Genomic DNA, 114,558 nt, shown 5'->3' on the forward strand with positions numbered 1-114,558 from the left:
AATTCTGCCTTCAACAAGACAGTTAGTCCACACCTGAAGGCAGGGAGGACCCAGCACTAATGCAGTGCAGGTGCTCTGAGGAACAGCATGCAGAGCAAAATCTGATCCAAGGCAATGGTGTGCACACAGCTTCTGATTTCCACTTAGACTTAATATCTGCAGTAAGTAGAACCCGGGATTCTCCTAACATACTGTCCAGTTTACCATATAGAAAACTTGTATTTATCTGGAGATTTCAGCATCATATTGCTGATCAGACAATGCAGACTGTATCGACATAATTTTATTTACAATTAACAGGAACTTCTGAGGAACATCTTGAGGCACAAAGTACGTCTACACCCAAAAGTGGTCTGAAATCAAATCTCTCTGATTTCCCTGCAGCCTGCTTTCCACTTCTGAGGTACCTGAGAGGGTCAAAGGCTTAATTGCACAGTGGAATCCAAGCCGATTTTTAATTTATTTTGGTTGCAAAAGTCTAGCGCAGGTATTCTTGTGCAAAACGGAGTAAAACACCCTGCCCTTTACATGCAGATGTTGCAAACTGCAAGACTGCCACCCTGCCCGTCCACTCTGGTCCTTCCACTGTTGTTTTTCTGAGCGCTGGCACTACACCAGTGCAGCAAGTGTCATGGCTTGTACAGAAACTCCCCATCTTGGGTTTCAAAATTGTATCGAAGTCCTCTACAAGTGAAAATTATTTTTGTTGGCAAGTTGCAATTAAATGTACATGGAGAATTGTCAAGTATTCACTAAACTGGTCTATAACCATGCACCAACATCCAAAACAGCATTCTGACATTTTTTGAACAGACTGAAGACTGGGCTGTGAAAACAAGCTTCCACCTGGAACTTTTTCAGTGTCTTACCTTTCTTCTCCTCTTCTGAGAAGAGTGTGCACACCTCTGCAACTACTTACCACATCAGTGTACAAATACACCATGGAGCTGCAGGATGCCATTCTGCAGGTGGTTGCAAAAACTAAATTTTTACAAGTGTTCAAAACCAGACAGATTCTTAGAAGGAAGCTTCACTGAGGTTTATGAGGTATGAGGGTAATGCCATTACCTCCAGAGTCGCACATTGCTGGGGAGCTGGGCTTATGTTCTACAGAACTGCAACACCCTCTTGCTCTGAGCTCTGCTTCTACAGCAGTATCCCACGCTGGTCACTTCTGAAGACAGGTGTTGGATTAGACAGGATTTTGGTAAGGCTGATTTTGACTGTTAGAAAACCTGCCAGCATGCGTGATAACTCAAATATTCAAAATAGAACAATTTATTAACAACAACATTTTACAACAGTGTTTTCTCTTCAACTAAGCTTCAAGATGCATGTGGAACTTGCAGGTAAAGGACTGACTGGGTGTAGAAGACTTACAGATCATTTAAAACATGCCCATTTCACGGCAGCTGCTCTCAGACTGATCACGGTCAGCTTCCCCGCTTGTTTAAAAACAAAAATACTTAACTACAAGTGTTTCTTAAATTGATTTCCTATCAAAATGAAATTTTAGGGACTGTATTCATCTGGATATCATGCAAAGATCTGAAATGGATAGGTACAAGTAGATTACACCCAAGTGATATGACTGCAAATTCAAGCTGCATTAAGCTGGTACCAGCAAAGCAGTACATGTGCATATGGCACCTCAGGTCTTCTTTGATGATACTGCATTCAAAAGGAGTGGGGCTTTAGTAGGAGTAAAAGCAACTAGGTAAAGACAATTCCATGCTCAATGTGTCTCTGTACAGTTTATTTTACAGGAGATGAGACGAGCACTGTGGTGCATATAAACTTGCAGAACAATATAGGAAAATACAGTTTAACCATATGAAATTGTTTTACAGTAAGACAGAAAAATCATGTATAGGAAATGCCTTCAAGACTGAAGGACAAGATCCACAGCTGACAAAGTAGCTTCCACAGAACTCTGCCAGTTTACCCGAGCTGAAGATCTGCCCCTTAAATCTTTTCTGCATTCAACTTCTTAAGTTCAGAAAGTGACTCCTTCATGTATCCTTATGGAACAAAAGCCATCCTATAATTTGCACAATGATCCAAGATTTACTAGTTACCCAAACAGAGGCTGCACGATACATTATTTGAGGGGTCTATTCAGCCAAAATTTAAGGGAAGTTATAAAATTTTGGTTAAACATCTTTAAAAATAAATCATTAGTAATGGCAAAAGACAACTTTCCTAGAAATTTAGAAGTATTTAGCAAAAGTTACACAAAAAGGACCAAATAAGCAACTGCGTTTTAGTAGAAAACTGTTTTAGTGTATGACTGGTGATCTGGCCCACCTTTGAAGCCCTGCTTAGAAAGTCTGCAAAACTTCTTGGTGGATTTTTCATACTGTCTTGGGCTGCTGAAAGAAATGAAACCACCTAAGAAGGAGAAGAAAAATATTTGTCCAGTACTAGTACCTGCTTTTTTCATAGTGGATAGAGGTTACTGTCCCTGAAGTGTTTTTGACCTGCTGGAGTGAAAGAGTAGTAAACGGACATCCAAATTCCTTAGGCTATTCTGAAAATCTCAACTATCACATCAAAAAACTCCAAAGGAATAAGGGCTTTCAGGTCAAGCATTCCCAAATTCAAATGACTAAGATTGTCATGTCATGCAACTGCGAGATCCCCAGAATCACTATTCAGCTTTAGACTTCCAGTACCAGAAAATTTCTTCTCAGCAACTGCTTTAAAAAAAAGAGTCAAGGTTTGTTTTTTTTTTATTTTAAACAATACAGGCTCACTTAGGCCCTCAACTATTTTTATGCAGAATTCCCTGCTTATTCTACTGAGAGCCCTGATTCTACTGAAGGATGTGTCAGAAGATTAGGTTAGCCACGCTCCTTCAATGCAGCTGCTTTTAAGAATAACATTTTGTACTCCATTTTCAGCATTAAGAATTTAGAATGACTGTGCTGGACAGTAAATGATCAGTGAGGCAAAGGCAGGTCTACTGGATATGTGGATGTCCTAAAAGAGTGCACAGTGGAGAGCAAGGAAGGAGGGCTGAGAATCCTGCAGAGATCTGTGTGTACTGGCTGCTCCTGAGTTTTGGAAATTTGTAGGGTAAACCTGTGTATTTTACATGCTTGTAGCAGATACAATCTAGAAAGGCACTTTGAGGGGAACTACTCAGAATTTTAGTAGGGTTGTGATACAAGCCATTACTCTGTTACTTGTTAAATCAGTAGCCCTGAAAGACTGCATATATTCAAAATTACAGTCTTGTCCACTCACTGAACCTGAATACAGCAGCTGAAAAGCTTTTGTTCTGAATATCCACTGAGTTTGTCTCTTACGACGCACCTGAAATTGTTCAACTTAATGTAAGTTGAGGGAATTAAATTTGAATGTTTCAAATTTAAATATTTTTTCTGTAATTATTATGCAGTTAACCTAAGACTTTTTATTGGTCTATGAAAGATTTTATCCATGTAAAATTCTTAGAATCAGATGCATCATTAGGCACAAAAGGTTTTTGCCTTGAGGAACGTATGGCATTAGAAATTTAAGTCAAATTGTGCTATGTGTTGGTCCCTTCAGAAAAAATGTCCAGGAAGAAAAAATAAACTGCAACTAGCACAAAAAGGAGTCATTGCACTTCCAAACCTGGTGGCTAGTAAGAAAACCCCAAACCAAAAATAACCCCTCCAAAAAGCATGCACCTACCACTCTCCGAAAATATCCAAAAGCATGAAGTTTGGTCAGCACATTAAAGCAACAGAGCCTTTCTATGAAAATTCAAAATCAAAGACAAGATCCTGCAGACTGGCATAACTCAGTGATGGAGGGTTGGCTACAGTAACAATGGAGAGGAAAAAGTAAGAGTTGAAAGATGCACATTTATATGAATAAAATCTACTCTAAGACAAAACAATGAGTATTATTTATACAATAGTGCTTCTCAGGAAAATACAAGGATTTACTGACAGGAAAGACTTCATCACCATTATGCAACAGAAAGACTGTGTGCTCCAAGCTCTTGGCAGCCTGACACGTCTCTGACTCACGGTCAGTTCAGTGCAAGGGCACAGGGCATCACAGCACTGCCAAACGCTCTCTGTAGTCACCAGCGTGGCATTGCCACACACCGGTCTCCCACTGGCACAACCAGGAGCTAGCTGGAGAGCCTTATTATCAGGCAATAGCTACAAGGTAACATTTCATCACTGATTTTCATGTGCTAAGCAGAATTCAGAGCATGATGAACCTGTTACCGGACCCATCAGTGTCTGAGGGAGACGAGTGCCTCATGTTGAGAAGCTCAAATGCCACTGGGGCAGCTAAATATTTTCCTGTCCCATGTTTCCATTTCTAATTTTAATCTCTCTGTGACTATTGTCCACCTGATTAATTTAAATGTGACCAGCAGAGTCCCTGGGTAAAATGTCAGTGTCAGGAGCCTCTGCTGTGCAAAGGCTGCCAGCCGATCCCTACCACGGCAGGGAGGAATGCCCACACAGCCACCACCATTCACAGCAACGCCTTGGCAAACTCTGCGACCTCATTCTCTATTTCAACGCATGCTGGGTAGCAAAAAGCCTATAGACTTTCCAAAAAGATCTGTGATCAGGAAAGTTCATTACTTTGAAAACTGCCTTTTTGACACTGTCTTCTGAAGTTTTACAAAGCAGAAGTGTAGAGGACACCAGGACTGCCTCTAGGACACCAGACTCCGACTGCCATCTCTGGGAACAGATTCAGCAGGCTGCACTAGTGCAAAAGACTACACTAGCTACTATAAAATAGCAAGTATGTTTTCAATTCAGAAGGAAGCAATCAACTGATCACACCAAGAAGTCACATCTACTCATTCCAGGGGGACCTTCAAGGTGCTGGTCTGGATTTCATAAGGTGCTTGATAGTGAAGGGCCCACCTGGGTAAGCAGTGCTTTTTTTCTCCCTGTGTGTGACTGAAGAAATAGATGGCCATTTTTCATTTCGTTTTGGATTTGGGTTTTTACAGCTGAATCAGAAGTTGAGCTGCAGGCCCACAGTCTAAAGCTGTGCTCCTACCACAGCCTGACACATGGCCACTCGTGGAGCTGCTGGGAACTATAAGTACAGCAGCTAGTTCTTACACATTAAGTATCAGAGGTTCTCACTTCTTAATGTTTATCTTATATATGTACTCAATGACTAAGGAAAAGAGGCTTGTTCATTTCTATTTGCTAGCCTGATTTTCAAAGTCTCTTATCACCTACACACTCCCTGTTGTGTTTCGAGAACTCCGAGTGCCGAGCACTTCCAAAGAGCAGGTGAAAAGAGAAGTGCACGTTTCTACATACAGTCTAACTTGCAACAAATATTTAAATAATGACATTAAAAACAGGGGCAAATTTAAAGAGGTTCTGAGAAGGCCTGAGAAATTATGACTGCTACTGAGTGTGTAAAAGTTTCACAGAAATTTCCTGTTAGAAAAAAACAGACAAAAAAACCCAAACAAAAAAGAGGTGATCTGTGCACAGTTCACTGTCACAAGACAGCTACATACACTGACATTACAGCATGGGGCCGTCAGTTAAACAAAAAGCAACTAATTCTGCATCACGAAACCGCGCAGATGCATGAAGGGTAAAGAGAAGCAGAGCACAAGTTTGCATGCTGCCCGTTACGCAGAAAAGGAAGAACAATTTAAGTATTTACTGTAACTGTGCAATACCCCACAGCAGTTCAGGAAGGGCTGCAGAGGGGAGAAAAGTATTCTAGAAACATAACAGGGATTTCCATATGACTTTCACTGCTTTTATGGTATTTTAACTTAAAAAAAAAATAAAAATTAAAGCTGTCTCTAAAGATCCCAGTGATAAATACTGAAATAACATTCCCATAAGAGAACAACTGAAGTCTTTCAAAAGATGTTCAACACATAGAAGTGATGAACAAATGCAAGTTACAGATGTGAGTGGATCTGCAGCAGACTGGAAATCTGAGAATTAGGCCTTTTTGGATGTTGCTCTATGAAAGCAGTTGGAATCTTGTCAGTGATGGGAGAAGAGGGCACTTGACCCACGTGGTAGAAGACTCATAGTTTTCAGCTCATTAACTCCAACAGGAATCAGTGAACAGCAGCACCGGATCCAGAATGAGTTATGTTAGGAAATAAGCTGAAAGAACACCTTACAGAAGGACTTCCAACAAGGAGACTCTACTGAGTAAACTATGCCAGAAGATAGCTTTGAAGACAGGCAGGCTTGTATGGATGATAAGATGTTCTCATTCTGTATGGTAGCTGAGGTTACAGCTGGTGAGCACCTCGTCAGCTCTGGCACCAGAGTCAGGACATTAAATGGATTTAAAGTCACAGGAAATCACAAAGCCCTTGAGCTCAGACAGGGGCCAAAAGGCTCTGGCTGAAGCAGAGATCACCAGGGAGCCAGAGGCTTGACAGCACAAGTATGTGACAGCATCCCTTAGACATGGAGGGAGCTCTGCAGGAGTGGCAGGACTCCTGACACAGGTGGCTTCAACAAAGACCTGGGCAAGCAGAGCTACCAGGTAACAACCAGAGGCAAATTCCCACTAATTGTACCCCTTCAGGTGAAAGCAAACAGTGCTAATAGAAAGTTCACTTTCTGCAGACCTTATGACCACAGACCCATATGAAGATGTAAGACAGCCTCATCACATCATAAAAGACTGATGCCTGTAGTGACTAAAACAGTAAGAACTTGCATCAAGTGTGTGAGCCCACCTGCCAGATGAAACAACATGATCCTTAAGCTCATACCTATGGAGGCAAAAGACTTAACTATTCCTATTAATCAGTTATGTTGCAACATCATCATGCTTTTCACATGCTAGCTATATTAACATAACACAAAGCCTGAAGTTGCTCTGGAGAAGCAGCTGTTTAGGATGAGCTAATGCACTGAGGAAAGACTGCGTTCAACCGCATTTTTGCAACTCAGTGGAAGATGGATAGAGCAATGCTGAAACTCCCGAAGTTACCTTGTTAGGAACAAAAATGAGGGCAGGCACCCATGCTTCCCTTCATACATGCCACTACCTTTTTTGAAAATGCTATCTGTTCAGAAGCACAGGGGCTCCAGCACTCCCTGACTTGTAGGGCATCACACCGTCCAGGATCCATCAGCCAGCGAAGTGAATGAGGCAGGCAACACTGACCATACTGTCCGCAGCATTGTATCACAAGGGAATATCACCTTTTGCCACAAATAAGCTGGAAATTGTCTACAAGCAACAGCAAAACTTCCCTAACACTTCTGCAGATTACAGATGAAAAGTCTTGTAGAGGAAGCATCTCACCCATTGCAGAGCAGCACTCCACAAGAATTTGCTGGGCCTGGTAAAAATTAACTGCCAGGTACAAGTGCTCTCCTCAGATTATTGAAGCGAGAGACACAGACTCCATCAAGAGAATTACCGCTCTGTGGAGTTCACATATTCCTGCAACATTTCAAATAGACTAAAAACTAGAAGTAGGAAAACTGTCTGGAAATAAAACAAAAGGGATAAAAGAAAATTACCAGAAAATACAGCTAAGAATTGAGAGCAGCTTCAACACACCTTACCAGAGGAACCAAAATACATTTCAGTCCTCAGAGAAACCGGTACTAATGGACAGTACTTCCAGTCCAAAATAGATAAAATAACAAACATTTTTAAAGAAAGAGAAAAAATAATGTGTAATTGATAAAAGATTCTTTCAGATACTTAACGAAGGAGAATACTGGATAAAGTGCACAACTAGCTAGGTTTTGCAATCAAGAGTGTGGTGAGGTGTCATCAAGATTGCTCATTTTAATTTACAATGCAGCTTCAAATACAGGGGTTGACCTGAGATGCAGCTTTTAAGTACTCTAGTTATTTTTGGCCATTGAAGTTTTGACAGCTCACCCTGCACCTGTGGTTTAAAAAAAAAAAAAAAAATAGAAGAGAGAAAGTGCCTCTCCTCCAAAGTGCATGGTAGAGATAGGAGAACTATACATTGGTATGCCAAAAAAAAATTAATGGGACAGAGAAAGACTCAACAGGATAACTGAAAAAAAGCAATCATCACAAAACTTCCCTGACTGAGCAGCAGGAGTCTAGGGAAGCATATGCTCTAACGTGATGCTTAAGCAAACCCCGTTTCCTTTGTATTGCAGTGGTCTTTACAGGAACTTAGGTGACACTCACGTAACAGTGTGCTGGATTCCTACAATACCAAGAATAAAACAGTAGTTGCAAGTTCAGGAGTGTGCAAGGTAAGCGCAGTACGGGAGATGTCACACGAGGAACAATGATCCTGAGCATGCAGTTGTCATGGCACTGCACCTGCCAATGTGCAAAGGTTTATAAACGTTAATGATACAGCAGAAACGTGGGTTATGGAGGCATTTGCAAGACAGGAATGAATCTGTGCTGGTAAAGAGACAGTTGAGAAAAAGGGAACAACAGGAAAGTGCATCAGAATTCAGTTTGAAATAACAAACCAGAAAAACAATTACTGCAGCAATGTTGAAAACGTGTTTCAGATAAGACTTCTCTGTGTTTCGGTTTCTATTTGTAAAGGGGAATGTTAATTTTCAATGATTTAATCACAGCACACTAAGGCTGCTGAACAAAGACCTAGAATAGTAATAGACCAAAAGAAGGATGCCATTTTGGTGCTGGGGAGAAAATGATGGTGACAATGAGATAAAGTGGAGCGTAACTGTGGATCAAATGAAATAGTATGGTTTGGGAAAGTGTAAGTAACAACACAGTAATCACTGAGTAAGGGACACAGTGATGAGAATCAAGATTTCTGCTGAGCAGAATCTTAAAAATCTTGACATTGTGGCATTGTATGCAACACTGCAAAATACATTAACAGCAACACTGAATAATCAATCAAAAATAACAGGAGAAGAAAATTAATACCTTTTCAAAACCAATCTCCAAACTACATAACACTATGTGCCAAGAGCAGTGTTGAATTTTGGGGAGTTTGCGGTAAGGGTAACAAAGGGTACACCTAAGGTTAAGCATCTAATGGTGCAGCAGTGCTGGGAACCTACATCTATATTTAATGCAATCTAGCATCACAGATTCGTGGCAACTTTGAAAATCAGGCTCTAAAAAGATAAACCCCACAATTTAGCTGGACAAATCTGGTAATTAAAGACATCTAAAGGCTATGATATTCACCTGAAGGAACCAACAAAGGGCAATTTAAACCTGGATCCCAAATGTTAGAGGACTGTCTTTAAGGAGATTCTGTGAGAAACATCTTGCATAAGCAGGGAAGGTTTCGAACATCTCATTTATTCCTTGGTATATAACCTCTTTCTGTCATTGAGGGCACTCAGACAGCTAATGAGGTAGGTATAGCACAACCAAGTCTTTCCTGATAAAACAGTGATGGTAACACTCTCAACCTTATTGATTGGCCTAGAACAGAAATCATGATGGTAACGGGTTTATGTATCCCTGAGAGGGAGTATAAAACAGGAAGAACAGGAGTCTTCTCCATAAATTTTGGGAGAAGGGCCATCACTTCACTGCCATGGTGGGAAACTGTTATACGAAATAAATGTATTCGCACAACAGTGCTGTGAGATATGTGTGTTTTACAGATGGGGGAGCCAGAAAAGTTAATTGACTTGCCTATGGCCATGAAAGCAGTCAGTGACAAACCTGGGATTCATGATCAGGATTTCCTTGCCTCCTGCATCATGTTCAGTTATCTACTTGCTGGCCAGAGGCTCACTGCATGGTTGTTCTAACATACTGTATAAAGATAGTCATGCAAGGGATGTAGCACAAAGTCACTGAAGAACAGAGCTCTCTCAGTACCAGAAAGCAGATTTCTTCTGGAAGCTGCGTGCAATTGGGAATCTCTGGTGGGAAGCACACATCTGGTTTCTTCACCCTGGAATGTCTGGTGCTTAAGGCTTAGCACAATGAAGACCATTTTAATGACTCAATGTAACAGAGATAGCCCATACAGGCATAAATTACAAGGTGTCTGGTAGTGGAACAACCTTTTCCCTATGCTCTTTGACTCTTATAATAAAACAAACATTAGCCTGGTTAATTCAGTGGACTCATCACAGGGAACTATAGGTCAGTCTATATTTCCATGTCCACAGGTCGGATATCTCCCGTTTTGTGTTCTTTTACCCACAGTTCCCTGTCTTTGGCAGGATCCACTTTCCGAAGCAACTGATCCACGAGCTCTACTGTCTAAAACGAACAAAACAAGAATCAAAATGTCAAGGGTGTATTTCAAACAGAGGCAGTCATTGAAGTTAGAGCAGCTATGCGCACACCTATGTTGCATTTGCAGACAAGTGAGAACTGCACGAACGTGAGACTTGGTGGACAACAGCCAGATCTGAATGTGAAGCCTCACAGCAGGAAGCAGAGAAGAGGCAGACTTTTAATGTCAAGCAGAGACAGGATTCCTATGCCAGGCACTGGCCAATTGATCTCTTGACTCCTGTCCTGCAATCTGTATCTTACACCAAATACAACCATGTACTGAGGTCAGCATACATCCCGCATATTTTAATATTTGAAAACTAGACAGTTTATTAGTAAGAAAAAAATATATATTCCCTTCCCCAACAGTGAAACTATTTGCCATCTTCCTTGCAAGAATAGCTCAAGGAGTGGTGCATCAAGCTGGCAGAGCTAATAATGGCTCACACTGGCCACATGTAATTCAGTTCATTGTGTCTTCCCCAGCAAAAACCTGTGATCCAGCAGTATGAAATGTAACCAGGATCAGAGAGTCTTAGAGGAGCAGGAGGGTGGCAGTACAGTACTGCTGCAAACTAACAAGCTGACCACATACACTTTCCACATCTCCTTTTCATACAGGTCAGCCAGATTAGGATAGGGACCGTTCTGCTCAGCTGAAGTGCAGTAAAGACCAAAGTGACTGAACAAAAAGCACACTTACACTTTGGTTGAACATATCTGTCTCATGCCGCAGCTGTGTATACTGGCAAAGATGCTGCCGAATCATCTCCACCCTTTCAACTTCTAGTCTCTCAAGCTCCTGGACACAAAGAAAAACAAGCCCATATTTTTCTTAGAAGCTGAACTTGAAGGCCCAGGGAAAGGATAACACACAAAAGGTTGCCAGTCAGTGCAATACTACCCCAGGGTCACACTTTAAGCTGAACTCTGTGGTTGCACATCCCTCTGATTTGCAGATAATCAGAGACAGCAAGCAACAAAAGATACTTCAGCCTGAGACTAACATCAGAAAAGAAGGTTGAAACCTTTCCAAAATTGAGACAACCAAGGTAAAGAGAGGAGCTGCTGTCTTCAGGGAGGCTGCAAGAAGAGGGCATCTGTTTCCTGCAAGAAGCTTTGCCTTGTTGCTAGCTCCAGAAGTTATAGTGATTCCTTGGGGAAGCAGGAGACCACACTGAGGTGTATGGCTCAGAGGACCTGACTGCCCTCGGTCTAACCAGACACCTGTAAGAGCACTTTTATCTGTTCACGAGATGATGAGCTGGGACAAATCGTCTCCTCGCTCAGCTGGCAGTAAGCAGATCCCAGCAATGCTTCAGTTGAAAATGCAGGTGATTTCTAACCTTCCTCCTGATTTTTTCTGCCTCCTTCTTCTGGATTCTGACATTATACCCCAAAATCTGCATGTAGTCATTCCTTGTCCGTCTGAGCAGCAGCAGTGGTAACAGCACATTATGAAAGTCTGCCTTTAAAGATATATACTGCAACGGACTTTGCTGTATCACTGGAAAGCTCTGGATTCACAGGCACATCAATGGAGTCAAACCTTAAAAAACCTGCCTTCAGAGGGCACTGCTGGTGTCCATTTACTGGGCATCACGGTGGAGTGCACCCTGAACATATATAAGCAGGCAGGCTACTACACTGCCTTCCCAGTGCTATCTACAAACTGTTAAACCTCTTTTGTGTGTTGGTTTAGGCCCTGCTGGGACCAAACACCACGTTGCTGTTGTCCGTCCCCCACCCTCGGACACAAGTAGGGCACAAACCCCGGGTTAAAATAAGAAGAAATTTAATGTAACAGTGTGATAAACAATCTGAACAACAACAATAGCAATGATAACAGCGATGAACAGTAATAACAGTAAACAAGACAAAAAGATATACAGAGAAATACCACAATGGTTACGGACTGCCCGCCGTGTGCTCCCCACCACCAAAGCCACAAAGGAAAAAGCTTCCTCTGCGCTGCCAGACCTGACACCAGCATGGTATGAATAACCAGGCTGGAGACCCCTTCCCCCTCTCTGCTGGGGAAACTTAACCCTATCCTAGCTGAACCAGGACATTCTGGAAAACAGAATGTTCATTACAGCACAAAAATTTCAAGTGGCAGACTATCTGCCTGGGAAGAAAGAAGAGTAAAGGAGCTTATGGTATGGATAACGCTGAAACAGCCTGAGCTCCTATTGCTGTTGCTGGCTGATGTACTGCCCTTATGGAAAAAATGGCCCACTTTGAACTCAGACTCCCTTACTTAGGGCACAGATGTGCAGAACCAGAAGGCTGAATTCAGTGCCGTAGTGTCAGTAAGCATGCCATATGCAGAATGTGCATTCTATCTGCACCAAAAACTTCAGGGAGGAAGGTACACAAGGAAACAGAAATCTTCAGACCTCGACTCTCTCAACTTTCTATTGCATATGAACTAATCTGTATTTGAGCTGACCAGATGCAGACTGTTTTTCAATTTAGATTTTATATTTCTGTATACCAAGACCTGCCCTCAAATGCTTCTCAGCCCGAGTTTCAGAACTAACAAAGCTGCTGTGCAGTGTGCAGGCTAGGACTTCCCTCTTGAGCTATCTACTAGTGCACTTCTGAGTCATACTTCTCCGAGAGCAAATATGCAGGTAACATATATACCTGACTGTATCAGGACACCATGGCACTGATGGTCAGTGTCATTTGCATCAGTGAGAAACCATGAGTGAAGGTAAGAGGAGAATCAGATCCCTTATGTATAGGAACAGTCAACTTTTTCCTCTATTCTTCTGCTTTTGGGAAGATGTCCGCCTCCTGGTTTTCCACTCACCCATCTGCCTTTATTTATTTACTGCAGTTTAAATACTGCACTGACACACTTCCAAGTGCTGAGCAATTTATTATCCTGACTCTTATTATGAGGAGTTTCTAGTTTTGTGTTTGTCCAATGAGAAAAATACATGCAAAAAGACATTTATATTTCCCACTTTTGAAAGCAATTGGCTGTTGTCCAGAAGGGCTCTAAGGAATGACATAAGAGAGGAGCCCTAAAGCCAAAGTACAGGTATGTCAAGGAATACAGCACATCAAAGCTGTGTCTTGGCATCTTGGTGACTAACCCCAAAGGTATAGGTCCTTAGGGTGAATACTGTGAGCTTATTATCTTCAGAGAAACAGAACAAAAGGCAATTAAAGTGTGCCTCTTCTGAGCTGGCAACACTTGAAGAAATTGTAAAATCATGGAACATAAAAATTCATTAATGTATAAATGGATTGAGTGATTTATCACGTTTTTCCATGTCTTCCTTGTGCATTACTTCATCCTTCCTGGGGACGATTCCAGCATTCCGGCCTCTAAGCAGCCCTGAACTGGCTTAATTCCTTCTGCAAAGAAACAATTATTTCTTCCTTCCGCTAATGATATGAGTTTTTTTTAGAACTGAGAGTGGGAAATACAACAGGAGATGTATCATCCTATTCTCCCACTGCTTTGCACTGTAAATAGCTACAAGTGATGAATGTTGTATGCTGTTACAATTTTTCAATGTTATACATGTAAGATGCTACACAGAGCTACATACCAGAGTGGTGGTCACCATTTCCTCAAACCACTTGGACTGGGCTTGATTGTAAAGATCCACGCAGCGCATCAGGTCATCTCCTGAAACGTTCAAGATAGCAGCATATTAGTTTTCTCTAGCCAGGGTTATAGAGCTTAGAAGGAAATTGTAATTCAAGTTTTGCAGACAGACCCAGAGGGTTTGAAGGCTCGTCCTGGTGGAGCTGAAGGCAGTTCTGCTACATGGTATTTGTTACATGCAACAAAATTTCAACAAAATGCAAAGATCAGATGATTGGGGTGAGAATGAATGAATGGGAAGACAATATTTTAAAAGGAAAATATGAATATTAAGTAATATTTTACAAAATGCCCAGAACTATGAAAGTAAGTTACTTCAGTTTAAAAAAAGGTCATAGACAGAAAATTGTATCTGAAAAATAAAATCATTAAAATGGGAAATCAATAATAATGAGTTCCTGAGCTGCAGGGTAGCACTCTGTAGGTGAGACTGCATTCTAAGAGGATTCCGTGTAAAAGGAGCAAAGTGTCAGGCTCAAGCTGCCTGAGATGGAGGGATGCTTATTTGCAACCACAACCCAGTTACACACTCATGCACGCATTCTCCAGCATCTGAAGATGCACAATTCCAGTCGAGCTCTGGCTTCCTCCAGTGTTCAAGACAGTTAACACAATAACCTGCAATTTCAATTTTTTCTTTGTTTCAATTTTTTTTCTTTCAAGACTCTGCTCTGACAGAGAGGGAAAGCTGGGTGGAAAACCTGGAAGGCACATCTCAAAGATTACCGATTTCTGGCTACTAAGTTCTCTTTCTTCTTTAAATGAGGCTCAGTTACACTTTCCCTAATGGTGTGATGACTAAGTCCAGGGCTCAAATTCATCTGCTCCTTTAGATGCAAAAAAGTCTTTATACATAAACCAGGGATGAATCAAGCTTTAAGAACAGGACTCCATAGACCAAACAAGTGTCAAAGAAATAAATGCATCTGGAAGTCTTTCATGGACTTAGAAGTTGGGGTAGCAACCAAACTTTACGAAGAAACCAGATTTCAGGTCTTAAAACTCAGTAATAAGCTTATCCACCCAGACAGAGGATGCCTAGTCTGACACGACAAGTCTGAACTAATGGCTCCCACACTCCAGCAGCTCCTCAAGAGCTACCTGACTCAGGGTTATCCTCCACCCACCCAACTGAAATGGAGCCACTGTACAGCCAAGAATATGAAAGCCATGGTAGGAGCAGAAAGCAATGCCACATACCAATAACCAGTGGGACGGTAGAACAGGTGTGGTCTAAAGCTCTCTAGTCCTTCCATCCACTTACCGCAGGCCTCATTTCAAAGCTAATCACTACATGCTGCTGCTGTGCACGTGGCAAGCACCCAGTTGAGCATTCCTCCCCTGCCACTGACTGTAACAGTGGCACCAAGTAGGGGAGACTGATGAGGAGACTCACACCAAACTCTGGGCTACTCCCGTCTGTTCTTCAGCTCTCCCTTGCCCGTTCAATAAATATCTATTACAAACAATTTCTGTGGACTCAGGAAAACAGAGAGCTGCGAATTTGCAGAAGGATAAAGAACGTCTCTCGTGGAGCCTCCTGTCACTAACAATTAACTTTTGTTTCTCCTCAAATCGTTGTCTGTACACATGGTCACCCTGCAAATGGTTCTTCAAAGCCCAGATAGGCTATCTTGTCTGAACTCGGAGCTACAAAGGACCACTCTGCCAAGGAGTGGAACTATGAAGTGATGAAACATGGAAGCCCTAGTTAAAACACATGTTCAGCAAAAGGTACTAACAGATCTACACCTATCAGCTTTGCAGATCTCAAGAAAGACAGTTCCTGATGGATCCTGTGGAAGTGGTTTGGGCCTCTGTAAAACATGCACAGGTCACATCAAGTAGCTGTGTCCTCAGTACAGTATGGCACACACTACTGTACCTTCAGTATCTGTTGAACAGAATTAATTTTAACTGATGGGTAGCAGTGGAAAAAAGAAAAGTTAACTTTCAAGAAAAAGACAGTAATAGCAAGCATAACAGGCAACCACACAGTTGTGGGTGACTGATTTAGGAAACAACCAAGGAAGGAACAATGATTCAAGGAAGAAACATCCTTAGCTAAGTCTCTTTGAATCTGACATTGAAAGTTTCACATTCAGTGATCCCAGCACACTTTCACAAAACAACAGGACAATTCACTCTCCTTTTACTGTTCTCATTCCAATTATCAAAATCACCATTTTGTGACACGACTTGGAAAAACTGGGCTTGTTTCTTCAGATGGTTTAATACCAAACAGATCTTAGCACAGTTCACTTTGATGCTTTAGCTACAATATTAAAAACCAAGAAACAGGCAGGTGGATGGGCAGTTGCATCCCATCTTGTTCCTGCCGTCCGTGGGGCTGTGCTGCCTCCTGTTGCTGATGGACACAGGTACTCACCCGCCTGTGTGGACTTCCGCCTCGCTTTCTTAATTTCCTCTTCTGTCTTGTTGCTGAGCTTCACCTCCAGCTGCTGTGTTTTCATTTCCAAATCCTTCTGTCTCTCTGTCAAGGCTTTCCGGGCCTTGGAGTAATTAAAGAAGAGTCACATGTTTTAGAGGAAAAAGCTACCAGCTGCTTTCAGCCATCTATGACACCCTCATACAAGTATCTGCCAGTAAGAAGTCAGGGACTCTGCATAAAACTGGGTCCTAATTGGGATTCAAGTTCTTAGGACACCATGTTGTGTTCCAAGAACAGTCCTACCATATAGCAGCTGTCACCAACAAATCACAAAAGCATTTAAACTCTTCATAGGTTCTTGGAAAGGCACAGTACAAAAGACATCACCAGACTTCCATGTTTCTCAGTAACTCACTATTTCTGGAAGAAAGGGAAGCTGGAGCTTCTTCCGTATGTCTTAACCAGCATCACCAAGACACCTCTTCCTTAGGATCTAAGTTCTTGAAAGAATTTCAAGTATCTTGCAAAATTTATTTGTAAATACCTTCTGGATTCAATATACACTTACCAGAAACTCTTAACAATAGGAACTTTTAGACTTATTTCAGAAAAACTAATTCGGGTTCATGACAACAGCAGTTTGTACTGTAGAAATCAAGAACCTGAGACCTGGTTACAACTGATTATTTAAATTATTTCAAAGTTCTGCAGGCTTTTAAAACCTGATTTATCAGTATCATTACTGAATTTATACAAGCAAATTAGTAAAGTGTCTTAAAAAATGAACATTATTACCACATATGCATGCTGTCACCTCATTTGCTGAGGTTGCTTAAATATATAAAATAAAACCAACTTGATTTGCACAGACCTGTTATAAAATAGGTCACATTTGTTCTTTATCTAGTTATAGCACTTAAAACTAAACTGGGATGATTATAGTTTGTTAGCACCTTACAGTTTTCTACAGTCACACCAGCCTGCAAGTTACAACGGTCTTGAAGCATTACTTAAATTTTTTCAATTTGCAATTTCGAAGACCCTGTGCTTGGTTCAGCAGGTCACAAGAGGGAGCTACAGGAAAGCAATCTGGTGACAAGCTGTGTGCTTCATCAGGCACACTGCAGACACCATTTTTCCCTTTTTTCATTCCTTTCTTCTCAAGGCTATTTTAATTAATTCTTTTCAATATCCCTACTGAGGACTGTTTCTTTGCAGATATGACTGTGAAGAACTTAATGTTTTACAGAAAAATGCCTTCCTTGTATACATCCAGTCTAATAACCTTGTGTATCCTACAACAATTCTGTCCCTGGAGAAAACTTTCATTAAAGATGAGAGTACACATGAGAAAGTCCAAACAACCTTCTGTGTTGACTGAGCATGGTATTTTTCCTTTCCAACTTACACCCAAGAGCAAACTGCATGAGGATACTGTTTGGTATAAGCGTCCTGGCAGCCAAGGCATGGGTAGCCCATTTCCTGCCAGCTGCCTGCAAGAGATCACCTTTTGTGGGCATAACTCTCCCTAAATCACACCCTCAGCTACCTACTGGATGTTCATGTTAAAACAGCCCCTGATACAACGGTGCTGCTCCTCTTTGGGTTTTTCAGGTGAGGATATTTGCTGTGTAGCACAGAAAACGGGAACTGGGAGAGGTTTTGTGACTTGCCATGCCAAGTTTGAGTTGCCTTCCCTGGCCATTTGCTTTTGGCCACTGCATGAGAGCATACTGAGCCAGGTGAGTCTGGTCTGACACTGCTGCTATTCTAAGGCAAAGCTTTTTCAATTTTGAGGGCAATAGATGTGACTTTCAGATGCACACAAGCAAGGAGTATTTTCGTCAAGTGTACTAGAAATATATTGCCCCAAATTGGGAAGCGGAGGATGGAGCAAAAAGCCAGTTCAGCAGTAATGTGTTACCCCTGCCTGTAGCTCCGTTTCCCAAATCTCAGCTAAGCAGCAAATGACATCTGGGACCCCAGCAAAGCGTAACTAACAGCAAGAAAGCACTCAGCAGAAACCCTCGTGGTTCTTTGTGGCAGAACAGAAACTTTTCACAGGGCAGGTGCTTTTCTGTCCAAACCAGCATTATCTCAAATTCTCCAGTTTGTTTCTGCTCTCACCTTTTCAACTGCTGCATAGCGGCTGGCCAGATGCTTTCGTAAGTCTGCAATATGGTGGTCACACTTCTTCATGTCTTTCTTAAAGTTCTCTCTGAAGTTGAGCAGGGGCTTCTCTACCTCACTCTGAAGCTGGTAAAGAAAACAAAGGAAGAAATGGCAATAATGAGGAGCCAGGCAGTAATTCCTGGTTCTTCTGCTGAGCAGAGCTCAGGACGGAGAGGAGACAATACACACACCACAGGCAAAGGCAATGTCACACAGCAGCATTTCTCTTCCCGACAAGACCTCTCAAGTGAAGCTACTGCAAAACTCAGCTCTTCGCAGGACAGCTCTGTTAAGGGAACATTTACTGAAGGCAACAAAAGAACAGAAATCTCTTCTTATACATAAGATCAAACTGCAGGCAATATCCAGAGCACTACCTGAGGTGTTCTGGTTCTGGCCTAACTGATGCAACTTGCTTAAAAGGCCCAAAGTACACAAACTAAAGCCACTATCCCTGAGTACAATAAGGTGAGTCAGTGGACCGTGGTGACACATCTGTGTTTCTTGTATAGTGAAAAGAAAGGGCACATTTTACTTATTTCTGTCAAGTATAGGGGAGTCTCAAGAGAAGCCTGAGTATTTAGTTGAAATTCTTTAAGGAGTGAGAAGAAACCACTGAAATGAACTCAGGAGAGATCCATCAAGATCACACATGTGACTTTTCTCTTACAAGCAGGACCTGACAGTCAGCAGTACAGGAGTTTGTATCATACTGCTCTTTGGCCTTCTGATACACAGTTCTGACACCCAGGAAATGTGCACTGAAGGGATACAAACACTTCACCTCCCCAGATGCAATCAAATACTTCTTCTCTAGTGTCCTTCCTGTGGGGATACTGGACTCCATCAACACAGGTGAGTTGGGTCCATAATCACCTAACACAGCCCACAGTGCAGCAGTATTTTTCCTGAAAGCAAGTATTTTCGGCTTTTCTCCCATGCTGTTTTAATGCAGAAGGAAACTTCATTCAACCAAAGGGAAACCCAGTACAGCCTCTACATGGAGAGAGGCTATAAAGACAGCCAAGGCCCTACAGCACACATCTGAGAGAGGTTAAACAGGCCTAAAGCAGAGCTTCTTTAGGCAGATGAATACTGGTACCATGGTGATACAATACAGCCTACAGCTATCTGAAGGTCAGGTGCAAGGGTAACAGAGCCAAATTCTTCTTCGTAGGGCCACACAATGTCACAACAGACACCTGAGCTTTGGAGGTTCAGGCTGAATATAATTTTTTTTTTAAATCCCCAGAATGGTAGCTGGGCACTGGAACAGGTTGACCAGAGAGGTTATGAAATTTCTGTCTTTAGAGATATACAGGACTCTGCTAGACAAAGATGTAGCTGACTTGATCCACTGTGGGTGACAGTCCTACTCTAACTGGGGGGTTTGGACTAGAAAATTCTGGACAATATTTTTTATGACAGTCTCATTGGGATGGCCCCAAGCAAGTTAATAAAGACCTGTTCACAATACTGTGGTCCAGCATGGTTATACAAGCTCTCTCAAGAACAGAGATATCTCTGCCAGAAGCACTGTCAATGCTCAACAGAACAAGAGCTGAACAGAGAGAAGTTCAGTATGGCTTCAGTGAACTCCATAGGCAATATATTACAGTTGACAGAGATGTCTGTATCCAATAGAATCTGAGGTAGCTAAACAGTCTGTGTGCCCTTCAGACTGCTCCATTAATAAATGGATTAACCTGGGTAAACAACCCAACACCCATACATCATCTCAGTGGAAGAAGTTGCAACCTGACTCATCTGACATAAGTAGGCTCTGCTGTGAAAACCCTTACATAAGTCCCCAGGGCCAGGGTCACACCAAACAGGAGGGGATTTCACTGGTAGTTCTACTTGCCTAATAGAAAGTAAAGATATTTATTTCACATGGTTTATAATGGGACAGGAGATGCTGAGATCCTCTTAAAGATGGGAAACGCATCACCAGAAGGTTCAAAATGCAAACAAGGCAACTGCTTCCTCCAGTTCTGTGTCCTGGGAATCAAAGAGAACTCCTCAGTGAAGGCACTCATCTTTCCTCCTAGTATCATTATCCTGTTTGAACTTCCACCTTGCAAGAGGTACCGTAAGCTATCAAAATAGACTCACAGGGGAATGACCCAGGGTGTGGTCATATATATATATATTATTTTTTACCTAGAAGATCTTGCTAAAAGACTTTCAAATGCATGCAACAGATGAAAAAAACGAACATTAACTACTTTCCTAAGTTAAAAAGCACCAGTGTATATAGACAACTCTGACACTCATCACTGAATCGGTCAGATGTGACAAAGGACTTGAAATCTCCAAATTTTGCTAAAAGGAGTTAACAGGTATAGGACAGAGACCCTGTACCTCTGTACCAGTATGGTAGAGATATAGGCAGAAAGACACATGCATAGGGTTAATCATAGTATTAGATGCTGGTCAAACTACATAGCTAAGTTATCAGAAACCACATTTCAAAAATTCCTCTGATTTCACAAGTATTTATTTTTTCCTTCATTCCACTGGCACCATTTCCAGAATATCTGATAACACATCATCATATACAGGCCAGCCCACTAGTACAGCACATGTGCATCTTCTCTTCCAGCAGAACTTGCCTCCTGGAGCTCAGTGAGGGATAATCAGATAGCTGGAGAAAAGGTTCAGCACCATGACAGCCTTCTTGAGGGATTCCTCATGTGCCATGGCAGTCGGTACAGGCATTAGCAGTGTAACAACATTTTATGTTGCAAGTGCCATGACAGTGCCATCACCTTCTCTGATCTGTTTGTGACCTCCAATGTAACAGCGCCATGAAGGACTGTCACAGAAGTTGTTCAACTTCTTCAAGGTTGGTGTTTATGTTTGAATATTCTTGGTCTGCTGCTGCTTGTGCCAGCACTGAATGGTTTCGTTCAACTATCAACAAGAAATATAATTACTACTTCTAAGATAACTTCTCTGAAAGTAATAGCAATAATCAATGTGTTTAAAAACATATTCTGTTAATACAAGAAAGCTGGAACTAGGAATTCCCAAAGCAAGGTATAGAAACAGTGGGGAGAGTTCAGAGTATACTACAGGAGTTTCTGTGCGGGGCTTAAGGAAAAGTAAAATAATAAGAGTCTACATTGCCTGCCTACATGCACACACCACTCCAGGGTGCACTTCTCCCTCCTTGAAAACAATACAGAAGGACAATGGGGAGCAAAAAGTATTTTACTAATTACAGCCCTGAAGTAGAAGTTTGAGGCAAAACAGTGGGTTACCAAGGCAGCAGCTGGTTGCCTGAGTAACCTCTGCATAATCGCTTACAAACAGTTCAGAGCTATAATTTTCCTCCAGCACATGGCTGTTGTGCCGAGATATCTGCCACTGTATTGAACTTGATCACCCACAGAGGTTAACATAATGTAACAGGATGCAAGAGTATGTCACATGTAGTGGAAAAAGCCAGATAAATACCACAGTTTGCACAAGAAATTTCCTTGGGCATCACTTGAGAGAAGATCCAAAAATAACATGAATTAAGTTCCCAGTGAACTTTTCAGAAAGGCTGACAATATGAAGAAGGTTCTCCTCCTTCCAGACAGGCACAGTAGATTCTTGTTGAGAAGCCAAATATTTTTTATTTCTTCCTCTACAGAAGTAATCTGTACAAGTTCTAGGTAAATTTACTTGAATTGACTGGAACTTAAGAGCCCTGGGTAAAAACCCTCCAGAATCAGTTTTCCCTTTTTATGACAAATTACAGCTAGATGTGCTTTAACTTACTCATCAGGTAGGTTAAATAAACTATGATTTCAGCAGGAAGAATGGACAGAGTTTAAATAAGTTTGTTCACCAACTTATTAATTCTTCTAAATTTGCTCCCCATGCATGCGCATTTTCCACACTAACAAGCACTGAAAGGCGGATCCACATCAATTACAGGGCAAAAATCTTTGCAAAAGGAAGAACTATTTACCTTAGAAGAAAATTTGAGATGAACCTCTGCTTCATCAGCTAAACTCTTCTTCAGCTGAGCCCAAGCTTCTCCTAGCGTCCTAGAAGAACAGAGTGACAATGATCAATGCCCTATTTTCTGTACAACCTCCCAGCGAGAAATGATTATGTGAACAGATAATTCTACTGATTATCTGGTGAACAGATTATTCTACTTCTCAGAGAAGCCTTTCAGTATTTGAAAATTACTCCATCTTCTTTTTTCCTTCAGACAAATTATTTTCTAGATAATGGCAGTTTAGGTACACTCCTCTAGACCCTCTCCAACAGCCTAGATTCCTCTTAAAGCATCATAACCGAAACTACACCATCTTCCATCAGAGGTCATCCAGTCGCCAACTGGTGACAGATTATTTTGTATCAGACACTCTTCTACATATCTCAGTATGATTGCTTTTTTAGACAACAGTGTGAAGTTGTTGATGAATAAGCTTGTGATTCACTACAGCCAAATCCTTCTCCCACAAACTGTTATGTAACTGTACCTTTCACATCCTGTGCAAGTATAAAACCTGGTACTTTATCCTCATTGAAATGCATCTTAATTTTTTTCAGTTAATTTCTCCAGTTTAACAAAATAATTCTGAACTGAAATCTTTTCTTCAAGTTGTACATACCATCCCTCCTATCTTTGTCTAATCTCTGATTACAGTAAATCCATTATTTATTCTATCATAAGTCCTTAACAAAAACATTGAAAAAAGTCTGGACTTGGGATGAACCTTATGGGATCTCACTCCATAGCTACTTTCTGCAGTTTACTTTTCATAAATAGTGGGTATGATTTCTTAGCTAGTTTTGCATCTTATGCTTTATTTAGGACACATTTCTCTTGCCTATCTACAAGAATCTCCCATTGCAAAAAGCTATACTAAATTAAGAGCTATGATGCTGACTTCTGTTATTCCATCACTGGAGGAATTTAGGTTGGTTTGACATCGTTTGTTCTGTATGCATCCACAATAACTACTCATCACCTTAGTTTTCTACTAAGTGCTTCTAAAAAGCTTGATGGTTTATTCCACTACTTTGCACAGGTTAAATAAAGCAGAGTGATCTACAATTTCCTGGCTCCTTCTCTCTCTCCCTCACTCCCTTTTCAGACAGTTGTATTTTCCCCTTCGTGATAGCCTGAAAAATTGCCTGGCATCTGCAATTTCAAAATAGTGGTCTGTATCTCTGACATTGCTTGAATGAGTTGAGTCCTCAAGTATGGTGTTCATGACAGCTAAACAACCTGAGACTGTTTTACCTATGTAAGCGCCCAACTCTTCTCCTTCCCTAGTCCCTCCCCGAGGTCCCATCCCACTGTCCAGTTCTCACTGGCACTATTTAAGCAAAGAAGGCACGTCAGCCTTCTAGGCATCTTCTGCATCTCTTATCCAACTACAATGACTTAAATGACCATGGATTGTACCACCTTCTGTGTATGTGCAGCAGCGCTGTACTCACAGAAACTTAAACAGATCCATCCTGACACCACAAATCGGTCTCATCTTGTCACCCTCGTGTCCCACCCACATACATGATGGTAGGTCTTTCTACCACCAAAGGACGGCAGAGAACCCCAGAGGGACAGCCCATCCCATACTTTGTGTCAACTCCATAGATTGCTGGACAGCAAAGCTGCAAAATGCTCCGCAGAGTATGAAACCAGCAGCGGTGACTGGTGTATTCACAGAGCAGCCGATGGGGCCCCCAGCTCATACCTTCTCAGGAACAAGAGGAATGCCCTGGTAAGTGTTTACTTTGAGTGTGCTAGGCTGCAGTCCCACTTTTGGCTCCTTCAAATCCTCCTGTTGGCTGACTCTTCTTCCCTCACTTTTTAAAATTAAAATCTTCTTGGGCCTCACCAATTCCCAGGATCTTCTCACTAGCCTCTTCCTGGCCCTAGCCAGTTTGGCCACCACAACACCAGGAGAAGAAATTCCAGCAGGACCTCCTTCCCTCACCTTACACCCCCTCCAGGCAGAGTGTCACCGGGCAGTGTTCCCAGCTCCCTGCACTCTGCTCTGTGTCCCCTTCAGTTCCCTACTTCAACATTTTTTTATGCTTTGGTCCTCATTCCCTCTCTTTTCACTTACTGTCCCCTAGTTTCCTTCCCCTTCATTTTTTCAGTCATTCCCTCCTTCTCCTATTGGGGGCAGGAGACAGTGGGAAGAAGATGTGGAAGTAAGTGGTTTTAGCTTCAACAGAAGCAGGTTAACACCCACCTCTAAAGGGGAAAAAAGAACAGAAACCATCATCAGTGTAGATGCTCAGAGAAGTAACAGCCTAGGTAGCTTTCTGCAGTTTCTGTCCTTGCCTACTGGAACCTGAGCAAACACCTCATGGAGCTTCACTGCCAGCAGAAACAGACTGTGTCAGAACTAGGGTGAGGACAATCATTTCCAGCCTTGCCTTTCAGTGCTTATAGGGTTTGTGTCGGAACAAACAGATGTAACAACTTCTAATCCTTCAGAAGAACTACAATCTAGTCTGAAGTGCATTGCCTAATACTTTTTTAATAACTTCCAAAGCATGAATATGCTGACAACCTGCTGCTTTTCTTGGAGGGTCAGACCCACGATGAGAAGAGACTTCTTTGTCCTCCCTCTGTCTGTGCTGCTTCAATATATTTATATATGCTTCCACATTCAAAATAATTTAGTACTTATACATGCAAAACCCTAAAGGACTAGTGCTGGCTAGAACAAGGATAGCATAAACACATTATTGGAACCGCAGTGTTTTATACACATATTTCTAAAAATTTACCATGAACATCTTCAAGAGAAAAATACTCCAAAGCAGTTCTATCCTTCCCAACACACCTAAGCTAAATAAACCTCTAGTCAAATAGAGAGCTCAGGAAAAATATATATACCTGCATGGGAGGAATGCTTTTTATGTTAAAATTCTTGTCTTCTGCAAAAGTCACAGAGACACACTTACCCTTCTTCCTGAGCAGCCAAGGAATTCTGAGACAGTTTGGACAGGTTCTTAGCATATTCCTCCTCAATCTTTATCCTACACTCACAAACACACACATACACACAGAAAATAAAAAGACAGCAGTAAGTAAGCTTAAGGCAGAAACCCACACACTTCATTTAAAGAAATTCTCTGCATTTTAACAGATCTTGGCCAAAGGAATTTTCCTTTCGGTCTCTAGGGCTTGGCAGCACCAGCTTCAGGATCCATCTCTCCCCTCCATATGCTAAAAATGCAGTGGCAAAAGCAGGGATATATGCAGGACAGCATGTGCGATAAAATTAGAAGAAAAACCAACAGTTCTTGAGCAAGTAACAGGGACAAAGTGTTTCTACTGTGCAACATGGACTGTCTGCAAAACTGGGCTCACTCAAGAAGCATGTGTTTCAGTCTGCTGCTAAACGTGAGGTCACATATCCTTAAAGCAAAGATGACAGAATGCAGAAATATAAAAAAAATCCAAATGAGGTTTGGGGTGTTGGAATGAACCTCTCCTAGGGACATCGACTGCCTCCTGCTTGTCACTGCAGGTGACAAAACTGGTGAAGATGTGGCAGGGGCTTCTGTCACCATGAGGTAGTGATGGAGCCTCCACCCCTCATCCATTCTGCTCACTGCCCTCTCCGTTCACTCAGCAGAACCACACCAGGAACAGGATCTGAGCTTGCCAGCAGTGGGGGTGCAGAAGGAAGCTGTTGGCAAACAACCACTGTGGGAATGGCTGCAGGGAGAAGAACAAGTGTAGCTGCTGAGCAAGGGGACAAGGGTAAAAGCTGATTGCACAGCAGGGAGGGAAGGAGCAGCTACTGGTTCAGAAGTGATGTGCACCATGCCTGAAACCCATCTCCATGTCCCCTGAGTTCTTCTGCTAGTGAAACATTTGCAAGGTACACGTGATCCCAACTGGGGCAAACAACTGGCTATTTGCTCAGCAGAGCATCTCTAACAGTGAGCTGAGTGGCACCCAGGTGGAGCAACTCCTGATTCTGTTCTAACTATGTACAGGCAGAGGAAAAACCTGGTCTGAAATCTATCTCCTTCCAGTGAGAAGACAGAAGGTAGGATATTTTTGGCATGCCCATTTGCAATAGGTAGTTGAGCAAGCACTGTTATGCATGGCACATTTGAGACAAAACGGGTCCCTTGAGGGCAGCCAAGAGGGGTCTGATATTCTGGGCTGCTGAAAATATGTTTTGGATGTCACTCTGCAGGATGCAACTGGCTGAGGCCCAAGGTGATATCCAGCTCACTACAGCACAGTACAACTACAAACCTCACCCAGCATGTGGGGGTCCCCTTCTTCCCCCTCCTGTGAAAACAAAACCAGTCAGCCCTCCATGCCTGCTGTGTCAAGATCAGCAAACACAGCTGCCCAGAACCAAAGGCTACACTGTGATTAGGACTTCACTATGAAAAGGGCTTTATCCAGGCACATTTCACCTGACCTACTTTGAATACCTACTTTGGTATGAGACTAATCTTGTCTCAGAAGTGACAGTTTCTATGGACTGGAAAGGGAGCATAGTTCAACTATAATAAAGATGCAAACATCTAAATGTAGCTGAGAGAAATATCCAAGTGTACAGCCCTGCTTTTGCCTCAGTTACCAGGAGTTCCTAACCAAAGCTCTGGTCTATACCCTTCACCACACAACTTTATTCCTACTGGATTTTGGCTTACGGATGCCTTTGAGTGGTTTACTTGTGGCTGCTAGGTGTGCAAAGATGCTAGCTGCTCTGTTGACTGTTCTGAGCTGCCCATACAGACAGACCCTCACACAATCCATGTCTCGGTCCTCTGTCTCATGGACAGAGGAATAACCATGTTTCATCATAAAGATTTTCTGTGAAAATAATGAATTTAAAACCCCATGAAGTTCTTCCTTGATACTGCTGTAGCTGGGGAAGTGTTGAATACAGCAAGACAAAGGAAGCCTCATGATTTTCACAATTACACATAAGGCACATTATGTCTGCTGCCACTACTGCTTGTCCTAAGCGTGGCACCCTACATGCAATGTCACTGGCTTCGATGGAAGCGCTCCTTACCGGTCCCAGCTTTGGCCCAGGCTCTGGGATTTCAAGTGTTACTTGGACTGCAGGTGGACAGCACTATTAATAGGGCAGACTGCCTGGCAAGGAGGAATAACAGTTAAAAAAAAAAAAAAAAAAAAAAAAAAAATCAAAAAAAAAAATCACAGTAAAAATGTCAGTTTGTTATTGCTTAAGAGCCCCAATTATAAGACATAAATTGTTCCACCCCAGTCTGGCATCTGTCACCATCTGTGGCCAAAAGACCCTGAACACCTCAGAAGAGGCTAAAAAACAAGATGAAGATATACATCAAAAAATGAAAAAAAAAAAAAAAAAGCCCCCTGGCCAGTAGGAACACCCTGCAAACTCCGATTGTGGTGACTATGAAACACCAACATATCATACACAGGGACTCCTGAGCCTTCTAAGCCTACCTCCAGAAATCCACACAGCTGTTTCACAGCCACTCCACCTTCACACCAACAAAACTCTGAATCTCTTGTTTTCACTAACTTGTTTTAAAATTTCCAGAATTTGAAGAATTTCACACTGCAGTCAGAAGCATTACAAATTATAAGTGCACTTTGACCCATACCATCTTGACTTTATTAGTTTTAGCTGCTCTTTGGTTGTTTATTCCCTGCTCTCTTAAGCTTCTTTTTTTAAAATAAAGTAGTTCGTGTGCCCACATTCCAATAGTTCATGAAAGCCATGCTATAATGGATGAAGAAAAGCTACAAAGGGAGGCAAAGATGATCTGATGTGACTACCATGTAAGAAGAAACTAAGTAGATTAGGACAACACGGGGAACACAGAGAAAAGGTGACAGAGGATATCTGACAGACATCTACACAACTGTCACTGTGTGAAGAGAGTGACTATGAGTGTTTTTACACTAGTTCTCCAGATTAGGAAACAAGAATGAAATTATCAGACAGAAGCATTATTAATTTTCTGTAGTGCATAAATTGCAGAAGTCTCCCACAAATTGTTGCAGTGGTCAAAAATATAAAAAGACTCAAAAGAGTTAGACAAGCAGTAGAAGATGTTTACAAGTATCTGCTGAACATGGCAGAACTAAGGCAAACTCTGGCTCTGGAAAGGCCCACACTTCTGGGTATTAGAAGCTGGGAGGACAGAGACTCTCATGCTCTTTTCCTCTTACACACTCAGTACTACCACAGTCTGATTCAGTGGGCTAGACAGACCTTCATCAGACTCGCTACAGCCGTTCTCCTGCTTCTGTTTCTTTTCATGTGGCTAAATAATCTGCTATTTATTTTAAATTTTCTAAGGATAGCCCAGCTCAATTAAAAAGTGAATGGCCAAAAGCCTAAGGCCTTTGCTAGTAACCACCCTACTTCTTATACTCAGAGAGACTGATGTATTCAGGGCAGCCTGCAGAGTTTCTTGGCCATTTTAGAATGCTTACTTGAATGTAAATGCTGGACCATATTTCCACTTTTGATTTGAAGTATTTTTTCCTTTCCTTTACACCCACACCCTTGATCTTTCAGTTCAGTCAATGTACTAATTATTTTCCTCCCTTTCTTGAGGTCTGTCTTATTAAAATTCCAAGTCTGTATTATAACCCTACCTTTCTCAACAAGAACTGAATGAACACATAATTGGTCAGTCTAGGATTGCTATTCACAAGTAGTTCTTCTAAAAGCACCTACCTGATAAACTAAATTTCAGTTAATAGTACCTCTCGGTTATTTGATGAAGAAATCTAGTTACCGTGTCTCATCCCAGCTTCCTATTTAAAGCTATTTTAGCTGCCTGAACCTCACCTCCAGAAGGCTGGTTGTACAGATGGAGAGAATTTTTCTGGAAATGAAAACCCCTACTTAAACATGGTCTTGTATTCCCTGAGCCATCTGATGGTCATCATAAAAATCTTATCAGCACTTCCACCCTCTTAGCTGGGAATGTAAAAGTTTGCCTGATGGCATGAGCTCTCATTTCTGTGAGTAACCTCTCCAGCTCAACACCATCCTTCTTTTCCACCCAGAGCAATCCTGAATCATTTGTTCAAAAAAAAAAACCCCAAAAGAACAAAACAAAACAAAAAAAATCTATTAATCTTTTAGTAACTCCCATCTAGATTCTCTTCACACGCCATTCCAAACTGTCTTTGTTTCCAGCACACAGTGAATCTTTTCTGTCTTTTCTTCTCTAACAGGCCCATTTCTTACTCTACTGGACATGAACATGCCTCTTTCCAGTGTCAGAGCTCCTCTCTCCTTGTTCTCTCTCATTTATATCAACTTCCCCTCCCTATTGAATGCTCCTTTCTTTTGTTTCTGTCAAATGTCATGATATATTACTTTATTCAGAGCAGCTTTCCTCCTCTTTTCCCTGGCCATGGCTATCACAATTCTGCTTGCCTTCTCCTTCATCTTCTAGCCTAGCAAAACTATTTCTCAATTGTATTCTGCCTTCACCAGCTGGTCCTTTCTTCTACCTGTATCCTCTGGTCACACTTCTTCATGGATCACAGAGACAACTGTCTCTAGGACTGTCTTATGTCAAAGGCAGTAGGTACCACAGGTGGATGCTGGGCACTCTGCACCTCCTGTATCAGATTGTGTTTATTGCTGGGCTATACTTTGCATTTCTCCACTGCTGTCACATCTGTAATACTAAAAAAGGGACGAGAAGGAGAAAGAAAATAAACCACAAATGAAAGCAACTATCTGCACATTCTGCACAATCAAACTGCCCCCAAACACCACAGGTGCCTGTTACCCACTCATTGCTTCCACCTCTACTGATTTTTATCAGCACAGTCATGCTGTGTCTGCAGCAGCGGAGCAGGAAGGCAATACCAACTCAGCAGCAAGTACCAACATAGAGGCAAAAACAGAGGACAGCAGCTCCTTCAGCTGGTGCAATCGCCTCCGGGAGAAAACATCCATCAGCGTGCTCTGCCTTCCTTGTGGGAATAAACACTGCTTGTTCCCTGTGGGCTGTTCTCAGGTTTTGAGAGTCATCCTCAAGATGATTTACACTGGCTTGGACACATGACAAGCAATTTCAAGTAATAGTGACACTACCTATTGTCACATCAACTCCTGTACATGGCTGAACTGAGCATCTATCAATTGCTTGTTTGGTGCTCAGTGCACTTCCCACGTCAGCAGAGCAACAGACCATTAATGGCATTCTGGCAATTTCTATTGGCGTCATCTGCCTTTATGACTTGGGGTTCTCTCTAACTATCTGTATAGGTCACTTAGCTCCATAACCAGCTTAAGTCCCAAGTGATGTCTTTTTACATCTTCCTCTAGGAAACTGTGCCTATGCTCCATGTCAACAAGTTGCTTCTCTGTTTTTCAGACAAAATATTTCTTTTCTACATATCACCCCTACTCTGTTTTTCGCATGTCTACATTTTTTCCTGAATCTGCAGCTTAAAACCTTCTTGGTTTCCTCTGTCTAAACGGACAGCCTGAATGCAATACAACTGAGACAAGTACAGCAGGAGAGAAAAGTGAGAGCTGGGGAGGACTGGAGAATGTGGATGGACATTAAAGAAATATTAGATGTTCTTCAAGAATTTGTAGCATATCTTTTACGCAGTTTAAGCTAGGTCATTAACGTACTGATGGAACATCTAAATCAGGAAAACAAAAGTTGCCACAAATAGTTAATTTGATAGCAAAGTGCTAATTACCTTTCTCGAACAAACTCTGCCATTTCTTTCTGCATTTGTTTCCCTTTAAGTTGCTTTTGAAGAAGAATTTCAAATCCCGACACTGTATTGTTCCCTTGAGAATCCTTCTTATCAGCCTGGAAAGAAAAAGGAAGTTCAACAAAAAGATATGGGGATAAAAACCAGTGACATGCAGTTCCCAGTGGCAAGTGTCCGAGGAGCACTCCTCTGGTGGCAGCTGACTGGCTGCAGCACCGCAGCCCTTCTCAGAGGAACAGTCCAACACTTTCTCTTTCCCCCTCCTCTTGTTACTTTTTTTATTAAAAAAAAAGAACTTTTACACTTATTTTTAGCTAGCATAAGACTAGGTTGGGGCCAAAGCAGCAGCCTTCCCTTCCCTTCTGCCTAGGCCTCTCCTACCCACTAACACTGCTGGGCTGGCTCAGGCAGGTGTGAGCCCCGATGGCTCACCCTGCAAAGAGAAGGGATCCTGGAGCCAGTACAAGGGAACTGCTGGGGGAGAGAGGAGGACACTGCTGCTCCTTTCAGGTAATGCAACCCTAAATGACCTTTAATAGACTGTCAAGTTCAACCCTGATCTGCACTCAGAGAATCTGCACAGATCTGCTGTAAAGCAGGGTAAACCAGCAACGTGTTCAACAGACCACCTCCATGCATCCCATCTTTCACCCTACACAGCACTTTCCAATGGTTGATCAGCTTCCTTCAGTTTTGATTGTAATACATTGAATGGTTGGAGGGTAGTTTTTTTAAGATTTGATTGTATAATCATCTAGGGGGTGTTTAAGAGTAGTGTCAACTTAGTGCTGAGGGATCTGGTGTAGTTGGGAACTGTTAATGTTGGGTTGATGGTTAGACTGGATGATCTTCAAGGTCTTTTCCAACCTAGACAATTCTGTGATTCCGCTACTTCAGGGTTGCTACAAGGACCAACAGAGTCTTCTCTCTGCTGTCTCTCTTCTCTGTGCTTTTCCCTATTTCAGAACTTAATTTCCTATACTCCTCTAACAAACAGGCCCGGAGAACCCTTCCCGGAGGACTACGGGTTTTGCTCCAACACCCTGGGCGCTGCACATTTTCACAGAGAAAAATGCCACATTAATCAAAGCATAAAACTTGCACGACACCACACCAGGCACTGGGCAGCTGAGACAACGGGAGGAGTGGAGTTGGTTGAAGAAGGAGGGAGAGCCACCGGCAGACCACGGATGGCAAGGCTGAACAAGTGGAAAGTTCCGGGAGCAGAGCTATGGGAGGATAAAAGTTTGCAGAAGAAAGGCAGCTTTAAGTGGAGTTTCACTGAGAGCAAGATGTGGCCAAACAGAAGGAGCCAAGCAGTGGCCAAGCCTAAATGGAAAGAACCAAGCAGGGCAGTGACTACTCTAAGACACATGCAAAATCAAGCCTATACACCGTTAATGATTTGATGCTCATTGGGACTGGAAGACTGAACAAACTGAAGAAACTTTGATGGTTTGGTAATGCGACCATCTCCAAGTACATTCGTGTGTTTTAGCAAGTTACTGCCATTAGTCCTTAGACCAATGCTGAGTGAGCACAAGCCTCCAAGAGCTACACCTTTTTGTAAGTGAAACTTTTTTTTTTTTTTTAAATGGAAACACTTCAATAACTGGTAACCAAAACCACATACAAAATCCATAAAATCTTCACTGTTGAAGGTGGTAGTATTCCCCCCGCCCCCCAAAAAACAGTCTTCCAGTAGAAGATTTTTTATATTAGCTCCACATTGAAGGACTACTATATCATTTTAACCTGATTCAGGATCCTGAAAGCAGAGCTAAGCACGACAGGACACACACAGAAACACAGACACTGGAGACTTCCTGTGCTGAAGGCTGCATTAAAACTACTCAATTTAAGAGTTACTAATGGGCTTGCCCTTCACAAACCTCACCCTTTAAAAAAAGTCATTCAACATCTAGCCAGAACATTCTTTGGGGGTGAGTTTTACAATTTAACATAAAATTTGTATCTGCTTGTTTTAAATATGATACCCCCAGACTCCTTGTGCTTCACTAGCTCTCGTGCTCGGGGAAACACTGAAATAACATTCTCTGTCAGCCACCTCACTATCCCCACTCCTGCTGCACAGCCCTTCTGGCTGAGGTATGTTGAGAAGTCCCCCTTTCCTGACCAAAACCCTCTCCTGACAGCTGACTTTGCCCTTCTGGACACTTCCAATCTCACATCTGAGACCAGTTAGGTGATTTCCACCTGATCTCCACTGGCATCTTCAGTCTCTCTGATGCTGCCCTAACACATTGCATTTCAGCCCAAATTCTCCTTTACCTTGTACCACAAATCAAGCTGTTTGCTCCACTTTTTGAGAAGCTCAGGAGCTGCAGTATGGCATGTGGCTGGCTGCCTACTTACCCAGAAATAATCACAGTAGCTCCACTCTGAAGGTTTCAGCAACTGCTGCTCTGGCATTACGTCAGGGTGGGGGAAAGTCACACAGTTTATCTGTAAAAAAAAAAGCAAAAGAGAGTTAAAAGATAATGAAATTTTGCTCTTGATGAGAAATATGCAAATGAATGGTTATACACACACTCTTCCAATCGGAAAATCCACAGTGAATGCACGTCAGTGAAGAAAAATTGGTTGTTGCATGGAAACAGCAGCTAAGTATTCCCATAAAGCTCCTCTAAGCAAGCAGGAGCGTTCCCTCAGAGGAAAATAAACTACCCATTTCACATGATGAAAATCTGCCTGATTTGGAAAGCACCATACAGGGAGATCTCCTAGAAACCTAACAAACTGTGGTAAAAATCCTGACATGAAACACACTGAGCACACCCGAAACACAAGAAATAGCATGAACAGCAGAGAGCACTGAAGGCACTATTGTTATATCTCATCAGAAAATCTTGGCTACGGTAGTCTCTGACAGGATTAAAAAAAAAAAAAGTTATTTTTTCAGTGCATGGCCCTTCCATCTATCCCAGAGAAAGTGATGCTCTGTGCAAAAAAGAACAGGGGCTCTCAAAAGTCAGCTAGACTTCTGTGCCCCAAAACCACAGCAATTTGTGAGACAGGACACATCATACAGTCCTTAAACAAAGGCATACAAAAGTACAAGTGCTCATTAAGTTATCATAGTAGAAAATGTAGCCTGATAAAAGCACAGTGGAAGCAAAGAACGTGACAGCTACTGCAGAACATGCTGCAGAACAACTCTGGATGCAGTTTAGCCCTTCCAGGGAAGCATCAGCGAGTCAGAGATCACTGCCAATACATAACGCTTGCCTAAAATTTCTGCTGGTCAGGCACACTAAAAGCTGTTCCTCTTACTGCACCCACAGGTTCACTGACACTAAGAATACTTGTGCGTTAATCAAGGAACCAACAGAAATTGGGGATGGAAGACTCACAAATGTAACAGTATAGGTTTGGGTTTTTCTGGGTCAGGAGATCAAAAATAAAAAAAGCTGTGGGCAGGGTTGGCGAAGCTGTGGACAGCCCTAAAGGCAATGCTTACACGCAGTCAATCTGCCTTTGGGCTATTCAGAGAGGAATAAAAAGGACAGGGTGACATCCTGCAAAGTGCTGACACAGTGTAAACCCAATGTGCTAGAGCAATACAGACAAAGCCTTTACAAGGCTCCTCCTACAAACCCACAGCGGATCTGCCACTGTCTGCCCATGCTGAAGTTTCAGTGGCTGCCCTGTATGTAATGCCAGAGCTTTCCCCACCCGCCTTCTCCACAAAAATCACTCTGTCCCAAGATTGCTAAATCCATTTTAAAGCAGGCTGCTGACCCTGTACCTACGGTGTCTTAGGCTGCCACCTCTGCTAGATCCTAAACCATGTATTCCCTTCCAGCTTCTTTCCAGCTCCCATCAGGCTTCAATCTGATCTGCAGGAGGTCAGAGAACGGGCTCTCACTTCACCATCACTTTGCAGGCAGCAGCCGTGCACCAGTGAACCTGCATCTCCAGCCAGAGCCAGCCTCCACCAGCCACACGGTCCCAACAACAGACAACAGGAGGTGCTGAAAACACCTCCCTCTCCCTTCACATTCCCCATCAGAAGTGCTATGCATCAGGAGCTATAAAACATCGGATCAGATCAGAGCAGGATGGCTGTGCGACAGAGGTGCTGGTGCTCACCTGCCACCACCACAGCCTCTAGCACGAAGCTCCTCCATGAGGGATGTTTCACTGAGGACAGCTTCTGTCTCTGCTGAAGTTTTCCTCTCCTGCCTCTTCCCTGTCAGCTCAGTTATCTCAGGACAGCACCACAAGACCACCTTGCCCTGTTTTTTTTGGTAGGCTGGGTTACCTTCCCCTCTCCATTCAGGGATCACCAGGTCTAAGAGCCTGAAAGCAGATCCCATCACCTGCTGGAAGCAGCCGGCCACAGGAGAGGAGCTGGCACTGCTCCTCCAGGCGCATGCAGGGGTGTGCAGAGCTTCTGGCAGGCACTGCCTCAACACCCTGTTAGGAGACTCCTCTCATCCCCACCAGGAAGTTTCACAACTGATCATCCCAAATGTCTTAAGAATACCATATAGAAACCTTAAGCCAAACTGCTACTTTCAGCCAGCATCTGACAAGGACCTAGCTGGACCTGCGCCGACAGGCACACAAGGGCAGACAGACAGAACCCGCCGCTTCACCTCACAGGTCACCAAACCCCACACCACTGCTGATCACAGCTGTGCCTGTACCCAGACACGCCTCTGTGCTGTCACAGCCACACGCTATTTTTCAAATAACACAATACACTGTAGTTTCACCTTAGAAAAAATCAGAAGGCCTCAGAACCTGCTCACAATTGCTCTTCCACGTATGAGAGCAGGCCAACTGCTTCCTGGGAGCGAGCAATGCTGCACCTCATCCTCCCAGAGCAGGGGAGAGAGGGGACACAAAGTATCGTCAGCAATGACATTGTTATAGGTAACCATGGGATGTCAAGACAAGCTTAAACAGCTTCTGGCTTTGAGGATTTCTAGGTTTGATGCTGCATTTAACACTCACTGAATAATAATGGGGGTGACAGCCACAGATCACATGGATGCCAGCCCTTCCAGCCTCTCCAGAGCCTCCAGCCTCTCCAACCCCTGCAGTAACTCCATCTCCTGAAGCCCCTCCGGCCTGGCAGCCTGCACGAAAACACTGCCCTGTGCACAGCTACCACATGTGCTGACACAACATACATCACAGGCATCCAGGACAGGGTGCTGCCTCTTGAGAGCAGACTGTCAAGCTACAGGAACTTGGGATTTAGCTCAAGTTAAAAATAGTTAGCAGCAGAAGGCAAAAGAGGTAGAGAGACTGCATGGAAGTTTTAGGGATGCTTGAAATAATTCACATCTCCACATCAGGAGCACCAATACCGCAGTGATGAAAGGAGAAGCTATTCTGGTTTCTACCCGTCTTGCAGAGAATGGCTAGGAGGTCCCCTGTGGAAACACACTGCTGAGCGGAGTTTTGTGTCACCTGAGGCAACTTATTTCAGCTGAGAAAGGACCAAATGCTTCCCATGAAGACAGCAGTGTTTTCAAGGCAGATTTCTGAGGCACAACAGTCACACTGGATCATGAGAAAGGGGGGAAATAGGCACCTAATTGCATTTTGCAGCTTTTACCAGAAGACTGGGCATCATAGCACTGCACACCAGGACATGGAGGTGATGCGCAGCAGGAAGCATGTACAGTGCACACACAAGTTTTTTCCTGCAGCTTAAAAATCTGCACAGGGAAACTGCAAGGAAAATTCCTATTCCCTGCTAAAAAAAGCACCTGTTTCACAAAAACTAAATCTGTGTCGACGGGAAGCAACTTTAAGACTCTCCATTACATCACTAATGTCCTGAAGAAATAAACACAGGGTCACTGGAAATGCCCACACTCGGGCTGGTGAAGGGCTCCCACTGCAGCGGGCTGAATGCAGCGTACCACATCCACACATGCTGCAAGAGGAGGAATGGTGAGTGCACATTCACCAGGTGATGAGAGTAGGGTTAATTCACATGTTTCTCAAAGAATACATCAGACTCAAAGTTTGATGAATAGATCAAACATTCTTCACTTCTCAGAAGCTTATATTTAACTGTCCAGAAATGATGCTGAATTGTCTAGAAAAAGTCATGAGGGTCTAGTATCACATTTAAAAGGAAAGTGGTGTCAGAATTAAAAAAAAAAAAAAAAAAAAGCAAGCAAGCAGAAGCTTATTCAATCTTAAAAAAAAAAATTTAAAAAAGGATTATTGATGTGATAAACAGAACAACAGAACTTAACGTAACTTAGAGTTTTCTACACAAAGTCCCAGAGGGGGCACAAAAATTTTCAAAACTCTAGAAACATTACTAAAAGTTATGCACAACTGCGTAGCAAATCCTGTGACTCTTTCTTTTAGATTTCTTAAACAAGAGCTCTTGGATCTTATTGCTGAAAATTTCTAAAACCTTTCAGGGTTTCCCAGCAGGGAGGGGAACACCAGGCTGGCACTGAGCAGGACACAGCCATACATCAGTAGTGCAGTGACCACATCTCACCCTCTCCCCCCATCCTCACTCTGAAATGCTCCTTTTCTTGTTTCTAAAATCTAAGATAGCTGAAAAAAAAATCACTCTGGTTCACCAGCTTAGTTCTGACTGATGCCAAAGCATCTTGAGATGTTTGGCAGCATTAAATAGCTCTATTAGTCCCACAGTGACGTCCCTTCCCTGTGCAAGGGATCCCTGCTGTCACTAATCATGAAGGACAACTGTTCTCAAGCCAGTCAGGCTATGTACAAGGTCCAGATTCGAACAACAGGATATACCATCGCAGTGCTAATCTCTTTCAACAATGCTGACTAGCCAAAAAAGCCTGAACAAAAGCATTCAGAAGCTATTACAGCTGTAATGCCAGTAAGAAACAAAACAAATTAAAACACGTACCTCAGCTAATGATGGAGTCACATAACTTTAAGAGAAAACAAGGCCTTATGACCTGCATTACATTTGCACAGGCTCCACTGGGACAACCAGGGTGATAATCAGCTTCACCCTGATATTAAGTTCTCATCCAGCCTCTTCACTAATAAAAATAATGGCTGTTGTCAGCTTGCAACAAAGCAAAATTAATGACAGGACACCAGCAAGGTGTACTCCAAGTATAAGCTCAGCAACACGTTGCAGACAGCAGCCTGTCCTTCCAGCTGCCACTGGACACAAGTGGCACCATAAAACCTGTGTGAGAGAGCCACTCTGTCACCAAGGCTAGGAGATGGTGCACAGCCAGAGAAGACGTGCTGTGAGAAACATGGAAACAAGGCTCGATGTGGGGAGAGAAGAAACTACACAAGCAACACAAACTGATGCACTTCTTTTGAGCTGCCTGCTGTGTACCAAACTCAGTCGAGAGATTAAAATACTTTTGCCTGTATACTGATCATGAGAAAAAGCAATTATACTCTTAGCAGTTAAATATTCCAGCTCGTATTTCACATGAATACAATGGCAGTGATGGCAAAATGAGCTGTTGACATTGTAGGCGACTCTCGATTATGTCTGAGATGCAAAAGGGTGACAGAGGAAGAACGTCACAGGGAGGCAGGTGAGCACGCAGGATCTGTACAAGAGCGGTGCACACAAGAACAAGGACCTTTGTTGTGTTGGACACACACATTCATTTCATGGATTTCAAAGTCCTCTGGAAGCTTTGAAGTTGCTACTGGCATTCACCAGTAAATGAGACATTGCCAAGCAACATGAATAAAGCAAGAATAATTTGATCTAGGCTTAGATAATCAAGTACATGTTTATTACATAAGACACTATATAAATAAATCAGCAGACAGTGGGTGAGCTTGCTGTGCCGTGCTAAAGTGACTAAAGCAGGGCAACATTCTTGCTCATTTCTTCAACTTAAAAACGCAGATTATTTTTCCTGATTTCTGCACATTCACAGCACTTTAAACACAGCACAGCTGTGTCAGACTGCCTGACTTCAGTATCTGCTTTACAATTTCAGCTGAGACCTGAAAAGTACAATGGTCAACTCCACTAGATGTAATGAGTTCACCTGTCAAATGGAACCGTTTGGGTAAAACAAGCCAAATACAAAGGCTGGAGATCTCAGAAGAGTTTACGAACAGACAAAGGCTTGTACAGTTTTAACTCCAGACAGGGAAGCCCAAGAATGCCTAGACTGTGTCTAGGTAGCTTCAACATCATGAGTCTGCATGATGTTTTAGAGCTGGCAGGGTGATGCTGCAGCTGTGGTACGACCGAAAGGGAGAACACAGAACTGAAGTCCTGACTGTTAACAAAGTCAGTTGATACACTTCTTATTTCAAAGATAAGATTCTGCCAAAAGTGTTGAGAAGCCCTCTTTATTTGGTCTATCCATAGAAAGGTCCAGAGACAATTTGGTCTGTGCCTGTCAGAGTAGGGAATTTCTGACAATTTCTACCATGCGGTGAGCCCCAGGGCAGAAGGAAGGACGGTGCTGAACATGCAGCCTCATCCTGCGTTCGTCACGTTGTGTCTGATGCAGAGCACAGCAGCAGAAAATACCAAGTTACTGCGTATAGGCTGCCCCTCTTCCCATCTGCCTCACATGTTCATCTGTGTCCAACATACGCAATACAAACGCCAGCATTTTTCAAGTCATGCTGTATCTTGACAAGGCACTAAAACATTTTTCAGAAAGAAACCCACACTCAGAAATACTGTATCATCAGATGGGTTTCTTGCTCTTCAGTTGAGACATAGCTCTGTCCCTGTCAATACCCCCTTGTACCTCCTCCCTTTAACTCTCCCTCACCTATGGTAAAGGAGCTTCTGCTTCCACAGCAACTCAAGGCCAGAGAGACAGCTCTTCAGGAATCAGACAGCAAACCACGCAGCCTAAAATTAATGAGTGTACCTTGAAACTCACTGCAAAATCAACACAGACCACAGACCGGCACTGCTGCTTCCTAAGTCAGCATCAATAATTTGTGCAAGCGGCCGTTTCGTAACTGCCTCTGATATAACCCAGCAGGGTTTTCCCTTCCAAAGAAAACACAGTGTTAGTAACATTCATTTACCAAAGAGAAAACACCATACTCTTCTTGTTGGGTGCATATAGATGAGAAATACTCCAGCTCCCACCCGCCTTCAGGATTTCCAGAAGCTGTGCTCCCAAGCGGCTATCTGGATGTAGAGGAGGCAGACGGCAATGAACTCCCACCCTCTGCTGAAAGTGGTAAAACAGAGACAGGTAGGCTGAGGCCGCTGGTCAGGCTGGACTTCACCTGATGTCTGCAGTTTGCATATCCCAGGATTTCAGTTTGGGAGGAGGTGTAGTAGACTGAGACCCACAAAGTTAATCACAAAATTCCCCTCTGCAAGAACAACTTCTGCCTGAGCACTGCTACAGACCAGGAAAAATCGTATGACAGCAAGCTAAAGACGTGCCCCGCAGCTCTGTTAACCAGAACATCCCAACATCAGCTTGAGTGGTACTGAACAAATATAACCTCCTAGGAGACAGGGGGAAAAATTACATTGCTTTACAGCTCTGTATACTCCATATGAAAATACTGTTTTTCACAATGGTTCCTTGATGCAGGCAATGGCTTGGACCAAAGAGCTGTTAAATTCAGCTTGGTTTTTCTGTCTGGTGCATCGCACTTCAAAACTTCAGACTTCTGCTGGAGAAACACACAGTCAGTGACCCTGACATAACACACAACACCTTCTTGCTTTGCAGATGCTACAAGATGGCACATGGGCCAGCAAATACGACAATGAAAACCACCCTCAGTGAACAGCCTGAGCCCTCACCCCCGTAAGCAGTATTTCAGAAACACAAGCACTGTCGCTCATGCTGTCCCCAGCGACCCAGTGCACCTCGCCCCAGGACCGTGTCTAGTCCCTCTGGACATGATGTTCAGCCCCCAGTTTGCTCCTGCCCCTCTGTCCCAGGCGGGCAGTGGGCTGCATTAGGTGCCCCAGACACGTTTCCAGCCCCAGGCACTACGGCCCTGGAAGCCCTGCAGCTGATTTCCTGCGACATTTGCAAATCTGTCCAAACCAACAAATGTAAATTTACTTCATGACATCCCACTCTCTCAATACACTAATTAACAGTAACAACGTTTTTTATTCATAACAACTGATTTTGATAACCAACTACTGAAGATTTTTTTCCCCAGAAAACTGCACCTATGTGGCAACGACTGACCAGCACTGCAATCAGAGACACCTCCTCGTGCTCCTTTTGAACCCTTGTCCCTGTCACCAGAAACCCAGGGAATCATGCCCACCGGCAGATAAATCAACAGGCTGCATGTGGTAATACAGACAAGAATCTCCTCCTCATCGTAACACTTAACAATGATGTATAACAATTAAATCATTCCTTTTGTTCTCTGGGATTTTATACCCTGCCAGTGCTTGCAGCTGTAAACATGTTTATTGCCTCTCCTTTAGCATTGCAATTCATTTATCTGCTCATTTATCTTCTTTATTATTTTCTTTTAAATAAACCCTTCTATTCTCAGCCACTTTCATTAATCAATTTCGATTCCGTCCTGTTTTTAAACATCTGTCCTGCACTGAGGAGTCCAGAAATGCAAACTGTGTCCCAGATGAGGCCACCAGGCATACTAACGATATTAATATCTGTAAACACGGTACTGAGAACATCTTGAGTCAGACATATTACTAATATTAAAAAGCAAATATAAAATTAACCTCATATCAAAACCTGAAATCTTTGCTGATACTTCTCATCAGAAATCTTCACTTGGACAATCTGGCACAGAAAAATACCTTCCAAAACCTCTCTGAGAAAAAAATACAGCTTATGTCTTGGCAGGACATTGATCCATCTTCTCGAGTTTGTATTTTTCTAAGCTTTCAGTGGTTCTTCAAATACAAAGGCGGGGGGGGGGTGTGTGGTTACCAGATGAGGAAGTTTTTTCAGGGCACCTGGTCCACAGCCAGCACCTCTGGAGCACACGTGCTCCTCTTCCTCGGTCCGTCCTTACCTCCGGCTCACCCCAGAACGGCAGAATCACAGGGAAAATGATGCTGGAATCCCACCCGGGTCAGAGACCCCGAAGCCCCCCTTGAGCCCCTCACTGACTAGTGTTTAAACACCAGGATTTCTCGCGGTGGAGGCTCTGCCCGCCCGCCCCCCGGACTCACCGTCAGGCTGCTCTCCTTGCTCTGCCGCCGCGGCGCCGCCGGGGATCCCGGGGCCTGTGGAGACAAGCGGGGCGCAGCGTCACGGCCGCTCTCGGAGCCCAGCATGGCGGGCGCGGGCCGGCGCTAGGCGGACCCCATGGCGCGGCTCGGCTCGGCGGCGCGGCTCGGCGGCTCGGCGCGGCTGGCGGGGGAGCTGCGGGCGGTGCCGCTGCCCCCCAGGCCGCCTCCCCTCGCCGCCGACAGCCCGCGCGGCCAATGGCGGGCCGGGCTCCAGCCGGGCCCCCGCCCCGCCGCCGGCCGAGCGCTTGGGGTGGCCCCGGCCCGGCGCCCCGCCTCCCGCCTCCCGCCTCCCGCCTCCCGCCTCCGCCGCGCCGGGCGCTGAGGGGTGGCCGTGGCCGAGCCGCGGCTGAGGAGGTGCGGCCCTGCCCCGCCGCCCGCGCTCCTGCCGCCCCGGCGGCAGCCGACCCGCAGCGTGCGGGCTCGCTCCCGGCAGCGGCCGCCGACGGTGCCGCGGGCTCCGCTCCGCGCGTCCCCCTGCGCTAGCTCCGCGGCCCCAGTGGCCCCGCGGAGACACGCGCGGGGGGGCCGCGCCCGCAGCCCTCGGGCTACAACCCGAGGCCGGCGTCCAGGCGGAGGCAGCGCCGGGCCTGCCCCGGGCCGCGGCCAGCGGGGCCGCGCTGCTGCTCCCTTGGCGGCAGTTGTGACAACCTGGACAGGCGGCATTGAGCCGCTCTCTAGGAAGCCGTAAACAAGGCCTGGCCCCGTGCCCGGCACAGCACAGCTCCCTGTTGTTCTCCGTCGTGGCCTTCTCCCCCTTGACCTGTTTCCAAGAAATGTGGCTCAGCTTGCCTGAGGGGTTTTGCCAGCATTTGTTTGCACGATGGCTGCCACCCAGGTCTAAGAAAGCGTCCTGGAGAATGTCTGGGAGCTGCTCTGCAGCAGGAGACGGCCTGTGCCAGGAACAGACAAGGAGGCAGTCAAGGCAAAGCAGCTTGGGATGGCCTGAGACAGGCAAGCAGGAGAGTGACTGGCCAAAGCGTGTGAGAGTTTGAGGATGCAGAGAACAGCTTCTTGCAACCACCAGTTCATAGTCGGATGTTCCCCTTACTAAGGACTCTCCTGAAAAAGCAGCCAGAGCTCACAGGAAAAGCAGGCTCCCAAGCGGGCGTGGACCCAGGATGCGCTTAGAATTAATGGCACCAGCAGCTAGTTACAAATTCAGAACTAGTTACGGGTTCAAAGCAAGAAAGAAGCCAGGACTTCACTTTGGAAAGACCTGTAATAAAGCAGCAATGGAAAGGAAGTATCATGGAGGCTGCTGCAGTCAATGAGAAAAGTTATGAAAGGGATTTTTGTCAGTCTGATGGCTGAGTCAGCTGAGCAAACCAGTGAATGTGACAATGGACTCCCCATGTTATCTCAGATGCGAATTTGACCAAAAAGGTGGCTGTAAGCTTGAGTCAGACTCAGCACTGTAAAAATGGATAGTGGCAAAAGTTCTTACAAAGGAGGTTCTGGGGGAGTCAGTTAATCTGACTTGTGTGCCAAGCCAACTGCACAAACATTGTGAATCAGATACCTTGAGAAATTAAATACTTTGCACAAAGATTAACATAGCTTTTTATAAAGGAAGTCACAGCCTGCAAGTTTATACGGGTTCTCTGAAGGAGTCACAGCAGACGTGTGGACAGGGGTGTCTGGTAATGCACTACACCAGTTTCTAAAATGCTTTTGACCTAGTTTAGGTGCCCACATGCTCTACCTCCAGCCTGTGCAAACTGCTCAGAGAAGAAGCACACAGGCAGTTAAGTGCAAGATGGTTGATGTGGAAGGAACAGGGAGTCCAAAGTGCTGGACTGTGTCATGGGAGATGCCATGAATCCACTGGTGGGGAAGCAAAACCAGAAATGCTGACTTAGCTGAAACAACACACATGAGGGCAGAACTGAAGACCACTACCTAGGAGGCAGTGGGTGAGAAAGTGGGTTGAGGCAAGGAAGGACAGTTGGCAGACAACAGAAAACAGACAAATAGGGAACATCAGAGGGACACTGAGAGCAACAGGCAACCTGGTCATCATCGTTGCAGCACGCAAATCAGACAGACATTTCACTGGGAGTATTTAAGGAGCTGCACCGCAGAAGTACCTACTAGTTAATGTAGAAATAAAACAGAGAACTCGGGTCCAGTACCACCGGGAGAAAAACGTCAGCAGGCAGGGAAACATAACCAATGAGAGTGAAACCCACCAGCTATTCAAGTGTTGCTGTTTTGGCAGGGAACGAAGAGTTTCATGGAAGGAGCTGGAAGAGGGCCCTGTGCTGCATCTGCAGACCTGCGGGGAAGACTCTCCCAGGGACATGAACTGGTGCAAGAAACAGTGCAGGGTTATTTATTGAAAATTTGCACAAACAGGCAGGGGAGACCGGCTGTCCACGGGTCAGCGTCTTGAACACTAGCCTGGGGTGATGAGATGGGTGAGGCACAGGCTATGTAAGGCACAGAGGAGTGCCTGTAAAAGGACATGCAGGAATAGATGAAGTAATTGAGAAAAAAGCTTCAGACAAATTCTTTGTGAATACTGTCTTTGGGAAGGAAAGCTGGAGCTGCAAGAAAATACAATGAGATACAGACATGGGCAGATGTGGAAGTCTAGAGAGAGGACTGTGCTGGAGACAGGCCCAGGCTTCAGGCTGTAGTGACAGGAAAATTTGTAGGGTTGTTAATAGTGACTGAAGTGGCCTGGTGGATTTTTCAGAAATGAGTGATAGCACAAAAAAATCCAAAGTATCTTGGCATTTTGTGCTGTTTTACGAGTTAGACACAAAGACTATCCTGGATGCAACAAATCTGTCTGATCTGACAATTTCTAAAAGAAAATGCCTCTTGAGCTCCTGCTCTGTACGGATTCCTAAATGACTTAAGTGAAGACCTATTTATTCTTGGATATTACTGTTTGCCTTTTTCCCCAAAACTTACCTGGGGGTCCCCACTGGCTTTTCGGAGGCTCATATGACCAGAGTCAAGCTGGTGTACTGGGGTCCCAGAGATGTGGTAGCCATTCACTGTTAAGAACAGATAGAAAGTTAGGAGGCTTGCTGCTGGTAGAAAACTAATAATTACACATTTAAAAACCCGATCACATAATTGAATATACAAATATAAATCACAGTGCCTTTTTTGAGTCACCAGTGTGACTTAGACCTCCAGCCTAAGAAAGTATGGATGCTTCTCCCCATCCCAAGAGGCCAGCAGTGTGACATGTTAGCTCCAACCCAGAAAGGCCCCAGAACCGGACTCTACAGAAGCTTGGCTGATGGGCCCACTCCACCCACAGGATCCTGCAGCAGGGTCTTGTCCGCAGTTATGACAGGAGTTACTGGGCTGGAAAGAGCCAAGAAAAAGAGACCCCCAAACTCAAAACAGTTCCCATATCACTATTTGGTAAAACTATGTGTTTGAAGAAGTAGGGTATGTTGTATTGGGTTTGTGTGGCAAGGTTTTAGTAGTGGGGGGGCTACAAGGGTGGCTTCTGTGAGAAGCTGATAGAAGCTTCCCAAGTCTGATAGAGCCAACACCAGCCGGCTCCAAAACAGAACTGCTGCTGGCCAAGGCCGAGCCCATCAGCAATGGTGGTAGCACCTCTGGGATAACATACTTAAGAAGGGGGAAAAAAACCCTGTGCAATAGAAACTGCAACTGGAGAGAGGAGTGAGAATATGTGAAAGAAACAGCTCTGCAGGCCCCAGGGTCAGTGCAGAAGGAGGGCAGGAGGGGCTCTGGGCCTGGAGCAGGGGTTCCCCTGCAGCCCGTGGGGCAGCTGTGCCTGCACCCAGGGAGGGGAACAGGGAGCAGATCTCCACCTGCAGCCCGGGGAGGACCCCACAGCAGAGCAGGGGGATGCCTGAAGGAGGCTGCGACCCCGTCGGAAGCCCATGCCATGGAGAGAGAAGACCACACTGGAGCAGGTTTGCTGGCAGGACTTGTGACCCTGTGGGGGACCCATGCTGGAACAGTTCATGAAGAACTGTGGCCCATGAGAAGGACAAATGTTGGAGAAGTTCATGGAGGACTGTCTCCCATGGGAGAGACCCCATGCTGGAATAGGGGAAGAGAGTGAGGAGTCCCCTAGGAGGAAGGAGCAGCAAAGGCAACACGTGATTAACTGATCACAATCCCCATTCCCCATCGCTCTGCACAGCTCGGGAGGCGAGGAGGTAGAGAAAATCAGGAGTGAAGTTGAGCCTAGGAAGAACAGAGGGGTGGGGGGAAGGTGTTTCCAGATTTGGGTTTTAAATTAATTTTCCCACGTTGAGTCTGCTTTGCCTGTGGTGGTAATTGCTGAGTGATCTCCCTGTCCTTATCTGAACCCATGAACCTTTTGTCATATTTTCTTCCCCCTGTGCAGCTGAGAAGAGGGAGTGATAGAGTGACTTTGGTGGGCACCTGGTGTCCAGCCAGGGTCAACCCACCACATATGTAGAAAGCACTGGTTTAATGGAGATGGGCTTTGAGCTTTTCACGTCAAGATAGCAAGCCTTGTAAGATGTTTATGGTTCATGTATACAGCTGTAGGTATTTTTATTTTTGGAATACACTGAGCAAAGAATAATGCTCAAAGTAGGGTTAAAACAAGATACACAACTACATTACAAGTCCTTTGGTCACAACAAAATGTGCAACCATCAAACATCTTCCCACTCAGCTCTGCTGATAAAGAGTGGCATTAGTTTGAAAAAATACTACAAAAAACATCTTCTAGACTGCATTATTTAGTTAGATGGCAGCAATGGCCTCTTCACTGAACACTTTTTATTCTAGAGTAATTTTTGCTCTGCTTTGCCTTTCTGCAGTACACAGAGCTTTTCAGTATAGTTATACAGCTGATTCTCTGTTACTTGATTTACTGTAACTTCACGTCAGGACAGAGGTGAAGTGGTCAACTCTAGCTACCACATGCCAAAACGCTTCATTGTGCACACGTGCTCCGCATGGAAGAGCTCCAGCCAGCCCATGTTTCCCTGCCCCAGCAGAAAGCAGGGCTGGGAAAGGCAGCCTGTCCTGTCCTCCCAGAGCTGGCAGCCCCGCTGGCTCGCTGGGCCATCATCTGCCTCTGCTCTCCCAGGAAGGAGCCATCTAAGCTCTGAGCAGACACTGCAGGAAACCAGCCGGAAGATGCATCAGTAGGGAAACAACAGGCAAGAAGATGTATCAGACGTGAAAGCCCCACCATGTTCACTCTGCTACACTCCATGACCGTGTCTGTTAAGTCTACATCCCAGGTAATCACAGCATTTTCCTTTGCTCTGCTGTGTGGTAGAGAAGCAGATTCACCCAGTGCAGTGGTAAAGCACAGCATCAAACAGTACCTGCAGAACTCTTCTGTGACACAGGGCTCTTTGGAGTCCCGGGCACACTGCTTGGCCGCTCCCAGGTCGTTTCTGTTGAAGGGAAACATCATTGTAAGGGTGATGGGGGCCTTGCACACGCACCGCTTACATCTATCGCACACATACAAATGGTCGGACCCTCAGTCTTCAATGAATCTGGTTCTCACCCTATAGGTGCCTGCACCTCACTGCACTTCCCATCTCCTCTCCTCTCTCTCTGTCACTCCCCAGCCCGGGCTCCCTTGGCAACCAGCTGGGATGGCTGGAAATTGAGCAGACTGGGAGCTGTCTCCCTGGTTCTTCCAGAGCAGGTCTGCCCCAGGGCACCTGCTTGGCCGAAAGCAGAGATACAGCTGTAGGGCAGACCCTGCCTGTGTGCTGCCGTGACAGCGCAGACAGCCCCAGCAGGCTCAGTTAAGCCCAGCCCAGGGTCCCTCCCGCAGCCCCTGCTGACACAGACCTGCCCCCCCTCCAGCCGCGGTGCAGCCGCTCCGGCCCTGGCCCTGGGGACAAGGACCAGGCGGTGGCAGTGCCGTTGCCCCCACTCTCTGTGTGAAAGGCAGCTGTGAATGACTCAGAGATGTGGTTTTGGTGACATATACAGAGACTGTAGCAGGTTTTATCCTCAAAAAAGCTATTTCCCTGGCAAATTTCATTCTTTCCACTCAGATCCTTCGGCAGCTGGGACGGGCAAATGTATGTCACTCCAGTTTGATACTCAGAAGACTGCTGCTGCTTTTCCCCTCAGTTTCCACTGTAGTTTAGCCATTCTGCTCATTTTCTCAGCAAATGGAAAATTTTTTTTGACCACATGCTAAACACAGAAGATTTAATTGCAAAACTTTGTAGAAGTTGCAAAGAGCAGACAGTGGAGTTAGAAGAGCGACTTCTGCAGAAGTCTAGCTGAAAGCCCAAGCCACCATTCTTTTTGAATAAACATAGTGGTACCAAACCAAATAAATAATACTGACTGCCAGTATCAAATAAGAAAATACAGAAGTCAGCGTGATCAAGTCAAAGGACTACTTTGGCCACTTCATTTGAAACTGTCATTCCCAAAATCCCATCAAACAGTCACCTAACCCTGCCAAAGCCTGAAATCTTGCCATCTCTCAGTATTCTGGATGAATATGGTTAAGTGGCAATGGAGCAGGAGAGGCTGAGAGAGCCTGTGGGCGTAATGGTTTAGGGTTGGCAGTCTGCACTTCCATCGGGGCACATAAGGCCTCCTATCCTTGGTGAGTGCTTATCTGAGCAACAAACAGGATGGTAACATGCTTTAGGAACCATAAAAGGCCTGTTAGGCAAAGAGGGAGTGCTGGTTTATCTGTCTATATATATACATTCATGCACATGTATACACATACCGATGTCCTCAAGGGTTGCGTTCGGTTCCTTGTTTCAGGAAAGGACTCAGGAATACAGATCCCAAATGGGGGAAGGTCCAACCCCCAAACCTATCATGCCCAAATCCTTGAGACACATGTCATGCTTCCCCTTCTCCCCAAGTCACTGCATGGTTTTGCTTGCAAAGAAAACCACTTTGAGCTTCCTTTCCTTGCAAGTGCAAAAACCTGGTGGATTTAGAAGCTTGATGAATCATGGGGAAATATTTAAATTTTACTCTGCTTTTTGTGAATTGGGTTAATAAATTCCATGCTAGGTCAATAAGGAAAAATTGGAATGTGTTGTAACTAAACAAAAGGAAAATCAAAGGCTAAGATTTGTCTTTTATGAGTCAGCTTGTCTTGGCTTAAAATAGAGAAGTGTATGGTTAAATAAAGACAAATTCTAATTTACATTCATTGTAATGCAGAGTAAACAATGGAATGTGCTACCCACGCTTCTGGTAATTTTTTTTTCTAATGTAAATTGGTGATTAATGAATAATATAAGTGAATTGACTTGAAGACAAATGTTTTAAAAAATAGCTTTTGGAGATCTGTGTGGAGGGGTTGTGATGTTCACTCATGCTGTGCCCAAGCGCAGTCAGTGGGGTAACATGTTTTTGTCAGAACCTACTTTGACATTAGCAGTAAAACCAGTTACCTTCATATCTGGCTTGGGTTTTTTATGCATATCTGTCTACAGTATTTTTGCATTTTTGAGATTGCACAGAGGAATGTACCTAAAAACCCAACAAACACATCTGAAATGTAATGAATCAGTTAAAATTACTAGCTGCTTCTTGTAACTGATCTCTACTTTGCCTGCCAGATGCTGTGGAGCTGATGTGAAGTGATTCTTCCCCTCTGCCATACAGAATGACCAGGTATATAACGTGAGGGCAGAAATTTTATACATGAAAGAGCAGTGCCCAGTGGTTAGCATATTTGTGAATACAGCCCAAAACACTCAGTGTCTTGATGAATTTTCTAAAATAAAGTGATTGTGGAGTTACGCACATTGAAAAATAAATTAAAAAATGCAATAAAAATAACATCTTTTATTGGGTAGAAAATAAAAAGACTGTTTTTTAACCCCATTTATTTTGAGTGTTAAGATAAAAAAAAAATTGCTTCTGTGCACTGAGTGACAGAGGGATTATTCTGTCAGTCCAAGCAGGGATGGAACTAACCTCGATGAGGACTACACTGCTGTAATGCCATCTACTGGAAGCAGCTACATTTACCAAGATCATACTGTAACGTTACAGATTTCTCTGCAGCGTAGTCGTGATTAGAAGTGAATGGGGGGTGGGGTGGGTGGGTGATTTTTTTCCACAACTACACAGAAGAGGCTTGGTGAGAGATAACGCCTGTTTGATATAGCCAAGCAGAACTTTGATCCTGATGCTTGGAAAATCTGAAGACTACTTGTAACCCTGCGGTAGAACAGTGATCACTGCTATTAGGAATAGATTCAGTATCGGACAAGATTTTATACCCCATCCAATTTTCCAGAGACAATGTTGGAGTAAAGCTAAAACCTCTCTGTGAGAGTGTATTTTAGCACTGGTAACCAGCAATGACAAGTTCTGTCCTCCCTTATCAGCCACGTGTTAATTATTCTATTTAGCCAGTGAGGGGAAGGAATAATCAGTAGTCTCTGGACTGCGAAGGAGGCCTGTGAACATAAAGAGTCCTGCAGCCCTGGGAGATATCTGGAAATTAGTTACTGAACAGCAAAACAGTAGAAAGCCACTTGTTCAAACTGAAATGATGTAGTGAGAGGAAAAGCAGTTACAAGCTGTATGTGCCAACAGAACCAAAGAGGGTTTCCACAGATGTGGTTAAACATTTCCTCCCAAAGGCAAGTGGAAACCTGTGGTGTTTAGGGGAAGAAAGTTCACTCTGCATCTGTTTGGCAGAATGAGAAATGACATGATGTGTCAGGCTTTCAGAGAGCCACACACTCTGGGACATCATGCTAGTCAAGAAACACAGCCTCTGAGGAGGTCCTGAAGCAGATGATTTTTGTGATTGAAGCGTAGCAGCTGAAGAAAGAATTTCATGTCCCTTCATGAATCTGGTAGCGCTCTGAGGTCAAAACAGCTGCTTTCCAGTCTAAACATACAACATCAGCTAAACATCAGGGCTTTAAGGTCTATCTTAATCCCTCCTGAGTGTGTTTATATTGCTTTCAGGAATTAGCACCTCTGCATCATACCATGTCTAGTGCTAAATGCCCCATAGTTTCACTGGCCAAACTACGAGAATGGGGCAAAGCCAGAGGACCTCTTGGCTTGTTTACCGTGCAGAAACTTTCCCTGGTCTTAAGGATCTGTAGCAGCTACAATGTGTCACCCTATTACTGGTGCTTTCTCACATCTTTATAAATAAATTTAGAGTTTGTTTTGGTTTTAAGAGCAATAAATCTTTAATGCTGAGCAGCTCCAAGGCCAGTTTCTGCCCTGAATAACGTGAAGCTGTGCAGGCTGCACAGGTCACTCTTACATGGATGAAGAACAGCAACAGAACATGTTCCTCCTCAGTGCCACATGAAGAAACCCCACAAACTTCTCCCAAACTGTCCCTGAAAACATGCAGAACTAGAAGCAATATTTGCAGTCCCCACAGTCCTACCTCATCCTCTTTGGTTTCGCTTCACTCTTGCCAATGGCATGTAGGATTCACCCATATGTGCAGGCAGTTTGCAAACCTTCCAGCCTTCCTTTGCGGCTTCATTACATCTCCAAAGGCTTTCAGCAAGGCTTGCAGCCTGTGCATTGATCCCCAAAGTGCAAAGATTGGTTGGACCTGTGAGTCGAAGGGACTGCAAACAGCCCTGCCTTGGAAACAGGTTTCTCTGAACAGCACACTACTGCACACTCCAGTCCAAACCTCCAGGCTGCTTGAAGCCACCATGCTCCAGCTGGCTTTGCTGGAAGCAAACCTCAGCTTGCCAGCCGGAAACAAAGTGCTGTTAGTGCTCTTGCACCTTATCTCCCCTTTCTAAGATCTTCCCCACATTTGTGATGAATCAGAAAGGGTTTCATGGCACTTCACTTCTTCATATGTGGGAGAAAACAGCCCAAAGGAAAGGCAGGGGGTGTGTGTGAGTTTATGTATGTAATGAACGGAAATCACTTGCAGTGCCCTGAGACTGGAGTGAACCATTCAAAACTTCAGAAGCAGAAGGAGTGGGTGAATGACAGTACAATGAAAATGTTTTCTTCCTATTCTGTAGGGGATGTGTAGCACAAGGAGATTTTGTTTCATTGGAGTGAGGAGGTCTCACAGAACTGACTCCAGGCCAAGAAGAACTGTCCCGGCACTCCCCTCCTGACATCCTACAGGCCAGAGTCTGAGGACTCTCCTGATTGAAGCAGAGCAACTCTTTTGTCTTTGCGCTCCAACATTTTGGTCCAGTGAGTCTTGTAGTAGTGACCCTGATATGGGTCACGTAGAGCAACATCAGCTCAAAGACCCAAATAACCAGCCCATGCACAAGCCTCTGCACTGCAACATGGTCCTTCCTCTACAGTGTCCTCACACTGCATTGCAAAGTCACACTCCTCCATGAGCCTTCCAGGACCCTGACCTTTACTTCCACCCTCATAGCTAATGAGAAGAGACAAGCAGGCAGAAGTGACAGATGCAAATCTCTTTGCAGCTGCATGAAACATGAGATTCAATCTCACAAGTGCTGAAAGCAGAGCACCACGTAGTGCATGAGCTAGTTCAGCAGGAGTTGCAGTGTCAGAACTGCAATCCAGCACCAACCTACAGGCAGTTCAATGAAAAAGAGACTGAGGCTGCCACACAGCTTTTATCCTCAGTCCCAAAACAGCACCATGGAGACAGGCACCATCCAATAGTTCTTGAAATCTTCTGTCCATGTGTTGAGGGTAGAGGTGCTTGTCATTACTGCATCAGCATGGGAAAAGCTGTCGACAGTTGTCCTTACTTGATCTTTCAAATTGAGCACTGGGACCCGCACTATGCACCTCCTTTTGCAAACACCATGCAACAGAAGTGAGCCCTTTATCGCAGGCTTAGTAGTAATAATAATGCTATTTCCAGCATTTTCTGAGACACACTTTGTTTTTTTCTAGGTTTTAGGCCACTTTGCCAGGGCAGGTTTCTATACCACCTTTTATCTAGGGCATCCTGTATCAGAGGGAAACTGCCACTAAAAAATTTTACCTGTATGAGAAAAAACGTGTAATAAAAATGCTTGACATCTCTTAGGTGACTCCACAGATGACTTACTATTTCAGCTGCAGTTCATAAGTTTAACTGGAGTAGGTGTTGACCGTAGCTGATGAGATATGAAAGAAAAACCTCAACCCACAGACTAAATGCTTCCAAGATCCTTAACTGACTCAGAGAGATGGAAAAATATTATGCAGAGGAGGTACTAGAGTAGGTCATGGTTATATTCCTTCCATCCACTGATCTCTCATTTCAGGTCTAACAAGTACTTCAGAAGAGACAAGAATTGTCTGCAAGTGGTGAGCTTCCTCACTGCTTTCCAGCATTGCAGTACTGATTGTCTTCAAGGAGAGAGACCCCCTAATGCATCTGGCTTTGTTGAGCCCCAGGCTGACACACGCACCCTGGCTCTCAGGGACACAACCAGGTGTGCTGGGCTGGAGCCCCAGCAACATGCCAGTCTGGCTGAACTACTGGGTCATCTCTCTCAAAGAAATGGCATGCTGTCAGCTCACTTTGAGGTTGTGTACGAACCAAGCAAAGATAAAATAAGTCTTGTTTGTTCTCTGATAATAAAGAGTTCAAGATTTGTTAAAGGTTGGAAGTAAAGTTACAAAATGACCAACTGTTATTAATAGCCTTGGTGCCACCCTTAGCCAGATTCACTCCAGGCTGTGCCTGGGCTACCACAATAGATCTCATATGCCTTTCCTCTGGAGAACTGGCCACTCTCTGTATCCACCCAGTTCCATCAGTGAAAATGCAGATATCACTGTGTGATCACGGGGTAGAAAATTCTGCCTTAGTCTGTAAGTCTCCTACTTAGATCCAGTGAAATGCAGCATTATTAAAATTGCTTTCATATTCTCGATTAAGCTCTAGCTTACGATGGTGCAGTAGAGACATTTCCTTTGCACCTGGTGCTTCTTAATTTAATCTTTTTTATGTGCTTACAATGCTTAAAAATTATGTGTCTTAGGAAAGGTTAGTTGAGCTTGTGACATACTAATGTCACAGTGCTCTCAGCTCTGGCATTGCATAGAAGCTATGAGACATAAAGGAAACATAAATGAATAAGAAATTAATTTATGAATTTTCAAATTATTCACATTTCAGAATAAGAGATTTTTAGGATGGAAGACCTCAAAACACACAGAAGTCCCTTTGAGTTTCTGTGGGTATTTTCTGACCCCGTGAGTGTCCTAATGACAAAGGTGTCGCATACAAGATGACCACAACCACTGTTACCATCTCTTATCTGCCCCTGTTGTGCCAGGCACCGTTCATGACAACAGCCTATGGACAGGGCACAAGGAGGATGGAGACCGGTGGCACTTCCAGTGGTGGATTCCAATGGGACTTAGACATGTCACCACTTAACCACTCAGACAGGGATGTTTTAGTAGATACTAGTTTGGTGCCCTGGGAAACTTACTTGCAGGACAAAGACAGCACCATGATGGATGGAAAAAACCCAGCTGCTCACTAGGCACAGGATGTTTAAGGTCCAGAAGCACTAGGTTCATGAGGGAAATGCTATGTGTTTATGGTACTGAGTTTTCAGCTATTGTTTGGGTGCTGGCTAGAAAAGCACAATGTATTGTTTCTGCTCCTCCTGGGGTCAGTAGACAGGCTGCAGGTTGCAGTGGTTGCACAGCTGGATCAGAGCTTGGAGTTAGGAACTTCGGTGGAAAAAAGGTGAAGGGTAAAGCAAGATAAGCAGGAAAGCGTACCCAGCAGCACAGACAGAAAAGCTGTCTGGTAGTACCAAGAGGATACTAAATACTTTTTTTTTTTTTTTTCAGGCAGATCAAGAAAATTTTCCTAAACTTCTTAAGTGCTGGACTTGAGAATTCTGTCAAGGAAATGACCGCTTGCAGCTACACATTTCAGGACTGCCTGAAAGTCCATGCCCCAGAACTTGCTGTTGCAGGTGGCATTTTACTAATGATGTTTGTGACTATGAGAATATATGGACCTTAATTAGGCGTAAGATAACATGAAAGCAGAATTCCTGCTTTCCAGGGGACAGTAAAGTAAATGGGAAAGACATAAGACCACAGACAAGAAAAGCCTGAAAATAAGGACACACTGTGTTAAGGCTGACCTCATCTGAGAATGCAAGATGGCAGCAAGCCACACGCACACTTGTATCATAAGTATCTAAGTCATCTTTAATGTGATGGACAAGGTAGCTGGAGTGCTATTGTTTGACTAATGCAAGAGGTATTACAGCTGCAGCACATCAGAGAATTTCTTCAGCATAATCAAATATTTTCCTGCTGAATCTACCACCCACGCACAGTTGTAAACCACTCCCAAAGACACTGAGCAACTCTATGGTTAACCACATAGTGGCTGTGCATTCTGGGCACATGGTACTTCTGAACTCGCCATGGCAGTCTGATCCTAGGGCTCCCCTTTCAGAATACACAGCAAGGCCACCCCCACTGAGCAGCCTGGAAACTTTTCCATGCTCTCCTTCAGTCCAGGTTATGTGCAGTATCATCTGATCTGGTGGCACTGTTCAGTCAATGGCTTATAAGAGTCACATCTGAAAAGAGGATTAACAGGATGTCAAAGTGGGGGAGATTCCTCACCCCAGTTTTCTTAAAGATGGATAAGTACTGTCCATGCACAGAAGATGGTTTTAAGAGGCTATGTGAAGCACACAATTCTTTACACCTTTCAGAGACTGGATAGCATCTCCACTCTCCCACCCTGACATCTCACCTTCTCTGCCCCTCCGTTTACCTGTCCTACCCTATGTCTTTACATTCTTTCCCATCACTTGTGCCCACATTCATGTCTCTTCCCATTTGCAATCACAACACAGAACTACAATTATTATTGCTAAGAAAATGTCATACTAGGGAATTACTTCTGAAAGTATAACATTTGTTTCAGATGATGCCAGCGTAGTCCTGGAAAAGGGGAGAGTCTCAGCCCCAGTAAGCTGCATGAAGTTGCCAGCAGTCCTGACACTGCCTGAACTAAATATGAAGCATTGTGAAGAAATGTAGGCAGGAGAGAGCAGTGATACTTCCCTTGCTTTGGGCTCTGAAAATGCCAGCTATGAGCCTGCTGCCAACCTCAAAACACCAGCAAGTAAACAGTTATATCACAGGGACTGCCAGGTAGGAGATATCCAGGGCAGAAATTATTTCGCCTTAGCTGCACCTGTCTCCAAAAGACCCACAGGTTTTCCAGATGTATGCGAGGTTGAATGTACATGTCAGCACTCGATTTGCCCTCTCTCCCAGACAGAGTTTCCTCCTATTCACAGTCTTCCCGTCATCTCATACACACAAAAGGTTTTGAAAGCTTCACACACAGTGATTTTGCAACCCAGACCAGCCTGGGGACATTTCTTTCTTGAAATTCCAGCAATACAACAGAGCTTCTCTCTGACTTGCTGCAGACTTGTACGTGTCTTGGGAAGGAAGTGGACAGGGACACCGCTGTACACAGCCAGGTCCAGGCAAGCTCAGCCGAATGGTGAAATGCACACAGACCCTGTGGGGCCAACAGAGGTCTACAGCACTTCACATAAACACTTACTAGCTTTTCTTCAGTAAGACCACACACAACAACCTCTCACCCAAGTCACAGAAGGAGATGGAGGAGTGTGCATAAAGCACTGGGATATTTATCAAGCTGGGACTTGAACCAGCTCACATGAAATATGAAGGCTACAAGACAACTGGTGGTTTCTGGAGGCATTATTATTTCATGTTCCTCCAAACAGGTCAACACCAGAGCTTACCTGTGAGTCCAAGGAGAGTGCAGATGGACAGCTGGCCTCAAGGGATGGAACCCACTACTTTTTGCTGAGGTAAAACCAACAAATAGGGCAGCACAGTTCTTGTGAGGAAGAAATAACAAAAAGCCTGTGCTGATATTTTCTTTGAAGCAAATAAGGGCATTTGATGGGCATTCAGGTTGGTTCAGAAAAGCATGGGAGCTGTGCACAAGGGTGTTTTACACTCTCTCCAGTCCTACAATTTTTTCTCCCCTTGCCTGCAGACAGGACCCCCAAACTCATCCATCTTGGGTTGTACATGCCCCTTCCTCCCTCAGTCCATCAGCTGCCATCACCCCCAGCTGCCAACACCCTCTGCCATCCCCAGGAAGCAGAAGCAGCCATCCCTACAGACACTTCTCGTCCACTGGGAAGGATCAGGCCAGAGAGGAGTGGCTTGCACACTCTCTCCATCCAGAGTCACAGGCACCATTGCTACAGCCCAGACTTCTGCAGGGCAGCAGGGACTTCAGGTCTGGGCTGCTTACACACTTCAAACAGCCAACTCCTCTTCCCTTGGCACACACAGTGGGTGTTGGACAACACGGGCCAAGCACATGTCCTAGAGGGCTTGTGGTAGTGCAAGGTGCTGTGTGCCTGTACGTAGTAACGCTGAGGCTGGAGAAACTGGGGAGCACGGGCGTGGAGATAGCCAAACAGTGTCTAGGAGAAGGTCTTAATGTCTAAAACTTGATGGGTCAAAAATGCAAAGCAGAGTGGTATTGTTCAAGGCCACAGGGACAGAGTGCTGAGGAACAGCCAATACTGCAGGTTTGGGAAGGACGTCCTCACCCCCAGAGTTACTTCTCAGAGGAATCACTGGTCTCCCATTCATTGTTTCAACAGCAGAAAAGTACTCCCGCTCCATCTGCTGAGTCAAACCTATGAGTACTGCACACATAAATGCAGTTTTATTCAGCTCAGATCTAGTAGTTTCTAGCATGTAGAAAAGCCTGCCGTGGGGCCTACAGCTCTGTAACACTGAGCTGCAGCTCTGGCCAGCTCTAAGCCATATGCTGTGGCTACCCTGAATGCAGCAAAGTGTGCTCTCTCCCTGAGACACCCCTGACGCTGTACTTGCAGAGCCTGCCTTTCCTTTCCACTGCCTTCCTGTTGGCACCCACATGGCCTCCTAGGTTTTTGTTAGTACTTGTGCAATGAAGGTATCTAAAGACATATCTCTTTCCTCAACCATTACTGTGACAACAGGTCACATTTCTGATACTTCTTAAACCTGACAAGGCTTCCTGCCCCTGGGTAAGTATTTTTGCCCTGGTCTGATTTGCAGAGCTGTTGGCCTGGCTTTCCAGCTCTTGTCATTCAAGTAACCCCCAGGAGTACTGCAGCTTTTCAGACTGAGTCTCCCCCAGAGTGCTGTCCCTTTGAAGTGTGAGTACACATGCAGATGTGTGTTTGTTGCATGTATGAACATGCCTGGATATTTGCAACAGCTGTAGGAACCAAGTGTAGAAATGGGGTGTGGCATTTTACAGATGTCCTGTTCATCCTACGCACAGTTGGGGAAGAAAGCCATGGCAGATATTTTGGGTGTGAAGGGAGGTGTGCTCACCACATGACCTGGTGGGAAGAGACTGTTTCATTGTGCAGCCCACTCTGTGCCTGCTGACACCATCAGGGCTGCATTCTGCATTCAGTAAGGGGCAGTAATCCCATGCATGGAAACTGAGGACATTTTTAAAATTCCCCTTCAGTTCTAGGCTGTAAGCTTAGGTCCCTGGTGAGATTCACTACAGCCCGATGTACCTGTCTGTGGAGTTGGTATTGTCACTGAACCTCTCCTTAGAGTCAGTGAAAAGAGACTAGCACTTACAGGGTGTTGCTCACATGAGCTATTTTAGACACCTACATCAGGAAGACAACTGAGATCTAAAGATATTGTTTCTTTTCATAGATCAATGGTGAGACTGGAAGATCATGTTCAAATGGAGTTGTCCACCCTGCAGATGGTACCTTGTCAGGTGAATCAAACTCTGCTCTGCTCAGACTGTGATAGGGATGGTGAAACATATCTAAGGGCACAGGAGGGAGCATCTGACAGGCCAGTCAGTATTGTGGACTCTTGATGGGCAGCAGCCTGACAGCCACGCACTCCTTTGCACACGCTTCTTTCCAGTTTACCATCCTTGTTTGCTGGTGTCCTGATTCTAAACAGAGAGTGCAAACATGCATTTAACCCTCCAGATCCCAGGAGAGGTATCCTGACTATCTTTCCAGACAGAATAGGACTCCTTTCAGAGTTAATGATGCAAAATAAGGACCATGACTGCTACAGAGAAGGGTCTTCAGGCATTTTAGAGTGGCTGCTATCTCTCTCCTCTTTCTTAAGTTTTGATAGACAAGCTTGGATGTCACTAGATGCTGCACAAGATGGATGCCAGGCATCCTGACTGTAAGGTAACTGATGCAGACTCAACCCTTCCTACAGCAGGCCATACTGTGAAAACAAATGTTAGGTATATATTGAAATTCTCTTCGGCTTCATTCTGCAAATCTTTTACAGGTCAGAGGCCTTTAAAATGGTTTCAGGATTGAGTCCAACCAGTTTCAAAGGATGATAAATGTGGAGTTTAATTGGTTGGGCCATCAAGTGGAGACAGACAGAAATGTGCTGTCTTTGTCAGCTGGCTCATTTACCTGTGCAAATCTCTTCCATAGAGAGTCCTGCCAATTCTTTCATTACATCTTTTCTCCACATAAAATAAGTCTCGTGATTTCCATTTCTTTCCAGTTAAAAACCAATTTCCTCTTTTTTTCATGTAAAGACAATGAAAATTAGATCATACAGCAACACATATGGTGGAAATACTATTATGGTCAGATAAGATGTATGGATAGCACAGGCAGATAATCGCAATGTGGAAAGACACTAACCGCTGGAAACAGATGACAATATTAATGCCTCACAAGGGGGGAGGGTTCTGTTGTATTTTGAAGCCTCAGAAGAATCAAGATGTTCTTTGTCCCTAAGATCTTATTTCCCCTCCACAGGAATGGGAATGCATCCTTGAGTTCCCATCTCTGAATAGCTCAAGCACCACGAGCAAAAAATCTATTTAATCCAAAGAAAGGCTTCTGCAGTGTGTAAGGGAAGAAGCAAATGGTGAGGCAGAGATGGTGCAGTGCCAGACACGTTCAGAAAGGCCATCTGTTGGATGGACAGGTCACCCAGCACCTCTTGTTTTCGAGAGGGAACAGAACTACACAAAGGGTTCAGCTGGGGAGCAGCACAGGGCCCCACTGTACCAAAACTTGTATAGCTTTTGTTTGCTGATGTTCTTCAAAGGTGGGGTCCCCTCCCTGCTCCCAGCCGTGCGCCCATCACAGCAGACTGCCTGCCTGGTCGGAGCCCAGAAGCTGCCGCTGCCCTGCTGCTGCCGGCTAATCCTGCCTTTCCCCCGAGAGTAGAAGGGCAGCACCAAGCAGAGGGGAGCAGGATCTGTTCCAACACAGTGGGGACATTCAGCACAGGTGCATGTGGGTACACATGAAATGAAGCACAGTAAATGTTCCTCTGAACTCATATTAAGGTTCTTTGACTTAGACAACCAGAAAAAGCCAACCAGCAGCTGAGTGACAACAGCCCAGTTAGATGTGATGCATCTAAAAGTTGGGGAAACACAGATACCAAATAAAGAACAACTCCCATGTGAGCCCCAGGCATTTGTCAGGCTCTACACTGATAAATATTTTTCATACATGTTAGGGTTTACAGACTGAAAAAACAGGCCTGACAGGGATTTCAGGAAGTCATTTTTGTCCCAGCTATGCCCCAAAGCAAAGCCAACATATTTTTTGACAGGTTTGCGTAACATGCTCTTAGAGGCCTCCAGTGATACAGACTCCCAGGCAACTCCCTACTCCCACACTCTACTATCTTAGAGAGCTAGGAAGAGTTAGAGATGTCCTCATTGCAACTGAAGTGTGTTACTGTGTCTTCTAGTGACAACGGGCATTGCAAACAGTCCTCTCTGAAACAGTATTTTATGCACTTGGAGCTTACTTTCATGTCCCCATCCACATCTTTGCTTTCTTAGGGCAGACAGCCCCAATCTATTAACATTTGCCCACAGGCCATGTTTTTCACATCTCTCATCATTCTTGCTACTCTCTTCTGGACTTTATCCAACTGGCTCACGTCCTTCCTGAAGTGTAGAGTCCAAAACAAGAGAAAATATTCCAGCTGAGGCCTTATAATTTCCTTGTAAAGTTGGAAGTTTACTTCATGCCTCACAGACAACATTCCTATTTATACAACGTGCACGAAAAATGCTGGCTGTTTTTGCACTAGCACAACACTGCTGGCTCACACTCAGTTTTAGATCCTATAAAGCCCCTACGTCTTTGTCTGTAAACTGCTCCATTGCTTGTCTTTGTCACTTAATTATTTCTGATGAAATCTCCAATCTTAAGTGCATCTTTACTGAACAGCATCCTACTCTTCCAGCATGTGCCCTCAGCTGCAGGATGACTGTGAATTCTGAGCCTGTTCTGTGCAGCACGCCATGTTCCCAGCTTCAGTTAAAGTTAACATTTGAATAAGTACTCTCAATGTCAACATGCCATTCATTACTGGAAATACTCATTAGAATGAAGTCTCGGGCAGATCCTTGCAGGATTTCCTTCCGTGCAGACTTCCATTTGACAAGGGACCATTGATTACCATGCTCTGAATACGATCTGCCAAGCAGTTTTGCACCATCTTATTGTAATTTAACTATGGTCCCCTTTAGTTGGTTTCCCTCCAGCCAGTTTTCATAACGTCTTTTCTGCTTTTAAATCCTGTCTTCCTGTAAATGAGCTGCCTTTCCTGCAAGCAGGGCCTATGCTCATAGACCTGCCCTGCCAAGAGGCTGTATAAATGTTTAGCCACAATCCTACCACATGGGAGGGCACACACCTCCTCCCACCACTGCTTGACGATGATGGAAGTGCTAAAACTGCCATGAACCTGCCAACGAAACCTTCAGAAAGGTGGTGGGTGCTAGCAAGGCCCCAGAGCAGGGCGGGGGGATGCTCTGTTGTGCTCTTACCTGAGCCAGCGCTCAGCCACAGTCCTACACTTGGTGAATACCCCCACCCTGCTTTGGGATATGCCTCCCACTGACTGAAAGGGCAACCGCTTGGGCACGCAGGACAGCTGGAGCGCTGCAAGAGAACGACATGCCACTCAGAGGATGTCCAAATACAACATTTAAAAGAACAGACAGTGAACCTAATGCCTGGAGCTTCCACATATGCTTAGCATACGGCTGAGATAAATGACTGTCTTCTACCTCATGCATGAAGAGACATATGATGGAAGAGAACAACCAAAGGGAGGATGCATGGTAGCAATGCCTAAGGGATGTGTCACATGTACAAAAAGAAGGCAAGAACATAGATTCGTGGGCTTCAGGCTACAGGAGACCTTACAGGGTGCTGTTCAAAAATGCAGTACTACATTTGCTACCTCAGATCAGCCTTGAAGGAAAAACCACTATGTAGCACTCTAGCAATTAGCTGAGTTCAGTGGCAGACCAAGTCTGGGTACCTCTGAACTCTGGAAAAGGTGGGATCAGAGACAGCTCCTGTAGCAGTACACTGTTGGTAGAGGCTGAGCAGCTGCATCCTTGGATAGAAGCAGCTGGACAGGGTCTCTAGGTACCACACATGGGCAAAGCAGAGATGGAAGGAACTGCTAGCAGGGCTCCAGCTGTGTAGAGCTGAAGATACTCCCTGGATGCTGTGTGTCATGGACAGGAGCCCTTCCTTCCTTCCACTCACTTTCTGGCTACCTTTTCCCCCAGATGACTACCTATGAGAGAAGACTGTCATCTCCCACTCTGTCCACTGTATAGCTCTGTGCTTCTTCTAGCTATTACCAGTTTGTCATCTCAAATTTCTGAATCTTGAGTAGAAGTAGATAGCCTCTTGCCTCTACCTCAGCTCCCACTACCTGGCTCAGCCTCAGTGGGTAGGAGAAACACAGAGCAAGTTACAGAAAAGCTTCAACAGATAGAGATATTCTAAATTACTTAAAATAAGAGGGAAAAAAAGGCATAAAACCCAGTCTCTAGGGCAGCCAGAGAGACCTGCTGTAAGCTAGAAGAATAACCAGTCATATCAATTGTCTCTGAAACCATTTGTTCTCTCAGCAGGCAGAGCTCAGACCATGGTTGAGATATAGAAATAACTTCTTGGATTCAAAATTTCAAGGAAGAAAAAAAAAGGCTACATAAAGTACAAGTCATTATAGCAAAGCTGAAGTTGTACAGTCCCTTTAGACAATTTGGTGCTTCAGCACCTGAAAAAGACACTCTTGATTTGGCCTGGTGATTCTGATCCACCTCCAGACTCTGCACCTGGAAACAGAAGGAAACTGCAGAGCATTTCAGAGGAACCTGGGAGGGAACCTACCTTTGGTCAATGACATATAGTAACCACAGAGCCTTTCCGGGACAATTTCATGTTTATTCCTGTAGAATAGGAAGCTTTGTAGATCCTAACAACAGGAGATGAGACATACACAGGGACATGCTTAAACTGCTCTCAAGTCAGAACCTTTTTCCACTTTGGGCCTGAAAACCAAAGTCCTCTCTGACAAAAAGGCTCTGAATGGTGAAGAAGAAAATCTAATTTTTTCAGTGTAGCTCAGTGTAACAAGGTCCCTGGAAACCCTTACAGTTCAAGTGTTTTGCTGCGTGATAGAGGGTCCACCCCTCTGGTGCCAGCTTTCCACCTACTCAGTGCAGCAGAAGGCCCTGGGGGGCTGAGCAGACAATGTCCTGGCTGAGGTCCCCCAGCTGAACCATCTGCCACAACCTTCAGTGTGAACTGTGCCTTGCTGTTACCCAAGTTGCCTTAAACTCACCTTCCAGTGCAGCTCTGTTAATGTACAATTCTAATACTTTATTCACAACATCTAGTTTCAGCAAAGCAGGTACAGATGCTTGTGACAGACAGAAGTGAAAAAAAACCCCAACTCACAATTGAACACTTAGACTAAAAATAACCAGAAAGTTCTTTCTCATTCCCTTATAGTTCTGAAGTGCTATCCTCTCCTGGCAGGGTGCTACACAGAGCTTCCTTCTCCATGCACACCTTATGCCTTATTGCATCTGTTAAGGAGAGCCCTCCATGAGAAAATCTGCATCACAATATACACTAATTGGACAGCTCTGAGAAGCTCCTCAGCTTGGGGAAGGCTCCTTCCCAAATCCTTGGAAGGGGGTTCAGACAGATTTAACCTTTCACTCTGAATCTCACAGTACTTATTCCTTGTCCAGGAGATAGCTTGGTAATTTGTCTTCATTAAAATAAGGACTGATTCATTCCCTTGGAGATGCAAGTATTTCTTCCTCATGTGGGTGGGACCTTCTCTGTTTGACTGACTGGTTAACACTTTCTTGCCTCAAGAAGCTCCCTTTTCTTCCCTCTAGTGACTCAGTGGCATGTTCAACTACAAAATGTATCATACACAGAATCTTGTATTTTGTAATAGTCCATACATTAACAAGTATACTTGTTGCCCCCATCCATGAACATTGCTGGCATTGACCAGACACAACAGGAGTTGGGCGAGTAATCTCTAACATCTTTCTCTCACAGGCTGACTCAACATCCAGTGTTGTGCAGTGTCCTAGCGATAGAAGTGCTCATGCCCTTCCTGGGAGGCACTATAGCCATCAGCACCCAAAGCAGGATTCTCTGATCCCTCACAGTCTCTTGCTGCATGTGTGGGGCATGAGAAAAATCATTTCAGACCATCTCAGCTGTGGAATCAGAGGGGAAAGACCATGGGAAAGCAATGTGCACAGGATCTGCAGTATTTCCTGATGGGTTAGCAATGTCCCTTCTCTTTCAGCTGAGACCAGATGTACATTCTAGCAACAGCTGTCACCTCAACAGTGGTTTTACAGCAAGTCAACATGCAGTCAGCCAGCTATTTTGTGAGTCACTGTGTGAAAGCTGCTGAACACCCAGACTTCCCCAAGGTAAAAAAAAAAAAAAAAGAGAGAATTTGTGAAGAGTGAGGAGGAGGTCTTGAAACACTTCCTGATCACCAATTTCAGGAAAGAGATAATGGGTCACTAGGAGATCTGAGAAATGCTTACGACCTTACAAACCAAGAGTTTTTCACCAACTGCTGTTGGTGGGTAACGGTGAACAGAAGACCTTTAACTACATGGATCAGACTGAAGGCCAACCAGCTAGCTTCCACCGACCTCTGAGTTACCATGTTTGTGCACTAAATGGTGATATCTCTTTCAAACGCTCCAGAGTACTTCCATCATCTGGTGAGAGCTATGATACAGAGAGCAACCTAGGAGTACATCTGCGCAAATAAGACCTTGATGGAAAAGAAACCTAGCTCCTGCAGCTGAAACAATGGTGCTACGGGGGCAAAGCAGGAAGGAGGTCCTTGTAACCCTGTGACAGAGATGTGTGCCGTCACCATGTCCCCATGACAAATACTGCCAGTGTTTATCTTGATACTCCCAGCAGCAGCTGCAGCAATGACAGGACAAATAAGCAGTGACAAGTCAGCAGGTAGTCAGTGAGCTGTCCAGTCTATGAGGCTTGTGATAACATTGCCCATGCCAGTGCAGCTTTACCATAGGAAAGATGGGGACTGCAGTTTTATAGCATATTGTCTTTGACATCATGTGGCTTAAAGCCAAAGAATACTTCCTGAGTGTCAAGGTGCAATCCCACTATTAGACAGCAAGCCTTGAATGCCAAATGTGACTTTATGGTGACTGCATGGCTCAGCAGGTCCAACTCTGCAGCACAGTCAAGGAAGAAAGTTCATATCCAACATGAGACTGGACAATCTGCTTATGGATAGTCCTACACTACCAGTTTTGCAGGGACAAAGGTCAGAGACAATCAGACAGATTAAATCAAAACAGTGTCCAGACAGCTGCTCATACCAGAGCTGAATGAGGCTTCATCACACACTTCAACAAAGGCCTGGAAGTTGTGTTCAGCTTCTGCTTTGTCTGAGGCCTAGATGACACCACAGGTGACACTTTTTTGGCTTATAATCCACTTTGAGGAAACATAGGCATTGGGATGTGAATCTGATATATAGACGGATGTATCTGTATATCTGATTATCTGATATAATGTGATATATAATGATGGTATAATCTGATAGATATATATATAGATATATATATAGATATATTTATAACACTATATATAGGTATATAGTGCAATATAGCCCAGCTAGAAGAAAATACCCCCAAGCAATATCATCAAACCAATAAACTAGCAAAAAGCAGTATCTACACAGCTAGAAGAGTTTCAGGCAGCAGCATATTCCAACTGTGCAGGCTGAGAGAAACTGAGCTTGCCAGGAACACCAGCTAAGCTGGAGGAATGGAGAGACCAGAGATCCCCTGTACATGATGCAGAAGAATCCTGTTGTCTCACAAAAGGCTACAGCCCTCATGGAAGGTGTGGGAGTCTCAGAAATGCATGATTCTTGATTTCAGCACAAGAAACAAGAGAAAGCCTAACTTCAAAGCCAGTTGGACTTATAACTACTCTGGTGAGGAGCTTTCTCATCTACACAGAACTTGGATAAGTGTTCCCTAAAGCAAGGACCAGAACACAGAAATCCCACTTCCAGCCTCTCTTTTATTGTCTGGTATTCTGAGAACCATATTTCTTGCTGCATAGTGATCCCATTGCAGTAGCTGAAAGCACAACCATAGGTGGTCTGGGCATTCTCCTGAGAAGGACTGGTTGGAAATGACCTCTGGAAGGCTCCAGCCCAGCTACTCACTCTGAGCAGGATCACTGCTAACAACAGATCAGGTCAGCCACAGCTTTGTCAGGCCAGGTTCTGAGATCTCCCAAGAATGAAAATTCCACCACCTCCCCATTCAGCCTGTGCCAGGGCTATCCTGCCTTCCTACAGAAAATCACTTTCCTGATTTCTGACCTGGACCTACCAAGCAGGATGTGAATATTGGCCCTTGTTATATTGTCTGTAACTTTTGTGAGGAAAGTAAAAAGCTGCCTGACATTATGGAGAAACTGAGATCAGGACATCTACCTTTCTGGGGTAGGGTTCCTGTGACAAGAGCTTTTATCATATAAAAAACAGGCTCTGCCTCTTACTGCTTTTAGCTGGCCTCAATCTAATGCATGTGAGGAAGGGTCCATCACCTTGATGGCTCAGGGCTGAGTTTAAATCACCTCCTCACGCACCTCTGAATTGCAGTGGGGACAGGGTATCTAACTCCTACTCATCTCCCCAGCTGTCCTGCGGATGCTGCTCATAAGCCAGAACAGAGTATGCTTGAAGGTGAAGACAGTGTTTAATGGTAATGTGCCTTGTGGAGGGTCCCATGAGATGTCAGTGCATAAAACTCAGGTAAATAATGACTTGGCCAAGTTCTAGGCCGAAGGCTTCTGAGATAAAACACATCAGTCACCAGACTGTGAGACACACTGTGGTAGCCCATGGCTCTCCCTGCACTCACAGTGAGTCAGAAAGAGGAACGCCAGTGGCCATTCCTGATGGCTTTGGCTCCGTTGTAAACAAGGTGAACTGCTGCTGTCCTCCTGTCCCTGTCATTCTTTCTATTAAAGAAATCCGGTTTTGCTGGTCCCATTTTGTAATGCTGTGTGAGCTCATGACAAGAGCAGGTAGACACAGAGCCTTGGGTAAGCCGGAGGTGGTACAAGTTTGACAGGTCTTGAGCATCTGATAAGATCATGAGTTAAGTCTGCTTCTCTACTAGCATGAGAGTGAATACAACACACAAATATAGACTGAAAATTTTGCCTCTGGATTCCCTTTACATGTGTTTTGGTTCTTTTTTGTCACCATGGACAAGCTGCGTCTGACTTGAGCAACTTTTCAATTAACTATTTCTGTTTTCCCCCAATGGTGCTTTAGTGATACTGGACATTCTACCGAACTACTCTACATATATGTTCATATATAGACATAAATATCTCCAGCTAAAGGGAAAGGAAATAAGGAATGTGGTAAAGATCATATCCTTTATGGCAGGGGTGTTTCTGCTTTACATTCTCTGTCTTTTGTAAAAGCTTCAGATGTCTTCCAATCATCAGAATTAAGATTACAGAGGATCAGAAGAAGAAACCTTCTTATAATTATTTTCTTTCATACGGTAGCAGGGTCATATTAATTCCTTTGACTGGGTACTTTGTCATCAACTTGAGAGACAATTTCCTGCCACAGATCTGTATTGCTAAGGTGACACATTTACTGGAGCCCCCACCCCACTTACCATTTGTGAAGGTGTTCACATAGTACCTTCGGCCCTGGGGAGACATATAGCTCTGCCAGCCGGGGGGAAGATGGTTGTTCAGGGTATCTTCTCCTGTCTGAGGAGCTGCCTTTCTGGGTTTCTGCTGAGAAAAGACAAAAAACCCAAGCTATTAAGTTAGTATCTAGATAATGTAAAGTCTAACCAGACACACATCTGGAAAGGAACAATGTGGTTTGGCATTCTAGAGATTGCAATACACCCAAAAGACTTTCAGTTCATTTCTCCCCTCATCTGTCCTAGCTTCATCCAGAACATGAAGCAATCTTCCCTTGGAGCACTGGCTACACAGAATGTTCCTTGAAAGACAAATTAAATCCTTCTGTATTTGATGTCCCATGAGCACCTGGACCTGCCCAAGAAAATGACTCTTGTTAAGCAGTAAAATGCAAAGCATAAAATAATCAAGTGTCTGAGAAAGAATGGCATCAATATGGCACTCATTTACTTTCATGTGGATATACTGGTGGGTCAGAGCACTGGTCATGGAGGTGATGTCTCAATTTATTTTACACGGACACCATCAGCTTCAGACATTTTCAGGAAGAAACACTGCAGAGCCATGTTGCCTATGGGAGTAGTGCACTGAAGTAAATCTATCAGTATACTAATCATGCATGTAATTAGAATGCATAGATTACTGATCTCGATGTAATCTGCACCCATATCATCCAGATACAGGATCATTAGGATTCAGATTACTAGAGTGATCCAGATCACTAGGAACAGCAGATGAGCATCATGCTGTCACCTGCTCTCCAGGCACACACACACAACTGGTGTCAGGGTTCAAGTGTCACCTCAGCTGTACATCTCTTCACCAACTCAGTTGCTAGCCCCAGTGCAGGTTCAGGGTGCAAGGAAAAGAAAGAGGTGAAGCTGCAGTGCAAGCAATTGGCCGCACTACATTGCATCACCTGAACTATCTCCCTCTTTCAGGTAGCCCTGGTGGTTCCTTGGCAGCTTGGGATTTAGGGCAGCTGCTTGATGTGACACTGGCAAAGATGGCTTCATCCCAAAGGGGGCATGAACCCTGTCTGCTCCCTTCATCCAGGAACACTGAATGAAACGAAGATAGAGAGATAAGATGCACGGCTAAAGATTGGCAGTTGCAGCCCTACAGGGCTGTGGGTATGAACCCAACAGCCTTCTCCTGGCTCACATCCAGAGAGCTCCACTTTGCCTTTCCACACTCCCTAAGGCAAACCAGGCATGGATGTACTCATTGTTTGTTTGTTTGTTTGCATTGCTTTCAAAGGAAGAAATACAAATAACAAGGACAAATGTGTAAAATTGAATTATTTATCCCATGGAAGCTAATCTCTGTCCACAGAATACCTTCTGACATGGTGGGGGACAGGTCTGAAGTGACTGCACTAGATTCACAAGCAGCCATGTCCAGGGGACAGGCAGAGTCTCAGCATCTGGCTGCATACAACATTCAAACATTGACAGACATGAACAGCATCATCAGAAAGATATCTGTGATGTGTCCTTCTCATACACATTCACTCTCTGAGTGAAATTTCAACTCTGTTCCAACCCAGAATAAAAGGGCTATTTAATGATTTTGGAGGCAAAAGTCTATTTTATGGTTGGGGTTTTTTTTTTCAGTTTCAGACAACCCTGATTACAGTGGCTCTTGCTAATGGCTAACTCGAGGATGATCTTGTGTTCATGCCTCATCATGTGCTTGCACAGGCAGCTCACAGGCTGCAAGGCAGCCACTCGGACCCCAGGCCGGTCTCACCACTGCAGTGCTGATGGAGCTGATGCTGGTCCACATCTTAGCCTCTCTCCTTGAGGAGAAATACAGATTCTCCTCCCCTTGAGGAGACTCAGCTGGCCCAACATGTTAACTCAGGGGATACAAAGGGACCAGCTAATGACCCAAATCTTACGCTCTGCATGCCTATGGCTAGCAGGGTGGTATGCAGAATTAACCAGTAGTATCTCTGCCATCTATTCCTATCCCGTGTTTCTGCTCTCTAAGGTTTAATCAAATTAATTTACAGTTCCACTCACCCTGCTGTATGTGTGAGAAAGCAGAAGCTTTCACAGTTTATGTTACTATTTGTTTGGGGGGGGTTTTCTTGCTGATCTCAGCTTAGGATGCAAGTGAAAACTTGCCTTACACAGTAACCTGCCCAAAGGCACATGTTCGCATGTTATTGTTATTCTATTGCCTAGAAATGCACTAAATGTAATTCTCGTCTTGGTGAAGCGAGCACAACCATGCCTGTTCTGTGATCACAGGGGCAGGACCCTTCCATACCTGCCACTGAAACACTTTTCTGTTCCATACAGCTTTCTGTGAAAGCTCTGAATCCTGCTAATGAAAACATTAAACCTCATGAACATGACAGAAAAATTAAACTATCCCAGTTTTAACTCTGGGTTATCTGAGTTCTTCTCCAACATGATACGGCTGTTTATGGAAGTGCCTTGTTTCACTGTGCAGTGCCACTTCTAACATGGCTCCAACAACTACAAACTTATTTCCAGTTCTTTACAGCCACGTAGTGGCACCACCAGAAACGCTCACACAGCCCTGACACCTGCCATATAGCTCTAATATCTAGCATCATCCTTTTGTTTGGTTTTACTCTCAGTCAAGACTGAAAATGACTCACTGCAGGCTTCCCAGGCATGACGTCCCTGGAAGCACCACATTGCTTGTGCAGGTGAAGCAGACCAGTGGACTGGTGTACGGCACTGACACATGCTTTTATCACATGGACGTTACAAACAAAAGCTGTTTTGTGCAAGCTTCCTTTTGGTCCTGTTCAGCCCCTGTGACCTGTCACGCAGGGGAACTTTTCCATCTCACATTGCTCTCAGGCACCCCCCTCTACAGTTCCACCTAATGAAACACCAGGAAGAAAAAAGAACTCCTGGAAAGAATATGTCTGACCAGTGCAGTCACTCCAGTAACAGCTAAGAAGGTGGCTGGCTGATTTCTGTCTACACGTGTACCTCCTGAGGGGCTGTCTTTGCACCTTACCCATACCCAGTCCTTGTCTAAAACACAGGTAGGTCTGGTGAGAAAGCCAGGACTAAAGGGCATTCAGAGGTTCAGGATCAAGTAACATACGCAGAGAAGGTCAGACCAGAAGGGAAAGCATGATAGCCCCAAGCTATTTTTTGAACCACAGAACCAACCTCTCTCCTAGCATATTCCAAGCACAGAGTGCTGGGACAAATCCTGGGACAGCTCCTGAACTCTCTCCATCACAAAGTTAATGGTCCCCCATTATTGTTTGCAAAAGCACACTGAAGAAAAAATAAATTCTGCAGTGTAGGAGTGCACCAGTTCATGAAGAATTTGGCAGCAGTTTGAGTCCCTTAGATTCACTGCACAGATCTCTGGCCTTGAACATAACAAAGTTACACCAGACTATTTCTGCTGTGCATGATCACCCCATAAAGAGGAATTCAGGATAATCCAACCCTGGGTTCTGTTCCAGAATCTAGAAGGTACAGGATTTCATGCATTTTTACTGCATGCTCACCATTTCTGTCCTTAACACCTTCTTTCCCTTCTGGAATTAAAGTCCCATCGATTCCTGCTACTCTTCTTTCTTAACATGGTCCTACGATGATCCCACATACCAAGTAAGTCAAGAGTAGCTTCAGTTCGTTTTAGGGGCCCATGGTATTGTTACATTTCATCTGGTCAGCACAAGTACCCTGCAAGGACATATACAGCTGGTTTGCTTAAGGGAAGCTCTGCAATTGCCCCAACATCCTTTGAGTCACTTTTTCAGTGTTGCTTCAGGTCTTCCTGATAGACTGCAGGAAAAGCAGAGGTCTTTTACACAGCTGTATTCTTAATCAAAGGCTATGCCAATAGACAGATGTGGACTAGAATAGTGTGAACTATTTGTGAACTAATGTGAACTAGTATAGAGTGGACATCAGTAAATATTGGATGGAAGTAAAATAAAGACCAAAGTTAAGCCAATGTTTTAGCTATAGTCCCTGTCAAAATGTCTATCACTTCAAAAAAGCACACAAACAATGTTTTTCACTTGCCAATTCTATTTATGAGTTACTGATATTTCTACCTTTGCTTCTGATTTTGCCAATAAAGAAGTGTTGTGAGCACAGCAGTCCCTATCAATGATGGTCAAGAAGACTGAGTATAAGGGAAACCCCAGCACTGCCGAATGCAGAAGTTCTTGTAAACAATAGGGAAATGGTTTGCTTGGATGTGCATGGAGTATGGGTGTGTGGATCTCTTCCTCTTCTTTTAGAGAGGAGTGTGATCCTAAACAGCAACTCACTACTGGGCAGGACTTTGCCCCCCGATGGGGACTGCAGAGGAAGATCCTCTGGATGCTGGGACCACTTCTGTGTTAGAGCCCTTAACTGGTCCGGGTGCAATCCCCTTCCACACACACTTGGACTCCCACTCCTGTAACAGCTATGCTGCAAACTGATACTCTATGGAGGAAAGAGGAACTGAAAATGGCATAGGGGAGGAATCGAAGAAGAAATGAAACTTGGCTTCATCCTCTACTCCTCACCACTCTACACTCATTGAAACAAAGATATCAGGAGGCTCTAGGATAGATGGTGTGGGGCAGTAGTATATGGGGCTGGGCTCTATAATGCATCACAGATTAAGTGCCTCATAGTTTTGGCACACTCAGCAGCACACCCTCTCAGAAATGAGAGTTCCACGGAGGCCACAGTGGCAGCACGTCTCCCTTCTCTGACAAAACAGGAGATCTGAGTAACAGAAGAGATTTTCTTGGTGTTTTTCTCAGAAGAAACAACCCTTTCCTAGCCAGACACTCTGCAGTCCTTTCCTCTAGCATCAGCAAAGTTAAACTGAAGCCATGTTTGCACACCCATATAGGAGAATTTTGGGCTAACCTGGCATGTAATGATAGGCAATTCTGCTGCTGAGACAAGACGGAGCAGGGAGCTCAGGCAGCCAGGTGGGAAGCAGCCAGCTCCACACTGGCAACGCAACACCAGGCAGACTTCAACCCCCCCAGATCCAGCTCCTACCAGGACACATCCTGTGCTCAGCCCCATGTCACAAGAAAAGTAAAGCACTTCTGCTTGCATACCTCTCCCTTGGGATGGTTCATATAGCAAGACTGTGCTATTACTTTGATCTATTGTTCCTATTTTTAGAATTATTATTGCCAAGATAGTTTATGAGAACAGTAAATCACAACAAAGCACTGTCTGCATGGGGAGGAGGTTTCTGTATCAGCAGAGAGCATTATGAACCAGCAAAAACTGAATAGCAGACAGTGACTGGAAGCTGAAACTAGACAGGCTCAGACTGAAAAGAATCTGCCAGTCATGAGGATAAGTATTGACTGGAACGGCTTACCAGGGGGCTGTGCACTTCTTGTAGTCCCTCCATCAAGAATAAGTGCCTCTTTCTAGAAGATCTGTTTTATTCCAATTAGAGAAAAAGACAGGACCCTGACCCAGCAGTGCAGAAGCTCGGTCTGGGTGGGCTAGCAATCCCTTCTGCCTTCCAAATCTTGCAACTCCGGCAGGGCCTTTGAGCTAAGAGAAACACGCCACTCCCCTCACTGTCACTTCTGGGAGTGTCACCGGCTGCTGCATGGTGGCGGACAGGCAGATCTGGACCTGAAAAGGATGTCTGTAACACACAGTTGAGGAAACAGGAAATCTGAACAATGTGAGCAGAGCAGAAAATGTGTGACCCCAATGAAATCCTCCTGCATCTCTATTTGCTGCCTGGAAAAGGGATCAAAGTATTGTATCTCTCAAAACATTCAAAATCAAGAACACAAACACTTCCCTTCTATGAGATTTCCTAGGATCAGAAGTCCATATAGCAGGGGTACATACAGGGATAGACAAGAGCCAGCCACCCAACAGGTCTCATTCTCCGCGGCAAGTGATGGTTTGCATTTGCTGTCTGCAGGCACACAGGGACAGGATTCTCCTGATACATGCACAGCAGAAAGGAACCAGAAATGAGCAGCAAATGCAAAAGGCATCTCAAGGCAGAGAGGGCACTAGAGCTCTTCATCACCAAAACATGTGCCAGAGAACTAGCAAAGGAAAGTATAGGAACTAAGAGCAGATCTGTGGGGTTAACCCACGTAGTCCAGGACACCTGCACTGACAAGAGACAGAAGGACATGCTTTTGAGGGCAGAGTACATGAACCTGACCCTTACCTGTGGCCTGCATCCACAGGCATTGGATTAGGGATGTCAGGGAGAGGGGCACAACCAGTGCAGGCAGGAGCCACCCCACAGCACCATAACCTACCCCGAGGCTACACTCTTGATCAGGGAATGGTGTTTCATCTGTGCACTATTAAGCACAGATTGTCTAGAAGCATGTCTGAAGAGAATGACAGCTAGGACAGACATCCTACATGCTCCATGCAAAAAAGAGCACCAGCTATTGCTTGAAGATTGAAGTCCTCTCACTTGCTGTGCAGCTGAGCCAGCTCAGAACAGAGCAGCCTGTCCAGTGCCGATCCCACCCCCCCTCTTCTGAATTTCTGACTACTTTGTTTTTCTTTTCTTTCTCACCCTTCTTGATCAAGTTAGGAGCAGCATAACTCATCCTGTTCCTTTGGAAGATGACCTGGCAATGTAATCCCCTCCCATGGTGGAAAAAAATAAAGTCAAAAGCGGTTTTACACAGCAAAATGAGGCAACAGGGAGTGAAGGGCCCACACACATCAGTCCACCCCATGCTGACCGACCCCCTGAGACAAGTTCAGCCTTGCTCAATAGAGGGAAATCACTTCCCATTTTCAAACTGCAGGAAATCCCCATTCTCCTTCAAAGAGGGAGCCTAAGGAGGAAACATCTGTGCCTGAGCTCTCTGAAGATATGTCAGCTCGCACTGTGCTCCAGCAGAGTGCAGCCCAGGGGCTCTGCCGAACACACAACCCAGGGTAAGGCAAAAAAATCCCAAAACCACAACAGCAGGCCCTGAGCAACCCGATCTAACTCTGAACAGGAGGTTGGACTAAAAACCTGTAAAATTCCCTTCCAATTCAAATTCTGCTGTTTTATGATCCTATTTCAACAGAGGCAGAGGCAGCGTCTAGCTGTGGGGAAGGTTTGAATTTAAATGCAATGTCAGTACACTTACCTGCTCTTGGCACTTGCTCAGAGTCACACTGCACAAAGTGTTGCAGACCCAACAGCACAAAGAAAGGCTACAGACTACAGCTAAGCAGCTCCTCTGCAGTGTCCTGACCAGCGCCAGAGGATCACTGATGATGGAAAGCTGGACAAAACACACGGAGGACACTGCAAGAAGCAATGCAAGGACACAGCAGGGGAAACTGCCACAACATGAACCTGCACCAGAACAGCCCTCTGTCCTGTGGGGGAAAGCTTGCTCTGTACTGACATTACTGGGCTTATGTTTCTGTCTAACTGCATTTTTCATAAATACCTAACTTGGCGAAGGTGTGTGTCAACCCAACGGTATGAAGCAGAAATCAAACAGACACAGCGCAGTCAAAGAGGTGGGGTCTGTGTTTAAAGACAGCCGCTGCTGCAAGCAGGAACTGCCAGTGAGAGAAGTCACCGAAGACCCTTGGTGGCAGGGATGCCCACACCAACACTTGTGTCCATCCCGAGTTTGACATGAAGATCCCAGCACTGAGAAGTGCCTTGCAAACCCTCCCCAGGCTGGGCACTGGTGTGCCCTGGAGAAGGGGAATGCCTGGGGCACCTCTGAACCCTCCCAGCATTACCCGCAGCCTCTCTCTCTAGTACTTTGAGTCATTCTGTATTTTGTTCATTTTTATGCAATCTTTCTTGCTCAACATTTGGTTTCCATGGAGTCACATACACTGTGTGAAACAGATTTATATTTAGAAAGTGGAACGGGTCATATGACCTGCCCCGGTTGTCACGGCAACCAGCACAGCTCCCGTTCAGCTGAATCTGATGGCACATGGCTGCTGGGGACAAGTCGCCCTCCCTGGGTGGCCGTGCGGGCACCGCCTCTAAAGCAGAAACACTGCCAGACGCTGCCTGTGCCACTGCCCCTCCATCCCCACAGCCCGGCCAGCGGCGGTCCTCTTCTTTCTCTGGGCACCTTCCGTAACACCAGCCCTCTCCCTCAAAGAGAAACAGTCCCCCTGCCTGTGCCAACTGTCAGGTCGTCTCAGAGCACTGCTTGCGCTGCCAGGCAGGAGCCGTGGGCTGAGCTATGCCCAGCACATAACCCACATGCCAGTCTAGCAGGTCAGCTCTCAGTTTTCCCAGTCTTAAAAATCTCCCTGCCCTCCTCTCCTCTGTGCCGCGCCAAAGTCCTCTTCACCCATTCTTCCTCCTCAGTAATTTCAGCATTGCCGTGTAGCTGCTGCTCCCTTGGAGGCCATGTCTGCCGCCCTCCTACCAACCCGCCGCAGACCTGACCAGGAGGAGGACCACGTGGCCCTTGTGCTTCGGTCTCTGCCCCGGGGCCAACTCTCCTGGAGTTCTGCACCCCTCTATTTCCCATTTGGCCCTGAAATGCTGTGTGCATGCTTCCCACCCAGCTCTATCTTCCCCGCTGAGGGCCTGCTCTCCCAGCCAGACCCACAGCTGCCAAAATCCACCCCCCCTCTCCCGCCCAGGTCCCTGGCTGCAGTGTAGGCATGTGCCCAGGACTTTGCTTTAAGGTAATATCTATGAATAGCACTATGTTTGCAGAGAATTAGCCTCCTGGGACTGATGTACTTTTCTCTGCTAGTACCCTAAACTAGGGAAAAACAAGCTGTTTCTGAAGGATATGTGGCCAGGGAGACAGACTGGGTGATGTTTTCTGGCTCAGTGCGGTGCTGTGTTGAGAGACCAAAATGTGTGGGAAGAGAAACATTCTGATCTGCAAATCCCACCCAGACCCCTTCAAAACAGGTGTTGTCAAGCCAGAGGTGAAAAATCTTGAGTAACTCCAGTGCAGCTCAGTCCTCTCCACTCCTCAACATGTGCCTGCTGCATGAAGTCACGTAGGAGACCAGACTCGAGAAGGCACAGCGCTGAGCTGCAGCTGAGCCCCTCCCCTGGGGTGGGTCTCACGGGACCCATGGCACCAGGTCTGGTCCAGATCCCACCGCAGCTGATGCTCCCCCCCCAGGCAAGGCAGTTCAGGGAGGTGTTTGGTGCTTGGCAGTGGATATCGACTTCTTTTGGCTGAGGGAAGATAGGCAGGTGTAAGAAGTTCAAAGGATAATAAAGACCGGGGGAGGGGGGGAGGTTCAATTTGGGAAAGAGCAAGGGAGTGAGGCCCTGGTTTGGGGAGGGTGGTTAGCAAGAAAGAGATTAAAAAGCCTGTGATGGCTCCTGATGTGGGGAGTGGCAGGAGGGTGAGCGCAGTTTGCAGAGGAGGACAGCCCAGCTGCTGGCTTTCTCGCCTCTTACTCTGCCTGAGTTCTCGGCTCGCTCCCAAGCGAGTTCATCCTTCTCAGTGTGCTCCCAGGCAGTGTGAGCGCTACCCTGTGACAGTATTTAGCACTATCTGACAAGGGCGTAGAGTCCTGGCACTGAATTAGCAACTAGGAAAGGGGAAACCAAGTACCACCCTCGCAGCAGGCGCTGACAACCCTGAACAGCCAGATGGGAGTGGTGTCTGCTCTGAGTAAGAAAGCCTGTCTAGAACATGGTGACCATGGCTACACACACAAAGTATTATGCATATATACTCACAGGGAGCTCAGGGATCACCCCCTAGGAAAATACACGGTTGTTTTTCCTTTCTGTGCTAATGGACGAAAAGTCATTTAATGGACAAATCTGTCCCATTCCCTTTGAGCAGCCCCTCCTGGCTAGTGTTATCCAGCCAAGCTGTGAGTGGAAAGATGATGGCCAGAGTAAGACTGGATGGGAAAGAAGCTGCAGGCAGTCACATCAGGCAGCAGCAAGGAGCTAGCACTACCAGGGTGAAGCTTCTCCACCATGGCCTGGGAAGACCAAGGAGGGGTCAACCAGGCAGACTGCTGTGATGAAGGGCTCAGCTCCGCCCACGGTGGAGCACAGAGGAACAGTAACAGCAACAAAGCGGGAAAATGATGGGTGGGGAACCCATACCCACCCTAATCCCACAAACAGAGCACCCTGCCTAGAGCCTCCCCTTGTGCATAAGAGCAATCAGCCCCCTTGTCTGGGGTGAAAACTATCACAATGTGTCAAGGGAAAGGCTCTCTAGATCATTTTACAGACTGATACTAGCTCTAGGGGCATGGAGCTCATTGTAGGATGCAGGCAAGGGGCATTTTGGGACTATACAAAACAAGGGATGGTTAGGGGAAGAATGTGGGGGGAGGGAGAAAACCAGTCTGGGAAAACACAGGGGTAAGGGGATGAAAGGAGCTAGTTGTGTGTAAATGTGCAGCTGGTCATCACATTTGTCTGTCCGTGCCCTGAGTCTGTCACTGCAGTCCATCCTATCTTATTAAAATCAATTTCTAACTATTTTCCTGGGTAAGGGCCTCTCCATTTAGTATGCATGTGCATGAATGAAGATTTAATTAGTGGCAGCAGCTGGAGTGGGGACCACAAGTCATAGGGGCCAGTGTGCTTGCAGTGCCAGCAACTGGAGACACTGGAGTACTGGTCTATCAAGCTGCACTAGCCAGGTATCAAAACAGCTGTAAGTCTTGGCCAGATACTGAAGAGATCAGAGGGTCTTTGAGCTGCTACTGGAAGGACCAATAGATCCAAGCCAACTACTGTAGGGACCATAAATTCTAGTTGTTGGCTGAGATCCATTTGCTTATGTGTGTCTGTGTGTGTCAGGTGAAAGAAGCCACGGATCATGCAGCAGACAGACGGGGTATCTACGTCCAGTTACTGGAAGGATATTCAGTACATGACTGTGCATGTGCTGGTGTGTGCAGGGAGATCTGCGAACCAGTAACTGGAGTGGGGCTGTGGTCTCAGGGGCTGCATGACCCGGTGCCAGCACCTGGACAGCCCATCTCAGGCCAGTTATTAGAGGGTTCCACATTGTATATCTGTATGTACTCCCCACTAACACACCTTTATCCTTTTTCAGCCAGCAAGGGGAACAAGATGAGGCTGTTGGTGCTGTTTGTGAGAGTGTTGAGTGTTTCTGTCTATGTTGATCTGTGCAGCTGGCCATGTATATACATACAGAAGAACCATGCACGTGAGGTTGTGTTGTATGCTTGCTGGGAACGCATGCTTGGTTGGCCTCACTGCTGTCTAGACCTGGGGATATGGAGCTGTGGCAGCCTTACCTCTAGTGGGCAGCCCTTAACATGGTGCACCTGCACTTCCCAGCCCTTGGTATCTGTCCTTCCCGGTGCTGATGTGGAGGACAGTTAGCTGAGGTGGAATAATCCCTGTCCAAAACAAAGCTAAGCAATGATTAAGAAAGATACCTCACATGTGCCCGTCCCCTGTTATAGCCCTGGGGAAATGGGGGAGCATTGCAGCATATCTCTGTGTTCATGCCTTCATGCAGCAGCTCATATCTGCAGCACTAGCTTAAGAAAAACCTTCACACACTATGCCTAAGGTATGGGGTACTGAATAGAAAAGAGGCAGATCTCTACATCAACATGTGGCCTTGGAGACCCTCATGAGAAATCAGCGTATGTACCATCCAGAAGGTAGAAGTGCAAGAATGCCAGGAAGGATGGCTGGTACCTCTGACCCATTCCCAGGCACAGCTGTGTCCAACTGCCTCCCTCAAACACAGAGCAAGCCCTCCCAGCAGTCAGCCTTCTTGTAGCAGTCAAGGAGTTTCTCTGAAATATCTGTAATCCTTTTTCTTCTTCACAAAGTTAATACTCTGCCATTCCTCTTGTTTTCCTTTCAGCACCATCGTTTTGTCCTGTTCAGAGCCAACATTTGGCATCTAGTTTGCTAACTAGCAGAGCTGGTAAGGGCTGTGGAGGTCTGGGAACGGTTCATCTGCCAGCATACAGCCAGCTTGGGTCACCAGCAAACACCATGCTGAGTGGTCTGCCCTGCTACCTTTCTGTTATTAGGAGATGAAGCCATGGTGTCTTCCCAGCATGATGTCTCAAAATAACAGGATGTGGCCAGCTGGGACAAAGCTGATTTCTCAAGAGATCCAGAGCTGACGGTAGCAAATGATTCTGTGCCCAAGCTCTGCATTATGCCTTATACACACGGCTCACTAGGATATGACAAAGTTTGACATGAGCTACTTGAGTCACAGCCCCATCCCCTCAACAGGAATTGAGACCTGGAGCTCTGCCACAGGCTGCCATGAGCTGGCTCTGCTGGCTCCTAAGACTTCCCCAGGCAGGAGTTACTGTGGCTTGGTAGGGTGGGAACATGCAGGAGAAGGTGAAAGCCTGGGAATGAGGCAGTGCCAGGAGCTCAGGGCTGGATGTGCCCCATGCCAGGGCAGCCTGGGAGAAGGCAGGAACCCTCCTCCCCTCGCTCTGCTCAGGAGGGATGTGCCACTCCGTCTCTGACATCAGCATCTGGTACAAGGCAGAACACCAGGGCCAAGTGCTCTGAAGGGCTCTGTTGTCCTGGGCAGCCAGGGACAACAGGGCTATTGTTTAGCAAACCTTGTACTGTAAGAGTCACCCCCATACACCCAGAGAGGCACAAGGCCAGGTCAGGCCAGCTGCAGCATTACTGCTTGTCTCCAGTTTGAAATGACACGCTGTGGGGACAGATCACCCTCTGAGTGACTGCAGAGCGTGACACACCAGCAAGACGGTCAGAGGCCCAAGAGGCAGCCAGGGAGCTCGGGGCATGTTGCTCTCTCCAGGTGCTCTACATGGGAAAGGTGAGCGGATGTGGTTAAAAAAAGAAGCTTCCCACAGCCACCTAAATTCTCAGTCTGACCCCTCTCCCTGGGCTGCTGCATGTAAAGGGGGGCAGATAGGTCACCCAGAGCATTCCTGAGAGCAGGCAAAGATCTGGGCAGTACAGCTGACTCCTGTGCTCCTAGGGCCTTGTGAGCGCAGCTGGTTTTGGAGAAATGAAACATCTGGGAATAATGCCAAATGTTTTTATGTGGGGCCTCCAGCCCTGTTCGCTGCAGGAAAGCTCAGCCTGGCTAAGTGCTTTCTCCTATACATGCTGACACAACATGCTCTTACCACGCCCAGGACGAAGCCTCAAGCCTACCCATGGTCCCCTGCACACAAGAACATGTCCCCTCTCTCCAGCCGGGGCCAAGAAGCACTGACAGCTTTGTGGGATTAGATGCGGTGTCAGGGTTGGATATTTTATGAGACATTGCAGCAAGCTGCAGAATGCATGCACGAAGAACTGGAAGGGAGCCCCAGGCCACTCTGGTTTTCATGGTGATGTGCTGTACCCACTCCTGCCACGACCCTCCCCAAGCAATACCACAGGGCTTTATCTGAAGACAAAGGTGAAGCAGTAACAGCTTAAATAAGAAAAAAACTTGAACAGAAACCTAGCAGAAATAAGAAGAGGTGGTAAAGAAACTTGTGCCTTGCTTGCTGTGCAGCTCTTTCAGGTCTGCTCTTCTGCACTGCACCACACTTTGCCTCACACTCCTGGACCCTAGAACAAAATCCCTTCCCAAGATGTGAGTAGGGGGCCGTGGGCTCCCACGGGCTGCGAGGCCACTTGCTGACCCCTCTGCCAGGCCTGGCACACCCAGCATCCCGTCTGCCTCTAGTGTGCTCCACAAGGCCCAGGAACTGCAAGCACCCTCTCCTCCGGCAGCGCTGCCTGACTCAGAGCACTGCAGCCCCGTCAGCAGACCCCAGTGTCGGCAGGAACACAATAAAAGAACTGTCCCCAGCAGCAAAACACTCCTGCCCTAAGTCAGACTGCAGGTGACCAGTGTTCCACCTGGGGATGACGTGAATAGCTCCATCACAGGAGCTACTAGTGACAGACTCATTTGCTTTTGCGGTTTACACAAAATTGAGACACTTTCCTACACCAGCAATGCACATGGTGCAAAAAGAACACATAATGAATAAAAATAAAATAATGCAAAATATACTAATCGCTGTGAAAAATTCTTTCTCTCAAGGGTGCAATGTACCTATGCAACGTACCTTCATAAACAAACACCACTTACAGGGCCTGTGCCAGGGCATGCCTTCACTTGTTTCATTTCTTATACATCACTATGGGGTTTTTAACAAGCACAATTCTACTGCTGTGTTCTGCAATTTCCCAGGTACAATAAAATCACTTTGTAACAACTAAAAATTAATGTCTGTTCTTTTAGGAATGAAGGGATTCTCCCTTAAATTATATAGACTCTCCCACAAGCACACACAAGCATGCACAGCAAAGCTAAGGCATAGCAACCTCCACTTCTGCTGCAGTCATCTGCCAAAAATGGCTATTTACAAAAACATTTTGAAGCAAGCGAGTAACATATTTGTAAGTTAGAAAAGCACGTAAAAGCATCATAGCAGTTTCTAGTAAGACCTCCAGAGCTGGCGTGTTCTCCTTTTCCAAAGAAGTTAATGAAAGGATATTCTGAGACTGTCCAAAGAATAATTTGGGTTAGTGGTCTGTATTTATCTTTAATTACTTCTTAAGACTTTAAATATCCTCTCTCTTTTAGGAAGAATGTTAGGACCAAGTCCCCGAGAACCTTATGTTAATAATCTGCATTTCTAATAAGATATTTTTATTATAAATATTATTTCAAAATCGATGCAATTAAGTTGGAATGGTTAATTCCGATTCTGTTCCTGGCCTCAGGGCTTAAGCAAAGCTATTAATGTTTTGGCATATTACAGCTGTATTTTCTTGCACTTTAAAATAAAATGTAACTTGTTTTCCCCTGTTGCTGTGGTAGGTCAGGATCCCCAGATAAAACTCCTAGCAACTTTTGCAGGCAGCCTGGATGAGGACTTTTTATTTACAGAGGTCCTCAATTTTTCTTGAATGGTGTTTCCCTGCAGAGGAAATCTGTTAGGCAGCCCCAACCTGATATTCCCTGAATTAAATGGCCCTCCACGACCAAAACCTCGGGAACCTCAGATGGAAAGAAAACAATGAAATGGCCAAGATACAAAGTGCTGCCAGATGCACATTCCTGCGCCCTCCCTCGTAATCTCTCTCAGGCGCAGGGAATGTAACTGTTGTTGCCTGTAACTCTGCAGTAAAGCACATTCAGACAGACACAGGATATTTAGTTTTCATTTTTGCTGCTGCTACAATTCTTAATAAATGAGGAAGAGAAAAAAGAAAAGCAAGGGAAGAAGGCCATTCCCACAACCTATCAAGGCCAAGCGAGGCTGCCAGAAGCCTGGCTGAGCCCCTGCCCAGCGCTGCAGCCAGACAGACGGACAGGCAGCCACTGCCGGAGCACCAGTGGGCACTGGTCCAGGAGAGGGGCTGGTATGACTGCAAGTGGGAGGCCATGTGCCCATCCCTGACAGGGGGACAAGGTGGCAAGGAGAGGACCGGGGGCTCTAGGTGTCTGTGGTGCAGTGCAAAATACTTGCTCCCCCCCTTGCAGCTGGGACACAGGTCTCCTGCAGGCTCAGCAGGAGCATCCTGAAGGGAGAGCCCTGCTGACACCAGTGCTTGCTGCATTTGCAGCATTTTTCCAGGGGTTTCTCCTCTAAAAATGCAAAGTGTGGGACTGCTTGTGTACCCCAAAAGAGAACTGAGATGTCACTAAAGATAATCCTTCTTTGCCCAGGCTTGATGATGCTTGGAGGTTGCTCAGGCAGGACATGCTGACCACAACCACAAGCATCACTGCCTGGCTGCCTTGACCCCCTCCCACAGGACAGCATGGAGAATCGTGGCAGAGTTGCCTGCTGGCACCAGAGTATGCTATACCATTTACAAGCTTCTTCCCATTACGGATGGAAATGGAAAAAACCGCAAATGTGACATACAGGTAATGCAGCACCATCAGCTGCTTCTGACGATGACCCTTTGTGTGCAGAGCAGCAGAGGATCTCCGCCACTGTGTAAGAGCCATGTGCTCCCTTCTCTCCCCTGCAGCTTCTGCTGCTCCCTGGAAGGACAGAGCTGGTTCAAACGGATCCTGGCAGCACAAAGTACTCTCTGTAGCTGCGGTCACCTCTGGTGCTGCTGCACAGAGGCTCCACTCCTTCTCCTGGCCCTTCTGATTTGGAGGACACCCACAGAGGACACCCATGCCTCTCTCCTACATGCCACCTACCCAGGACTGTAAAGTGAGCAGTCATTTCAGTAGACCAGGCAGTCCTTGGTAACGTGGATGCCTCTTATCTCTGACATACCACGGCAGACAAGAAGGGCTCTGTTCATGTTTACTTTCTAATTAGCAGCATACCTCTGAGCATTTGAAAAACCTCCGTTTCTTGTCCTTGGAGCCACTGCTTCAGGCCCTCTGCATGCTATAAGGAGCTCATGTCTCATTCTCCCAGTTTATCTCTTTTTAATGAAACTCCACCATACAAACATTTCATCTGAGAAAAATATCCAGGTCACCACAATTGTGCAGTGAAATTCATTTAGTCCTGGGATGGCCCATATACAAGAATTTAAGACAGCACACTGCAGATGGTGGGAAGGACTGCAGAGACAAGGGATGACAAAGACAAGCCTTGAGAAGAGTGCTGGGAGACAGCCACAGCTGAGCCGGGTCCAGGACAGGGGGGACTCACTGGTTGGAGGTGATCAGCTGCTGCCAGGACAGATGCATGCAGCAAAGCAAAGCAGGCAGAAACACAGACAGGAAATATCAAGATGATAATTCAGCTTGGAAAAAATGCAAGTACAAGAAAACAGCAGAAAAAAACAACCAGTGGGAGGGAAATCCCTGGAAACAATTATTGATGAATTTTAATTCACCCCACGCAGCAACTGAGCATCCTCAGAAGAACACAGTGAGCGTCACTGGGTCACCTCCCCCCACTCGCTTTTCCTGGTCACTCCCCTGTCCTACTAACACTGGTTTAGAGGAAATTAATACACTGCCCATTTTAAAGCTGCCACATTTCCCTTCTAGACCCTGCATTATTTTCTGTGCTTTACCAGACTTCAAGCTTCCAACCAAATGCTTGTGAGGATGCATTTTTGCTTCACCTCAAATTTGTTTATGCAGCAAAAAGGGTGGAGGAAGTTCTTAGAAAAAAGGCCAATGTTAAGGCATGGTTCTGCCAACAGTCAACCAGTAGTTGGGTGATGTGCGTAGGAAGTTTAGAAGTTTTGCTAGGAGGTGGTGGTTGCTCCTGTCAGGACTTCCACAGGCCCTAGGAACAGCAGGCCAGGCTAGAAACCGCTATTCTGTTGGTGAACTGCTAGTCAGTGACGTGCACCGCTGATGAAATATGTGACTACGCTATTACCCTTTGACATGGGATGAGACAAAGTACAGAATTCAGAGCTGAACTCGCCACCAAATATCATTATTTCTGTGCAATTCACAACTTCTGCTGTTGCGAGAGAAGTGAACTTCAGCCTGAGCATGCTACCTACAAACTGATCAAGCACAGAAATTGCCTATTACCACAACAACAAAGTTTAAATGTAATTTTGGCTTTCAGTTACTGCAACTATACAAAGGGAGACAGAGGCTCTGAGCCTGTATGACTTAATTGCCATTACAGATAAAGCTCACCGCAGAGCTGAGGAAGGCTGGCCCTCTAATCCCTGGGACTCTCCTGCAATGCGGATGCATTTCCAATGTGGTCCAGAGACCGTGACCTGCTGCTTGCTCAAGATTCATCACCAAGCCACGCTGACACTCAAAGCAGATACAGAAAATATATCTGCTTGGTTGCTCTTCATCCAGCAAGTTAATCTTGTTTATGAAATTCAGCATTTCAAGATACATCTTCCTCTTATGTCCACAGGATATAATTACCTCTTAATACAGCAGTGAATTTCAATAATTATAATATGAAAACATCAGAAGTCATTGGGACTGGGAACCCTTTGTGCCTGGCGCTATGCATGTAAGGAAAGGAACATTTTAGATTGCTTTTAAATGAAAAATAAGCTGCCAGTTACGACAAGTATAGAAGTGTAGGCACAAAAGGAGATAAAATCAGCAGAAAAGCATTAACAGTAACAGGAAATGTTCTATAAATGCAGTAGTATTAAAGAGGAAGACCAAGTTAAAGGCACCAGCCGCAGCTCAGCAGAGGAGAGCTGCCCATGATGTCCAGTATCTTCAACAGAAAGTTGTCTGTTAATACGTCATCCATGATAAAGTGATTGTCACAGCTGTCACTAGTAACAAAGAGTTAAGATCTCAGACTGCGATGGGGAAGAAGTTGGACAACACTGAGATCAACAGATTCATCCTAAGACTTGTAAAGAACTAGGTCATAGATCAGTTGCTAATAATCTCTGAGAATTCATGCAAAATCAGGGAGGGGGAGTTCTGGCAACACAGAAAAGACAAAATATAGTGTATAGCTTGGAGAAATGGTAAAAGAAGGAAACAGAGTTGTGGAACAGCCACTTGAACTCCAGGTCCTAGAAAAATAATTGAATAAATTATTTAACATTTTATTAAGAATCCTGAACAGACATGAAGGATGTAATTGAAAGCCTACACCATTTTGTCATGGATAGTCTGCTGAACCAGTTTAACCATTCTCAAGTGAGTGAACACTAGCCCCAAGGTGGAAGTGGGGCCGTAGGGGTGTCAGCAGTGGTACACCCTCCCAGAGAGACATCTTACTGGGAAGGAAACCAGGAGAGTAGCCTGAGAGAAATGGACCTGGTAAGACCTCAGCTGGAGCTATGTGTTAAGTTTGGAGCTTCACTCTTAAAGAGATGAACAAACTGGCTAGTCCAGAACAGAGTAAAAACCAAGGATCTAGAAAAAATGACCTGAAAGGAAAGAGGAGTTGTTTAATACAGAACAGGAATGAGTGAGAGAGGAGTGTCAGTCAAGCTGCCAAAAAGAGAAATAGGGTGGTTCTTTTTGCCATCCATCATAGGTGGGATAAAAATGGATTTAAATTGCTGGAAGGAAGATTCAGGATGGAGGTGATATTGAAGCCATGGCATGGCTTGTACTTTCTTACGAAAAGACCAGGTAACTGTTTATAAGAAATGATGTAAGTATTATCGAGCCTTTCTTGGAGTGGAGGAGTGGGCCTAAGACTATATATGAGATACACATATGTACCCTGGGCAGTTGTTTTCAAAGATCACACTATGCTGTCATTCCCTGAAGTGGCTTGGAATAGATCCACTTGATATGAAAATGGAAATATTATTTAAAATATGACATCATGTATTAAAAAGAAAACAAAATTTAATATAAGAAAATGCTACTTAGAAAAGGTCAACACTTGGAGCTGAAAGTTAAGAAGAATTGGTGTGGGGACTATATAATCTTCTGACGGCATTCACAATGCAATCTTTAATAACATTATCACAAATTGTTTTCTTCTATAGGTCTCTGATGCTTGAGTTATGTGATTACTGAGGAACTGCTTAACTCTACCTCATTTCCATCCTCTGGGGGGAAATTTATTGTGAGGGTAATGGACTCAGCTGTAAGAGCAACAATTTAGACTGACAGCAATTGGGAATAAGGCCCTGGAGACAACCATGACAGGTTTTATCTCTGCTTGACCCTGATATTTAAGAGCAAATGTGAGTCATTTAACTACCACCAGCCAAACCAGTAATACCTCCCAGCAGACACCCAAACTAGGCCATTTTCAAAGGGGTGTGGAAGGCCTAGGTTCAGTTTTGTTCATCGATCACATCTCAGATCAGTCATGTTCCCCTTGCATCAGACAGTTCTCCATCCATAAGCCAAATACAAGAGGAGTTTTCCAACCCACTCTGAATCACGAAGCCAGACAAGCTTCTGGACTGATCCAGCAGCCCTTTAAAAATGTCAGTAAAAAATGAATGCGCTTGAACGACAGAGACATGAGGTCATTGTTTTTGAAAAGACCTGGTAAAAATCAGATAGAGGTTGATAGGATCCAGGCGTGTTCTATATTATTCAAGAATTCTGCAGATCAATAACGTTGGATTCAAGTAAGTATGCTGGGCAGCCTCGTCTCTGCCAAAGCCCTTAGGCGCTGCTGCACACACATACCTGCAAATCTGAGGGTTTCTGTGAGAGGCTGAAATACAGAGCTGCCACTTTAATCCTCCAGCCCAGCAAAGGTGCCACCCTGCAGCCCTGCACGCCCACATCACCCTCCTCTTCTCGGCATGTGGCACTGCCTCTGGTCTCGTGTATAATTACCTGGACATCACCACCTCAAAGAGGCACAAAGAAATAGATCATAAACTCTCTCCACATGAATCGCTGTGAACTTTTGCGTGGGAACCACCGTAGTACTTGCAGTTGACATATTGTGAAGCCTGGGACTGAAAAAAACCCTGAACCTAGGCAAACCAAGAAAGTTCTGTTGAGTCTGCCAATTATATCTTGGTGCTTTAGATGGGATTTTTAAGGCCATAGGCTTTTTAATTCATGTGTTCTGGTGAAAAAGGTAGAATTCTACTTTTAATCTAGACAATGTAAAAATAAAGCTGCTACCCTCTGGAGAGCAGAAAAAACAGAGGAGTACTGCAGTACAACTTTCAGTACAGCTCATCCAGGAGTCATGGAAACACCCTCTTGAAAATATCCAAAAAATCAAGCTCCTAAGAGGTACCCTCTGTCAGGAGCTTGCCCTGCTCAGCGTACCTCACTGTCTACAACTTCCTCCCTGAAACTTCCTGCGAAGTCCACAGGCCAATCTCTCTGTGACATCTGTGGGGCTGCACCCAGCTGCCTGAATACTGTGGTGGACTCAGAGAGACACAGGTGGGAAAAGAAGGCATTTAGTTCTAAGAAAATTGTTTTATTTCAAACCCAAGAGCCACTTTCTGGCTTGTAAAAAACATATTTCCACGTTCCTGTTCTGCTGCAACAGCCTTGTTTTGGAGGAAGGAATTGAGAGCCCGAGCACAGCCTTGGATTTGCAGGCAGGTCCCACCTCCTCCTGGACACCAAACACCAGCCTTGGCCTCACGCCTAGGAAAGAAGCAGGACGACGCAGAACAGATGCTGAATTCAAATTACACATTGGTAGCAACACCCCCAGGCTCCTGCTCTCTGAGTTAGCAATAGGAAGAACAGTTTGGCAAGATGTGAAAACTACATTTCAGTGTAGCTCCTTGCAGAGACTGCCATGCAGCCCGTGTTGAGTGCAAGGACATCATACACCAAGCTGGTCAACACTCCTGCCTCTGCTCAGCACTGCAGACTTCACCTGAGCAAATGCAGGCGCCAACATCTGAGCCAGTCAGGCTAGTGCCCTCTGATCACCCGAGGAGCAACAGAGGACCCAGCTCCTTCAGCCTGGACATCTGAAAATGCATTGGGAGAATTTGACCTAAGAAGTACCTCCTCCTCATTTGGCTGTAAAGGAATCTGAGTGCTTTGTCTTTCTGAGTATGAACTTATTCTTCACCGTCTGCATGTTGGACTGAGAAGGTTCTGCCCCAGGACTGCCCACCTGTCCATACTGGACCATCACAGCAGAAACGATCCTTGAAGCTTGTGAGAAACCTGCCATACCCTGGACATCCTGTGCTTGCTCTCCTGCCCGCTGCCTGCCCACAGGCATCCTCCCCAGGGGCTGGAGGACGTTCACTGCACAGCCTAGCAGCTAAATGCTCCCCGAGGAACAGAGAAGCGTGCACTGGACTCCACACAGAGTAAGAGGAAACTGAAGCCATGTCTCCCACTTCCTGTGCTTCAGCTGCTCGCCAACTGCAGGAGGTTGGTTAACGGCGTCCTCTCCCCACAGCTTTTAATGAGCCAACGCACATCAAACCCATACTGCACATCAAACCCATACTGCCCTCCTGCACAGCCCCACGACAGGCACCGCAGCTGCCAGGAGCCCTCACTCACACCACCCCCAGGACTTAGCCTTTCCCACTTGGTGAGCTTTGGGCAGCTCTTGCTAAGCATAAACCAACACTCAGTCCGCCCTGGAGAAGCCAGCGTCTCTTGCATCATTCTGCACAAGAGGGCTGGGTGCCCACCTCAGACAGTGGAGATAACCAGATAACCTGCCTGAGCAGCACACCTACATATTAGTGACCAGGGGGAGGTCTGGCTCTGGTGCCACCTGTAACACCTTGCGATCTGTGCGCTCAAACTATGTCATTCCCCACCACCCCAGTCCCAGAGAGGCAAGGGACGTGTTCATCATACCTGGAGACCCAGCTGCTGCAACCACAGGGGAGAACTCGGGGGGGGGGGGGGGGGGGGGGGGGGGGGGCGCGGACGTTTAGCTGCCTCACAGCAGGGTTCTGCTCCCATCCCCACCCTTGGTGTTCACTTCCAACATGATGCTCAGAGGCCCTGCAAGCTCACCCAGCAGAAAAGCTACCCCAGGAAAACAGTGAGTCACCCACTGCTGAGAGCTGGACTGGTTTGTGGGAGAAGGTTCAACAATATCATCATGGGACAGCTGGAGGATGCATACGGGTGTAAAGAGGCAGGAGAGGACTGAAGGGAAGGCCAGACCAGGTCAGATCTCCACTCTCGCCATAGGTCTTCACCTGTCATATCTTAAACATCCTTCATATTGCTCTGAATACTGCTGTGCCTGTTGCTGAACTGAAACAAGGAAAGCGTATGGACAACCCAGGAGCAGCAGGATCCCTGCGCCTGTGACATCTGCATACGTGCCACCTGCCTCTGCAGCCTCCCTAAACAAGTGCCTGTCTGCCCCAACTTCACCGGTGTTCCAGAGGGTGTCTAGTGCAGTGGTGCCCTTGCCACAGCTGTGTTGTCCATCCCACGTTCCTGTGATTGACTGGATTAAGGGAAAAAAGTCACTCTGATTACAGAAGGAATTTCCCTGGTGAATCCCACACAGCTGCAGGATCTCACCATGTGAAGAAAAACAAAACCTGCTTTATTTGAGGGAAATCTGGGAGGTTATCCTGGTTTTGGCCTGACTCTACTAGTCATCTTGCACACTTAAATATATTGAATCTGTGTCTAATTAATCATACGCTACTAAACCATGGCAACACACTTAATATTATTGTTCTTCAGAATAATGTTGTTCAACAATATAGAGAACTGCAACTTCCCTGTAACTTGTAGTTGTTGTTCCTCAGACCATGTTCCTGAGAGAGGGAATCTCTGGAGCAGAAAGCCATTTTCTCAGCATTCTCTGAGCAAAAACAATGAATGTGACATCTCATGATCTCCACTGAAAGAGAAGTCTTTAGAAAGGAAACAGGGCTGAGATAAAAATTAGTGTTACAGGAACAGCATTCGGATCTGGCTTGCTCTTTTCTGGGGTGATATATTTAACTCCTTGAACTGAAGAAATTGCCTTCCTCTGGCTGGAGCTAATGCCTACCAGACACAGGAGAAAATGAGCCAGCACTGAAGAATTTATAAATTTATATATTTTATTTATTTATAAATCAATTTCTCACCTTGAGAATAAAATGTGGAAGCTGTCAAGGAAGACAATATCATAAATGAAGGAGAAACCGTACAAGAGAGGAAAAAAATGTGTCCTACATTGTAATGATCAGTTTTTCAATTCTACTCCTTCCTTGGAAATATTCTGATAAAGCAACTGAGGCAGTTACATATTGCATGACAGACAATTGCCACTCCCTGTAGAGCAGAATAAGACATCTTAGATGTACAGGCTCTACGAGGCCAAGCTATAACCTTATTTGTTAAAATAAAAGTATTTTTAAGGATTTTAGCTGCACTGCATTTCAAGCCATAAGAAGCTGGATGATGTCTGCCCTTCAAGTTGCATGCCACCTGAACAAAGAGACAATGGCAAACCACGACCTAAAAACATTTTCTACATGGCCTCCCTGGCAGGCTGAACCACTCGTGACAGTTGTCTGTTGCATCCAAGCCCAACAGACCTGACGATGCTCATGATACATTTCTCCACAGGGGTACAGACGTGCACCCTGGGCAGGCACCACCAAGAGGTATTGGGACTTGCACTGTTAATGTAATTCAAGAACCCACAAGGTCTCCATCACACAGAGCAAGGCAAAGTTTATTAGTCAGCATCATGGTTATTTTCAAAAAAAAGGACTAATGACTGGGATTGATTTTGATTCTTCCATAGGTGGTGTGTGTCAGAGAGGATGAAGGTGCACTGTGATTAAAGAATGAATCCTCTGAGATAAGAAAAAAACAGCAGAAGACTGCATGAGGGTCTCACTTGGTGGTGAGGAGGAAACATCCCATCCCAGCACAGGAAGGGAGAGACCTGAGCACAGCAATCCAAATCAACCTCCCCAAAACGCTTCCCTCCCATGCGGAAGGAAAGAGGGGCTTTCAGTCTCTCTGCCCTCTAACCACAGGCAAACGTTGGATCCTGCAGCCCTGAAAACAAAAGCAAATTCCATACTACAGAAATGAATGTTGAGATTCATTTGCTCCAGGGGCTGACACTGGGGCTGGAAACAGGCTGGAGTTCCTGAGGTGTTCTTCTGAAATACCCTGACCCCACAGTGAGCTCAGGAAGGCAGCAGGAGAGGGAAGGGAGGAGGGGGCTCAGCCGTGTGGCTCTAACAGTCACACACAGACAGACAGACAGACAGACAGACACACACACACACACACACACACACACACACAGACACACACACAGACACACAGACACACACACACACACACACTCCCCCCCCCCCCCCCCTACTCAGTGCTAACACAGGGACTACAAGCATTCCTGCTTGCGTACTTCTGATCCTACAGTCACAAAAGAGCCGTTTCCAGAGATCCACATCTGGTCCAGCAAAATACCACTCCATTCAGTGCAGCCAGCTTCATTCCCTGTTTTAAAAGCATCACTGTCTCTCAGCTGTAAGTGCAGGGGCCGAGAGCTGCTGCTCTGTACAAGCCCAATGCATGGCACTCGCTGGCCCCCTCCGACCAGCCCGGCTCGCCAGCACCAGCACCTCCCCCCGTCCTGCTGAAACGCTGAAAGACTTAAGAACAAGCCTATTCATAGTCAACTCAGAGGGAGGGGTAAGTCCCACTGGCTGCAGAGACGCTGAGCCTAATGCAAAGTCCACTGAGGTCAACTGAGAGAAAAACAGTGAAGCAGAAGAGCTCTTCCCAAGAAGAGCTCCGTGCAGCTGGGCTGGGGCTGCTGCCTGGGCGAGCCCAGCTCTCCATGCAACCCATCTGCAGGCAGACCAGCAGCCGCCAGCCCAGGAGTGCCAGGATGTGGCCAGCTTCCCCGGTGACATCCATGCAAATGACATAACTAGGTGATCTGAGTATCTGAAATGATCTGCACTTGGTTGCAAACTAGCAGCCTCTCAGCCCAGCAGATATGGGTGGAGCAGCTCTTGGCCTGGGAAGGTGCTGTTGGGTCACCATCATGAGAGAGGTCGCAGTCCTCATACTCCCCAGATCAGACTGGTCTTCCCTTGGACAAACTGGAGTAGTGCATGGGTGCAAGCCTGTAGGGCTGTGATGTAAAGAACTTGCCGGGCATCACTGGGTGGAGTTCTGTGATCAAGTTCTCCAACCTATTAGAGTAAAAAATGCAGCCTGAGTTTCTCTGATTCACAGCAAGGGCAGCAGCCCTCAGCTTCTTTTCCCTTTCATGTGCTGCTTGGGGCTGATGGTTTTAATCTGTGGGTTCCCTGTCCATGGGGCTCCAACATGGCCAGAAGATCTCCTGTCCTGCTCCAGCAGGGAGTCCCACCCCTAAGATGTGGCAGGTCCCACCTCCAAACTGACAAGATGCCAGAGTTGGGGATTATTAATGAGATATGCTGGAAGATGCCCTATTCTATCTATCCTACCTTCCGCAGTGATGAGGCAGGCAGCATCCCACTTGGTGCATACTGGACAGTGCAGAGCACTGGCCACTGTAATCAAAATATGCTGGGAATAGTGATTCGCACCAGCTCTCCTTTACCACCACCCAGCACAGCCAGCAAGATGCACATCAGAAGAATTTGCATGGCCCTGTCCCTGAGCTGAATGATCATGGCTTTGTCCCTCCCCAAACATACATATTCAGACTTGGTAAACTGTGCTAGCTGAGAGCAGGGGGAGCAGAAGTGAGGGACAAACCCTGGGGCAGTGCAGCTGAGATAGGAGCTGGACACAGGGGCTCGCTGACTCAGTTTCTTTTCAAAGTTATTTTCCAAAAGCGACCCATAGATAATTTAAACATTATTTCATTTTGGGAATACCTGAAGTTCTATTCTTCATCCCATAACAGACTGAGGTTCAATTCCAGTCTTCATTTGGTACCAGTTACCACTGTGATAATCAGCAGTTCACAGCGCAATGAGACAAGTCATAGGGTCTCCTCTAAATCTTGCTATTGAGAGTGATTACTTGGCCTTGGGTAATGAATTAGTCCTATTATACAGCAGCTGCCACACGAGAAGCAAATCTGCTGCTCAGGCAGCTCATTACACGGGCAGGGCTGGAGCTGCTCAGCCATGTGTGACACACACAGCCCTCCGCAGGGTTTTTACACGGAATTCTGTCGACAGTACATACATTTCTCCAGGACTGCGAAATACACTACAGTCATCAATCCAGTTTCTGGCTATTCCTTTCTGAGTTAAGCATTTGCCCACACGTTGGAAATATAATTCCTGTTCTGTGCAATTTCTACATGGCATTTTGCCTTATCAGTATCAATTCAAACTGTGTTAATTCTTCATTCTCTGCCACCCCTTGGAAACTCTGTCACTGCAAATCTCCATTCTTTTCCTCCAAACTCCTCCATACTAATTATTCCTGCTTCCCCACTACCAAAAACTTTACATTTCTTGATGCTGCCTCTTCTATGACCAAGCCTCACTTCTGCAGCAATTGAAACTTTGTCATGCACCAGCTCCTTCCTCACTGTAGGTCTGGCTTTGTGGCTTTGTGGCACACAGCTCAGGAAGGAGCACGTGGGCACAAAGTAACTGCAGGGTTTTGTTTTGGAAACATGAATAAAGTACTAAATAAATTAGAAAGGATCAGGAAGACAAAGCAGATCCTACCAGACAATTTAAAAGAACTTCTGAAAGTGCTTATAGATTACCAGAGGAAAAAAGAACAGAATGACAGGATACACTCAATAGCAATGTTAGAACCACAATGTCATAAGCGTATGTGTTAGGTACTTGGGAGTGCTAATATCTTCTGTTAGACAACTACCATAAGCATGCTTGTGAAAACATAACTCCTTTCTGTGAAGACCTTCAGGAGAAAAGAAGCAGTCAAGGAGTGAGAAAACTACTGCAGAAAATTAAAAATTGATAAGCCAGAGAACAAGGAGCAGAAACATGAAGAGTTAGTCTTCCTCAAGTCAAAAGTCAACCATAGAGGCCTGACAATGCCACTCACTCCTCAAGCAATTAAAGAAAAAAAGAGTGGAAGTGTGTAGCAAGTACGTGCAAGTTATATATAATTTTTAATGTGAGGCAAGAGCCTGAACACCTCCAGTAAGTTTTCAATGAACAAGTAACATCACAGCGAACAAATTACACTAGCGATAAATGCAAAATATTACATATAGAGGTAATAACTGGAACCATACAGGTATCTTTCATGGCCCAAACAATGTCCACCAGCTCAAAGATCTTTGCTCCTTTCTGCTGTCTTCCACAAAAGCTGGTCCTTTGTCAGCCCTGGGAGCTCTGAGAGGGGAGATGCTTCATTTTAACCCTTTCCATGCTCCCTGTTCAAACTGCTGTACCTTTCCTCAGCAGTCTCAGAGCTGCTTGACTATGTCTCTGGCTGAATGGGTGTGAGAAAACTAAGAGAGGCCATAAGCAACACTCAGATGCCAGATAGAACACTGCAGACTCAGTAAGAAATCAGATTTAACTCCGAGCTAACATATCAGCTTCTGAAAGTTAAGGAAGATTTTTACAGGGGTTTCAAGTAATGGGGACAAATATGAAAAGATACAATGAGCAGCTTGGGATTTTTAATTTCGTTGTGATGTGCCTCTGCTCTCGTGCCTTTCCCCCTTTTACCCATGACGGACTTGCTGAGTGTGAGAGGGCATTTCAAAGACTGAATCGGTGCTAATGGGACAACCTGACAATTACAGGCTGCATATCCAGCCCAGAGCAGCTCCTGCTTTCTCCCTCTGTAATGCCTTGAAGCCTCGCAGTGTTGCGCCCGCTGTGCCAGCAATGCTGCCCAGCCCCGGGTCCGGCGCTGCAGCGGCAAGTGCCATCACAGCTCAGCTGGCAGAGCCTCCTCAGCCTCCCCGTCAGCTGCCTGCCCTCCTCGCTTCGGAGCACTCTGTAGGACAGCTGCAGAAAGCTCACTCACCCTCCTTGTTTAAGGACCTTGGCCTGATCCATCCTATGAAACAAACATCCCAAAGTCTTCACAGGACTTTTTATTTTTAATTATCTTTTTCCGAGCTTTTTTTCCTCCATGGAAAACCAACTGACAGGACAGAAGTGAGAGGCACAGAACTAAGCCACAGGGGCACACAAAGTGATAGCAGATGAAATTACTTTGTTCCTAGTATACACCCTAGAGACTGCAGTAGCAGAGGTGCAGAGGGCTGACACCAGCTGGGAAAGCCCTGGGAGATCTGTGCAGTAAACAAACTTGGTGCTCAGACCAACACTGGAAGACCACAGTGCTTTTGCTGCCAACATCACAGTGGGAATATCTGTGGCTCAAGAACAGTTTTCACTGTCTACTTTTACCAACTATGAATGTAGGAAGACATGCCAGACAGATATTAATCGATGTCAAAGAATGGTTTTCAGTCTTTGGGTCTGCACCCATCTGGAAGTTCAAAGATCAGTGACCAAAGTCACCTGACAGTCAGCCTAAATTCACTCCAGAGTGGCCCATACCAACAACTGAGAGGGCTGCTCACAAATACTGAAAAAGTGTATGTTAAAACACACTGGCCTGTTGCACTGCTAGATGTGTTCTACACAATGCAGCGTGGTAGCTCCGGAGTAACCCATGGCATCCTCCTTCTGGAATTTGTCAGCAAAAAAGCAAACACAAAGACTAATACAAAAGCTGTTTTGATAGCATAATGTGGAAAACCGGATAGCTAGTTACAAGCCCAAACCTCTCTCCACTATTGCATACACCTGTGAAAGGAGGGTTTGCTAGGATGGTCACCACAGCATGTACAAAGTACCACAGCAGTGTTACCAGCAGATCCACAGCCCTCGGAGTACAGCCCGCTCTCCCTCGCAACCAAACCAAGTGCCCTTTGGCTGGTATGGCAGGTATGTAAGGGGCTCTGCTGGCCCAGCCCTCTCCCGTGCCTGACCCCCTGCTGCCCCGGTCAGACGCTCTGCCTGCGCTGCAGGGACCCTGCAATCCGCTGCAGTTACACTGCAATCCGCTGCAGTTACACTGCAATTCTCTGCAGAGCCCCTGCAATCCGCTGCAGAGACGCTGCAATCCGCTGCAGAGACCCTGCAATCCGCTGCAGAGACCCTGCAATCCGCTGCAGAGACGCTGCAATCCGCTGCAGTTACCCTGCAATCCGCTGCAGTTACACTGCAATCCGCTGCAGAGACCCTGCAATCCGCTGCAGTTACACTGCAATCCGCTGCAGAGACCCTGCAATCCGCTGCAGTTACACTGCAATCCGCTGCAGTTACCCTGCAATCCGCGGCAGTTACACTGCAATCCGCTGCAGAGACCCTGCAATCCGCTGCAGTTACCCTGCAATCCGCGGCAGTTACACTGCAATCCACTGCAGAGACCCTGCAATCCGCGGCAGTTACACTGCAATCCGCTGCAGAGACGCTGCAATCCGCTGCAGTTACACTGCAATCCGCTGCAGTTACACTGCAATCCGCTGCAGAGACCCTGCAATCCGCTGCAGTTACACTGCAATCCGCGGCAGTTACACTGCAATCCGCTGCAGTTACCCTGCAATCCGCTGCAGTTACACTGCAATCCGCTGCAGAGACCCTGCAATCCGCTGCAGTTACACTGCAATCCGCTGCAGTTACACTGCAATCAGCTGCAGAGACCCTGCAATCCGCGGCAGTTACACTGCAATCCGCTGCAGTTACACTGCAATCCGCGGCAGAGACCCTGCAATCCGCTGCAGTTACACTGCAATCCGCGGCAGTTACACTGCAATCCGCGGCAGAGACCCTGCAATCCGCTGCAGTTACACTGCAATCCGCTGCAGTTACACTGCAATCCGCTGCAGAGACCCTGCAATCCGCGGCAGTTACACTGCAATCCGCTGCAGAGACCCTGCAATCCGCTGCAGTTACCCTGCAATCCGCTGCAGAGACCCTGCAATCCGCGGCAGTTACACTGCAATCCGCTGCAGTTACACTGCAGTTCTCTGCAGAGACACTGCAATTCGCTGCAGAGACCCTGCGATTCTCTGCAGTTACACTGCAATCCGCTGCAGAGACACTGCAATTCGGTAGAGCTGATAGCCCAGGTTCCCTGCCGCATACCATTCCTGTACATGAGCTCCTCTTAACTGGTAACGTTTTACACAGTGACATGGTGGCATGACATAAAAAATTCCAACTACGCTAAAGCATACTTATATTTTTCAAAACAAACACTTGTTGAAACTCCCAGTTCTTGAGAAACTGTGGCTGAACAAACTGTTCGCCTTGATTTTACACTCTTTCGCACTCAAGTGGATCATACCAATAAAGGAGAGCGTGAGGTGTAATTAAATACGGCAAACAACACTTTAAACTGACATAAACTGATGACAGTGGGCAAAGCACAGAGAGGGGACCGTCAGGTCCATTATGCTTCTTTCATATTTCCCCAGGTCTCGCTTCCCTGTCTGCAAACGGAGCCGTGCAGAGTTACTGGCAATGTGCACAGCAGGGAGCAGGCACTGCAGCAGGGCCCAGGCTTTTGGGAGGCTTCCAGCAAATCTGCCATGTGTGCAGAGTAAGCAAGGCAGAACCCATCAGCACTGGATTCTGAAAAAGCTGCACATAACAAGTGCTCCCTGGAAGCGTCAGAAATCAAAGACAGAAATATCAGTGCCTTATGTCAGACACTCCACAAGACACAAGTTAGCAGTGCTGCCTGCCTGCCCCGTTCAGGCTGGCTCCCCGTGCTCTGCCGATGGTGCAAACAGGGGAAACACATGCAACATGAGAAATATCCCTCTTGCTGTCCTAAGCTGTAGCATGGCCACAGCAAAACCAACTGCAACAGTCCCAAATATTTCCACAGACAGATACTATCTGCAACACTGCAGCACTGTATACTTGTTCCTATTATTGTGGGACTTCTCCAAAATAGAAGAATGTCCTATCTTCGGGATTGCACTTGGTGTCAGTAGTCAGTGGAATCATGACAACAAGTCCTGAGTACATACTCGGGCATTTAAGATTCTGATAATGCAGAGCCAGGGTGCATTACCGATAATAATGTGCTCCATGGGGCACAAGCAACCATGGAAGATAAGCAACCATGGAGAATAAAACAAAGGTTTAATCTAGTTATTTAAATGACTAGTTAATTCTACCTAGTCATTTATTATCACAAAGTAAAAGTGAAATAGAGAAAACCAAACCCCACTAAATCTGCCAGAATCTTCTGGTCTTAGTTTCAAAGCTAAATTTTCCATTTTGGACATCAAAATAAAGCAGGTTTTTAGAACATACTGACTATCTGGCATCTTCTCATTATTCCTACTTTGTCTATAGTCAGTATAAATGTAATACATTCAGCACATGTTGTTTGCAGCACAATGTTGAAGGTGCATTTTGCATCCAAGTTGTAAAGTGAGACTATTTAGAGTACCCCATGCCTACCACTGCAAAAATCACTCCTTTTTGACTATAGGATGTGTGCCCCACTCAAAGCACGGAATTCTTTTGGGAACTAAGACTCACTTCAAGTGAGTCTTTATGTGATCTGCATTTTTCATCTTCACTGTATATCCACCCTTAACGTGCAGGTGATGGCAACTCATTTAATCTTTAACATCTACAAGGCAGACATATGCAGTGAGACCATTTTTAGGCTCTCTTTGTAATCCATGGTCAGAAAGAGATCCTTCCAGATTAAGCCTCCTTTTTCATCTTTTAGCTAAGGATAAAGAAAAACCTCTTTAAAAATTATGTCCTGTGCGATTTCCACAAGGCCACCAACGTTACTGTTCTCACCTGCTAGAGGTGCAGCATCCAGGTGCAACATCCCAACTTATGCAGAGGACTGAACAGCTCACAAAAAATGCCACACCCATCAGTAAGACCCTTCCTTTAACAAATCATGGGTATTTATGGTGCTGTTCAGTTTTTAACTTCAACAGTTCAAGACAGTTATCACGAGATGCACTCTTATGAGCGAGGGATTGTGAACTGTACTATCACATCTCCTTCACATTCTCATGAAGAGTTTAAAATCCCTCGAAAACCTTGATTGAAAAGTGATCTTCTGGCAGCAAAACATAATTTCCTCACCCTTTTAATATGAGAAAATATATTATTTCATTTCATTCACTTTTCCAGAAATGTCAATGGTCAGATAACCAGAAGTTTCAGGTCTGAAAAGATACAGTTACAGAAAGTCACAGATATAAAAAAATGACACTTTGAAACTAAAATGCAAAGCAATACCACATGATTCTCATTGTCACTGCTATCTCACAAATGCCCCACTTTGGACAAAGGTTTGCTGCTGAATCACACAAAGCAGACCAGCCTCAGCAGCTGTGAGCGCTGCATTTTAAAAACTCTACCCTTCCCGGAGACGACACCCACAGCAGCCTCCATCTACAGCTTTGCAAATCTCCTCCTTTGGCTTCCTTGGTCAGCCCCACAGGGAGTCATCCCTACACTGGGAGAATCAAAATCACCCTTCTGCGCCTGGAGGAGATACCGGCTCCTCTTTGGCCATGGTTCCTGCTCCTCCCCAGCACCATCTCCCAGCAGAAGAACAGCCAGAACACTTGAGGCAGTGCCACAGGCATCCCTGGGCAGGGCTGGCAAGAGACGGGAGTACCAGCTGCTCAGCCAAGTCGCTCAACGGCTAAGCCTGCATCATCAGAAGCTGCACACTGTACAGGTTTCCTGAGCACAACGCTGTGCTCACTCCCTAGCCACTTAAAAACCACAGAAGGGCTCAGCACCCACAGCCTTACCACACTGGATTCAAGACTAGATTCCTCTCCCATCACACAAGTCTATATACTAGAGCATTACTTGTTCCACGAAGTATCCTTAGAAAAAAGGCAGTGGTAGCAGCTGCATTTGTACCCAATAACATCACACATCCCCTCGGCCCATGTTGTTCTCCATGACTTTTATGTTGTGCTGATTTTTGAGTGGGGCAATGGAGGAACGAGAGAGTGAGACAACCAACTCCAAGGATGTAGAAGAACTTGCTAAGAAAGCAAAGCACCACTGCTGCATGCAGGAGGTACCAATGCCACATACAAAGATCCTCAGGTGCTCACGGCCAGCCAAGTGCTTTCCATACACAACCTTATTCTTCTTTGTATAGTCATCTGGAAAAGATCTGACGCAACAGGTACCAACATCTCCTCTCTCCAAGTGTACTGTTCACATTACATAGCTCCCATTACAGCAGAGAGCAGCTCCAGCAGCTGCTCATGCCAGCCCTTGCTGTGGCACAGCACAGCCATCACATCATAGTGCTGGCTACAATAATGCTCATTTCTAGGACCGCATGGGTATTTTCTGAGAAAATCTTTTCAGGCTTTTCTTGATCAAAATATGTTCCATCACTAACATGAAGAAAGAGAAATATAAATCATATTTTTTTTCTCTCTAAAAATAGGGGTTTCACCACAATACTGTTTCACATACATGTTCAGAAGTTGAATTTGTCATGAAATGGAATTCTCCTTGCTCATCAGCTGGCAGGTTCTAGTTTCTCCTTAAGCACACTGCCTCCTTGGATCATATCAGCTTATACCATTTGGCACAGAAATCCTCTACACATTCTCTGCTATTACAAAATAAATCATAGGCATTATAATTTCTATGAATTCCTTCCATTCTTTTTCTCTGTGACTACCTAGGCACAAAGAATGAAACAGTTTGTGCCATGCCATGCCTCCTGCAGCTGCACGTGCCACAACCTCCAGGCTCAACTGTTTGCACATTTCAATGTGGCAGATGTCACAGGTTGCGTTAGGTGATGTGAGTTACCCCCCAAATATTACACAGCAGTGCAATTACTATATAATGCCGTCTGATGCCTGCACGTGCACCGTGCACCAGGGAGAAGCACGCGATTCTTTCCTTCCCAAGTGCCTGATGGTTCTGGTAAATCAAGCTGTGAAAGTGCAGACAAGATCAGTGGCAGCTCTCAGTCCTACTCAGTCCAGCTCGTTCAGTCAGATTCCAGAGCCACCTCCATCCATGCTGGAAGCACACGCTGTGCTTCATACAGATACTTACATCTGTGGGATGACTGAAGCTATGAAATGCTGACAATTTTCAGCAAATTTGCATATGTTGCTACTGCTGCTGCTTATATAAGTGATTTCTAGCTAACCACAAATACAAAAAGCAATGCCTAAAATAGATTTTAAAACAAACCGCTTGCAAATGTGACTGAATGACACATCTCCCCACCCCTATGAAAACCACTTCTGTACAACACACAACTGCCAGTGTTTCCCCAGAGGGTCTTGGGCAAAGCACTTCCTGGAGTACATACCCCAGAGCTCTGACACCACCTCACCCTCCTGACATCTGTGCTGCCCTGCAACAATGAAGGTTGTGACAAACTGGGACACAACTGAGACTTGTCCTAGGTTGCTCTCAGGTCTGGAGCTGTACAGATCTTTCCTACACACATCATCATCCCAAGCATCTCTGATGCCGGTGGGATGAGGAGGCAGTTGGCCTCTGGGTAGGAAACATTTTGTTATCTTCAGCTGTTAAGAAATCCCTCAATGTATCACACACCACATTCCATTTGCTCTATACCTGTGTTCACCATGGCAGTGCTGGCTTGAAGGACTGCTCATTGACTGTATCTGCACAGATTCCTCTTTGAACCAGGCCAGGAAGGGCAATTGCTTAACCTGGGACTGCATCAGTCTGGTACAGAGGGTCCCTGGACGGCTCTGTTCAAATGCTCAAAAGGTCAGGCAAAAATACAAGAGTACACGTGAGAGAGGACATGGTCAGAATATGCAGCTACTAGTCCCTTGACTTTCAAGGCTGACAGCTGACATAACTATAAATCACCAAAGAAGGAGTGAAGGTTGAAGCTGATGGTGTATCTACTCAATGAGATATGGCTCACAAGCAGCAACATACCTCCTTCCCAGGCCCTTGGGTTTGCGGAAGGGTGTTGTTTGCTCACAGACCAAGCTCAGTCAAAGCAAAACCATATGAATTCGGCAGCACGCTTTTGGATTCCTCTGGTGTCAATGGATTCTCATGTTTGGAAAATACTGGTTAGGGGCTGTTTCTCCATTAACCTACTATCTCCAAGAGCACAGCAATATAAGAAACAGTACTTGGCTTCCCAGCATGAGGAAGACAAGGACATACTGGAGAGAGTCCAGCAATGGGCCACAATGATGATTAAAGCATTGGAGCATCTGTCATACAAGGAAAGGCTGAAAGAACTGGGACTGTTTAGCATCGAGAAAAGAAGGCTCGTTATCAATGTGTATCAATTTTATCAATGTGTATAAAAACCTATGGGGGGACAGTAAAAAAAGCAGAGACAGACTATTCTCAGTGATATCCAGAGAAAGGATGAGATGCAACAGGCACAAATTAAAACACAGGAAATCCCTTTGAAACACAACAAAAAACTGTGAGGGTAGTCAAACACTGGAACAGATTGCCCAGAAAGGCTGTAGAGTCTCCATCCTTGCACATACTGAAAACCTGACCAGACATGGCCAGGGAAGCTGGACTAGCTGATCTCCAGAGGTCCCTTCCAACTCAGCAGTTCTGTGAACAAGACCACAGCAGCCTCCCTGACTGCTGCCAACCAGCCTGGCCTCTGGGAACCCATCTGGAACCCCATCACAGAGCTAATACCCTCCCTTGCCCACTTTCCTCCCTGCTTTTGATGTCTTTTGGTTTATGCTATCCCTTTTGCTCTAGGACAACTGTGTCCTCTCCAGAACTCAGATACAACTTGTTTCTGGCCTATCCGCACCACACTCCTCTAGTCCTCCTCCAGATCTCATTGTTTCCATCATTGCCGTGAGCAGGAACCTCCAGCCACCGTTGTTTTCATCTAACCCACCACTGTGGACTTCCAGCAACCACAGGAGCAGAAACCAAAGAATGCCAAACATCTTTAACTCTTTACCTCCTCGTGTCTCTCTTGCCTCACATTTACTAGAGTTTTGGTCCTTTCCTTGATCTTCTGTGATGAATGAATTGAAACCACATTTTTGCTAGCAAGAGAACTCGAGAGGCAAAGGCAGTAATCCCTCAGGAATGCCCATCCCTAGCCCTGGAATTCATTTCCCACAAGCCACCTTCATGGTTTTCTCAGAGCTGCCTATCTCCACATTTGCCATTAAAAACCATTCTGGTTAACCACCAACCATGGGTATCTCCTTTTCACTGCCAGAGCCTACAGCTTGACCACGCAGTGTGAGTGCACACCAGGAGGAAGAGCCTGCCCTGCCCTCAGCTCCTGGATAAGCCAGCTAGAGCCATGCAGCAGCTGCCTGTGAAGACACAGAGGTGCTGGTGGTGCAGCATAGTCCCTCCCAAGTCAGAGAGAGCATCAGGAACAGTTATTTCTCCCCTTTCATCCATCAGGAACCTGCAGACTGGCTGCTAAACCAAAACTGCCCAAGAGTGGGTGACACTCCCCTCTCAGCTGCTGCTGTTCATACCTTTCTTGCTTCACTCTTTCAGCTCAGGACCAAAACTCAGTGCAGACTTCGGAGCAGGGCTGTTGGAGGAAATTTCAGTGTTGGTAAACCTGAAGGGATATGAATGAGAAAATCCAGCCTGTCTATTCACAGTGGCAGGCTTAAAGCTACAAAGGCTTCAGGAGGCCATCTCCTTCTGGTAGCACCCAGCCGTCCAACAGACTTTGCTGTGAGGAGAAAGGATGCGTGTCGTGCTGGGCAAACCCTGCCAGCCCTGGCAGACCTTGGACAATGTTACGAGCCACATTCATTCTCTGCTGTGGCAGAAAATGTATCCAGCTGTCCTTTGGCACAATGAGATACAGGGCTTCAGAGAGAAGAGCAGAAGTACCTGTTGAAGTAAACTGAGCATGGGGAAGCGAGGGCAGGACAGAGAGTAGGAATAACCTCTTTCAACAAGAGCATGTGGTTAAGTTCAGCTCAAAACATAATGCTGAACCTCATCGAAAGCTGCAGGGACAGACCCACCCAAAGCCAATATAAGTGCCGGTTGGTACTGAAAGGAGAAAGGAGGTACTGAAAGGCCCCATCTGTCTGCGCACTGTCATCTCCTCCCTGACGCCAGCTCCACTGTCAGTGTAGTTATACAGGGATTTGGATCAGAGGAAAGAGAAGGAGATTATTTCTATCATGTTGTGTTTCAGTTAGATCAGGTCCCTGAGCAAACCAGCTGCATACCTGCACACAAGGGAAAGGGCTACCTGCACAGAGCCGTGAGACACATACACAGATCTTTCTTCTTCTCTCACATCTACTCTACTGCAATGTGTGCCAAGTACCTGTGGTCCCATAAATCTGGTTCATTTGGTTAATTATCTCTCATCTGACGTATTAACTCCACGTCGTGGTCCTTATGAGGCACCACCTCTGGAGAGGAAAACATGAGCATCACTTGGCGCTTGCCATCTTTCTTACCTTCTTTCCAAACATTTACTCAGGAGAAAGGAGGCTGGGCTCTGCGGACAGTTGCTCTGCAGGGAAGTTGTCAGTGGTACATGAGCCAAGGGTTAGAAAGGCCACCTGGAGGGCCGAGCTACAGATCTGGGCACAGTGGAACTCGCTCAGACCGAAGTAGGAAAAGTGACTTTCCAAGGGGGAGATGATAGGAGAGCAAAGTTACTGTGTGTGCACAAGTGATTTCCCACTGCCTTTGTTGACCAGTTTGTCTCATCTCACGATAAATTTTGCCTCAAACAGCTCCTAAATTCCTGGTTGGATGTGTAAATATTTAGCGATTTGTGAAACCACAAACATTCACGTATCTCAGTAAATGATCTTGTAGGTGGCAAAACTGACAAACGAAAGGGCTCCCGCACTCCCAAACTAACACAGAAACTTGTGTTGTGAAAACCCGAGTGTCCGGAGGAGCCCGCAGCCCGCCCTGCACCCCGGACCCCGCCGCGCTCGGCTGCGGCCGCGGGGACCGGCGGCTCCGGCCGCCGGAGCGGGGCCGGGGGGCGGCTCCTTCTCCAGGGCCGATCCTCTCGGCCCCGCCGGGACGCCGTGCCCCGGGCACGGGGCAGCGCCATGCCGAGGCGGGTCCGCGGCGGGGGCCGGGCCCGGAGAGCCGAGCGCGGGCGCTGCGGGCCGGCTCCTTCCCCCGCCCGGCCCGGCCCGGCCGAGCGGCTCCCGCCCGCGCCGCGCCCGCCGCCGCTTCCCGCCCGCCCGGCGCGGCCGCGGCCCCGCTCCTACCTCCAGCAGCTGCACGTAGCTGGCCGGGAACCAGCCGCGCAGCCCGTCCTCCTTCTGCCCTTCCCACCAGCCGCCGTCCGGCACCTGCAGCACCGTGATCAGCTCCCCCGCGGCGAAGCGCAGCCCCTGCCGGTGCCGCTCCCCGGAGAAGGGGTACAGGGTCTGGCAGCGCGACCCCGACATCCTGCCGGGGGACGCGGCCGCGCTCCGCCCGCAGCCGCCCGGGCCTCGCCCGCCGCTCCGCGCCCGCCCGGGGCGCCGCTGCCCGCCCCGCGGCGCGCAGGGCTGCGGGAGGGCCCGCGCTGGCCGCGCCCCTCGCCCGCCCCGCTCCGCGCCCCTCCGCGCCGCTCCGCGCCGCTCCGCTCCGCTCCGGGGGCGCGGCGGGCGCCGAGCGCGGGCGGCGGCGGCAGCGGGAGCGGGGCGGCCCCGGCGCCGCGGGCTCGGGGCGGGGGGCGGCAGGGGAGAGGGGAGGGGAGGGGAAGGGAGGAGGCGAGAGCGGGAGGGGAGGAGACGGCACCCGGGTGCGCCGCGGGTGTGACACTCGTGTCGGCGGGACGCGAGTCGGTGTGCCGCGGGGAGACCCCGCCGAATGTTCCCGAGAGACAGGGCGGGAGGGACACACACACACACACACACACACACACACACGTGCGTGAGAGTGCAGGAGAGTGCGGGTGTGCGGGTGTGCGGGCTACCCGAGGGACGCGGGTGTGGCACCGGTGTGCTGAGGGGCACCGTCTGCATGGGAGTCACCGTGTCCGGGACGTCCGTGTGTGTCTGTGAAAGGCCCCGCGTGAGACACCCGGTGTGTCCGACAGCCGTGTGTGTGTACCACACCGGTGTCTGTGACTGACCGCGGGCGAGACCGTCCACGCCTGCAGCACCCACACGTCATCCTGTGTGTGGGGACACTGCGCGTGTGTCTGGAGACACTTGTGCAAATGTGAGACATCTCTGTATGTCTGAGACACCATGTGTACATTTGTGACAATGCACCTAAGTGTGTGAAATCTGTTTTGCCTGAAAGACATGATGTGACACACCCAAGCATGTATGAACCACATACGTGTGTGTGACACATCCCCATCTCCACAGCCCTCAGCCGAGCGCACAACTTGCTCCGTGTGCGTGTGTCTGACTGCAGCTGTATGGGACTTGCACATGTGTGAGACACCTCTCTGCATGTGACACCCTGGTCTGTGTGACACCTGTGTGTATGTGAGTTGTACCATGTGTGTGTGACACCCTCATCTGTGTGACACTCATGCATGTGTATGCATGAGACACCACGGTGTGTGTGTTTTGTTTATGAACACAACTCCCGTGTTCACAGCCTGCTCTGGGTGTACATGCCTGACTCACTCTGCAGCACATGTGGCTTCTGTGTCTGTGTGTAGGACACATCTGTCTGTGTGCACGCAGGTGTGTATGAATGGGGGTGTGTGCCTCTGTCCAGGTATGCACACCTGACTCCCTGCACAGATGTAAAATGCACCTGCCTGTAGGTGCACAGGCACTGGTGGGGGCGTGTGTATGAAGCCCAGGCATACCCGTATGTGTGACTTGCTGCAAAGCGGGTTGCCTGACCCACTCGTCGTGTGTGTGAGCATGTGCATGTATGAGACTCACCCACACAGTGCCTGAGATCTCCGTGTGTGTGGGGGTGCACCTGAAAGGCAGGGCACACATACCTGAGTGACTCTCTACTTCGTCTTGGTGTTGCTTGTGGGATACGTACGTCTGTATTTCTGTGTGAGAGTCTCCCACGCTGTGTGTGAGAAATTCGATCCTGTATGAAACTCAACCTTGTGTGAAGATGTGTGCACGTTTGCTTGTGCAGGAGACACCTGTGCACATGTGAAAGACTCACCTTTGAGTGTGACTTGCTGGGGTGCGTGTGAGCACACACCCTGAGGCTGAGCTGTGTGAGCTATGCCCGTGCATTTGCATACCTGGCTTCCCTGGGAGGGGAGAGACTCGCACAGGAGACTGACCTGTATGTGTGCTTATGGGACAACCACGTGGGACCCAGCTGCATGTGTGTGACTGTGTGTTCGTGTGTAAGCTGACTGTGTGCGTGCCTGCATACACCTGTGCACGAGAGACTCACTCCTGAGTGCCTGGAAGAATCAGTGACTGGTGTGATTCACTGCACCACAGGCTCGTGCGAGGGTCTCATCCATGTTTGTGCAACCTGGTGCACGGTGATCTGCACATGTGGGACCCATCAGCAGTACACGAGGCACATGGAGGAGAGGGGCACACTTCTGTGGGTGCAAGATTCGTGCCAGCATGTGTGTGGAAGGGATGAGGCAAAAGGATCTGCCTGACAAGTGCCTCGCAGCTGTATCCAAGCCTGCCACCCAGCATCCTTTTGCAGTCAGTCAGCAGAGAAGGGGAGGAAGGGCGCAAACCTGCTGCTGTATTCATGCCCCGGTGAGATGCGTGGGTCATCCTCCCCGCTGCCTGACGGGAGCCAGACGTGCCCAGTGGACCTGTCCACATCTCCTCTGGTGCTCACTCCGTTGAGTGCTCCGCAGGCACTGTGTGTCTGTGGTGAGCAGGAAAACACGTCTCCTCCCTGTGCATTTGTGAGACCCTTAGGCATGTGCGAGCACTGAACTCGGCGTGCATGTGTTTGAGAACATTGCTGGTCCGCAGGAGAGGCCTGCTGCAGTACGGAGGTGCATGACTGACTCCAAAATACACAGGCACACATGTCCGACTGCACTTGTCTGTGTGCATACACATCCTTCATTTCAACGTGCATGTGACAGTCCACTGTAAATGTGTCAAAAGCTCACAAAAGTTGAGATCTGTGGCTTGACTCAGCCCAGGGTCTGTATGTCTCTGCAGCAGCAGGCACACACTGCATTTCTCCGTGGTGTGGTGAGACTGTCCACTCGGAGAGGTTTGAGACAGGGTGCACCTATATAAGGCTCAGTGTATTCATGCATGCTACTGCAGAGAGCATGAGATTTGTGTGATTCCCCCTGTGTGCACTGCAAAGTTACCTCCATATTCCAGTCACTAACTCCATTTGGCATACGATTATCGCTATGTGCATGAATCGTGTGTCCCATTCTGCTGCCTGGGAGTGCCTGCTTGTATGCTGCACACTTGGGCATGCAGGTGTTCGTGTGGCTGCGACGGGTGCGTGGTGCTCCCTGCCCCTTTGTCACTCCCCCCACTTACGTGTGTACGTGACGTAGCGCAGTGCGTGTGCCAGGCGTTCCCCTGTCCATGGCCCTGTGTGTGTGCCCTGCCCCGCGCTTGTGCAACTCATTTCAGAGAGCAGGTACTGGTGTGGGTCCTGTGCTTCAAGGCACATGCATCAAGTTCTGTTCCAGTGGAAAAGAAGCAGGTGCTTCTGCGAGTGACTCCCAAGACGTGCACATTGGTCATGTTTTGCTGTGAGCTCGGTCCTTTTCACAGACCACATCTGATCACTAAATCCTGTATGACCTGTCCTGTTTCTAAGATTCAGACTCCTTTTTCTTCCATCTTTTTTAATGGAGGAAAAGCCACCCATTTTTCCTTTTGATTTGTTCTTGCTTTGCAGTCAGTAGCAGGGAGAAGTTTAGAACAGCTACCACCTTTGTGCCCGTGGAGTATCATCACATGTGTGTCTCCTGGCCTGGGCTGCACAGGAGACACGTGGGATGCCATTTATGGGATACTTTATTATTTTACTCTCTTTTCCTGGAGTTTTACGAATTTGCAATACCTTTTTCTTTGAAGTGAGTAATCAGGTAGCCTGACTGTAGCCATTCTGAACAATTCAGAGGGTGACTTTCAATGTAGCTGCCCTTCGTTTAGACAGGCCAAGCAGCCATCTGAGCTGAGCTCTTCAGGGTTTTTTCTTAGGATTCTTTCAACAACTTTCAGTCTACTTTCCACAGTTCTATTTTTGATTCTCTGAATTTGTGGTAAATTGCTTAAAATCATCCCCTTTTAATAAGCATTTAAGCCGATAACTATTGAACTAGAATCCATTATGTGCTATTATCACACCAGCTCTGCCTTGCTTGGCAAAAAGCAACAGGTCTGATACCACGGCACACACCCAGGGGCATCTATCAGCAGTATTCTCTAATAATGCTGTTTATAGGTGGAAAGAACTGAAATCAAGCCAAAAAACCCTTATTTTTCTTCAGCATATAGAAACCCAGATTTGCCTGCGTTGGAACAGAGATCCATATAGCTTAGAGCCTTCAAGTACAACAGTGAATTTTAGTCTAAATTTTACTTTTCTTACTTTTAATGTTGCCAGAATACTTAAATATTTTTGTTTAGTGTATTCTCTGATATTTATTTACTCTGTTATTGTTTTGCTTCCAACTTCTGCTTTCTCTTTATCTCCCTTTCTGATATTTTTGCAGGCTTCTGTCCTTCTTTGCCTGAACTTTCTTGATGAGAAAGCCTCTAGCAGGGGTTTGTCTTAGGGTAGTCTACTTCTTGAAGCAATTACAAACTTCAGCTTTTCAGCAGGCAAGCCCAAATGTAAACACTAACTTCACTCTTATTTTGCATATTCTTTCTGAACTTGTTACTACAACTTCACTTGGGCTGTGTATGAATGTCCAGTCTGTAAACAGAAGGGCTCTGTTCATGTCAGAGGATCCCTTTCAATCACTGGAGGTACATAACTCTTGAACATTTCCCATAAGTAACCCTCTTTTCATTGTGCAGATAATTACATGGTTGGTTTCTCTTGAGATACATCTGGTCCTTCTCTTCAGCTTTCAAAATGACTTTACTTCTTGCAGAGGGAGCAGCTCTTACCAAAGGCATAGACCTATGTTTGCTTCTGCATCATGTATCACCTTTACCATGAAGGATGCTAAATGGTGACATATTTACTATCTACGAGGAAAGCTATCTCTGAGCATAGAACACTTTTTTATCTGTCATAGAAATCAGGGCCAGAGTCACTAGATGGAAGAGTGTCCTGGTTCAGCTAGGATAGGGTTACGTTTCCCCAGCAGAGAGGGGGAAGGGGTCTCCAGCCAGGTTATTCATACCATGCTGGTGTCAGGTCTGGCAGCGCAGAGGAAGCTTTTTCCTTTGTGGCTTTGGTGGCGGGGAGCACACGGCGGGCTGTCCATAACCATTTGCAATATTTCTCTGTGTATCTTTTGTCTTGTTCACTGTTATTGCTGTTTACTGTTGTTATCATTGCTACTGTTGTTGTTCAGATTGTTTATCACACTGTTGTATTAAATTATTATTTGTTAAATTAAATTTTAACCCGGGGTTTGTGCCCTTGCCCGAGGGTGGGGGAGGGACAATGGCAACGCGGTCTCCGGTCCTGGCAGGGCTTAAACCAACACAGAGATAGAAGCCATCCTAGAAACGTGCAGATTTGCAACTTCAAGGGTATCAGGCGTTGGAAAGAAGTGGTCAGCTTTCAGCCTCAGCCTTGTTTTCTATCATCTGTTCCAGATCAGCTAAAGCATCTTGGCTGGATGCAGGTGTTCTCTGGCCAGGTCTCAGCAGGTCTGACTGAATGGTCAAAACAATCCCTCTGGCTGTAAGTTCTCTCTGAATTTATTTCCTGAGCCACCACAACTGTCATACTCACTCTGTCATCTGTTCTAGGAGGGTATTCTGAGAAACCAATTTTAAAATTAGTGGAACATGACCATATTCTGTGTTAGGGTAAGACAAATCTCACTTTGAAGGGACCTTTTCCCTCCCTGTGTTGTACCAAAGAGTCTAGGGTGAAGACCCCAGTCTTAGACATCTAACTTTTTAACACACCTTAGTGTCACTGAAATGCTATCTGTGAATAAGAACAAAATTCATATAACACTGCAGAGAGCCTCAGTTATGGTTATCCAGTCAGAGAGAATTTATTCCATGATTTTACAGATTGTACCTGCAGCTTCAGATAACACCACTAAAACAACCCCTGTACAGATGTGCAGATTCCTTGAAGAGGGACCTAACAACATCTTGAGAGTAACAGAAGAAAGTTCACATCTGACAGCTGCAGAAGCAGCACAGTCAATGTTTTGTTTGTTTAAAGCAACATCTGACAATTTGTCTAGCCCATGGAAAAAGCTAAATTATTCCTGCTGTCTTCACTGAAAAGATCCTGCAGAGCTCAAAATGAGAAGGGGTTGGCATAGGTGCATGGGAGAGTTATTTTGTCGTGATAGACTGGAGATTCACATGAATATTTGATTCGCCATACCTGTTTGCAAGACACAGCAACACCAGGAGATCTCCTGAGGACAAGAACCAGGAAAGAAAGAGACTAAGAGGAAACCACATGTAGCACTGAATCTTTAAATGACCTTTGAAGTCTAAATGACTAGCATAAATTAGCTCTGTTGCTGGAGAGGAAATGTTCTGAGCCTGTACACAAAAGATGCTTCCAGTTGTTAAAATGCTGTAGCTTTTGATGGAGGGGACCATTCCCAATGCTTTGAACAGGAAAGACATAAGAACAGATACAGGAGCTCAGAACAAAACTTCACCTAGTCTAAAGTCTTCTTTCTGGCAGCAACTCAAAGAGAATGCGTAGGATGGAGTTAAAGAGCAGGACAAGATAGCAGTGCTTCCCTTGAATACTCTCCCATTGTCCACCAAACTGCAGTTTAGGGATTTCCTAAACCAGACATTCTTGAGTATCACACTTGGAAATTTAGACATCCAGGACCTCAGACATTCCAAGGAGAGAACTCAGTTATGAGTCATGTTCATATGACCCAATACATGATTCAAACACAAATAAAAACATGCACTTAATGATCAGAAAGGCTTTACCTTTGATTTCTGCCCTTAGCAGTGTTTCCTGTGGCTCTGCTGACCTTAGAACTCCCCTTGTACAAGGTCAGTTCTGAAAATAAGATCAGGCACGCAGTGCCTTGCCTGGCTGTGGCCATTGTAAAACTTAGTGATGTTCCAGGGCAGTTAGTTCCATGTAGTTGTATTTGTCATAACAGTGCCCAGAGCTGTACCTACTATTTTAGAGTCAGACATAAACAAACGTAGTCTCTGTCTATACATGGACAGTGATACTACATGAACAAACAGCTTGTGGTGATTCACCTGGTACTAAACTGGATTTGCCTGCCAGGATAATTCACCTGGAGAGCTGGCTGCTTCCCTTCACCTCCTTTCTTGGAAGCAGGCTGAGAATAACAAACTGTTCCGATAACATCAGCCTACTTCCAGTTGACATATTTCCTATTGAGAGGCAGGGCAGGCCCCACCCTATTACGTGACAGGCACATATTTGGTCATATAAACGTGACTCATAACTCTGAGTCTTTGCCTTAGAGTTAGGTGTCAACAGCAGCCAGTTGTCACAAAGCTCTTGTTTGAAACAGTGCCTGCTCTCCAGCAGCTCAGTGTTCACCTCTCTCTTCCTGGAGCTCTGGGAAGGCCTAAGCCCCAACACTGTGCTCCAGCAGCTGGCTACAGAGTTTCAGGAGAGACCTTCCCTCACTCCACCCTGCTGCTGTTCATCTTGCAATCTTCATGCAAACTAAATACACGGGGCATTTCATTAGGATGCTCACAAAGAAAAGGTCAGGTCTGACTCTATAGACCACCTCAATGATTCCTAAGCATTTGTATTCATTAGAGCAGACACTGTAGCCTTGTCCTCTCTTCTTCCAGCTCTGTAAACATTAGGTCACACAATTGTATTTATTGAATGTTTAACTATTTCATGCTAAATGGAAAAACCATTGAGAGGAAGAAAGGCATTATCTATAAATCATATCATTTCAGTGTCAGTAACAAGCAAGCTGTGACCATTTGGGTCTCAACTTCT

General features: G+C 45.9%; 1 protein-coding gene across 4 annotated transcripts; it reads right to left on the reverse strand.

The window, feature by feature from the left end:
- Positions 1–1,262: 1,262 nt before the first annotated feature.
- GAS7 (growth arrest specific 7) lies at positions 1,263–106,994 on the reverse strand. Of its 4 annotated transcripts, none has more exons than XM_074921706.1 (14): positions 106,770–106,994; positions 68,295–68,415; positions 47,611–47,673; positions 45,212–45,330; positions 42,233–42,286; positions 33,478–33,567; positions 31,084–31,199; positions 25,332–25,406; positions 22,360–22,438; positions 18,351–18,479; positions 16,221–16,344; positions 13,773–13,852; positions 10,907–11,005; positions 1,263–10,185 (listed from the first exon to the last, which is right to left on the reverse strand). In XM_074921706.1, the coding sequence occupies exons 1-14, from the start codon at positions 106,950–106,952 to the stop codon at positions 10,072–10,074; spliced, it is 1,446 nt and encodes a 481-aa protein (XP_074777807.1). In that variant the 5' UTR covers positions 106,953–106,994; the 3' UTR covers positions 1,263–10,071. The 4 variants fall into 4 exon arrangements, with proteins under 4 accessions (XP_074777807.1, XP_074777808.1, XP_074777809.1 ...); XM_074921707.1 differs by having other exon boundaries at positions 45,212–45,297; positions 47,602–47,673; positions 68,295–68,418; XM_074921708.1 differs by having other exon boundaries at positions 10,070–10,181; positions 45,212–45,297; positions 47,602–47,673; positions 68,295–68,418.
- Between the last annotated feature and the right edge of the window lie 7,564 nt (positions 106,995–114,558).

The sequence above is a fragment of the Athene noctua genome, chromosome 18 (genome assembly GCF_965140245.1).
Source record: "Athene noctua chromosome 18, bAthNoc1.hap1.1, whole genome shotgun sequence".
NCBI classification, from domain to species: domain Eukaryota; kingdom Metazoa; phylum Chordata; class Aves; order Strigiformes; family Strigidae; genus Athene; species Athene noctua.

Excerpts from the sequence above, each read along its gene's own strand:
- GAS7 (XM_074921706.1), bottom strand. The coding sequence starts at position 106,952 with ATGTCGGGGTCGCGCTGCCAGACCCTGTACCCCTTCTCCGGGGAGCGG. Across the intron at positions 45,331-47,610 it reads GAGCCCTGTGTCACAGAAGA|CAAGCCTCCTAACTTTCTAT; the intron begins GTTCTGCAGGTA and ends TTCTACCAGCAG. Across the intron at positions 10,186-10,906 it reads CAGATATGTTCAACCAAAGT|ACAGTAGAGCTCGTGGATCA; the intron begins GTAAGTGTGCTT and ends TGTTCGTTTTAG.